The 144,179-nt window shown below is 41.8% G+C and overlaps 1 pseudogene; it reads right to left on the bottom strand.

Annotated features, from left to right (window-relative positions):
• Nucleotides 1–14,472: 14,472 nt before the first annotated feature.
• Nucleotides 14,473–14,590, bottom strand: LOC126238578 (5S ribosomal RNA; annotated as a pseudogene).
• Nucleotides 14,591–144,179: the final 129,589 nt, after the last annotated feature.

Genomic DNA, 144,179 nt, shown 5'->3' with positions numbered 1-144,179 from the left:
CCATATTTGCGATTTTCCCTTGTTTGCGTTTTTCTCATGTTTGCGTTTTTCCATTTTTTGCGTTTTTCTCATGTTTGCGTTCTTCCCATATTTGCGTTTTTCCCATGTTTGCGTTTTTCCCATATTGGCGTTTTTTCCATATACGCCTTTGTCCCATATTTGCGATTTGCGTTTTTCCCATATTTGCGTTTTTCCCATATATGCGATTTTCGCACATTTGCGTTTTCCCATATTTGCGTTTTCCCCATATTTGCAATTTTCCCATATTTTCGTTTTTCCCATATTTGCGTTTATCCCATATTTGCGTTTTTCCCATATTTACGTTTTTCCGATATATTCGATTTTGCCATATATGCGTTTTTCCCATATATGCGTATTTCTCATATTTGCGTTTTTCCCATACTTGTGTTTTTCCCATATTTGCGTTTTTCCCAAATTTGCTTTTTTCCCATGTTTGCGTTTTCCTCATGTTTGCAATTTCCCCATGTTTGCGTTTTTCCCAAGTTTGCACTTTTCCCATGTTTGCCTTTTTCTCGTGTTTGCGTTTTTCCCATGTTTCCGATTCTACCATGTTTGTGTTTTTCCCATCTTTGCGTTTTTCCCATTTTTGCGTTTTTCCCATGTTTGCGTTTTTCCCATGTTTGCGTTTTCACATGTTTGCGGTTTTTACCATGTTTGCTTTTTTCACAAGTTTGCGTTTTTCACATATTTGCGTTTTTCCCATATATGCGTTTTTGCCATACATGCGTTTTTCCCATATACGCGTATTTCTCATATTTGCGTTTTTCCCATGTTTGCGTTTTTCCCATATTTGCGTTTTTCCCATATACACGTATTTCCCTTTATTTGCGTTTTTCCCATATTGCGTTTTTCCCATATTTGCGTTTTTCCCATATTTGCGTTTTTCCCATATTTGCGTTTTTCCCATATTTGCGTTTTTCCCATTTTTGCGTTTTTCCCATATTTCCGTTTTTCCCATATTTGCGTTATTCCGATATATACGATTTTGCCATATATGCGTCTTTCCCATATACGCGTTTTTCTCATATTTGCGTTTTTCCAATACTTATGTTTTTCCCATATTTGCGTTTTTCCCATATTTGCTTTTTTCCCATGTTCGCGTTTTTCTCATGTTTGCAATTTCCCCATGTTTGCGTTTTTCCCAAGTTTGCGCTTTTCCCATATTTGTCTTTTTCTCGTGTTTGCGTTTTCCCCATGTTTGCATGTATCCCATATTTGCGTTTTTCCCATATTTGCGTTTTTCCCATATTTGTGTTTTTCCCATATATGCGATTTTCCCATATTTGCGTTTTCCCCATAGTTGCGTTTTTCCCATATACGCGTTTTTCCCATATTTGTGTTTTTCCTACATTGGCGTTTTTCCCATATTTGCGTTTTTCACATATTTGCGTTTTTCCCATATACGCGTTTTTCCCATATTTGCGTTTTCCCATATTTGCGTTTTTCCCATATTGGCGTTTTTTACATATACGCGTTTTTCCCATATTTTCGATTTGCGTTTTTCCCATATTTGCGTTTTTCAAATATTTGCGATTTTCCCATACTTAAGTTTTTCCCATATTTGCGTTTTTCTCATATTTGCGTGTTTCCCATATTTGCGTATTTCCCATATTTGCGTTTCTCACATATTTGCGTTTTTCCCATATATTCATTTTTCCCATGTCTGCGTTTTTCCCATATTTGCGTTTTTCCCATATCTGCGTTTTTGCCATACATGCGTTTTTCCCATATACGCGTTTTTCCCATATTTGCGATTTTCCCATATTTGCGTTTTTCCCATTTTTCCGTTTTTCCCATGTTTGCGTTTTAAACTTATACGCGTTTTTCCCATATTTGCGTTTTTCCCATATTTGCGTGTTTCCCATATATGCGTTTTTGCCTTATATGCGTTTTTCCAAATACGCGTTTTCCCCATATACGCGTTTTTCCCATACTTGCGTTTTTCCCATATTTGCGTGTTTTCCATAATTGCGTTTTTCCCACATTTGCGTTTTTCCCATTTTTGCGTTTGTCCCATTTGTGCGTTTTTCCCATATTGGCGTTTTTCCCTTATACACGTTTTCCCCATATTTGCGATTTGCGTTTTTCTCATATTTGCGTTTTTCCCATATATACATTTTTCCCATATTTGCGTTTGTCCCATGTAAGTGTTTTCCCCATATTTGTGTTTTTTTTCATATACGCGTTTTTCCCATATACGCGTTTTTCCCATATTTGCGTTTTTCCCATATTTGCGTTTTTCCCATATATGCGTTTTTGCCTTATATGCGTTTTTCCATATTTGCGTTATCCCCATATACGCGTTTTTCCCATACTTGCGTTTTTCCCATATTTGCGTTTTTCCCATGTTTGCGATTTTCCCATGTTTGCGTTTTTCCCATGTTTGCGTTTTTCCCAAGTATGCGTTTTTCCCATGTATGCGTTTTTTCGATATGTATGCGTTTTTCTGATATGTATACTTTTTTCCCATATTTCTCCTACCAAACGTCCTACCAACCGAATCCTCCTCCTAGTCAAGTCATGCCACAAATTTCTCTTCTCCCATATTGCGTTTTTCCCATATTAACGTTTTTGCCATATTTCCGGTTTTCCCTTATTTGCGTTTTTCCCATAAATGCGTTTCTCCCATATACACGTTTTTCCCATATACGCGTTTTTCCCATATTTGCGTTATTCCCATATTTGTATTTTTCCCATATTTGCGTTTTTCCCATGTTTGTGTTTTTCCCATGTTGGCGATTTTCCCATATTTGCGTTTATCCCATATTTGCGTTTTTCCCATATTTGCGTTTTTGCCATATATACGTTTCTCCCATATTTGCGTTATCCCCATATTTCTATTTTTCCCATAGTTGCGTTTTTCCCATGTTTGCGTTTTTCCCATGTTTGCGATTTTCCCATATTTGCGTTTCTCCCATATTTGCGTTATCCCCATATTTGTATTTTTCCCATATTTGCGTTTTTCCCATATTTGCGTTTTTCCCATATACACGTTTTCCCCATATTTGCGATTTGCGTTTTTCTCATATTTGCGTTTTTCCCATATATGCGATTTTCGCACATTTGCGTTTTCCCATATTTGCGTCTTTCCCATATTTGCAATTTTCCTATATTTGCGTTTTCCCCATATTTGCGTTTATCCCATATTTGCGTTTTTCCCATATTTGCGTTTTATCGATATAAACGATTTTGCCATATATGCGTTTTTCCCATATACGCGTTTTTCTCATATTTGCGTTTTTCCATATACGCGTTTTTCCCATATTAGCGTTTTTCCCATATAGGCGTTTTTCCCATATTTGCGTTTTTCCCATGTATGCGTTTCTCCCATATTCGCGTTTTTCCCATGTTTGCGTTTTTCTCATGTTTGCAATTTCCCCATGCTTGCGTTTTTCCCAAGTTTGCGCTTTTCCCATGTTTGCCTTTTTCTCGTGTTTGCGTTTTTCCCATGTTTGCGTGTATCCCATGTATGCGTGTATCCCATATTTGCGTTTTTCCCATATTTGCGTTTTTCCCATATTTGTGTTTTTCCCATATATGCGTTTTTCCCATATTTGCGTTTTTCCCATATTTGCGTTTTTCCCATATACGCGTTTTTCCCATATTTACGTTTTTACGTTTTTCCCGTATTTCCGTTTTTCCCATATTTGCGTTTTTCCCATTTTTGCGTTTTTCCCATATTCGAGTTTTTCCCATATTTGCGTTTCTCCCATATACGCGTTTTTCCCATATTTGCGTTTATCCCATATACGCATTTTTCCCATATTAGCGTTTTTCCCATATACGCGTTTTTCCCATATTTGCGTTTTTCCCATATTTGTGTTTCTCCCATATTCGCGTTTTTCCCATATTCGCGTTTTTCCCATATTTACGTTTTTCCCATATTTGCGTTTTTCCCATATTTTCGTTTTTCCCATTTTTGCGTTTTTCCCATTTTTGCGTTTTTCCCATATTTGCGTTTTTCCCATATTTGTGTTTTTCCGATATTGGCGTTTTTCCCATATTGGCGTTTTTCCCATTTTTGTGTTTTCCCCATATTTGCGGTTTTCCCATATTTGCGTTTTTCCCATATTGGCGTTTTTCCCATATACGCGTTTTTCCCATATTTGCGTTTTTTCCATATTTGCGTTTTTCACATAATTGCGTTTTCCCCATATTTGCGTTTTCCCCTAATTGGCGTTTTTCCCATTTTTGTGTTTTCCCCATATTTTCGTTTCTCCCATATTTGCGTTTTTCCCATATTGGCGTTTTTCCCATATACGCGTTTTTCACATATTTTCGTTATTCCCATTTACGCGTTTTTCCCATATTTGCGTTTTTCCCACACACGCGTTTTTCCCATATTTGGGTTTTTCCCATATTTGCGTTTTTCCCATATTTGCGTGTTCCCCATATTCGCGTTTTTCCCATATTTGCGTTTTTCCCATATTTGCGTTTTTCCCATATTTGCTTTTTTCCCATTTTAGCGGTTTTCCCATATTTCCGTTTTTTCCATATTTGCGTTTTTCCCATATTTGTGTATTTCCTATATTGTCGTTTTTCCCATATTGGCGTTTTTCCCATATTGCGTTTTTCCCATATTAACGTTTTTCCCATATTTGCGTTTTTCCCAAATTTGCGTTTTTCCAATATTGGCGTTTTTCCCATATTTTCGTTTTTCCCATATTTGCGTTTTTCCCATATTTGCGTTTTTCACATATTTGCGTTTGTCCCATATTTGCGTTTTTCCCATATACGCGTTATCCCATATTCGCGTTTTTCCCATATTTGCGTTTTTCCCATATTTGCGTTTTTCACATATTTGCGTTTTCCCATATTTTGCGTTTTTCCCATATTGGCGTTTTTTACATATACGCGTTTTTCCCATATTTTCGATTTGCGGTTTTCCCATATTTGAGTTTTTCCCATATTTGCGATTTTCCCATACTTGCGGTTTTCCCATATTTGCGTTTTTCCCATATTTGCGTTTTTCCCATATTTGCGTATTTCCCATATTTGCGTGTTTCACATATTTGCGTTTTTCCCATATTTGTGTTTTTCCCAAATATGCGTTTTCCATATATGGGTTTTTCCCATATACGCGTTTTTCCCATATTTGCGTTTTTCCCATATTAGCGTATTTCCCATATTTGCGTTTTTCCCATGTTTGCGTTTTTCCCATGTTTACGATTTTCCCATGTTTGTGTTTTTCCCATCTTTGCGTTTTTCCCATTTTTGCGTTTTTCCCATGTTTGCGTTTTTCCCATGTTTGCGTTTTTCCCATGTCTGCAGTTTTTCCCATGTTTGCGTTTTTCCCATGTTTGCGTTTTTCCCATATTTGCGTTCTTCCCATATTGGCGTTTTTCAAATATACGCGTTGTCCCCATATTTGCAATTTGCGTTTTTCCCGTATTTGCGTTTTTCGCATATTTTGCGTTTTTTCCATATACGCGATTTTCCCATATTTGCGTTTTTCCCATGTACGCGTTTTTCCCATATTTGCGTTTCTCCCATATTCGCGTTTTTCCCATATTCGCGTTTTTCCCATATTTACGTTTTTCCCATATTTGCGTTTTTCCCATATTTGCGTTTTTCCCATATTTGCGTTTTTCACATAATTGCGTTTTCCCCGTATTTGCGTTTTCCCCATATTGGCGTTTTTCCCATTTTTGTGGTTTCCCCATATTTGCGTTTTTCCCATATTTGCGTTTTTCCCATATTGGCGTTTTTCTCATATACGCGTTTTTCACATATTTGCCTTTTTCCCATTTACGCGTTTTTCCCATATTTGCGTTTTTCCCACATACGCGTTTTTCGCATATTTGCGTTTTTCCCATATTTGCGTTTTTCCCATATTTGCATTTTCCCCATATTCGCGTTTTTCCCATATTTGCGTTTTTCCCATATTTGCGTTTTTCCCATATTTGCTTTTTTCCCATTTTAGCGGTTTTCCCATATTTCCGTTTTTTCCATATTTGCGTTATTCCCATATTTGCGTTTTTCCTATATTGGCGTTTTTCCCATATTGGCGTTTTTCCCATATTGCGTTTTTCCCATATTTACGTTTTTCCCATATATGCGTTTTTCCCAAATTTGCGTTTTTCCAAAATTGGCGTTTTTCCATTATTTGCGTTTTTCCCATATTTGCGTTTTTCCCATATTTGCGTTTTTCACATATTTGCGTTTGTCCCATATTTGCGTTTTTCCCATATACGCGTTACCCATATTCACGTTTTTCCCATATTTGAGTTTTTCCCATATTTGCGTTTTTCACATATTTGCGTTTTTCCCATATTTGCGTTTTTCCCATATTTGCGTTTTTCACATATTTGCGTTTTTCCCATATTTGCGTTTTTCCCATATTTGCGTTTTTCCCATATTTGCGTATTTCCCATATTTGCGTTTCTCACATATTTGCGTGTTTCCCATATTTGCGTTTTTCCCATAAATGCGTTTTTGCCATATATGGGTTTTTCCCATATACGCGTTTTTCCCATATTTGCGTTTTTCCCATATTTGCGTATTTCCCATATGTGCGTTTTTCCCATGTTTGCGTTTTTCCCATGTTTACGATTTTCCCATGTTTGTGTTTTTCCCATCTTTGCGTTTTTCCCATTTTTGCGTTTTTCCCATGTTTGCGTTTTTCCCATGTTTGCGTTTTCCCTTGTTTGCGGTTTTTCCCATCTTTGCGTTTTTCCCATGTTTGCGTTTTTCCCATATTTGCGTTTTTCCCATATATGCCTTTTTGCCATACATGCGTTTTTCCCATATACGCGTTTTTCCCATATTTGCGTTTTTCCCATATTTGCGTTTTCCCATGTTTGCGTTTTCCCATGTTTGCGTTTTTTCCTTATACGCGTTTTTCCCATATTTGCGTTTTTCCCATATTTGCGTGTTTCCCATATTTGCGTGTTTTCCATATTTGCGTTTTTCCCACATTTACGTTTTTCCCAGTTTTGCGTTTGTCCCATATTTGCGTTTTTCCCATATTGGCGTTTTTCCCATATACACATTTTCCCCATATTTGCGATCTGCGTTTTTCCCGTATTTGCGTTTTTCCCATATTTGCGTTTTTCCCATACTTGCGTTATTCCCATATTTGCGTTTTTCCCATATATGCGTTTTTCCCATATTTCCGTTTTTCCCATATACGTCTTTTTCCCATATTTGCGTTTCTCTCATATTTGCGTTTTTCTCACATTTGCGTTTTTCCCATTTTTTTGTTTTTCCCATATTTGCGTTTTTCCCATATTGGCGTTTTTCCCATATACACGTTTTTCCCATATACGCGTTTTTCAAATATACGCGTTTTTCCAATATTTGCGTTTTTCCCATATTTGCGTTTTTCCCATATTTGCTTTTTCCCATATTTGCGTTTCTCCCACATTTGCGTTTTTCCCATATTTGCGTTTTTCCCATATTTGCTTTTTCCCATATTTGCATTTATCCCATATTTGCGTTTTTCCCATATTTGCGTTTTTCCCATATATGCGTTTTTGCCATATATGCGTTTTTCACATATACACGTTTTCGCCATATACGCGTTTTTCCCATACTTGCGTTTTTCCCATGTTTGCGTTTTTCCCATGTATGCGTTTTTCCGATATGTATGCGTTTTTCCGATATATATACTTTTTTCCCATATTTCTCCTACCAAACGTCCTACCAACCGAATCCTCCTTCTAGTCAAGTCATGCCACAAATTTCTCTTCTCTCATATTGCGTTTTACCCATATTAACGTTTTTGCCATATTTGCGTTTATCCCTTATTTGCGTTTATCCCATATTTGCGTTTTTCCCATATTTGCGTTTTTCCCATATATGCGTTTCTCCCATATACGCGTTTTTCCCATATACGCGTTTTTCCCATATTTGCGTTATTCCCGTATTTGTATTTTTCCCATATTTGCGTTATTCCAATGTTTGCGTTTTTCCCATGTTTGCGATTTTCCCATATTTGCAATTTTCCCTTGTTTGCGTTTTTCTCATGTTTGCGTTTTTCCCATTTTTGCGTTTTCTCATGTTTGCATTCTTCCCATATTTGCATTTTTACCATGTTTGCGTTTTTGCCATATTTGCGTTTTTCCCATGTTTGCGTTTTTCCCATATTTGCGTTTTTTCCATATTTGCGTTTTTCCCATATTTGCGTTTTTCACATATTTCCGTTTTTCCCATATTTGCGTTTTTCCCATATTGGCGTTTTTCCCATATACGCGTTTGTCCCATATTTGCGATTTGCGTTTTTCCCATATTTGCGTTTTTCCCATATTTGCGATTTTCGCACATTTGCGTTTTCCCATATTTGAGTTTTCCCATATTTGCAATTTTCCCATATTTGCGTTTTTCCCATATTTGCGTTTTTCCGATATATACGATTTTGCCATATATGCGTTTCTCCAATATACGCGTTTTTCCCATATTTACGTTTTTCCCGTAGTTGCGTTTTTCCCATATTTGCGTTTTTCCCAATTTTGCGTTTTTCACATAATTCCGTTTTTCCCATATTTGCGTTTTTCCCATATACGCGTTTTTCCCATATTTGCGTTTTTCCCATATTTGCGTTTTTCACATATTAGCGTTTTCCCCATATTTGCGTTTTTCCCATATTTGCGTTCTTCCCATATTGGCGTTTTTCAAATACACGCGTTTTTCCCATATTTGCGATTTGCGTTTTTCCCGTATTTGCGTTTTTCGCGTATTTTGCGTTTTTCCCATATACGCGTTTTTCTCATATTTGCGTTTTTCCCATATACGCGTTTTTCCCATTATTGCGTTTTTCCCATATTTGCGTTTTCCCCATATTCGCGTTTTTTCCATATTTGCGTTTTTCCCATATTTGCGTTTTTCCAATATTTGCGTTTTTCCCATTTTTGCGTTTTTCCCATATTTGCGTTTTTCCCATATTTGCGTTTTTCCCATATTTGTGTTCTTCCTATATTGGGGTTTTTCCCATATTGGCGTTTTTCCCATATTGCGTTTTTCCCATATTTGCGTTTTTCCCATATTTGCGTTTATCCCATATTTGCGTTTTTCCCATATTGGCGTTTTTCCCATATTTGCGTTTTTCCCATATTGGCGTTTTTCAAATATACGCGTTGTTCCCATATTTGCGATGTGCGTTTTTCCCGTATTTGCGTTTTTCGCATATTTTGCGTTTTTCCCATATACACGTTTTTCCCATATTTGCGTTTTTCCCATATTGGCGTTTTTTACATATACGCGTTTTTCCCATATTTTCGATTTGCGTTTTTCCCATATTTGCATTTTTCCCATATTTGCGATTTTCCCATACTTGTATTTTTCCCATATTTGCGTTTTTCCCATATTTGCGTTTTTCCCATATTTGCGTATTTCCCATATTTGCGTTTCTCACATATTTGCATTTTTCCCATATTTGCGTTTTTCCCATATATGCGTTTTTGCCATATATGCGTTTTTCCCATATACGCGTTTTTCCCATATTTGCGTTTTTCCCATATTTGCGTATTTCCCATATTTGCGTTTTTCCCATGTTTGCGTTTTTCCCATGTTTGCGATTTTCCCATGTTTGCGTTTTTCCCATCTTTGCGTTTTTCCCATTTTACGTTTTTCCCATGTTTGCGTTTTTCCCATGTTTGCGTTTTTCCCATATTTGTGTTTTTCCCATATATGCGTTTTTGCCATACATGCGTTTTTCCCATATATGCGTTTTTCCCATATTTGCGTTTTTCCCATATTTGCGTTTTTCCCATGTTTGCGTTTTTCCCATATACGCGTTTTTCCCATATTTGCGTTTCTCCCATATTTGCGTTTTTCCCACATTTGCGTTTTTCCCATTTTTGAGTTTGTCCCATATTTGCGTTTTTCCCATATTGGCTTTTTCCCATATACAAGTTTTTCCCATATTTGCGATTTGCGTTTTTCCCATATTTGCTTTTTTCCCATATTTATATTTCTCCTACCAAACGTCCTACCAACCGAATCCTCCTCCTAGCCAAGTCGTGCCACAAATTTCTCATCTCCCATATTTGCGTTTTTCCCATATTTGCTTTTTTGCCATATTGGCGTTTTTCCCATATACGCGTTTTTCCCATATTTGCGTTTTGCTCATATTTGCGTTTTGCCCATATGTGCGTTTCGCCCATTTTCGTTATGCCCATATTTGCGTTTTGCCCATATTTGCGTTTTTCCCATATTTGCGTTTTTCCCATATTTCTCCTACCAACCGTCCTACCAACCGAATCCTCCTCCTAGTCAAGTTGTGCCACAAATTTCCCTTCTCCCATATTTGCGTTTTTCCCATATTTGCGTTTTTCCCAGAAAAATTTGTTAACATCGAGTGTCAGGAAGTCGTTTCTGAAAGTATTTGTATGGAGTGTAACCATGTATGGAAGTGATACGTGGATGATAAATAGTTTAGAGAAGAAGAGAATAGAAGCTTTCTAAATGTGGTGCTACAGAAGAATGATGACGATTAGATGGGTAGATCACATAACTAATGATGAGGTATTGAATAGAATTGGCGAGAATAGGAGTTTGTGGCGCAACTTGGCCAGAAGAAGGGATCGGTTGATAGGACACGTTTTGAGGCATCAAGGGATCCCCAATTTAGTACTGGAGGGCAGCGTGGAGGGTAAAAGTCGTAGAGGGAGACCAAGAGATGAATACACTAAGCAGATTCAGAAGGGTGTGGGCTCCAGTAGGTACTGGGAGACGATGAAGCTTGCACAGGATAGAGTAGCATTGAGAGCTGCATCAAACCAGTCTCAGGACTGAAGACCACAACAACAAAAACAACATATAGCCGGGAAAGTAGCCCTCAATTGCTTTTTGCAGAATCATCATGTCGGTGCTTTAAGATCTTATTGTGTGATGGAATTCTTGTAACTCGCCCAGATAACGATATCGATTTCGCCGCAGTACGTATCGACGTTATCGAGTCAAGTGTGTTGTGGGCCCCGGCGGTTCAGGATAGGCGGCGCTCCTGGTGATTACATGGTCCCACCACCTAGAGGCCAGAATGTCCTTACAAAGCACACGAATGTATTTTTCGCCAAGTGAAGACAGCTGACATGATGCTCGTAATTCGCTCCTGGAACCTGGTTCCTTTCTACCAGACCAGAATATGGATTGCTTTGTGAACTATTAATTTCTGTGCCGATACCGACTTTGCGAGGACTTCCACAAGTCTGGTCTTACTATTTCACCATCAAGATTACTCAGGCCGAACCGTGCACTTCAACTTTGTTCTGTAGTTGTTTAATTGCGAATTAATGAAAGTTGTGCACGTTGGTATGCGTGGTCGATAAAAAGGTATACAAAAGTGTTAATGAGGCTTCCAGTAACAGCTCTACGGCACATGACTCGAACCCAGCACATATTCAGTTAAGACTGACATGGACCAAGAATTTCTTAAACTTTGGCAGCAGCAATTAATGCTGCAACAGGAACAGCAACAATAGCAGCACCAACATCAACAAAATTCAAGTTCCAATTACTCATAAATAGTCAAGTAAGTTGTCTGCAATCAATGATTCTTTAAATTCTGACTTACTTTTCCTTTTTCCTTAATCTCAAGTACTGGGTGGTTATAATTACATTTTCCCTATACAACAAGTTATAACACGGAAACCAATTACCGTGAGAGTACCAAATTTGATAGTATTAATTTTAGGGACATGGGGAACAGAAATAATGCGGAAATAATCCAACTGAACACTTTTAACATGCTATTACGGCGCTTCATACCATTACAGACCTGTTACATTACCGCTATAAATGGGCTCAGTACGACGCCCATCAGTGTTCAGAGTAGTCTGAAAGCGCAGGATTGCATTCTGGACTGCAGAACGAAGCATGTCCGTAGCTGGTGGTAGCTACGTCTCTTGATATGCTGTGCCTCAGATCAACATATACATGAATGTTCCTTTGGTAAACGCTGTCTTTCAGCTAGCTCCACAATCAGAAATCACAGGGAATGAAATCAGATGATCGTGCCGGTCAAGCATTTTGAAACGATCGGCTGATAATTCGATCGTTTCCAAACGGGTTGCGGAGAAGCAGATAAACTTCACGAGCCATGTGCTGTGGGGCTCCATCTTGCATGAAAACTGTTAAGTTCAGTGAGTCTCTTTCAGGTAGTGTAGGTATGACATGCTGGCGAAGCATATCGCAATAACGCTGCCCAGTCACACTGCACGTCTTTGGTCCTTGAGCGCCTACCAGTTCAAAAAGGAATGGGCCAATGATGTACGTAGCCGTGAAGCCATACGACACGGTGACTCGTTCACAATACACAGAACTTCCTGCACAGTGATTGAGGGTGAAGATCCCTACACTCGCCAATTCTGTGTGTTCACCTCACCAATCAGAGAAAAATGAGCTTCGTTTGTCCATGGAATGGTCCAGAGCCTGCCTCTCGTTAAATTCAGTCCTTGCGAGAAAGTGGAGAGCGAAGTCAACACGCTGATGTGCGTCCAATGGTGCAAGCTGCTGTATTGTAGGGATACCATTTGAGGCCGGCCGGTGTGGCCGAGCGGTTATAGGCGCTGCAGTCTGGAACCGAGTGACCGCTACGGTCTCAGGTTTGAATCCTGCCTCGGGCATGGACGTGTGTGATGTCCTTAGATTAGTTAGGTTTAAGTAGTTCTAGGGGACTGATGACCACAGATGTTAAGTCCCATAGTGCTCAGAGCCATTTGAACCATTTGAGAATGGTTCGAAGCACCTTCCGTACAGTAGACCACGGCATGTTCACAGCACGTGCACTGCCTGGCGATCGGGAATCGCGCGCAGCGTTGTCTCTCATAGCAACAGCGATTTCATCAACCACCTGTTATGCAACCAGACGTCGGCCTCTTCCAGAAGCGGCGCCCAGTTTCCATTTGATTCGAACTTCTTCATCATGGTCGGCACAGCAGCAGGAGGAAGAGGACCATTTCATAATCCTTTCAGCCGGCGATATTCTCGAAGTGCAGCTGCAGCATTGTTGCTGTTTTGATAACAGAGTTTCACCGATAGTGCCCTGCTCCTTTTGCCCAAGATCATGTTGACACATCAACAAGTGCACTGCGACTGGTCAGATGTGTGAGACTATGAATCGCGGTGACTGATCACGGAACAAGGTGGCCGTAGGTTTAACTACATGGTGGCGTTGTGAAGCATGGAAATCCTGCACCCCATACTCTGGACATTAATGCTACCACGTTTGGTACTCATACGGTAATTAGTTTCCGTGTTGTAAGATGTTAAATAGGGAAAGTTTAATTATAACCACCCGGTGGATAACAGATGACTCATGTGACGATCTACACAGAAATGGCTGTCAGATCAAAATTCATGACAGGCAATTATCAAAAATTCTAACTTTTATGGACGGATTCTTTGTGGTACGGTAAAGATGGAATCTTATTGTTCACATTTTTACAGTGCAGCTGTACCAGCTTGCACTTCTTATATTATCACCTATAAAATGAGGAGCCAAGACATTATAATGTCATTACTTACGAAAATTGCCTTATAATTTTTCTCCTTTAACTTTAAAGTAAGCTGTTAGTAGACTCTCATGTTGGAGGCTAAACATCAAACAGTAGTGGCCCACAAATTTCTTCTGGGGTATATCTGCATCCAAGCCGATGCTGAATACCTCAAAAACAAGACAAAAAACATAACAGATACTGCAGAGATGATTTCGTTGATCTCTGCATTGAGAAAGTATTTAATGTAATCACAAAGTCACTGAGGCCTCACATTCGGACCCAAATTCGTGTTGATTTCAATTATCAGATACGAAAATTTTGCACTAATTGGAAGTTAATAGCAAATAACATGTGAGGTGTGGCAACTGCAAGAATTTAAATGGAGTGCATTGGAATCGTATTATGGCTAGATTGATCTGATATTTGGTTTGTTTCTATCACATACTACAGTGCATTGTGTTAATAAGTATATGAGGGTTGCTTTCCAGTGTTTGGTTGTACGTTGAGATAAGTGGGAAATTGTCAGGCAAATTGTTACTGGAGGGATGTTAGCTCCCTACTAGGTTTGAAGGTGGTTTACCTACAAATGTAACTCAGAAATGTGCCATGAAATGAAAACACACTTCCTACACAATTTTTAGATACAGGAGTCGTATTAATAATGCGATCTGACTGCAAAATTTATAGTATATTACTCACACAGGAAAGGCTTGCTTTGCGCAGGGACTTATAATGAACATTGTACAAGGAAAATAATTTACAAGAACACAATTGGTTGTAGAGAACGTCTAACTAAACTTAACTTAATTCCTCCCGAACAGGCCATGAAGGCCCAAGGGCACCGACCGACCGCCGTGTCATCCTAAGCTAACAAGCGAGACTGGATGTGGATATGGAGGGGCATGTGGTCAGAACACCGCTCTCCCGGCCGTATGTCAGTTTCTGAGTCCGGAGCCCCTACTTCTCAATCAAGTAGCTCCTCAGTTTGCCTCACAAGGGCTGAGTGAACCCCGCTTACCAACAGCGCTCGGCAGACCGGATGGTCACCCATCCAGGTGCTAGCCCAGCCCGACAGCGCTTAACTTCGGTGATCTGACGGGAACCGGTTTTTCCACTGCGGCAAGGCCGTTGACCAGAACTTCTAACACTGCATGATAAATGTGTAAGCAACAGGGTTCACAGTTTCTTGATGTGAAATATGTTTGTGGAACCACGCTCTTATTATAACTCACAGGACATGAAATAATCACACTGAATACCCTGTCCAGTCACATTAATGTGAACAGGTGTCAAAAGCAAGAATAATCACCTTTTGCACCACTGAGAGACAAGCAGGAAGAGAGTCAATGAATCTCTGGAAGGTACTCAAGGGACGTGGAGCACTGCTGAGTCCCATGACCAGCTGTACATAGCGTGCACAGCCCGATCGAGATAGTCCCACATATTCTCGACTGAGTATAAATCCGGCGTATGGGAGTATGGCAACCACACCTTGGTGCTCTTCGGAGAACGCACGTATACTGCAAGCTGTGTGACATGTTGCATTGTCCTACTGGTAGATGCCATAGTGCTGAGGAAATCCAAACAGGATTTAGTGGTGGAGATGGTCACCAAAAATGACGAGGTCACCCAGGGAATGCAACAAAAATATTTCCCAGACCACAACGCCTCCTCCTAAGGCCTGGACCCTTCTGATGATGGTTGCAGGGTGTTCGCTTTCACACTAATGGAGCATAATTCGTGATTCATCTGGAAAGGTCACCTCAGTGGACGTCCAGTTGCGCTACTGGAGTGCAGTCTCCAGCCTTCGTTGCCGATGAAGAGCAGACAGCATGGGTGCATGCTGCACAGGGCCCTACACAGCAACGTTCGCTAAACGGTCATTGATGAGACGCTGTTGACAGCCCCGTGGTTCATGTGGATGGTCAGTTCCACGTCTATTCGTTCGTCCACATTTCCGCAGCCGTCGTTCACCCGTGCCATCTACGACCTGTGGCGCACCACAGCTACCCTGGCGCCAGTTTTGGACAGCACCATTTTGCCACACACGGTATACTTTAACTACGGCGGCAAGCGAGCATTTTACAAACTTTGCCGTCTCGAAAATGCTTCCACCCTTGACCCGAAAGCCAAGGATCTTGTCCTCCAGGCATCAGATAAATCGCTTTGTTTGCGCAACGTGACAACGAGTGCAGTCTTTCAGGTGTCCCCCCGACACGCTTAATATACCCTCCACTGCTAGTGGTGCCACTTGACGTCCCTGAGTGGTTATTGCATGTTGACGTCGAACATAGGTGGTGACATAAGTGTAGAGATTAGCGACTCTGCCAGCTGTGTCAAACTACGTCACCTACCTTTTATCCTAAAAAATTATGCAGGGGAAAGCAAGAACAATGTTCACCGTGATTGGCTCTGGTTTTGAGAGTGATGGTATTAAGAATTTTAGAAAATTACTAGCAGGGCTCTCGGCAATTGCTAAAAGTAAATCGGCGTAAACTCGTCTGAATATGGAGGCGGTAACAAGGTACGGCAAGAAAAAGGAATAAAACTGAGATAGTGTTAATACTTTCATCCTTGTTTACCTCCTCTGCATTACTGCAGATGACGTGTCACTGAGCACATTCGTACTGTGCATGCAGTACACGTGAGGTGCCTAGTTGTTTCCACTGCCCTGTGTGGAATACATAAGTTCTTGTACACTTCACTAACCTGCTGTCTTCATGATGATGATGTCCCCAGCGCAGAAAACAGCACGCAGGTCGTGGATTCTTTTTGTTGAGGCTGAAATTAACTTCGCAAGGAACTGCTGCTACGAATAAACTATAACTCATTTGGGATGCCACTCGCGTTTTTATCCATATAGACACGAGAAACTATTCTTGATAACAACGTATTGAACATATCTTTCCACAGTCATTATGTCTGGCTAAAATAACATGAAATACATCCTGCCACAGACAACATGTCTGTCTACTGGAACGGTCAGAACTGGAGAGCCGGACTGCCCGAGACACTTCGCACGCCAAGCCAGCAAGACGTGACCCGAACGCCACCGAAGTGTATCGGCAGTAATATCGTCAGTCTTTTGTTTTAGTAATATTTTGATTTTAATAATTTTGAAATGACTGATATACAGCTGGCTGTTGAGAGATGTTTATTTAAAAAATGAAGTAATTTGGATGAAAGGTTTAATTAATAATAGCAACTAAAGTTTAACGTTTTGGTGCCCTACCGCCGAACACAGCAGCCAATCACAGAGCAGCAGCATCATGCAGGCATTCTGTCTCACGGGAATGGTACCGAATCTAATATCTGTCACCGGTACCTCATCCCACATTGCGTCATCTCTATGCTTCTTGCATCTCCACTGCCCTGGGAATAGCTTCCTGGAGCCTTATGTGATGGCTGAATAAGCCAGAAATATTACAAAGGAAAGCGGTTTATCTGAAAATTATTTAACACGTCCATGTAAGAAAAGAGGCAACGGAAAAAGTATTTGTAACGGAAAACATTGAATACAGCTTTATATAGAGTGTGGCGAATTTAAATACGTTATCATTGGATGAATTAATAGCAAACAGATTCTGTACCGCACATCGAAACCTGAACTCTTCACAAACGCACAAAAACCATGTCCCCACATGGGAAACGCTCTTTAAAGTGATAAAATTTTCAACGAAATTTATTTCTTTGGGGTTGGGTTGTTTGGGGGAAGAGACCAAACAGCGAGGTCATCGGTCTCATCGGATTAGGGAAGCATGGGGAAGGAAGGCGGCCGTGCCCTTTCAAAGGAACCATCCCGGCATTTGCCTGGAGCGATTTAGGGAAATCACGGAAAACCTAAATCAGGATGGCCGGACACGGGATTGAACCCTCGTCCTCCCGAATGCGAGGCCAGTGTGCTACCACTGACCCACCTACCTCGGTTTCATTTCTTTAAACTTCGCGATGCGAACCAAGAAAGATATTACGTGTGACCCACACGATCTCTGTGAATGATTAAGAAACCTTGCCGAAAATCTGCCCTATCTGCGCATAACGAAACTACCCAACGGAACGGCCATGCTCCAAACACCGAAATCTGCCAAAACTAGACTTCACTGCAGGCTCGCGAAAACTATTGTCTCTTCAAACAAGCTACCAAGGGTTCACAACGAGGCGAACTGAGACCTGACTGGTCCAGCAGAATGGAACTCGGATAGTTCATGAACGCTTTACGAAATGTGTAAGTCTACTCCCCGTTTCCGAGGTCCCTGTACTTTTATGCGGATTTTAGGCCAAGTAGAAATCCTTGGGTAACAGAAGAAATACTGAATTTAATTGATGAAAGGAGAAAATACAAAAATGCAGTAAGTGAAGCAGGCAAAAAGGAATACAAACTTCTCAAAAATGAGATCGACATGAAGTGCAAAATGGCGAAGCAGGGATGGCTAGAGGACAAATGTGAGGAGGTAGAGGCTTATCTCACGAGGGGTAAGATAGATACTGCCTACAGGAAAATTAAAGAGACCTGTAGAGGACAGAGAACCACATGCATGAATATCAAGAGCGCAGATGGAAACCCAGCTCTAAGCAAAGAAGGGAAAGCAGAAAGGTGGAAGGAGTATATAGAGGGTCTATACAGGGGCGATGTTCTTGAGGACAATATTATGGAAATGGAAGAGGAGGTAAATGAAGATGAAATGGGAGATACGATACTGCGTGAAGAGTTTGACAGAGCACTGAAAGACCTAAGTCGAAACAACGCCCCGGGAGTAGACAACATTCCATTAGAACTACTGACAGCCTTGGGAGAGGCAGGCCTAACAAAACTCTACCACCTGGTGAACAAGATGTATGAGACAGGCGAAATTCCCTCAGACTTCAAGAAGAATATATTAATTCCAATACCAAAGAAAGCAGGTGTTGACAGATGTGAAAATTGCCGAACTATCAGTTTAATAAGTCACAGCTACATAATACTAACGCGAATTCTTTACAGACGAATGGAAAAACTGGTAGAAGCTGACCTTGGGGAAGATCAGTTTGGATTCCGTAGAAATGTTGGAACACGTGAGGCAATACTGACCTTACAACTTATCTTAGAAGAAAGATTAAGAAAAGGCAAACCTACGTTTCTAGCATTTGTAGACCTAGATAAAGCTTTTGACAATGTTGACTGGAATACTCTCTTTCAAATTCTGGAGGTGGCGGGGGTAAAATACAGGGAGCGAAATGCTATTTACAATTTGTACAGAAACCAGATGGTAGTTATAAGAGTCGAGGGGCATGAAAGGGAAGCAGTGGTTGGGAAAGGAGTGAGACAGGGTTATAGCCTCTCCACGATGCTATTCAATCTGTATATTGAGCAAGCAGTAAAGGAAACAAAAGAAAAGTTCGGAGTAGGTATTATAATCCATGGAGAAGAAATAGAAACTTTGAGGTTCGCCGATGACATTGTAATTCTGTCAGAGACAGCAAGGGACTTGGAAGAGCAGTTGAACGGAATTGACAGTGTCTTGAAAGGAGGGTATAAGATGAACATCAACAAAAGCAAAACGAGGATAATGGAATGTAGTCGAATTAAATCGGCTGATGCTGAGGGAATTAGATTAGGAAATGAGACATTTAAAGTAGTAAAGGAGTTTTGCTATTTGGGGAGCAAAATAACTGATGATGGCCGAAGTAGAGAGGATACAAAATGTAGACTGGCAATGGCAAGGAAAGCGTTTCTGAAGAAGAAAAATTTGTTAACATCGAGTATTGATTTAAGTGTCAGGAAGTCGTTTCTGAAAGTATTTGTATGGAGTGTAGCCATGTATGGAAGTGAAACATGGACGATAAATAGTTCGGACAAAAAGAGAATAGAAGCTTTCGAAATGTGGTGCTTAAGAAGAATGCTGAATATTAGATGAGTAGATCACATAACTAATGAGGAGGTATTGAATAGAATTTGGGAGAAGAGGAGTTTGTGGCACAACTTGACCAGAAGAAGGGATCGGTTGGTAGGACATGTTCTGAGGCATCAAGGGATCACCAATTTGGTAGTGGAGGGCAGCGTGGAGGGTAAAAATCGTAGAGGGAGACCAAAAGATGAATACACTAAGCAGATTCAGAAGGATGTAGGCTGCAGTAGGTACTGGGAGATGAAGAAGCTTGCACAGGATAGAGTAGCATGAAGAGCTGCATCAAACCGGTCTCAGGACTGAAGACCACAACAAGAACAGGCCTAGTTTATCTTCTGGCTAAGGACAACCGTACCGGTAAGCAACACCGGGTCCATCTTAATCAAATTAAGTTTGGTTAGGCCGCTTGTTAGGTTACCTCCAGGTTGGTGTCTGAGGGGGGCTGGTTGAGCCGTGTTGCGGCTTTCGTTGGTGCCGCTGGTAGGTTGGCATCGTGTAATAGGGATAGTGGCGTCTCGTTTTCTTCTCGTGTTTACTGGAGCCACTACGTTTGCTAGCGTTGTCTGTCCTTGAGTGGCAGCGGCAGCGGTTATCGATATCTAGTATGGTGGTATTATTTTTGGAGGGACGTCAAATGTTTTCCGGGTGGAAGTGTGTCGGGGAGTTCAGAGGAGATGCCGGGACCACTGGGAGCACACTGGCACTGCCGGATCGAGGGGCTGTAGTTGCGAGAGCCACAACCTCGTTTGAGTTGAGTGAACAATAACCCAGTAGTGAAAGCTCCACTATTTTGAGATCACTTGTCTTAAGAAATTTTAATTAGACAAAATGCCTTAACATTGAAATGTCGATGATTGTTCTTTAAATATCTCTCGAAGAAGTTTAATTGCTTCTTAAAGAGTGGCTATCCAGGCCTTCATCCGTCCAACTGTTTTTTGAGTTATTACTATTGAGGCCGTCAGCCGACAAATAATCTGAATTTCTTGTCAGTAAGGGCTTCAACCTTGAACGCAATTGGTCTTAAGAATTTTTAATTAGGTATTGTCTCTTAATAGTGAAATTTTGATTATTGTCTTTTTTTTAAAATGTTTTAGTATCTCTTGAACAATTTTAACAGGTTCTTAAGAATTTGCTATCCAGACCTTCAGCTGTCAAATTGTTTATTGAGTTTTACTATTGGGTCCTTCAGACGACAAATAATTTGAATTTCTGGTCAATAAGGCTTTCAGCCGTGAGTGCAACTTGCTTAAGAATTATTTTTAATTAGTTGTTGAGTCTTAACAGTCAAATTTGATAATTGTTCCTTAGTGTTAACCTTATTTACAACTGTTTCCAAATAAAGTGTACATGATTAAAAAAAACTGAGCAGCCAATGGTAGCTGATTACGGTCCCGTCCGCACCGAATCCTGCCTTTCCCTAAGAACCAGGTCTCAGTGAGGTTGGCGGAACTTGAAAAAGATTTCTGGAAAGTTCTTCCAACTTAATTAGTAATGTCATATAAGGAGTGCATCACTAGCACAGGGAATTTTTCAGACAGATTGAAATATGAAATTGTTAAACCATTTCATAAGGAAGGTGATAAGGCAGACTTAAACAAGTATTATCCTATTTCCTTATTGATATGTTTTTCCAGAATACTCGAAAACGTAATGTACTCATGGGCAGTCGTACACTTATATTCAAACAATTTTTTTAGCATATTATAGTTTGGATCTCAGAAGTGTTGCACGACTGAGAATGCTGATTATACGTTCACTAATCACACAGTGCAATAAACAATAATACATAGCCACGTAGAATTTTTTTGATCTTTCCAAGGTGTTTGATTTTGTAAATCATGTTACTATCTTAGACAAACACTAGTTTTGTAGAATTGGTGGCTTTGTAGGCAGCTAGTTTATATCATAGATAACAAACATAACGCAAAAGTTAGTGCTGAATAATTGAGACAGTGTCGGAAAAGTAGAAAAGTTTAGTGATTTGAGGGAAAACAATCACAAAGGGAGTCGCGTAGGTCTCAGTCTTGGGTCCATTACTTTCCTTATACATTGAAGAGACAAAGAAACTGGTACACCTTCCTAATGTCGTGTAGGGCCACCGCGAGCACGCAGAAGTGGCATGGACTCGCCTAATTCTCAATAATGTTCATGTATGGGCAGTTTGGTGGCCATCGGAGGTGTTTAAACTCATAAGTGTGTTTTTGGAGCCATTCTGTAGCAATTCTGGACTTGTGGGATGTCGCATTGTCCGGCTGGAATTTTTAAAGTCTGTTGGAATGCACAATTGACACGAATGGATGCAAGAGATCACTCAGGATGCTTACGTACGCGTCTCCTGTCAGAGTCGTATCGGGGGTGAAGTGGCTATTCAAGAGGAGTAGTATATTTATTTATTTATTTTATTTATTTGGTGAATTTAAAAACACGCGTATGGTAATTATCCTCGGCGTATTTGTTCTTAAAAGAGCATGGACTCAAAAATTTATTTGGACCCTCACAACACTCGAAGAATACTCCTCTTACCATCACATTCAGGCTGTGGTAGTCGAATCCTGGCTCTCGGCGTAAGCTGAAAAGTAAAATCTTAAAACTAATGTTGCTCTCCACTGCGGCTCATTGCTGTGAAGAAATGTTTGTTAAATGTTGAAGCGAGCGATCTCTGCGCTTCCGCTATGATTTCGCTGTTTAGATCGAAGCGTAATATCGTCCGTTGCAGCAGCGGTCGCTATTATTGTGGAGCTATAAACGTCTTAAGAAAAATTAAACCAATCCAAAGAACATGACAGAGGGCTCACTGTACATTGAAATAACTCAAATAGAAACTTTAACGTAGTATAGTAAGAAGGTTAACAGCATAAAAGCTTACATTACTTTCGTGCAGCAAGATGTCTGCTTCTTAACACCAGGAACAAGCTAGGGAAGAGGAGGAGAAGGACAATCTAGGAGCGTTCTTCTCCCTTATTAACATCATAGAGATAATTACATTTTAAGAGTTTGCTCCTTGATACTAAGACTAAAATTTAATATTTACAATAAAACATAGATATTTTTCACCGTCTATGCGGTCGGTGGAACACATGATGTTCTTGTATATTTATTTCGTCGTATAATACTTCTCGTTCCAAGTTTTTTGTTTTAAATGTCTTTACGTCACAGTTGTCACTGGGACGGCACAAGGGTCCCATATCACTCCAACTGCACAACGCCCCGCCCCATTACAGAGCCTCAACCAGCTTGAATGTTCCCCTGCTGATATGCTGTGTCCACGGATTCATGGTTTGTCTCCATAGACGTACACATCCATCCTCTCGATACAATCTGAAATGAGACTCGTTAGACCGGGCAACATGTTTCCAGTCATCAGTAGTCCAATGTCGGTGTTGATGGGCGTTGACGAGGCGTAAAGTTTTGTGTCGTGCAGTCATCAAGAGCACACGAGTGGGCCTTCGGTTCCAAAAGCTGATATCAATATTGTTTCGTTGAATGGTTCACACGCTGACACTTGCTGATGGCCCAGCATTGAAATTTGTAGCAATTAGAGGAAGAGTTCCACTCCTGTCACGTTGAACGATTCTCGTCAGTCGTCGTTGGTCCCGTTCATGCAGGATCTTTTCCTGGAGCAGCGATATTGGAGATTGGATGTTTTACCGGATACCTGATATTCACAGTACACTCGTGAAATGGTCGTACAGGAAAATCCCCACTTCATCGCTCCGTCGTGCACCGACTATAACACCACGTTCAAAGTCAAATCTTTATAAGCTGCCAATGTAGCAGGAGTAACTGATCTAACAAGTGCGCCAGACTCTTCTCTTATATATGCGTTACCGATCGCAGCGCCGTATAATGCCTGTTTACATATATCGGTGTTTAAATACGCGAGCCTATACCAGTTTCTTTGGCTCTTCAATGTGTATGTGTGAATGACCTTCCGCTTTACATTCAACAAGCAAACCTGGTGCTTTTGCAGACGATAACAGTGTTATAATAAATCCCATTAGGCGAAAGCAACAGAGGGTTTTGCAAAAGATATTTTCCAAAGGATTATTAAGTGGTTCTCTGTAAATTGAGCCTGCCTATATTTATAAAAAGAAAAACGAGTTACATTCTGTTCTTTACAACAAATAGAGCCATACCAAGAGTTGAAGTAGCACCAATCAAAAGTCAGTAAAAAGGGCAAAATGCTCCAAAATTTTGAGTGTGGATACTGATAAAACTAGAGCTAGAAGAAGCATTTTACTGACCACTCAAACAATTAAGTGCAGCTAATTTTGCTCTTCATATAATTGCTAATCTTGGAAACAAACGTATCAACCTCGTAGTATGTTTGGCATGTTTCCTCAAAATAATTTTCTGGGATAACTCGTCACTTATAGAGAAAGTATTGGTTGGACGAAAGGCAGCAATAAGAATAATATGTGATGATCACCCACGGATATCATGTAGATATCTCATCGAGGAACTGGGCATTTTAAGTACTCCGTCACAATACGCGTATTCACTAACGAAATTAGACATAAGTAATCCATCACAATTTGATTAGAACAGTGATGCCCATACCTGCAAGACAAGAAGGGAAAATGGGTTTTATTATCCATTGTCGAAGTTGTCAATGGCTCAGGAAAAAAAACTGTTTGATCATTTTCCCAATAACATAACATGTTTGACAGGCATCGAAGCAGGTTTTAAACATAATTTAAAATTCTTTCTCCTGGAGAATTCCTTCTACTCCACTGATGAATTTCTACTTAAAATCTGGTAGCCAGTAAAAAAATGTACTTGTATGAGTGAAACTAAAAGTAATAATATGTTCAATAATGTTAACAATGATCATGTACACACGTTTTGTAAACTGACTTAGTTGGCGTCAATAAATTAATCGTTCAAACGATCTATGTAACATGTACCTAAGTAACTAACGCCTGCAAGCTTTATTACATACGGACTTGCCTCCGAGTGACTATTTTGTCGCCGGTTCGTTACACGGGCCACGACGGTGCTATGATTTCCCTCATCCATTCTATTCGTGTATGAGCTACATTTTCCGAGGGGCGATACCATAAACCTTCTTAACACCAACCTGTCTGGGCTGTGAAGAATCCCTACGGAACGAGCGAGGTGCCACAGTGTTTACCACACTGGAATCACATTCAGGAGGACGACGGTTCAAACCCACGTCCGGCGATCCTGATTAAGGCTTTCCGTGATTTCCCTAAATTGCTTTAGGCAAATGCCGGGATGGTTCCTTTGAAATGGCACGGTCGACTTCCTTCCCCATCCTTCAATAATCCGATGGAACTGTTGACCTCGCTGTTTGGTCCCCTCTCCACAAATCAACAAACCAACCAATCCCTACGGTATAGTGCAGTCTCAGTGTGTAGGCAGGGATTATGGGCGGCGTCACAGGTGGGGCATATCAGCACTTCCTGCAGCTGACCCTGCCTCCCTTGCTGGGAGATTTGGTACAACGGATAATGTTGCTATTACACTGCGGTGCTCCACCTCCACATCACGGCCCTCTTGTGTGTCGAGCTATAACACTGGCACAGATAAATCATGCCCACTTTCTTAGTATATATATATATATATATATATATATATATATATATATATATATATTATCGACATGTGCAACCATTCACGAAATAAAAGGGGTATTACATATTTCGACATGTGCAACGTTCACGAAATAAAAGGGGTATTACGTCTTACGTGAACGGTTGCACATGTCGAAATGCGATTCTCGGCAAATTTTAGAGCGTCGATGGGGTACGTGTTTTTTTGTTTGGTTAATGTTTTAAGCTGGTATCAACGGAAATAATAAAGCAAGTACTTTGGAACGTCATTTAAATATTGATCTTTGCAGTACTTAAGTGAGTACACATAACAAATTGAAGTACAACTATCTTTAAATAATTATTAAATGAATGAATGACTGTGGACTGGATACATAACTGCAGTTATCGTGTAGCGTTTTGTGACTGCAAGTGGTGTACTTACTCTGTGTTATTGTTAGCAAAAACTTTATGTGAACAGATTGGGCAATGCCACTCCCATCAATAAAGAAATACAGTCACTACAAAATACAGTCAGCCAATAGGCACTGAATCCTCTGGCCCTGTTCAAACCTGATAACTTTGTCCCCTGTGCACATAACAAATAAATTACATTGCCTTACCTCTAAAGTAGCAACGGTGGAACGCGATATATTCTGATCTCTCGTGAAAAAAATAAAATTATGCTAGCTACAGGCTCAGCGGTGTGCAATGATAGCCGTAATACTTTGAAATGTTCATGAAATTCAGTTGGCTGATAAATGAAAACATTCCATAAAAATGCAAACGTCTTTGAAAAACGTATAACCTGGACAGGGAAGCGGTACTGATTGTGGTGAATTATTAACATTGACTTTTTTAGTGAAATTGTATTCCAAGTTATGACTGGCTTTTCAAAACATCTTACAACTGAAATTACATCATTTTTACTAACTGATTCACGAATAGTGCGATTTATACAGCAAATATTATTTAACCTCACTAAATAAGCTTAAATACAAATCATCATATTACATAGACCTGTGTTAACATATCTTAGAAATATTCCAAATGCGAGATATATGAGTAACCTTTACATCAAGTCAGTTTACGTACATTCTGGGGTTACTCAACAATTACAAATTGTCAGCCAACTCATCTAGACTAACGCGCTGGCAAAACAAGGTCACGAATATTTAACATCTTTACGCTGCTTGCGTGAAGTCTTCTGCTTTCACATTCATACCTCCAACAATACATGTACGCGTACTTCCTGCATTATAATGTAACACTTGGTGGCTTCACAGAGCACACCACAAACACTGCCTACTCCATCCTCTTTCGCTCACAGACAGCTACCCACTACATTGCGCCAAGCTCTCTCTTACTCCAACGCTACAATCTCAGATCAGAAGCAGTATCTTTGGTTCTGCGGTCGTGCACAGTCAGCGATCCGCTTCATAAAGCCTATCAGACTTATATTGTTTATAACGTCCGCAGCTCGTGGTCTTGCGGTAGCGTTCTCGGTTCCCGCGCACGGGTTCGCGGGTTCGATTCACGGCGGGGTCAGGAATGCGATGACTGGGTGTTGTGTGTTCATCATCATTGACTCGCAAGTCGCCGAAGTGGCGTCAACAAAAAAGGACTTGCAATACGGCGGCCGAAATTCCCCGCATGGGGACTCCCGGCCAACAATGCCATACGATCATATCATTTCATTTCATTGTTTATAACATCATACTTTCAGTTTAGTTTACATTAGTACTATTATCATATTCGGGTGCCACGTACATGTGTACCACAGTAGACTCCTTTCAACGGCTTTTTTTTTTCAATGGGACCGTATACTTTTTATAACTGCATTCGACAGCTCTTGAGAAGACAATTACAGTGATACAGTGTTTGTTGGGGTTGAAATCTGACGTAAAAATTTCGAGGAATGTCCTAGAATGTGACAGCACTGTGGTCGGTGTGGTGTCACCGCTAGATACCACACTTGCTAGGTGGTAACTTAAATCGGCCGCGGTCCTGTAGTACATGTCGGACCCGCGTGTCGCCACTGTGTATTCGCAAACGTAGCGCCACCACAGGGCAGGTCACAAGACACGGACTTGACCTCGCCCCAGTTGTACGGACGAGATAGCTTGCGACTAGACCTACCAAGTATTCCTCTCAATTGCCGAGAGACAGATTAAATAGCCTTCAGCTAGTCCATCGCTACTACCTAGCAAGGCGCCATGTGTATCATTGCTAATTGCTTACTACTATGCAAGAGATGTATTTCAACAAGAACAAGACTACATTAAAGTTAAGTATATTAAAATCCCTCTTCTTTTCTTTATAGTTTTCATCCAGTCTCCTGTTTCAGAATTTACGCCCGTCTGCGTTAGTTTCGCGTGCACCTAGCCACTCATTGTGTCGAGACCTTAGGGAATCGACACAACAATATTTTGGCGCCGAGGAGTGGTGCCGCGCCCACGTTGCAGTCTTTGTGTTATACTTGCTCTAATTTGCTTGTGTCATGGCTTCGCCGCATTCTCCAGATGTACTGTCCGAATTTTTTCGCTTGCAGAATCAGCAGACGCAGGCGTTATTGGAAGCCCTTGGACAGCTCGTCCAGGGTCAACGTGCGCTGCAAACCGATGCGGCGGCAGCCGCTTCTTCGCTACCGCAGCCACACAACGCTGTCGCACCGCCATTTAGGCCCTTCGAGGCCACAACCGAAAGCTGGACTGAGTGGGCCAGCCAGTTCAACTTCCACCTCACAGCTTATGGAATTCAAGGTAAAGAGCGGCAGCCGTTTTTGCTTTCTTGTGTCGGTGTGTCTACCTACCGTGTGATAGTGAAATTGTTTCCCCGACGCGACGTAGCAACTCTGTCCTACGAAGAAATTTTGTCGGCTTTAGATGCCTATTTCAAAGAAACAGTAAATGTAGTTGCAAAACGGTATACGTTTTTTCGTACAAAACGTACGGCCGGTCAGACTAATAGGGAGTGGGTTGCAACTTTGCAAGGACTTACTAGAGACTGCGCGTTTGCCTGTGAATGTGGCCTCCCATATTCAGATACTATGGTGCGTGATGCAATTGCACAGAACGTTTCTGATGTTCGCATAAGGGAACAGATTTTGAAACTAATTAATCCCTCCCTGCAACAAGTGATAGACATATTGGACAGGCAAGACACACTTGACTTTGCTCAGGAATCATTTGAAACTTCGCCAGCAGTGTGTCACATTAATCGGCCCGCCCGGCCCGCTGCAAGGGACGCTAAGCGGCCCTCGCGCCCGACTTCGCTGCGGCCGCCTAGCTTGCAACCACGTGCGCCGCGTAAGCAAGCAAATGCAGTGAAATCTTGCCCGCGGTGTGCAACTAGACATTCGCGTGAAAATTGCCCGTCACGCCAAGCTATTTGCTTTTACTGTCAAAAGAAAGGACATGTACAAAGTGTTTGCCAGAAAAAGTTAAGATCAGACAATCACACAAATTCCAGGCCCTTTGCTTCGCGCCGGAATCGCACCCAGGACAATCAGGCTCGTGGACCTTCGCCCATGGACATTCATGTGGTTCATTCCCACCCGTCCAGTGACACTTTAGCTAACAGTGACTGTGTTCGTCCCACCCAAAGTGTGCGTCGACGTCGCCGGAAATTCCGTAAAGTTGCAAGTGCTTCTGGACCTGTATCAGTTCAAATTGCACGAGACAGTCGCTCTTGTCGTCAACAAGACAATAAACTTTTTGTGGACTTAGACTTTGCAGGACAAGTGATCCCATTCCAGCTCGATACCGGAGCTGCTGTTTCATTGCTCAATCACGACACGTACAAACAACTGGGCGCCCCGCCATTGCGTGCCGCAAATGTTACGTTAACTAGTTACTCAGGACAGCATATACCTGTGTTAGGACAGTGCAGCCTTCTTGCAACATACAAGGGACAGACACAACTTGTGTCATTTTATGTTCTTCGTTCCTCTAGTGCAGTGAACTTGTTTGGCTTAGATTTGTTTCAATTGTTTAATATGTCTATTGTAAATCAGGTCCTATCAGTGAATCAGACTGTGCCTTCCGCCAGTGTTTCTAGTCTTTGTGACGAATTTGCAGACATTTTTGCACCGGGCCTTGGTTGCGCTCAGAACTATGAAGCGCATTTGGTACTGAAAGACAACGCGCAACCGAAATTTTTCAGAGCGCGCGATGTTCCCCACGCATTGCGTGATGAGGTCGCACGAACATTGCACGATTTAGAATCTCAAGGTGTAATTGAACGTGTGCAGGCTTCTCTCTGGGCCTCACCCTTAGTAATTTTGCCAAAACCTTCCGGAAAATTGAGACTTTGCGTGGACTTCAAGGCAACTGTGAATCCACAACTTGTGACTGCTACTTTTCCTTTGCCCCGCCCGGAAGATCTTTTTGACAAACTGTGCCCGGGAAAATATTTTTCAAAATTGGACCTAGCAGATGCGTACTTGCAAATACCTGTGGACGAAGACTCCCAGCGCGTCTTGGTGGTAAACACGCATCTTGGCTTGTATCGCTTCAAAAGACTGCCATTCGGGTGTGCATCCGCCCCTGCTTTATTTCAGCAATAATTACAACCTATTTGTGCGTCGGTCCCTACTGCTGCGAACTATCTGGACGATATTGTGATCTCAGGAAAGACAGAAGCCGAACATTTGCAGAATCTCCGAACATTATTTCAGGTCTTGCGTCAGAATGGTCTTCGCTTGAGGAAGGACAAATGTGTGTTTTTTGCTCGTGACTTACCGTACCTGGGGCATGTCATAAATGCCCAAGGTATACATCCGAGTCCAGAGCACCTTCGTGCCATTCAGGACTTGCCGTCACCGCAGAACTTAAAACAGCTACAGAGTGTGCTGGGTAAGGTAAATTATTATCATAGGTTTGTGCGCAATGCTTCTTCCATTTCAGCTCCGCTTCATCGCTTACGCCGTAAAGGTGTTCCGTTCGTCTGGACGACGGAATGCGAACGCGCCTTTCGCCAGTTGAAATCGGCGTTACTTTCAAATAATTGCCTTACGCCATTCGATCCCCGAAAACCCCTTTTGTTGATGGTAGATGCATCGGATTTCGGGATCGGTGCTGTGCTTGCGCACAAGGATGGCTCGCATGATCGCCCTATTGCCTTTGCGTCCAAATTGCTCTCATCTGCGCAAAGAAATTATTCACAAATAGAGAAAGAAGCTTTAGCTCTCGTGTTTGGTGTTTCAAAGTTCCATGATTTCTTGTATGGTCGTCACTTTACCATAATCACGGACCACAAACCTTTGACATCGCTTTTTCATCCGAACAAGCCTGTACCTCCACGTACAGCGCAGAAATTCATTCGCTGGTCTCTTTTTCTCTCGCAGTACCGCTACGATATCTTGTATCGGTCCACTGCTAAGCACGGAAACGCTGATGCGTTGTCCCGTTTGCCTGTTGCTGAGGATAAAACATTCGATTCTTCCGAACTTGCTTGCATGTTCATTGATTCGGAAGCCGATGACGTGGTCGCATCGTTTCCGATTGATTTTCGTCGTGTAGCTACTGCCACAGCTGCTGACCCTGTCCTTGCTTCCGTTTTGCGTTTTGTTGCTTCGCAATGGCCCTTATCAAAGTCACGGATCGAGGATCTTTTGGTTCGCAGATTTTTTGCTCACAAGGAGAGACTTTTTGTACGACGTGGTGTTTTGTTGTTGCGTTCCGATAATGATCAATCCCGAGTCGTGGTCCCACGTTCGTTACAGTCCTCTGTCTTAAAGCTTCTTCACCAAGGACATTGGGGTATAGTGCGCACGAAACAACTTGCTCGTCAGCACTGTACTTGGTTCGGAATCGATGCTGCGATTACGAATATGTGCTCCTCTTGCGTGGCGTGTGCCGAACAACAATCCGCACCGCCGCGGAAATTCTTTGCTTGGCCGAAAGCCACTTCCCCTTGGCAACGATTGCACATCGATTTTGCTGGGCCGTTCTGGAATGCTCGATGGTTGGTTGTGGTCGATGCTTTCAGTAATTTTCCTTTTGTTGTCCGGATGTCTTCCACGACGTCTTCTGCCACAATCCAAGCCTTGTCTGCTATCTTTTGCATTGAAGGTCTTCCGCAGACTATTGTTTCCGACTATGGCCCACAATTCATGTCCGCAGAATTTCAGTCGTTCTGCAAGGCCAATGGTATTCAACATCTGACATCCGCGCCGTTTTCGCCTCAGTCAAACGGTGCCGCGGAACGATTGGTCCGGACTTTCAAGTCGCAGATGTTGAAGTTGAAAGAATCGCATTCTCGGGAGGACGCTTTGTTGCTCTTTTTGTCTTCGTATCGCTCTCAGCCCCGCGATGGTCGCTCGCCGGCTGAATTGCTCCATGGTCGATCTCATCGAACTCTGATGTCTTTGCTGCATCCGCCACATCAGGTTCCTGTGCAGCGGCAGACTCCTGCTTTTGCTCCTGGCGACGTTGTCTATTATCGCAACTATCGCGGTTCACAGCGTTGGCTCGCAGGGCGCATTCTTCGCTGCCTCGGCCGCGCGATGTATTTGGTTTTGGGGGCCTCTGGTGAGGTGCGTCGGCATCTCAATCAGCTGCGCCTCTGTCGTCGCCTGGGTTCTGCCGCTCCCCGTCTGCTTTCAGCGACGGAGCCGTCAGGTCAGCGCCCTGGGGACCCATCTACTGGCTCGCCTCATCCCCAGGTGTTACCGACGATGCCTTCCATTTTGCCTCATGGCGTCGCGCCGCCGCAGCCGCCGCCGGCGCCGCCAGCAGCGGACGCTTCGCTGCAGCCGCCTCGCGCCTCCCTGGGTCACGCGCCGCCGCTTGCTTCCCGTGACCAGTCGTCCTCCGCCATGGACCTCTTGCCCGCTCCGGACCAGATGTCGTCTTCGCCCGTCGGGTGCTCCGACCACAAGGAGGTCGACCCTTCTGTCTCATTACGTGCGCATACACCTCATGTTGACGTGCACCCTGGACTAGGTTTGCAGGCGTTTCCTAGCTCCCCTCGGACCGAATGGCCGGGTGCGGGTGGCACAGCCTCGCCTGTTGTTAGGCTCCCCACCTCATCGCATACGTCAACATGGGGTCCTCCCCACGGCGGGCGGAAGCCTTATCTCACGACCGTTCGCCGATTTGCGGGGGAGGAATGTGGTGTCACCGCTAGATACCACACTTGCTAGGTGGTAACTTAAATCGGCCGCGGTCCTGTAGTACATGTCGGACCCGCGTGTCGCCACTGTGTATTCGCAAACGTAGCGCCACCACAGGGCAGGTCACAAGACACGGACTTGACCTCGCCCCAGTTGTACGGACGAGATAGCTTGCGACTAGACCTACCAAGTATTCCTCTCAATTGCCGAGAGACAGATTAAATAGCCTTCAGCTAGTCCATCGCTACTACCTAGCAAGGCGCCATGTGTATCATTGCTAATTGCTTACTACTATGCAAGAGATGTATTTCAACAAGAACAAGACTACATTAAAGTTAAGTATATTAAAATCCCTCTTCTTTTCTTTATAGTTTTCATCCAGTCTCCTGTTTCAGAATTTACGCCCGTCTGCGTTAGTTTCGCGTGCACCTAGCCACTCATTGTGTCGAGACCTTAGGGAATCGACACAACAGTCGGAATCGGCATTATCGGTGCAAACACCGCGAAGTACGAGGTGCATTCAAGTTCTAAGGCCTCCGATTTTTTTTCTAATTAACTACTCACCCAAAATCGATGAAACTGGCGTTACTTCTCGACGTAATCGCCCTGCAGACGTACACATTTTTCACAACGCTGACGCCATGATTCCATGGCAGCGGCGAAGGCTTCTTTAGGAAAATCGCTGAGACAATAGCAGCACGGCTGGTGAATGTGCGGCCACGGAGAGTGTCTTTCATTGTTGGAAAAAGCCAAAAGTCACTAGGAGCCAGGTCAGGTGAGTAGGGAGCATGAGAAATCACTTCAAAGTTGTTATCACGAAGAAACTGTTGCGTAACGTTAGCTCGATGTGTGGGTGCGTTGTCTTGGTGAAACAGCACACGCGCAGCCCTTCCCGGACGTTTTTGTTGCAGTGCAGGAAGGAATTTGTTCTTGAAAACATTTTCGTAGGATGCACCTGTTACCGTAGTGCCCTTTGGAACGCAATGGGTAAGGATTACCCCCTCGCTGTCCCAGAACATGGACTCCATCATTTCTTCAGCACTGGCGGTTACCCGAAATTTTTTTGGTGGCGGTGAATCTGCGTGCTTCCATTGAGCTGACTGGCGCTTTATTTCTGGATTGAAAAATGGCATCCACGCGTCATCCATTGTCACAACCGACGAAAAGAAAGTCCCATTCATGCTGTCGTTGTGCGTGAACATTGCTTGGCAACATGCCACACGGGCAGCCATGTGGTTGTCCGTCAGCATTCGTGGCACCCACCTGGATGACACTTTTCGCATTTTCAGGTCGTCATGCAGGATTGTGTGCACAGAACCCACAGAAATGCCAACTCTGGAGGCGATCTGTTCAACAGTCATTCGGCGATCCCCCAAAACAATTCTCTCCACTTTCTCAATCATGTCGTCAGACTGGCTTGTGCGAGCCCGAGGTTGTTTTGGTTTGTTGTCACACGATGTTCTGCCTTCATTAAACTGTCGCACCCACGAACGCACTTTTGACACATCCATAAATCACCACATGTCTCCTTCAACTGTCGATGAATTTCAATTGGTTTCACACCACGCAAATTCAGAAAATGAATGATTGCACGCTTTTCAAGTAAGGAAAACGTCGCCATTTTAAGTATTTCAAACAGTTCTCATTCTCGCCGCTGGCGGTAAAATTCCATCTGCCGTACGGTGCTGCCATCTCTGGGACGTATTGACAATGAATGCGGCCTCATTTTAAAACAATGCGCATGTTTCTATCTCTTTCCAGTCTGGAGAAAAAAAATCGGAGGCCTTAGAACTTGAATGCACCTCGTAGAGCTCTCGTGCAATGCTGTGTCAGAATATCAACAAAGTTAAGTGTTTACTTGTCTGCCCTGTCGGCCGCTCATTTCTGCTCCAATATTCGTTGCGTGCAGATATGTGCACTAATGAGGACAAGAATTCTATATGGTGAATGTAAAACAAAAGCTGTAAAACTAGTACAGCGAAATAGGGCTGTCTATCTGGATCGCTAATGTCCGACGCACCAGGCAATTGCACTAATTATTAAGACCCCATTGCAGACAGGCTGCCTGAACGTCACAAAGTGGACAAGAAAGAAGGCTGAAACTGACAGACAACAGAAAGAAGCTTTTCTGGTTACGACACTAATGAATCCGCACAGTGGTAAGCGGCGTATTGCCAAGGAATGTGGAATCAGCCAGACGAGTGTCATTCGCATCCTGCATCAACAGAATTTCCATTCCTATCATCTGTCACTACATCAGTCACTGGACGACCGTGGTTTAAAAATGACATACAGAATTTTATCGATCTGCCTTTCAGCAACTGAGAAACGACCCTATGTTTCTCCAACATTGCTCTTTACCGATTTAGCTACGTTTATTAACCTCGCTAATGTACAGTTGCATAACATACACTACTGGGCAGCCGAAAATTCACAGTGGCTTCGTCTGGTGCACCATGAACGGCCGTCGCAGTAAACTTATGGTGCGGCATCATAGGAAATTATATTGTTGGACATTGTTTCAATTCAGGCTTTCTAAACGGGAGTTCGTACGCACACTTTCTGACGAACATTCTGACGATTCTTCTAGAAGAGATACCACTGGATATTCGACAGCGTATGTAGCTGCAACACGACGGTTTTCCAGCTCACTCGTCCCGTGTTACAACGCAAATACAGAATGAGATCTTTCCTGGGCGTTGGATAGGACAAGATTCTGTTGTAAAATGGCCTGCGAGGTCCCCCGATTTGACTCTTGATTTTTTTCTTTAGGAAGCACACAGAGACTCAGTCTATGATAAAACCCCATCTACGTCAGACGGTGTGTGTCGTCGAATTGCCAGTGTACGCTCTACAATATCATGCTTTGGAATTACACCTGTTCGTTGTTCTTTCGAACGGCGATTGCGGATGTGTCTTTCGTCCATGGTCAACAGTTTCAATACGTGCTTAAATAATTTATAAAGTTATTATTTTGTACTGCATTACAGGCAAGTTTAGAGAAAAAAGACTTAATGCAATGACAGAGAAGTTAAGAAAAATTCGACAACTGTGGGAAATGAACCAAACGAAATGTAGTAAATAGCCCAAAATGAGACCTTGAAAGGTGGCTACACTGAGCCACAGTGCCAGAGATCGCGCTAGAGAGTATTGTTCCGCCGCCTCCACTGGCAGTGATTATTGAGACGTCCTAGTGGGCAGTGATTATTGAGATGTCGTAGTGGGCAGTGCTTGGGGTGAGCTCGTGGTAGTCAGTGCTGAGATGTCATAGTGAGGAGTGTTTGTTGAGATGAGCTAGTAGGCAGTGCTTGCTGAGATGTGATACTGAAAAGTTCTTGTTGAGATGTGATAGTAGCGAGTCAGTGTGGAGAGATTGTAATGTCTAGAGTGCTTTTCATCAATATAAATTAAGGTAACAAACTACTTTTCTTTTCTTTCTCATTATTTCAATGTCCTGAATAATGCGTCATTACAGGTTCAGTCAACAAAGCATCTGGCTTGTGTTCTTGTATTAGAGTGTAATTCTGGTTTTCTTGAGTAATTATGGTATTTCTATTTTCTTTAATTAATTCAGTATAAATGATATTTAAAATTTCTTGTGTTGTTGAAGAAGAACCGTGCCAGATGCGTACGTTGAGTCATACTTCCACACACAGAACAGTTACACTTGTGCTTTGGTTTCGTAGGTTTTATAGGTGCTGGGGACTTAATTAATTAATTGTGTTAACGAAAATTTTCATTTCATTCTTTGTTGTTGTTCTATGCAGTCAGATAGCGTAATAATACTAGTCAGGGCCAACCGTTACGAGACTTCGTAATCGAACAGACAGCTACTAAAGCAAAAAATTAAAATTATTTGCATTTCATAATAATTAATCCCCCATGCACGTGGCGACCGCTACTTTGGATCGTCCCTTGGAAATCTTCTGATTGTAAAAATAGTAGACAGTAGTATTGTTGTAGTAATTTGTAGTTTAGCAATTGTAGTCTATTTTGCATGTGTAGATTTGGTAATTGTCATTCTTCTAATGGTATTTTTTTTTTTGCAAAATTTCATTTCTGTTGTCTTGTCTACGGGTTTGACAATTAGTGCAATTATTTCAATTGTTCGATTAATCGTGTTTGAGGGAAACATTTCGTGTGAATGGTATTGTTGGAGATAAAGTGTCATTGTGTGTAATTTTCATATAGTGACGAGTTTTGTATGTTTTGTAAATGATTACACGATCGATGAAAAAGACAAAAATGATGGATAGTGAGAATGACGAAATTGTTAACATGGCGAACTCGCCAACAGAGGAAAACAGTATCATGAATAATGAAGTGGAAAACAATTTAATAAGTCGGGAAAATAGTCCGGAACCAATTCAAAATTTTTCTCAATCAGAAAATTCACAGAATACGAGATTAACGATAGAAGATTCTGAAATAGTATCGAACACAGATAGCTTTACAGCCATGACGAAAGAAGTTGGTTTCGCGGGAAATGTTAGGGGCGAAAAGAATTTCGAACCGGCTATTATGGAGCAGTTGATGGGTGCAATATTAAATTTGGGATCTGAATTAAAAACAGTGACAACACGGTTAGACTTACAAAGGGGAACAATGGAAACACGGTTAGACTCACTGGGATCACAGTTGGGATCACAGTTGGGATCACAAATAGGAACAATTAAAACAGAGATAGGAACAATTAAAACCGAGATGGGAACTTTGGGATCTGAATTAAAAACTGATATGGGAACTTTACGATCTGAATTAAAAACTGATATGGGAACAATGGAAACACGGTTTGGATCTGAATTAAAAACACAGATGGGAACAATGGAAACACGGTTAGACTCACGAATAGGGACATGTTTCAAAAACATGAAAGATGAATTAAAGAAAGAAATCAGAGAAGAAGTACAACAGATTTTGAATGCTCACAATAATAGTTTAATTTCAACAGAAATCAGACAAGAGGAACAGGACAGAGAACGGGAAGAAAAAGATCGCGTGATAGTACAAAAATTTTCAGAGTTAAATTTACAACGTGCACACGATAAGGAAGAAATATTTGAGAGAATCGAGGAATCCGTACCAAATGACTTAACGCAACAGTGTGAACAGTTAACTACTAAATGTGACAATACCGAAACCCGAGTCGCGACACTTACGGAAGACGTAAACTTATCGGAAAGAGTTGAGGAAATTTCAGATAAATTGACAAATCTTAGTTTAAATGGGGACAGAGATTCGGATGATACAGCTCCATTACCATTTGCTGAAACCGAAGAGTACCAGAACATAAATGAGCATGTTGAAATTCAGGGAAAATTTAATGTTCGCGTTAAAAGGGAATTTGAGGCATTACGAAAGCAAGTCAAACATATGGAAGGCGAAATCGTAGGAAAAGACAGCAGAAGAAATTTGGAATCACAGATAGCAGAGGGCTTTGAAGAAAATAATTTATTTCATTTATGGGATGCAACAAGAGAGCGCCAGGCGCGCGAACTTGACAATAATCGACATTGGGACTGGGACAGACGCGGTAGGTCTTTGTCGCCGCGAGGCGGAAGCTTTGACTGTAAACACTTCTTGACTGTTCGGAAATTTAAGATCTTTTGCAATTCTAGGAATGACATACGTCCATGTTCATGGTTGGATCGATTTACGTGCGCACTTCCGCCAGATTTGCCACTGAGTCACAAACTGAAATTTATGTGCAGCTATTAAAGTCCTCAGGGGATTCACTATACTAAGTGAATATGTGCCGTAGCGTTCACAGGGCTCCGAGCTGTAGTGGTACTATTTCCCTTTTAGTTTTCTGCACCGCTGCCTACTCTTATACTATTCTTTGCATCTATAAAAAACAATTCTTCTACTATCCATCTATCTAAACAGTAGGTAAACAATAACCGGATATGACGATTTTACCCAAAAGTGACTTTGGAAATTACCGTTTCGACTTACTATATTTTCTGCAGCATTCATTCGTAGTTTAAATGAAATCTTACCTGTTTATTTTCGTGACAATATTACTTCATATGTTGACGACATTCTTATTGCTAAACGTTCTTGGAGTGAACACAACAAAATTTTGGATTACTTATTACGTATCTTTGCAAGAGTTGCCATTACAGTGAACTTAGAAAAATCTGAATTTGGTCGTTCTCAGGTGAAATTTCTCGGTCACATTATTTCTACAGAAGGTATTCTCCCTGATCCAGAGAAACTAGACGCTATTCGTAATTATGCTGTTCCTACCACAAAACGTGATGTTCGTAGTTTCCTTGGTGTCTGTAATTTTCTTAGACGCTTTGTTAGATTGGATGATTTGGCCACACCTCGTTTACACAATTCAGTTATGCGCACTTTGGTCCCAGAAAATGCTTTCATAAATTACGAGAAAATTGCTACTTCAGTAATATGGAAAAACGTATTCGATCAGTTCTTGCCAAATGCAAATTATGTCAATAGGCTAAGCCGCCAACGATTTCTCACAGAGCACCGTTGTTTCCTATCATTCCAGCGAAATTAAAGGACATGGCTGCAGTCGATTTGTTCGGTCCAGTGGTTCGTTCTACTAATGGTTTTGCGTACATTTTCGTAGCAGTGGAATTGACATCAAAATATGTGTGTTTTACACCTTTACGCAAAGCAACAGCTCGTTCAGTATCTAATGCTTTCATCAAACATTTTCTTAAAGAAGTTGGTCATGTTGATAAGGTAATATCAGATAATGGATCACAGTTTCGCTCTAAAATTTGGCTTCGTACTCTACGGCGTCGTAAGATTAAACCAATTTTTATTTCACTTTTTCACCCTCAATCTAATGCTTCAGAGAGATGGATGAAGGAAATCAATAAATTGTGACGTCTTTATTGTCATCAGAATCACAGAACTTGGGATCAGTATCTTCATATTTTTCAAAACATTCTGAATGAACTTCCTAATGACTCAACTTCTTTACCGCCTCTATTGATATTAAAAAATAAAGTACCAACAAATCGCATTTCTGAAATCGTTCCTTTTCCGCCTTCACGGAAACTGCGGCATTCTGAAGTTGTCAACCTGGCTCTACGAAATATTGCATCTGCGGCTGCTAGAAGAGAGAAATCAGCTAAACGTCCTGGTCGTTTAAAAATTTTGTCAGTTGGTCAAAAGGTGTTAATTAAGTCTCACCGTTTGTCTCATAAAGGAAAAGGCTTATGTCGCAAATTTTTTCTGCTTTATAACGGTCCATATAGAATTCGCAAAATTATTCATGATAACACTATTGAAGTAGAAACTCTTAAATCTCGACGCTCTAAGGGAATACATCACATGTCTAATGTTAAAATTTTTGTGGAATGACATACTTGTGAGAAACTAACAGCTACGTAAACACACGGAGAGTACAAGGATACCGCGCTGTGTTTTGGCGGCGGCACATACTCAAAGCAACAGTCAGTCTGCGCGCCGCACAAGGCAGTCGTTGACCGCAAACAATTACTTCCTACGTCACGCGTCTACATCTGATCGAGCGCTCAGTGCGAATGCACTGACAGCCGTAATCAAATACACAGTCTAAATTCTCCGAATAAATTCTGTATAAAGCTATGGTGACTTTATAAATTATGTTATTAACGTTCAGTATTTTTCAGGATACGGTTGTGTAAAATATTTAAGACCTTCAGGTAAATTCTGTGCGTGTCCGACGTTAAGACGACTTGCTTTGGAGAAAATTTCAGGAAGAATGTAATTTCGAAGAAAAAAGTAATAAACTAAAAAAAGGGTAACTATTAATTGAGTTTATTTTTCAGGTAACATATTTCCACTTAGGTAGGTACTTTAGACGTAATTTGCTGCTCGCGATTACGTGATTCATACTTTGTGCTAAATTTCATGTTTTATGAATTTACTTATGAAGCGACGTGCTTGCGCACATTAACTGATTTTGACAATGATTGATTAATGAATAGGGTTGTTATTTGTACATATTATGCATCGCTTGGCTGCACTGCTTTTTCACTGATGTCACATCATTTTTTTTATGTGCCTGCTGTGCTTATTTATTTAAATTATAATTGTCACCTGATTAATTGTGCTGACTGTAGTTAGGTATGTAGGTTATACTTTGTGATTTATCTGCATGCGCCTTCATGTTTACTTATTAAGGTTACATATGAACATTTATTTGCTTATGCTGATCTGATGATAATGACCTGTTTATTATGTAAGATACATATTTGCTGCTTTGCGTATGGATTGTATATTAACACATTTCCTTTTGTTGTCATAACTACTCTTCAATTTAGAATATAGCAATGCTGATGTACAGTGTACAAACATGAAGATTAGGTTACACTATTGTATTAATTGTAGATTGTTCGCTTGGCAGAGCTTCGTTATAGGGATTGTGCTACATCCACTTGTTGACATTCTGTTCGCTACTGGTATATTGTCGCGATATTGCATGTATTGCTTACGCTCAGTGCCTTATATTTTTAAGATAAGAAAATGAACTGCTATAATTTCATTTCATTCTTTGTTGTTGTTCTATGCAGTCAGATAGCGTAATAATACTAGTCAGGGCCAACCGTTACGAGACTTCGTAATCGAACAGACAGCTACTAAATCAAAAAAAAAAAATTATTGAACGACATTAGTACGAGAAACTTCATAGAAGTCACATGAGCTGGAGGTTTTATGGAAGCTGTATAAATTTATGCTAATAGGAAGGAAGCTAACGACATGACATACCAACACTAGGTTAGACCATTGACAGTTATTACACTGCATTTTTCGTGAGCAATTGAAATAGGAAGTGACACTTGACACAAGAAATACTCCACATGTTTGCTTCTGTTTGCCATAATTTTTGAAGTGGTGTACACACTGAAATATCACGATCATTAACACTTCGTAATCGTACTTACTTACTGAAAGTTATTTAAACTAAAGTCTGTTAGAGGTCTTGTATGCATTTCTTTGTTTATAATACATAATGAGTAGAAAATTTGGGTCGGATGGATTACACAGAGGTTGTGTGTGGACACTGTGTCTTCGGATTGAATGGGATGCCGAAATGAAGTTTGCACTACGATTTTGTCTGTACTTGTTCGAGGAGACTGACTAGAGGAAAGAGTTGTTATGGAAGTGAAATGATATTGGTGCTGAGGTTTATATATATCGACGTATTGAAGAGGTATGATTGAGGTATTGAGATTATGTGAAGTTGATGATTATTGGAGTTTTCGTGGACAAGAGGTAAGGTAAATGATATTGATGATCGACGTATTGAAGAGGTATTATTGAAGTATTGAGATTATGTGATGCTGATGATTATTGGAGTTTTGGTGGATAAGAGGTGAAGTAAGTGAGGAGCATAATTTTTTTTTTTCGTTGGTCTATATGGAACAAGGTGGGTAAAGATGGCAGACTAGAACACTAAAGTAGCAGGAAGATTGTCTACACACACACTTTGTTAAATCACTAAGCAGTATATACTTTTTTTTGGAGAGAGGAAGTAATTGCATATCTTGGCTCACTGACAGTTGTTCAGCAACCGTACATTTTGATTTGGCTTGGTAAACATTGGTCTTGACATGATGACTATGACGTTGACTAACTATTATTGACTGTTATACATTGCTGCCACTACTACTTGATACACATGATGAACATAAAATTTTGACAGAATTGCATTCACACAGTTAACACTATTCAGTTACACAGTAGCACTAATATGGATGAAAGATGAGTGAGTGTGTTTTGTGTGTTTTCCTTTTATAATCCCAGAGAAGTGATCCCAACCTATCTCCTAAATATTATTTTACTTGTTTGTTGTGGCTTGCACTGACACCCATAAATATTATAGGTTTACTGGTATTTGTGTACTGTAATAGTTAATGTGACAATTATCTGATATCATTTGTGTGTTTGTTATGATTTGTATGTTTAGTGTAAAAGCATTGTATGTGTATTCAAACTATTGTTCATGCCTGAACTGTCTGATTAGTGATGGTGCTGCACTTTTCAACATGATGTGTGACATTTAGTCATGTTTAATTTCTGCTGATGAACTGTGTGATTAGTGATAGGGAATAGTATGGACTGTTATTTGCACTTTTTCTACATGATTGGTGCCACTAGGACATGTTTAATTTCTGCTGATGAACAGTGTGATTAGTGATAGTGAATTTTATGGACTGCGGTCAGCACCTGGTCAACATTACTGGGTGCCACTGATGGACTGCTTCTACCGAAATGATGTCACTTGTTGGTGTCGGCGCCTGTTCAACATTGTTGGTGCCACTAATGGAACTGCTTCTACAGAAAAGATGTCACCTGTTGATATCTGCACCTGTTCAACATTGCTGGTGCCACTGATGGAACTGCTTATACTGAAATGGTGTTACTTGTTGGTGTCTGCACCTATTCAACATTACTGGGTGCCACTGATGGACTGCTTCTACCGAAATGATGTCACTTGTTGGTGTCTGCACCTGCTCAACATTGCTGGGTGCCACTGATGGACTGCTTCTACTGAAAAGATGTCACCTGTTGATGTCTGCACCTGCTCAACATTGCTGGGTGCCACTGATGGACTGCTTCTACTGAAAAGATGTCACCTGTTGCTGTGTGCACCTGCTCAACATTGCTGGTGCCACTAATGGAACTGCTTATACTGAAATGGTGTTACTTGTTGGTGTCTGCACCTATTCAACATTACTGGGTGCCACTGATGGACTGTTTGTACTGAAAAAATGTCACTTGTTGGTTTTTGCACCTGTTGACCATTGCTGGGTGCTACTGCTGGAACTGTCAACTACTTGTTTCTTGGGCTATGGAAAGCGTTTATGTGAATATTTGTATAAACTGATTTTTTGTGTATTACTGTTTGTGAAAAGTTATGAGACTCTTACCTGCACATATTCGTCATTGCTGACGCTATTGATTGAACTGTTTAACCACATAATACTTGTGTAAACTGTTATGTGAAGTCACATGTATGAAGGAATTTGTATTGCTTACTGTATTTTATACATTAGGTTATTGAAAGGTCAGTGCAAAGCCAAAATTTTATCTAGTTATATGATATTTACGCATTAATATTATCTTTTATTTTTGTCTGTATTTTTTTGACGAATTTGGTGGTATTTTCACCACCAATGCTGGCAAAAATACCATCAAATTCTAGCCCGTGGAGGAAGGGCATATGAAAGGTGGCTACACTGAGCCACAGCGCCAGAGATCGCGCTAGAGAGTATTGTTCCGCCGCCTCCACTGGCAGTGATTATTGAGATGTCGTAGTGGGCAGTGATTATTGAGATGTCGTAGTGGGCAGTGCTTGGGGTGAGCTCGTGGTAGTCAGTGCTGAGATGTCGTAGTGAGGAGTGTTTGTTGAGATGAGCTAGTAGGCAGTGCTTGCTGAGATGTGATACTGAAAAGTTCTTGTTGAGATGTGATAGCAGCGAGTCGGTGTGGAGAGATTGTAATGTCTAGAGTGCTTTTCATCAATATAAATTAAGGTAACAAACTACTTTTCTTTTCTTTCTCATTATTTCAATGTCCTGAATAATGCGTCATTACAGGTTCAGTCAACAAAGCATCTGGCTTGTGTTCTTGTATTAGAGTGTAATTCTGGTTTTCTTGAGTAATTATGGTATTTCTATTTTCTTTAATTAATTCAGTATAAATGATATTTAAAATTTCTTGTGTTGTTGAAGAAGAACCGTGCCAGATGCGTACGTTGAGTCATACTTCCACACACAGAATAGTTACACTTGTGCTTTGGTTTCGTAGGTTTTATAGGTGCTGGGGACTTAATTAATTAATTGTGTTAACGAAAATTTTCATTTCATTCTTTGTTGTTGTTCTATGCAGTCAGATAGCGTAATAATACTAGTCAGGGCCAACCGTTACGAGACTTCGTAATCGAACAGACAGCTACTAAAGCAAAAAATTAAAATTATTTGCATTTCATAATAATTAATCCCCCATGCACGTGGCGACCGCTGCTTCGGATCGTCCCTTGGAAATCTTCTGATTGTAAAAATAGTAGACAGTAGTATTGTTGTAGTAATTTGTAGTTTAGCAATTGTAGTCTATTTTGCATGTGTAGATTTGGTAATTGTCATTCTTCTAATGGTATTTTTTTTTGCAAAATTTCATTTCTGTTGTCTTGTCTACGGGTTTGACAATTAGTGCAATTATTTCAATTGTTCGATTAATCGTGTTTGAGGGAAACATTTCGTGTGAATGGTATTGTTGGAGATAAAGTGTCATTGTGTGTAATTTTCATATAGTGACGAGTTTTGTATGTTTTGTAAATGATTACACGATCGATGAAAAAGACAAAAATGATGGATAGTGAGAATGACGAAATTGTTAACATGGCGAACTCGCCAACAGAGGAAAACAGTATCATGAATAATGAAGTGGAAAACAATTTAATAAGTCGGGAAAATAGTCCGGAACCAATTCAAAATTTTTCTCAATCAGAAAATTCACAGAATACGAGATTAACGATAGAAGATTCTGAAATAGTATCGAACACAGATAGCTTTACAGCCATGACGAAAGAAGTTGGTTTCGCGGGAAATGTTAGGGGCGAAAAGAATTTCGAACCGGCTATTATGGAGCAGTTGATGGGTGCAATATTAAATTTGGGATCTGAATTAAAAACAGTGACAACACGGTTAGACTTACAAAGGGGAACAATGGAAACACGGTTAGACTCACTGGGATCACAGTTGGGATCACAGTTGGGATCACAAATAGGAACAATTAAAACAGAGATAGGAACAATTAAAACCGAGATGGGAACTTTGGGATCTGAATTAAAAACTGATATGGGAACTTTACGATCTGAATTAAAAACTGATATGGGAACAATGGAAACACGGTTTGGATCTGAATTAAAAACACAGATGGGAACAATGGAAACACGGTTAGACTCACGAATAGGGACATGTTTCAAAAACATGAAAGATGAATTAAAGAAAGAAATCAGAGAAGAAGTACAACAGATTTTGAATGCTCACAATAATAGTTTAATTTCAACAGAAATCAGACAAGAGGAACAGGACAGAGAACGGGAAGAAAAAGATCGCGTGATAGTACAAAAATTTTCAGAGTTAAATTTACAACGTGCACACGATAAGGAAGAAATATTTGAGAGAATCGAGGAATCCGTACCAAATGACTTAACGTAACAGTGTGAACAGTTAACTACTAAATGTGACAATACCGAAACCCGAGTCGCGACACTTACGGAAGACGTAAACTTATCGGAAAGAGTTGAGGAAATTTCAGATAAATTGACAAATCTTAGTTTAAATGGGGACAGAGATTCGGATGATACAGCTCCATTACCATTTGCTGAAACCGAAGAGTACCAGAACATAAATGAGCATGTTGAAATTCAGGGAAAATTTAATGTTCGCGTTAAAAGGGAATTTGAGGCATTACGAAAGCAAGTCAAACATATGGAAGGCGAAATCGTAGGAAAAGACAGCAGAAGAAATTTGGAATCACAGATAGCAGAGGGCTTTGAAGAAAATAATTTATTTCATTTATGGGATGCAACAAGAGAGCGCCAGGCGCGCGAACTTGACAATAATCGACATTGGGACTGGGACAGACGCGGTAGGTCTTTGTCGCCGCGAGGCGGAAGCTTTGACTGTAAACACTTCTTGACTGTTCGGAAATTTAAGATCTTTTGCAATTCTAGGAATGACATACGTCCATGTTCATGGTTGGATCGATTTACGTGCGCACTTCCGCCAGATTTGCCACTGAGTCACAAACTGAAATTTATGTGCAGCTATTAAAGTCCTCAGGGGATTCACTATACTAAGTGAATATGTGCCGTAGCGTGCACAGGGCTCCGAGCTGTAGTGGTACTATTTCCCTTTTAGTTTTCTGCACCGCTGCCTACTCTTATACTATTCTTTGCATCTATAAAAAACAATTCTTCTACTATCCATCTATCTAAACAGTAGGTAAACAATAACCGGATATGACGATTTTACCCAAAAGTGACTTTGGAAATTACCGTTTCGACTTACTATATTTTCTGCAGCATTCATTCGTAGTTTAAATGAAATCTTACCTGTTTATTTTCGTGACAATATTACTTCATATGTTGACGACATTCTTATTGCTAAACGTTCTTGGAGTGAACACAACAAAATTTTGGATTACTTATTACGTATCTTTGCAAGAGTTGCCATTACAGTGAACTTAGAAAAATCTGAATTTGGTCGTTCTCAGGTGAAATTTCTCGGTCACATTATTTCTACAGAAGGTATTCTCCCTGATCCAGAGAAACTAGACGCTATTCGTAATTATGCTGTTCCTACCACAAAACGTGATGTTCGTAGTTTCCTTGGTGTCTGTAATTTTCTTAGACGCTTTGTTAGATTGGATGATTTGGCCACACCTCGTTTACACAATTCAGTTATGCGCACTTTGGTCCCAGAAAATGCTTTCATAAATTACGAGAAAATTGCTACTTCAGTAATATGGAAAAACGTATTCGATCAGTTCTTGCCAAATGCAAATTATGTCAATAGGCTAAGCCGCCAACGATTTCTCACAGAGCACCGTTGTTTCCTATCATTCCAGCGAAATTAAAGGACATGGCTGCAGTCGATTTGTTCGGTCCAGTGGTTCGTTCTACTAATGGTTTTGCGTACATTTTCGTAGCAGTGGAATTGACATCAAAATATGTGTGTTTTACACCTTTACGCAAAGCAACAGCTCGTTCAGTATCTAATGCTTTCATCAAACATTTTCTTAAAGAAGTTGGTCATGTTGATAAGGTAATATCAGATAATGGATCACAGTTTCGCTCTAAAATTTGGCTTCGTACTCTACGGCGTCGTAAGATTAAACCAATTTTTATTTCACTTTTTCACCCTCAATCTAATGCTTCAGAGAGATGGATGAAGGAAATCAATAAATTGTGACGTCTTTATTGTCATCAGAATCACAGAACTTGGGATCAGTATCTTCATATTTTTCAAAACATTCTGAATGAACTTCCTAATGACTCAACTTCTTTACCGCCTCTATTGATATTAAAAAATAAAGTACCAACAAATCGCATTTCTGAAATCGTTCCTTTTCCGCCTTCACGGAAACTGCGGCATTCTGAAGTTGTCAACCTGGCTCTACGAAATATTGCATCTGCGGCTGCTAGAAGAGAGAAATCAGCTAAACGTCCTGGTCGTTTAAAAATTTTGTCAGTTGGTCAAAAGGTGTTAATTAAGTCTCACCGTTTGTCTCATAAAGGAAAAGGCTTATGTCGCAAATTTTTTCTGCTTTATAACGGTCCATATAGAATTCGCAAAATTATTCATGATAACACTATTGAAGTAGAAACTCTTAAATCTCGACGCTCTAAGGGAATACATCACATGTCTAATGTTAAAATTTTTGTGGAATGACATACTTGTGAGAAACTAACAGCTACGTAAACACACGGAGAGTACAAGGATACCGCGCTGTGTTTTGGCGGCGGCACATACTCAAAGCAACAGTCAGTCTGCGCGCCGCACAAGGCAGTCGTTGACCGCAAACAATTACTTCCTACGTCACGCGTCTACATCTGATCGAGCGCTCAGTGCGAATGCACTGACAGCCGTAATCAAATACACAGTCTAAATTCTCCGAATAAATTCTGTATAAAGCTATGGTGACTTTATAAATTATGTTATTAACGTTCAGTATTTTTCAGGATACGGTTGTGTAAAATATTTAAGACCTTCAGGTAAATTCTGTGCGTGTCCGACGTTAAGACGACTTGCTTTGGAGAAAATTTCAGGAAGAATGTAATTTCGAAGAAAAAAGTAATAAACTAAAAAAAGGGTAACTATTAATTGAGTTTATTTTTCAGGTAACATATTTCCACTTAGGTAGGTACTTTAGACGTAATTTGCTGCTCGCGATTACGTGATTCATACTTTGTGCTAAATTTCATGTTTTATGAATTTACTTATGAAGCGACGTGCTTGCGCACATTAACTGATTTTGACAATGATTGATTAATGAATAGGGTTGTTATTTGTACATATTATGCATCGCTTGGCTGCACTGCTTTTTCACTGATGTCACATCATTTTTTTTATGTGCCTGCTGTGCTTATTTATTTAAATTATAATTGTCACCTGATTAATTGTGCTGACTGTAGTTAGGTATGTAGGTTATACTTTGTGATTTATCTGCATGCGCCTTCATGTTTACTTATTAAGGTTACATATGAACATTTATTTGCTTATGCTGATCTGATGATAATGACCTGTTTATTATGTAAGATACATATTTGCTGCTTTGCGTATGGATTGTATATTAACACATTTCCTTTTGTTGTCATAACTACTCTTCAATTTAGAATATAGCAATGCTGATGTACAGTGTACAAACATGAAGATTAGGTTACACTATTGTATTAATTGTAGATTGTTCGCTTGGCAGAGCTTCGTTATAGGGATTGTGCTACATCCACTTGTTGACATTCTGTTCGCTACTGGTATATTGTCGCGATATTGCATGTATTGCTTACGCTCAGTGCCTTATATTTTTAAGATAAGAAAATGAACTGCTATAATTTCATTTCATTCTTTGTTGTTGTTCTATGCAGTCAGATAGCGTAATAATACTAGTCAGGGCCAACCGTTACGAGACTTCGTAATCGAACAGACAGCTACTAAATCAAAAAAAAAAAATTATTGAACGACATTAGTACGAGAAACTTCATAGAAGTCACATGAGCTGGAGGTTTTATGGAAGCTGTATAAATTTATGCTAATAGGAAGGAAGCTAACGACATGACATACCAACACTAGGTTAGACCATTGACAGTTATTACACTGCATTTTTCGTGAGCAATTGAAATAGGAAGTGACACTTGACACAAGAAATACTCCACATGTTTGCTTCTGTTTGCCATAATTTTTGAAGTGGTGTACACACTGAAATATCACGATCATTAACACTTCGTAATCGTACTTACTTACTGAAAGTTATTTAAACTAAAGTCTGTTAGAGGTCTTGTATGCATTTCTTTGTTTATAATACATAATGAGTAGAAAATTTGGGTCGGATGGATTACACAGAGGTTGTGTGTGGACACTGTGTCTTCGGATTGAATGGGATGCCGAAATGAAGTTTGCACTACGATTTTGTCTGTACTTGTTCGAGGAGACTGACTAGAGGAAAGAGTTGTTATGGAAGTGAAATGATATTGGTGCTGAGGTTTATATATATCGACGTATTGAAGAGGTATGATTGAGGTATTGAGATTATGTGAAGTTGATGATTATTGGAGTTTTCGTGGACAAGAGGTAAGGTAAATGATATTGATGATCGACGTATTGAAGAGGTATTATTGAAGTATTGAGATTATGTGATGCTGATGATTATTGGAGTTTTGGTGGATAAGAGGTGAAGTAAGTGAGGAGCATAATTTTTTTTTTCGTTGGTCTATATGGAACAAGGTGGGTAAAGATGGCAGACTAGAACACTAAAGTAGCAGGAAGATTGTCTACACACACACTTTGTTAAATCACTAAGCAGTATATACTTTTTTTTGGAGAGAGGAAGTAATTGCATATCTTGGCTCACTGACAGTTGTTCAGCAACCGTACATTTTGATTTGGCTTGGTAAACATTGGTCTTGACATGATGACTATGACGTTGACTAACTATTATTGACTGTTATACATTGCTGCCACTACTACTTGATACACATGATGAACATAAAATTTTGACAGAATTGCATTCACACAGTTAACACTATTCAGTTACACAGTAGCACTAATATGGATGAAAGATGAGTGAGTGTGTTTTGTGTGTTTTCCTTTTATAATCCCAGAGAAGTGATCCCAACCTATCTCCTAAATATTATTTTACTTGTTTGTTGTGGCTTGCACTGACACCCATAAATATTATAGGTTTACTGGTATTTGTGTACTGTAATAGTTAATGTGACAATTATCTGATATCATTTGTGTGTTTGTTATGATTTGTATGTTTAGTGTAAAAGCATTGTATGTGTATTCAAACTATTGTTCATGCCTGAACTGTCTGATTAGTGATGGTGCTGCACTTTTCAACATGATGTGTGACATTTAGTCATGTTTAATTTCTGCTGATGAACTGTGTGATTAGTGATAGGGAATAGTATGGACTGTTATTTGCACTTTTTCTACATGATTGGTGCCACTAGGACATGTTTAATTTCTGCTGATGAACAGTGTGATTAGTGATAGTGAATTTTATGGACTGCGGTCAGCACCTGGTCAACATTACTGGGTGCCACTGATGGACTGCTTCTACCGAAATGATGTCACTTGTTGGTGTCGGCACCTGTTCAACATTGCTGGTGCCACTAATGGAACTGCTTCTACAGAAAAGATGTCACCTGTTGATATCTGCACCTGTTCAACATTGCTGGTGCCACTGATGGAACTGCTTATACTGAAATGGTGTTACTTGTTGGTGTCTGCACCTATTCAACATTACTGGGTGCCACTGATGGACTGCTTCTACCGAAATGATGTCACTTGTTGGTGTCTGCACCTGCTCAACATTGCTGGGTGCCACTGATGGACTGCTTCTACTGAAAAGATGTCACCTGTTGATGTCTGCACCTGCTCAACATTGCTGGGTGCCACTGATGGACTGCTTCTACTGAAAAGATGTCACCTGTTGCTGTGTGCACCTGCTCAACATTGCTGGTGCCACTAATGGAACTGCTTATACTGAAATGGTGTTACTTGTTGGTGTCTGCACCTATTCAACATTACTGGGTGCCACTGATGGACTGTTTGTACTGAAAAAATGTCACTTGTTGGTTTTTGCACCTGTTGACCATTGCTGGGTGCTACTGCTGGAACTGTCAACTACTTGTTTCTTGGGCTATGGAAAGCGTTTATGTGAATATTTGTATAAACTGATTTTTTGTGTATTACTGTTTGTGAAAAGTTATGAGACTCTTACCTGCACATATTCGTCATTGCTGACGCTATTGATTGAACTGTTTAACCACATAATACTTGTGTAAACTGTTATGTGAAGTCACATGTATGAAGGAATTTGTATTGCTTACTGTATTTTATACATTAGGTTATTGAAAGGTCAGTGCAAAGCCAAAATTTTATCTAGTTATATGATATTTACGCATTAATATTATCTTTTATTTTTGTCTGTATTTTTTTGACGAATTTGGTGGTATTTTCACCACCAATGCTGGCAAAAATACCATCAAATTCTAGCCCGTGGAGGAAGGGCATATGAAAGGTGGCTACACTGAGCCACAGCGCCAGAGATCGCGCTAGAGAGTATTGTTCCGCCGCCTCCACTGGCAGTGATTATTGAGATGTCGTAGTGGGCAGTGATTATTGAGATGTCGTAGTGGGCAGTGCTTGGGGTGAGCTCGTGGTAGTCAGTGCTGAGATGTCGTAGTGAGGAGTGTTTGTTGAGATGAGCTAGTAGGCAGTGCTTGCTGAGATGTGATACTGAAAAGTTCTTGTTGAGATGTGATAGTAGCGAGTCGGTGTGGAGAGATTGTAATGTCTAGAGTGCTTTTCATCAATATAAATTAAGGTAACAAACTACTTTTCTTTTCTTTCTCATTATTTCAATGTCCTGAATAATGCGTCATTACAGGTTCAGTCAACAAAGCATCTGGCTTGTGTTCTTGTATTAGAGTGTAATTCTGGTTTTCTTGAGTAATTATGGTATTTCTATTTTCTTTAATTAATTCAGTATAAATGATATTTAAAATTTCTTGTGTTGTTGAAGAAGAACCGTGCCAGATGCGTACGTTGAGTCATACTTCCACACACAGAACAGTTACACTTGTGCTTTGGTTTCGTAGGTTTTATAGGTGCTGGGGACTTAATTAATTAATTGTGTTAACGAAAATTTTCATTTCATTCTTTGTTGTTGTTCTATGCAGTCAGATAGCGTAATAATACTAGTCAGGGCCAACCGTTACGAGACTTCGTAATCGAACAGACAGCTACTAAAGCAAAAAATTAAAATTATTTGCATTTCATAATAATTAATCCCCCATGCACGTGGCGACCGCTGCTTCGGATCGTCCCTTGGAAATCTTCTGATTGTAAAAATAGTAGACAGTAGTATTGTTGTAGTAATTTGTAGTTTAGCAATTGTAGTCTATTTTGCATGTGTAGATTTGGTAATTGTCATTCTTCTAATGGTATTTTTTTTTGCAAAATTTCATTTCTGTTGTCTTGTCTACGGGTTTGACAATTAGTGCAATTATTTCAATTGTTCGATTAATCGTGTTTGAGGGAAACATTTCGTGTGAATGGTATTGTTGGAGATAAAGTGTCATTGTGTGTAATTTTCATATAGTGACGAGTTTTGTATGTTTTGTAAATGATTACACGATCGATGAAAAAGACAAAAATGATGGATAGTGAGAATGACGAAATTGTTAACATGGCGAACTCGCCAACAGAGGAAAACAGTATCATGAATAATGAAGTGGAAAACAATTTAATAAGTCGGGAAAATAGTCCGGAACCAATTCAAAATTTTTCTCAATCAGAAAATTCACAGAATACGAGATTAACGATAGAAGATTCTGAAATAGTATCGAACACAGATAGCTTTACAGCCATGACGAAAGAAGTTGGTTTCGCGGGAAATGTTAGGGGCGAAAAGAATTTCGAACCGGCTATTATGGAGCAGTTGATGGGTGCAATATTAAATTTGGGATCTGAATTAAAAACAGTGACAACACGGTTAGACTTACAAAGGGGAACAATGGAAACACGGTTAGACTCACTGGGATCACAGTTGGGATCACAGTTGGGATCACAAATAGGAACAATTAAAACAGAGATAGGAACAATTAAAACCGAGATGGGAACTTTGGGATCTGAATTAAAAACTGATATGGGAACTTTACGATCTGAATTAAAAACTGATATGGGAACAATGGAAACACGGTTTGGATCTGAATTAAAAACACAGATGGGAACAATGGAAACACGGTTAGACTCACGAATAGGGACATGTTTCAAAAACATGAAAGATGAATTAAAGAAAGAAATCAGAGAAGAAGTACAACAGATTTTGAATGCTCACAATAATAGTTTAATTTCAACAGAAATCAGACAAGAGGAACAGGACAGAGAACGGGAAGAAAAAGATCGCGTGATAGTACAAAAATTTTCAGAGTTAAATTTACAACGTGCACACGATAAGGAAGAAATATTTGAGAGAATCGAGGAATCCGTACCAAATGACTTAACGCAACAGTGTGAACAGTTAACTACTAAATGTGACAATACCGAAACCCGAGTCGCGACACTTACGGAAGACGTAAACTTATCGGAAAGAGTTGAGGAAATTTCAGATAAATTGACAAATCTTAGTTTAAATGGGGACAGAGATTCGGATGATACAGCTCCATTACCATTTGCTGAAACCGAAGAGTACCAGAACATAAATGAGCATGTTGAAATTCAGGGAAAATTTAATGTTCGCGTTAAAAGGGAATTTGAGGCATTACGAAAGCAAGTCAAACATATGGAAGGCGAAATCGTAGGAAAAGACAGCAGAAGAAATTTGGAATCACAGATAGCAGAGGGCTTTGAAGAAAATAATTTATTTCATTTATGGGATGCAACAAGAGAGCGCCAGGCGCGCGAACTTGACAATAATCGACATTGGGACTGGGACAGACGCGGTAGGTCTTTGTCGCCGCGAGGCGGAAGCTTTGACTGTAAACACTTCTTGACTGTTCGGAAATTTAAGATCTTTTGCAATTCTAGGAATGACATACGTCCATGTTCATGGTTGGATCGATTTACGTGCGCACTTCCGCCAGATTTGCCACTGAGTCACAAACTGAAATTTATGTGCAGCTATTAAAGTCCTCAGGGGATTCACTATACTAAGTGAATATGTGCCGTAGCGTTCACAGGGCTCCGAGCTGTAGTGGTACTATTTCCCTTTTAGTTTTCTGCACCGCTGCCTACTCTTATACTATTCTTTGCATCTATAAAAAACAATTCTTCTACTATCCATCTATCTAAACAGTAGGTAAACAATAACCGGATATGACGATTTTACCCAAAAGTGACTTTGGAAATTACCGTTTCGACTTACTATATTTTCTGCAGCATTCATTCGTAGTTTAAATGAAATCTTACCTGTTTATTTTCGTGACAATATTACTTCATATGTTGACGACATTCTTATTGCTAAACGTTCTTGGAGTGAACACAACAAAATTTTGGATTACTTATTACGTATCTTTGCAAGAGTTGCCATTACAGTGAACTTAGAAAAATCTGAATTTGGTCGTTCTCAGGTGAAATTTCTCGGTCACATTATTTCTACAGAAGGTATTCTCCCTGATCCAGAGAAACTAGACGCTATTCGTAATTATGCTGTTCCTACCACAAAACGTGATGTTCGTAGTTTCCTTGGTGTCTGTAATTTTCTTAGACGCTTTGTTAGATTGGATGATTTGGCCACACCTCGTTTACACAATTCAGTTATGCGCACTTTGGTCCCAGAAAATGCTTTCATAAATTACGAGAAAATTGCTACTTCAGTAATATGGAAAAACGTATTCGATCAGTTCTTGCCAAATGCAAATTATGTCAATAGGCTAAGCCGCCAACGATTTCTCACAGAGCACCGTTGTTTCCTATCATTCCAGCGAAATTAAAGGACATGGCTGCAGTCGATTTGTTCGGTCCAGTGGTTCGTTCTACTAATGGTTTTGCGTACATTTTCGTAGCAGTGGAATTGACATCAAAATATGTGTGTTTTACACCTTTACGCAAAGCAACAGCTCGTTCAGTATCTAATGCTTTCATCAAACATTTTCTTAAAGAAGTTGGTCATGTTGATAAGGTAATATCAGATAATGGATCACAGTTTCGCTCTAAAATTTGGCTTCGTACTCTACGGCGTCGTAAGATTAAACCAATTTTTATTTCACTTTTTCACCCTCAATCTAATGCTTCAGAGAGATGGATGAAGGAAATCAATAAATTGTGACGTCTTTATTGTCATCAGAATCACAGAACTTGGGATCAGTATCTTCATATTTTTCAAAACATTCTGAATGAACTTCCTAATGACTCAACTTCTTTACCGCCTCTATTGATATTAAAAAATAAAGTACCAACAAATCGCATTTCTGAAATCGTTCCTTTTCCGCCTTCACGGAAACTGCGGCATTCTGAAGTTGTCAACCTGGCTCTACGAAATATTGCATCTGCGGCTGCTAGAAGAGAGAAATCAGCTAAACGTCCTGGTCGTTTAAAAATTTTGTCAGTTGGTCAAAAGGTGTTAATTAAGTCTCACCGTTTGTCTCATAAAGGAAAAGGCTTATGTCGCAAATTTTTTCTGCTTTATAACGGTCCATATAGAATTCGCAAAATTATTCATGATAACACTATTGAAGTAGAAACTCTTAAATCTCGACGCTCTAAGGGAATACATCACATGTCTAATGTTAAAATTTTTGTGGAATGACATACTTGTGAGAAACTAACAGCTACGTAAACACACGGAGAGTACAAGGATACCGCGCTGTGTTTTGGCGGCGGCACATACTCAAAGCAACAGTCAGTCTGCGCGCCGCACAAGGCAGTCGTTGACCGCAAACAATTACTTCCTACGTCACGCGTCTACATCTGATCGAGCGCTCAGTGCGAATGCACTGACAGCCGTAATCAAATACACAGTCTAAATTCTCCGAATAAATTCTGTATAAAGCTATGGTGACTTTATAAATTATGTTATTAACGTTCAGTATTTTTCAGGATACGGTTGTGTAAAATATTTAAGACCTTCAGGTAAATTCTGTGCGTGTCCGACGTTAAGACGACTTGCTTTGGAGAAAATTTCAGGAAGAATGTAATTTCGAAGAAAAAAGTAATAAACTAAAAAAAGGGTAACTATTAATTGAGTTTATTTTTCAGGTAACATATTTCCACTTAGGTACGTACTTTAGACGTAATTTGCTGCTCGCGATTACGTGATTCATACTTTGTGCTAAATTTCATGTTTTATGAATTTACTTATGAAGCGACGTGCTTGCGCACATTAACTGATTTTGACAATGATTGATTAATGAATAGGGTTGTTATTTGTACATATTATGCATCGCTTGGCTGCACTGCTTTTTCACTGATGTCACATCATTTTTTTTATGTGCCTGCTGTGCTTATTTATTTAAATTATAATTGTCACCTGATTAATTGTGCTGACTGTAGTTAGGTATGTAGGTTATACTTTGTGATTTATCTGCATGCGCCTTCATGTTTACTTATTAAGGTTACATATGAACATTTATTTGCTTATGCTGATCTGATGATAATGACCTGTTTATTATGTAAGATACATATTTGCTGCTTTGCGTATGGATTGTATATTAACACATTTCCTTTTGTTGTCATAACTACTCTTCAATTTAGAATATAGCAATGCTGATGTACAGTGTACAAACATGAAGATTAGGTTACACTATTGTATTAATTGTAGATTGTTCGCTTGGCAGAGCTTCGTTATAGGGATTGTGCTACATCCACTTGTTGACATTCTGTTCGCTACTGGTATATTGTCGCGATATTGCATGTATTGCTTACGCTCAGTGCCTTATATTTTTAAGATAAGAAAATGAACTGCTATAATTTCATTTCATTCTTTGTTGTTGTTCTATGCAGTCAGATAGCGTAATAATACTAGTCAGGGCCAACCGTTACGAGACTTCGTAATCGAACAGACAGCTACTAAATCAAAAAAAAAAAATTATTGAACGACATTAGTACGAGAAACTTCATAGAAGTCACATGAGCTGGAGGTTTTATGGAAGCTGTATAAATTTATGCTAATAGGAAGGAAGCTAACGACATGACATACCAACACTAGGTTAGACCATTGACAGTTATTACACTGCATTTTTCGTGAGCAATTGAAATAGGAAGTGACACTTGACACAAGAAATACTCCACATGTTTGCTTCTGTTTGCCATAATTTTTGAAGTGGTGTACACACTGAAATATCACGATCATTAACACTTCGTAATCGTACTTACTTACTGAAAGTTATTTAAACTAAAGTCTGTTAGAGGTCTTGTATGCATTTCTTTGTTTATAATACATAATGAGTAGAAAATTTGGGTCGGATGGATTACACAGAGGTTGTGTGTGGACACTGTGTCTTCGGATTGAATGGGATGCCGAAATGAAGTTTGCACTACGATTTTGTCTGTACTTGTTCGAGGAGACTGACTAGAGGAAAGAGTTGTTATGGAAGTGAAATGATATTGGTGCTGAGGTTTATATATATCGACGTATTGAAGAGGTATGATTGAGGTATTGAGATTATGTGAAGTTGATGATTATTGGAGTTTTCGTGGACAAGAGGTAAGGTAAATGATATTGATGATCGACGTATTGAAGAGGTATTATTGAAGTATTGAGATTATGTGATGCTGATGATTATTGGAGTTTTGGTGGATAAGAGGTGAAGTAAGTGAGGAGCATATTTTTTTTTTCGTTGGTCTATATGGAACAAGGTGGATAAAGATGGCAGACTAGAACACTAAAGTAGCAGGAAGATTGTCTACACACACACTTTGTTAAATCACTAAGCAGTATATACTTTTTTTTGGAGAGAGGAAGTAATTGCATATCTTGGCTCACTGACAGTTGTTCAGCAACCGTACATTTTGATTTGGCTTGGTAAACATTGGTCTTGACATGATGACTATGACGTTGACTAACTATTATTGACTGTTATACATTGCTGCCACTACTACTTGATACACATGATGAACATAAAATTTTGACAGAATTGCATTCACACAGTTAACACTATTCAGTTACACAGTAGCACTAATATGGATGAAAGATGAGTGAGTGTGTTTTGTGTGTTTTCCTTTTATAATCCCAGAGAAGTGATCCCAACCTATCTCCTAAATATTATTTTACTTGTTTGTTGTGGCTTGCACTGACACCCATAAATATTATAGGTTTACTGGTATTTGTGTACTGTAATAGTTAATGTGACAATTATCTGATATCATTTGTGTGTTTGTTATGATTTGTATGTTTAGTGTAAAAGCATTGTATGTGTATCCATACTATTGTTCATGCCTGAACTGTCTGATTAGTGATGGTGCTGCACTTTTCAACATGATGTGTGACATTTAGTCATGTTTAATTTCTGCTGATGAACTGTGTGATTAGTGATAGGGAATAGTATGGACTGTTATTTGCACTTTTTCTACATGATTGGTGCCACTAGGACATGTTTAATTTCTGCTGATGAACAGTGTGATTAGTGATAGTGAATTTTATGGACTGCGGTCAGCACCTGGTCAACATTACTGGGTGCCACTGATGGACTGCTTCTACCGAAATGATGTCACTTGTTGGTGTCGGCACCTGTTCAACATTGCTGGTGCCACTAATGGAACTGCTTCTACAGAAAAGATGTCACCTGTTGATATCTGCACCTGTTCAACATTGCTGGTGCCACTGATGGAACTGCTTATACTGAAATGGTGTTACTTGTTGGTGTCTGCACCTATTCAACATTACTGGGTGCCACTGATGGACTGCTTCTACCGAAATGATGTCACTTGTTGGTGTCTGCACCTGCTCAACATTGCTGGGTGCCACTGATGGACTGCTTCTACTGAAAAGATGTCACCTGTTGACTTCCACACACAGAACAGTTACACTTGTGCTTTGGTTTCGTAGGTTTTATAGTTGCTGGGGACTTAATTAATTAATTGTCTTAACGAAAATTTTCATTTCATTCTTTGGTGTTGTTCTATGCAGTCAGATAGCGTAATAATACTAGTCAGGGCCAACCGTTACGAGTCTTCGTAATCGAACAGACAGCTACTAAACAAAAAAAAAAAAAAAAATAATAAAATTATTTGCATTTTTTTTAATTGAGCCCCCATGCAACCTAATATTAGAATAAATAATAAAACTAAGAGAAAGAACATTCCCAGGTCGATAATGCAGGAATAAATCATAACGTATAAAATAGTCATCGCTACCTCCCATAACTCGTCGGTACCAAAAAAAGTGTTAATATATCTGGACTGACTTGATTAAGCCAAATGGAAGTCAAGTGATAAGTGACCAATGCATGCATTCACATAGACCAGACAGAAGTAAACAAAAGGACCGGCAGATGATGTGTGAGTACATGCATTTATATAAAATGACACATGTAAATAATAAATATTAACATACATACAAATATCTGCCATGAGGGCATAGTGATGCATATTAACACTGAGTGAAATTTTTAAAATTAAGGCTCCAAATGAATTGACTATAAAAAAAATGACCAGAAATGAAGGCAATGTCAGACACAAGAAATGTTCATACAGATAACGAAAAGAGACATGGGCTGTTGCCACAACATAGATCATTACACTGCCAAGACATCGTGTTACAAAACCAAAACTATCCGCCTTTTTGAGAAAACAGCAGACGGTAAAGGTGCACAACTTGTTGTGACGGAGAAGCAATCCTGCTCGCAGATGTAATTACAGGCGCAGCTAGGTGGCGGATGATAACTCTATAGTCACATAATCTAAGGGCCGGTAATACTACAGTCTATCAAAAATAAATATTACCGGCCCTTGGCCTATCAATTCGCAAGCCATGTGTATTTTTTAAAAAATCTTATACAATATTTAAGCTATGACAGTAGTGTCACGTGCGATTTGTGCTCGGAATTTTATTTCGAGCTGTGATACAATTTTATTTTGGTTTGTGTGTTTCTATACACAGAATCGCTACTTATTATCATAAATAATTTTATTTCAGAGCAAAGATTCGATTTTAATTATATAGACTTCCCATCTCTGTCTAGTTCCACCATTATCTTTGACGACGTTTCAGATCTATCTTGTATCACAACCAATGTCTTAGGTAATGTTGTGTGTTTACATGCCGTAGCTAGATTTGCGTATTACGAAAATATACGGTTTAAATGACGCGTTTCAGTAAACATATTATCAAAACACCTTCTTCCTTGCTAAAGCAGTGTATTGTCGGTTTGATGACCTTTTGGCTACATTGTGTATGACAGAGTTTTTATAACACATATTTTGATTAGATTTTTGACTTTATTTACTTGTTTATTACTGAAAAATCTGCTTTAGAGACCCTTGGCACCGTAGTCCTGATTAGTAAATATTATAGCCTTCCTCAAAAATCTTTCTTTGTGCATAATTTCTATCAGACCTAAATCATTTGCAACAAAATGCAATAATTGTTAATGGACATCACTGATTATGTTTTTCTAGTGTAGAGTATAATACATTTTTTCTTCCCGCTTTAATGTTTCTTGTTAAGGTGGAACATCGACTGAAAACTATTTAAATCTTCAGATTATGACAGTTCATTCTATGAATCACAAATAACATTGCACCAAATGCAAATGTGAATACCGTTTTTGTACTTTAAACATAGAGTTACTACTGTAACACTCTACAAGCATCATGGAATAATTTCGATGTGGAAATATTTAATATGAAGGCCCACTTAGCCTTAATCCAAGTGCAATCCTGTAAATGGAACCAACTATATTCTTCCAGTAGCAGGCAGTAATTTAGTATGCCTACTTCAAACTGAATAACAATCTGGGTTGCGAAGTTATTCAATTTCAATAACGCATTTCGCTCTTTTCACGCATCATGAGATTGTCTACAAAACAAAAAAGAAAAAACAACCCATTAAGAACAAATAGAGGGAGGGCGTACCCTATCCTGTACGATTACGGGAATAAATTAACTAAAACATATATTAAAACTCACGCAAAAGTGACTGGATATAAAACCTATTCGCCATAGTGTCACAGAGAATGAGATGTGGACTTAATAAATAGAATGAAATTACGACACTAAGCCATCCCGTTTGTGATGGAGATGGGAAAATCTCAAAAACGTTTTGGAAATCATACGTTACATTAATCACAGCATCAGTAATGTTCGAACGAACAGATACCAACCATCTTAGTATATATATACAGGTTGAGTCACCTAACGTTACCGCTGGATATATTTCGTAAACCACATCAAATACTGACGAACCGATTCCACAGACCGAACGTGAGAAGAGGGGCTAGTGTAATTGTTTAATACAAACCATACAAAAATGCACGGAAGTATGTTTTTTAACACAAACCTACGTTTTTTTTAATGTAATCACGTTAGTTTTGTTAGCACATCTGAACATATAAACAAATACGTAATTAGTGCCGTTTGTTGCATTGTGAAATGTTAGTTACATCCGGAGATATTGTAACCTAAAGTTGACGCTTGAAACCTCCGACGTTCAGTTGCGTGTTGTAACAAACACGGGCCACGGTCGGCGAGCAGCATCTGCAGAGACATGTTTACGATGACGACCGTGTTTACGAGTGTGGCTGTAGTGCACTGTTGTGGTTTGGTCTAGCTGTCGCAGTGTCCGCATGTAGCGCTTGCTGCTATTGTTATTCTGCATTCGTCTCCGCACGCAGACCAACTGTAGTACACCGTGTTACCAGACGTCTGTGATAGTGTAGTGTTGTAGGAACTGTGACCATGGTGTATTCGAACTCTGAAAAGGCGGAGGTGATACTCATCTATGGCGAGTGTCGACGAAATGCAGCTGAAGCCTGCAGGGTGTATGCAGAACGGTACCCGGACAGAGAGCATCCAACGTGCCGCACATTGCAAAACATCTACCGCCAACTGTATGCAACAGGTATGGTCGTAGCACGCAAACGGGTCCGTAACAGGCCCGTCACAGGAGAAGCGGGTGCAGTTGGTGTGTTAGCTGCTGTTGCGATGAACCCACACATGAGTACACGGGACATTGCGAGAGCCGGTGGACTGAGTCAAGGTAGTGTCATGCGCATACTGCATCGTCACCGCTTTCGCCCGTTTCATGTGTCGCTACATCAGCAATTACATGGAGATGACTTTAATCATCGAGTGCAATTCTGTCAATGGGCATTAACAGAGAATGCGTTGCAGTTCTATCTGTTTACCGATGAAGCGGGTTTCACAAACCACGGGGCAGTGAATCTACGGAACATGCATTACTGGTCCGTGGACAATCCTCGCTGGCTCAGACAGGTAGAGCGACAGCGACCGTGGACTGTAAATTTATGGTGCGGAATCATTGGCGACCACCTCATTTGTCCTCACTTCGTTGCAGGGGCCCAAACAGCTGCAACATACATCGCGTTTCTACAGAATGATCTGCCAACGTTGCTCGAAAATGTCCCACTGGAAACGCGTCGACGTATGTGGTATCAGCATGGTGGTGCACCTGCACATTCCGCAATTAACACTAGGCTGACCCTTGACAGGATGTTCGACGGGCGTTTCATAGAACGTGGAGGACGCATAAATTGGGCAGCCCGTTCTCCTGATCTTACACCTCCGGACTTCTTTCTGTGGGGTACGTTAAAGGAGAATGTGTACCGTGATGTGTCTACAACCCCAGAGGATATGAAACAACGAATTGTGGCAGCCTGCGGCGACATTACACCAGATGTACTGCGGCGTGTACGACATTCATTACGGCAGAGATTGCAATTGTGTGCTGCAAATGATGGCCACCACATTGAACATGTATTGGCTTGACATGTCGGGTCAAACTCGATTCCACTCCGTAATTGAAAACGGAAACCACGTGTGTACGTGTACCTCACCCCTCATGGTAATGTACATGTGCGTCAGTGAAAAAGACCAATAAAAAGGTGTTAGCATGTGGACGTAATGTGCTGTTCCAGTCTCTTCTGTATCTAAGGTCCATCACCGTTCCCTTTGGATCCCTACGTAATTCGGTGCTCTCCGATACACACGACCGAACAGCGGAGGAGTGGTACTCAAGCGTCAACTTTAGGTTACAATATCTCCGGATGTAATTAACATTTTACAATGCAACAAACGGCACTGATTACGTATTTGTTTATATGTTCAGATGTGCTAACAAAACTAGCGGGGTTCCATTTAAAAAACCGTAGGTTTGTGTTAAAAAACATACTTCCGTGCATTTTTGTATGGTTTGTATTAACCTATTACACTAGCCCCTCTCCTCACGTTCGGTCTGTGGAATCGATTCGTCAGTATTTGAGGTGGTTTACGAAATATATCCAGCGGTAATGTTAGGTGACTCACTCTGTATAAGGCTCACCGGCCACGTGACCATCTTCTTCTTCTGTGCGGATGCACAGTGCCCTAACTCTTACGGGAATCGGAAACGCACCGCGAGTAATGAGTATAATGGGCGGGGGAACTACGAATTTAGTGCGGAACAGTACGTTGAGAATGTGGGTTTCGTGGGAGGCGTGCCGGAGGTAAATCCCTGCAGTCGCACTATCCTCTGTGTTCTCGGTGGCTCCCCTGGATAGAGCGTCTGTCAGTATAGAAACTGAGATAAGCGATCATGATGTCATTATAGAAACTATGATTACAGAAGTTAATAAGTCAGTCAAGGAGGCTAGGAGAGAGTTTCTAATGGACAGAGCAGATAAGCAGTTACTAACATCTCACTTAGACAGTGAATTGGCATCACTTAGGTCCAGAAAGGTGAATGTAGAAGAATTACGAGCAAAGTTTAAGCGGATTGTAATTCGTGGTCTGGAGGGTTATGTATCTAGTAATTCGGGAGAGGATGGTTTAATAACGAAATTAGGCGGATGCTGAGGAAGTAGAGACTGATACACTCTCGGTTCAAAAGGTAACGCGTAAATGAGTAGAGAATCGTGAGTGTGAGAAAAGATCTATGAGCGAAGCACACAACTGCCACTGTCACACGTTAGCGAAAGATCTGGCAGAGAACCCGAGAAAATTCTGGCCTTATGAAAAACGGGTCCAAGGCGTTCCTTGTCGAGCAGTCTGGTGTGACCAAAACGAAAGCTGAAGTTTTAAATTTCAAGTTCAAGAAATCGTTCACGCAAAGATCGTACAAACATTTGAAAGCAAATAAATCATCAGGTCCGGATGAAATCCCAAATCGATTTCCCAAAGAGTACTCTACGGCATTCGCCCCTTACCTAGCTTGGATTTATCGTGAATCTTTCTGTTAAATCCTGCCTAGTCGTCGAAGATTGGATGCCTAGGAAAGCTGCTTTCTCCGATCGCCAGACAAACAATTCAAACAAATTGTATTAATGAGTTTTATTACGAAAACTAAATGACAATACTTCACTTTGAGAATTACGAGGGCAGTTCAATAAGTAATGCAACACATTTTTTTTCTCGGCCAGTTTTGGTTGAAAAAACCGGAAATTTCTTGTGGAATATTTTCAAACATTCCCGCTTCGTCTCGTGTAGTTTCATTGACTTCCGACAGGTGGCAGCGCTGTACGGAGCTGTTAAAATGGCGTCTGTAACGGATGAGCGTTTCAAACAACGGGCAGTGATCGAGTTTCTTTTGGCGGAAAACCAGGGCATCTCAGATATTCATAGGCGCTTGCAGAATGTCTACGGTGATCTGGCAGTGGACAAAAGCACGGTGAGTCGTTGGGCAAAGCGTGTGTCATCATCGCCGCAAGGTCAAGCAAGACTGTCTGATCTCCCGCGTGCGGGCCGGCCGTGCACAGCTGTGACTCCTGCAATGGCGGAGCGTGCGAACACACTCGTTCGAGATGATCGACGGATCACCATCAAACAACTCAGTGCTCAACTTGACATCTCTGTTGGTAGTGCTGTCACAATTGTTCACCAGTTGGGATATTCGAAGGTTTGTTCCCGCTGGGTCCCTCGTTGTCTAAGAGAACACCATAAAGAGCAAAGGAGAACCATCTGTGCGGAATTGCTTGCTCGTCATGTGGCTGAGGGTGACAATTTCTTGTCAAAGATTGTTACAGGCGATGAAACATGGGTTCATCACTTCGAACCTGAAACAAAACGGCAATCAATGGAGTGGCGCCACACCCACTCCCCTACCAAGAAAAAGTTTAAAGCCATACCCTCAGCCGGTAAAGTCACGGTTACAGTCTTCTGGGACGCTGAAGGGGTTATTCTGTTCGATGTCCTTCCCCATGGTCAAACGATCAACTCTGAAGTGTATTGTGCTACTCTTCAGAAATTGAAGAAACGACTTCAGCGTGTTCGTAGGCACAAAAATCTGAACGAACTTCTCCTTCTTCATGACAACGCAAGACCTCACACATGTCTTCGCACCCGAGAGGAGCTCACAAAACTTCAGTGGACTGTTCTTCCTCATGCACCCTACAGCCCCGATCTCGCACCGTCGGATTTCCATATGTTTGGCCCAATGAAGGACGCAATCCGTGGGAGGCACTACGCGGATGATGAAGAAGTTATTGATGCAGTACGACGTTGGCTCCGACGTCGACCAGTGGAATGGTACCGTGCAGGCATACAGGCCCTCATTTCAAGTTGGCGTAAGGCCGTAGCATTGAATGGAGATTACGTTGAAAAATAGTGTTGTGTAGCTAAAAGATTGGGGAATAACCTGGTGTATTTCAATGCTAAATAAAACAACCCCTGTTTCAGAAAAAAAATGTGTTGCATTACTTATTGAACTGCCCTCGTACATAGTTGTGTCGTAAGCGAAGTGCGACGTCCGAAATATAAATGCTTCTTCAGTATAACAATTCTAATAAAAGCGAAGTTGTGAGCTTTACACTCCTATTCAGGTCGATAGTCTTGGAGTTTCTCTTCGATTGGGCCGCGACCAGTCGGGAGCGGCGCTTATCTCCTCTTCGCATAGAGGCCGCTGTTGTTGTGTTGTCGTCCTGGAGAGGGGTCGCTCAGCTTGCAATAACATGACGTCTTATCACATCCCTCTCCGTTCCCGACTGGCGTGTCGGCGCTTGACTTTACGCCGTAACATTCCTGCCCCTCGAAGCTACGGAACGCTGTCGTATGAAGAGCACAGAGCACGAGAACGGTAGGGGAGGCAGAAGCGCGGACGCTGCGATGGACTGGAACCTGTGGCTGCAGAGGACATCAGACTTCCAGTAGTACCCCGCCATCCGGCCTGCACTCTGGTGGAAACGTCCCCTGGAAAATGCCCAGAAGGTGTCGGCTGCTGCGAAGTGGGAACGTCTAGCTCCGTGGGTAGGACAGGAGGCGGAGGAGGCGAAGGCTCCGCCTCCATGGGGTCGTCCCGCGGTGTCTTGATGACACCCTCTGGTGGCTACTGTGGCCCCGCTGTCCTCAGGATCCGTGCATCTGGGGAAAGAGATGCAGAAGGATCATCGTGCACATGACAGTGGTGAATTTTATTGTGATGTCGGCGCTGCAATCTGTCTCCGCCTGAAATGAGATACTTGCATGCGCAAAGTCGATGAAGGATCTCGCCTCAGGTCCACCGCCTGCTGCCGCTAAAAACCCTGTAAAATACACTATCATGCGGCGCGAATCGATACTTGCTGAGGATAGAGCACGTGGGGCAATGTCCGATGGCGGCGGTCCATCTCGTGGATGCGAAAGATAGGAGGCGACAAACAGTTGCAATGCTTGATTCCTGGTGTGTGCGATGTGATGTTTGGCCATGTGCTGCTTGAATGTTCTGACAAAACGTTCATCCTTGCCGTTTGTCTGTGGATAGACCGGTGCACTCTTTAGTTACTATACGCCAAAGCGGTCACAGAATGTTTCAAATTCATTTGATGTGAACTGAGGGCCGTTGTAAGAAACTATCACTTCGGGCAAACATTCCAGGAAAAAACAGAGAACAATGCCTGAATTTTGCTACGTGACGTTGTGGGAATTCATTGGCACAGCAAAAGGAAACTTGCTATAAGCGTCAACCACAATCAAACAACGAGTGTTCCAAAAAGGTTCCGCAAAGTCTATGTGCACACGTTGCTATGGTGATTGCGACTTAGGCCAAGCAGAGAATTTTTGTGTCGGAGCGGACTGATTTTCCACACATGGGTGACACTGTGACGTCATCTGTTGTGTTTGGGTGTCCATACCCTGCCAAGTACCGTGTCGACGCGCTCACTGTTTCGTACGAACAATCCCCCATTGTTCTTGGTGAACTAACTGCTACGCTTCTTTCTGCAAAGTTTTGGGGACCAACACACGTGACTGTGCACTGTCATTTTGAACACGAATCACACCTCGCTGTGTAGCAAGGCTATGCCGACGTGCAAAGTATCGGTGCACTATACAGTTCTTTTATGCTATGCCATGAGCGAGGCCAAGATGTGTGAATATTGTTTAGCGAAATATTAAAATCTGAATCCTCTTCCGTGGCCTGTGCAGTTTTCCTATAGTTCAGGGGAAAGAATTGAAGCAATTCAGAATCCTGAGCATCGCTGTGACAACAAGATGCAGCAGAAGCGTAAAAATCTCTATTAGGGAAGACGTGAAACTGCGTCCGCATTTCCATGTTTAGCTGTCAGACGATACACAATCTCGTACTGGTATTGGTTCAAATGGCTCTGAGCACTATGGGACTTAACAGCTATGGTCATCAGTCCCCTAGAACTTAGAACTACTTAAACCTAACTAACCTAAGGACATCACACAACACCCAGTCATCACGAGGCAGAGGAAATCCCTGACCCCGCCGGAAATCGAACCCGGGAACCCGGGCGCGGGAAGGGAGAACGCTACCGCACGACCACGAGCTGCGGACGTACTGGTATTGATACAACAAGAAAAGTTTTGGGCAGTTCGTACAGGAATCGGCCTCGTCGGATGAAACAAGGACTGCAATGGCTTGCGATCTGTTACTACGTCGAATTTTATCTATTTGTGAATAGTGACACTGAGCTTTAGACAACACTTTTGATGCGAAAGCAATAGGCCTGTGTTTATCACCAAATCTGTGCGAAACCACTGATCCGATTCCGTAAGAGGAAGCGCCAACTTGCAACACAACTGGTTTGTCAGGATAAACGTTATCAGAGCATCTATCACTGAGCAATGCGTTTTTAAGTTTTTGAAAAGCTTCTTGGCACTCATCTGTCCAAACAAAGGGAAAGTTCTTTCGGCGCAAGCAATGTAATGAAACTGCTATTTTTGCAGCATTCGATATGACCCGAATATAAAAGTTCGTTTTCCTGACTTTCCAGACTGACTGCAATTCTGTAACATTACGTGGCAGGTCCGGTGTGGCTAACAAATGTGACTGATGGGGATGTGCAACTTGCCTGTTTATAATATGGCAAAGATATTGCAACTCAGGTTTTAAAAAATCATTGTCCAGTCTACACTTTAGTCCTGTACCAGATAATACACGAAACAAAGCACGCAAATTTGCAATGTGTTCTTCAGGTGCGAGACGTGCAACGACACTATCGTCCAAATAGTTTTAACAGTTCGGCGCTTGAGCAGTCAACTGTTCCAAATACCGCTGCAAAATAGCGGATACAGAAGTACTTCCAAAAGGCAAACGCAAATATTTAAACAAGCCAAATGAATTTTTACAAGACATACTTTTTGAGATTCTTCATCTAGTGGTATCTGAAGATATGCTCCGCGCAGATCAATTTTTGAAAAGTTGCGACAAGCGCTTAATCTGTACATGAGATCCTCTGGGCATGACAATGGAAAAGATCTGATCACAGTTTGTCGGTTGACTGTAGACTTGAAGTCAACACAGAGACGAATGCGACCTGAAGGTGTGGGGAGCAAAACCAATTGACTCGCCCACTGACAAGCTTGTATGGGCCCAATAGCTCCACACTGGACTCGCATTCGGGAGGACGACGGTTCAATCCCGTCTCCAGCCATCCTGATTTAGGTTTTCCGTGATTTCCCTAAATCGTTTCAGGCAAATGCCGGGATGGCTCCTTTGAAAGGGCACGGCCGATTTCCTTCCCACTCCTTCCCTAACCCGAGCTTGCGCTCCGTCTCTAATGACCTCGTTGTCGACGGGACGTTAAACACTAACCACCACCACCACCCAATAGCTCCGCTATTTGGCAATTCTTTAAGTTCAGCAGCGACTTTGTCCCGTAATGCAACGGAAACAGTTCTGGCCTGGCAGAATTTCAGCTCAGCATTGTCCTTCATAGTAATACGTAAGGTGCATTGCATCTATTGCTTGCAGCTGTGGCGCCTGAGCAGGAGGTGGGAGAGATGGGTTGTTCATTGTGGACTGTGCAAATGCAATAAACTGACTATGAAAACAAGAAAAATAAGCACACAAGAAAAGAAAATTTCTACAACGCCCACCAGAAAACACTGATTAACAAAAACACTATAAGAGATACTGTTAATAAATGTAAACACACCCCTGCAAAGAAAATACAAGGTAGAATTAAGGGCCGGCCGGAATGGTCGAGCGGTTCTAGGCGCATCAGTCTGGAACCGCGCTACCGCTACGGTCGCAGATTTGAATCCTACCTGGGGCATGGATGTATTTGACGTCGTTAGGTTAGTTAGGTTTAAGTAGTTCTAAGTTCTAGGGCAGTGATGACCTCAGCTGTTAAGTCCCATAGTGCTCAGAGCCATTTGAACCATTTTACAATTAAGGTCCCAGCAAACCACAAAATCCCACGAAAATCCCACAGTTCTGGCATGGCAGAATTTCAGCTCAGTGGCTGTCGGCTCTGGGTTGTCGCTATGGGTTCCGTTGACCTTGTCGCCAAATGTTAAATTCTGTCTAGTCATCGAATATTGGGGTGTCTTGGAAACCTGCTTTCTCGGATCACTAGACAAACAATTCAAACAAATCGTATTAATGAGTTTTATTACGAAAAGTGAATGACAATATATAACAATGAGAATTACATAGTTGTGTCGCAAGCAAATGGCGACTTCCTAAACAAACAAGCTTCTTCAGTATAACAATTCTAATACAAGCGAAGTAATGAGCTTTGACGCTTCTATTCAGGTCGCTAGTCTTGGAGTTTCTCTTCGACTGGGTCGCGACTAGTCGGGCGCGGCGTTTATGTCCCCTTCGCATGAAGGCCGCCGCTGTCGCGTTGTCTTCCTGGAGAGGGGTCGGTCAGCGTGCATTTGGCTGACGTATTGTCACAGCGCTCTCCGCTGTGTCGTCCTCGACTGCCGTGCCGGCGCTTGACTTAATGCCGTAACATTTTCGCCAGCTCGAAGTCCCAAGCAACTGGAAAAAAGCGCAGGTGACACCCGTATATAAGAGGTATGAAAAAACAGACCCTCAAAATTACAGACCAATATCCCTAACTTTGGGTTGCTGCAGAATTCTTAGTTCGAATACAATAAACTTTCTTGAGACTGAGAAGCTTATGTGGACGAACCAACATAGTTTTAGAAAGTATCGCTCATGTGAAACTCAGCTTGTCGTTTTCTCACATGATATACTGGGAAGTATGAATGAAGGAAAACAGATAGACTCCATATTTCTAGTTTTCCGAAAAGCATTTGATACTGTGCCACACTGCAGGCTGTTAACGAAGGTACGAACATAAGGAACAAGTTCAACGATATGTGAGTGGCGCGAAGGTTTCTTAAATAATAAATCCAAATATTTTGTTCGCGACGACGATGGTTCATCAGAGAAATGGGTATCGTCAGGAGTGCCCCACGGAAGTGTGATAGATCCGCTGTTGATCTCTATATACATAAATGATTTGGCTGACAAGGTGGCAGCAATCTGCGGTTATTTGCTGGTTATGCCATGGTGTACGGTAAGGTGTCGAAGTTGAGTGACTGTAAGAAGATACGAGACAAACAAAATTTCCAGTTAGTGCGATGAATGGAAGCTAGTCTTGAATGTGGAAAAATGTAAGTTGCGAGGATAGGTAGGTACACCTGTAGTGTTCTGATATTGTATTACTAGTACCCTGCTTGACGCAGCCAAGTCGTTTAAATATGCGGGCATAACGTTGGAAAGCGATGTAAAGTGGAGTGAGCATTTGAGAACTGTGTTGGGGAAGGCGAATGGTGGACTTTTTTTCATTGGGACAATTTTGGGAAAGAGTAGTTCAGCTGTAAAGGAGACTGCATATAGGACGCTGGTGAGACTTATTCTTGTTTATGATCTGTACCAGGTCGGATTGAAGGAAGACATCGAAACAATTCAGAGGCAGGCTGCTACATTTGTTACCAGTATGCTCGAACAACACGTAAGTCAAACTTCCTGGCAGATTAAAACTGTGTGCCCGACCGAGACTCGAACTCGGGATCTTTGCCTTTCGCGGGTAAGTGCTCTACCATCTGAGCTACCGAAACACGACCCACACCCGGTACTCACAGCTTTAATTCTGCCAGTATCTCGTCTCCTACCTTCCAAACTTTACAGAAGCTCTCCTGCGAACCTTGCAGAACTAGCACTCCTGAAAGAAAGGATATTGCGGAGACATGGCTTAGCCACAGCCTAGGGGATGTTTCCAGAATGAGATATTCACTCTGCAGAGGAGTGTGCGCTGATATGAAACTTCCTGGCAGATTAAAACGGTGTGCCCGACCGAGACTCGCGCTCGGGACCTTTGGCCTTCGCGGGCAAGTGCTCTACCATCTGAACTACCGAAGAACGACTCACGCCTGGTACTCACAGCTCTACTTCTGCCAGTATCTCGTCTCCTACCTTTCACACTTTACAGAAGCTCTCCTGCGAACCTTGCAGAAGTAGCACTCCTGAAAGAAAGGATATTGCGGAGACATGGCTTAGCCACAGCCTGGGGGATGTTTCCAGAATGAGATTTTCACTCTGCAGCGGAGTGTGCGCTGATATGAAACTTCCTGGCAGATTAAAACTGTGTGCCCGACCGAGACTCGCACTCGGGACCTTTGCCTTTCGCGGGCAATTGGTCTACCATCTGAGCTACCGAAGCACGACTCACGCCCGGTCCTCACAACTTTACTTCTGCCAGTATCTCGTCTCCTACCTTCCAAACTTTACAGAAGCTCTCCTGCGAACACGTAAGTGTTCGTTAAGTGTTACGGAGATGCTTCGGCAACTCAAACGGGAATCCCTGGAGGGAAGGCGATATTCTTTTGGATAAAAACTATTGAGAAATTTTAGAGAACGGGCACTTGAAGCTGACTGCCTAACGATTCTACTGCCGTCGACATACATTGCGTTTAAGGACCACAAAGATAAGAGCCGGCCGGAGTGGTCAAGCGGTTCTAGGCGCTACAGTCTGGAACCGCGGGACCGCTACGGTCGCAGGTTCGAATCCTGCCTCGGGCATGGATGTGTGTGATGTCCTTAGGTTAGTTAGGTTTAAGTAGTTCTAAGTTCTAGGGGACTGATGACCTCAGTGCGAGTGCGAGTGGAACAGGATAGGAAATGACAAGTACTGGTACAGGGTACCAGTAATTGTAGTAGTGTAGAAAGGTGCAATGGCAACTTCTTTCTGCGGTATCGCTGACAGAACATGCAGTTTCTTGTACCCCTATTACCTCACCTCGTTCAAACTTTTTGAGGTGTTGATAATGGCGTCTTTGTCGCCTTGACTACCATCAGCTCACCACGTCCACTCTGAAAGATAACTAATGCTCAAGACCGTTACAGTTCGTATTTGAAGCAAACCTGATTTGCATCCCCATAATAGTGGTATGGCGCCACTCTTATGCGACTGGTGAGAAACCTGAATAGGCACAATCTTTCAGCTCCAAAAACACGTCTACCAAATTTCATTTATGTTGCACAACGCGTTCTTGGTGGTGCGATTTTTTTCAGTATCTATTCAGTGTCTATGCAGTATCCATTCCGTGTCTATTTGGTTTCACGTAATTTATATGACCTGCTTAAGTTTTGCATACAGGTATTTTAATATACCTAATTTGCATTGTTTTACATTCATGTATGCGCCTTATGGCTATTTTTGCACTGCATCTAGTTACCTTTTCCCACACTAGTGCTGTGTGTGGTTTCTAGTCTGCTCTAGTAATTTTTGTGTGAGCTGTAAACGAACGGACTGTGCTGTGCACAGCTGATAACACGTTTATATTTTTGTAAGTGTAATCCTATGCTGTGCTGCCATGGCGGTGTCTGCTGGCGTGTGCAAGGTAACAGAGGGTATCTTGAAATTTTCCTGTCCCTTTCATATATGGGATGTCTTATTGTCGTAATTCCTTTCTTTTAATTAGGTTCAGCTCTCGTTCTTTGTGATTCTATGACGGACGGGTTTACGCCCAGTTACTTTTGCGTAATTTTTAACATAAGCTTTAGTTTATTTATTCGAGTAGTAGTACAGGATAGGACCATGCCTCTCTTGCTGTTGGTCCTTAATGAATTGTTTCTTGTCTTATCGACAATCTAATGATATCGCAAAATGGCGAAATTCTGAGCTGAAATTTATTAATTTTGCAACCCAGACTGTCTTTTCATTTGAAATAATTCAAAATGGTTGCTGCAGCAGCTGACCAGAATCGAAAGGAATAAATTTTATATCGAAGTGCCAGTTTGTTCATGTGCTTACCTTTTTAGCATAAATTTTAGGTCCCAGTAGCTTTCTGCAGTTCTAAGCTTGGTCATATTAGTTTTAAACGTTTACTCCAGGCAACTGTCAGCAACAGACAGCACTTACAGTTTCATCATTAATATTTGTACGAAAGAAGATAAGAGTATGATCACTTAATTACTATCATCAATTATCAAGAACATTTAGATTTCATTTTTTTTAGTACAATAAATGTTATACGGCCATCACAATGTACTAAATGTCTCATACTTTGGAAATGTCAATAATGTCACCTGTGACACAAATCTTTCATATATATGAGTAATTAAAACAAAATTGTCAGTATTATATATTACATATAAATTACGAGTACAACATTAAGTTCACTATATTACATGTCCCAAGAGACAGACACTCAGAAACAATTGACTGATGTTGAGATTCCTTAACTGTTATTGAAAGGCTACATCATTAGGGATACAAAAGAAATTAAGCAGGATTAAACAATAAAAATTGTACAATATTAAAACTCAGTTGTTTCATGAAGGGTAACTTGAGAGTTTGTAGAAAATCTGTCAATAAAAATATTGCTTCATATTCGTAAGTGTGGTTAAAATTATGTAGCATATGAATTTAACTTATAGTCAAACAGTACTTATATGGAATACATAGTCCCAAGATGTATCACTACACAATGTCAAAATGTGTCAGATCAATATGATACATCGAGAAACAAATAAGCTCATAGTTAGTGGCCATTAAAATTGGTACAACAAGAAGAAATGCAGATGATAAACGGGTATTCATTGGACAAATATATTATACTAGAACTGACATGTGATTACATTTTCACGCAGTTTGGGTGCATAGATCCTGAGAAATCAGTACCCAGAGCAAAACCTCTGGCCATAATAACGGCCTTGATACGCCTGGGCATTGAGTCAAACACAGCTTGGATGGCGTGTAGAGTTACAGCTACCCATGCAGCTTCAACACGATACCACAGTTCATCAAGAGTAGTGAGTGGCGTATTGTGACGAACCAGTTGCTCGGCCACCATTGACCAGACGTTTTCAGTTGGTGACAGATCTGGAGAATGTACTGGCCAGGGCAGCAGTCGAACATTTTCTGTATCCACAAAGGCCCGTACAGGACTTGCAACATGCGGTCGTGTATTATCCTGCTGAAATGTAAGGTTTCGCAGGGATGGAATGAAGGGTAGAGTCACGGATCGTAACGCATCTGAAATGTAACGTCCACTATTCAAAGTGGCGTCAATGTGAACAAGAGGTGACCGAGATGTGTAACCAATGGCACCCCATACCATCACGCCGGGTGATATGCCAGTATGGCGATGACGAATACACGCTTCCAATGTGCATTCACCGCGATGTCGCCAAACACGGATTCGACCATCATGATGCTGTAAACAGAACCTGAATTCATCAGAAAAAATGACGTTTGGCCATTCGTGCACCCAGGTTCGTCGTTGAGTACACCATCTCAGGCGCTCCTGTCTGTGATGCAGCGTCAAGGGTAACCGCAGCCATGGTCCCCGAGCTGATAGTCCATGCTGCTGCAAACGTCGTCGAACTGTTCGTGCAGATGGTTGTTGTCTTGCAAACGTCCCCATCTGTTGACTCAGGGATCGAGACGTGGCTGCACGATCCGTTACAGCCATGCGGATAAGATGCCTGTCATCTCGACTGCTAGTGATACCAGGCCGTTGGGATCCAGCACGGCGTTCCGTATTACCCTCCTGAACCCACTGATCCCATATTCTGCTAACAGTCATTGGATCTCGACCAACGCTAGCAGCAACGTCGCGATACGATAAACCGCAATCGCGATAGTCTACAATCCGACCTTTATCAAAGTCGGAATCGTGATGGTACGCATTATCCTCCTTACACGAGGCATCACAACAACGTTTCACCAGGCAACGCTGATCAACTGCTGTTTGTCTATGAGAAATCGGTTGGAAACTTTCCTCATGTCAGCTCGTTGTAGTTGTCGCCACTGGCGCCAACCTTGTGTGAATGCTCTGAAAAGCTAATCATTTGCATATCACAGCATCTTCTTCCTGTCGGTTAAATTTCGCGTCTGTAGCACGTCATCTTCGTGGTGTAGCAATTTTAATGGCCAGTAGTGTATGGTACAACAACAAGAGATAAACAAGGTCATCTGGCTGGGGCAACTGAACACTGTATAAATACAGCTCATTGACACTCTTAAATAACTAGGAGACAATGTTATGCAATGATGATGTGAGACAGCTTCACAGCCCAGACAAGAATACCTCAACTCCAATAATCCTTACAGACATTACAAAGCCATCCTATTAAATATTATAATGTAAAATCTTATGTTTCACAGGAGAGATAAGAAGGAGGAATATAGCTCATCAGTATGAACTGTGTATAACGATATCAGAGTAAAAATGTCACAGTAAAATTAACAAGATATAGGTGAAAAGTATTTTACACACATGGTAACAGACAAACCTGAATAACTGCAACACAGTCCTATTAAATAGTATAATGCAAAATGTCATATTGTGTCTGGGAAGACCGGAATGAGTAATATGATCATGAACCATATACAGCAGTATTGAAGTAAAATGTAACACTAAAATTCCTAAAAAATACATGAAGGTAGTACAAAAATGTTGTAATGGACCATCCTTGCTACTTAACATGCCATTTTACTGTGGCACATTTTGACGTTGAGTAATGTTGCCTCTTGGGACAATGTATTCTGTTTAATTCCTTTTTTACTATAAGTCGGCTGCCATGAACTACATTACATGTGCCACACATATGGACACGAAATAGCGCGTTTGTTGACAGATTTTCTCCATACTATCATTAATTTATCAAGCTACTGAGTTTTAAGAGTGAATATCTTGTGTTGTTTAACATAGCTTGTTTTTTCCTATATCTATGACGATGTAGCCTTCCAGTAATACACTGGGTGGCACATTAAAAAGATAGTACGTTATGATCTGCATATAATATTTGTTGCACTAAAAACTATGAAAACGTAAATGTTTTTGATATCTGATGCTTGTGATTATGTGATCGTACCATTATCCACTTTTATATAAATATTACTTATGACTTTTACGTTAACATTGTAATTATAGTTGCCTTGTCATTAAAAAGATCTTCGTGTGTCATTGTTCATATCGACCGAACATCTTTATTGTGTTGTCTTTAAGGCTATGAGTACTTTGGCTACTCATCCTATGACCAGACTACTGACGTCCTGTTTACTGTTATGTGTGCATGATGGATGATGCCGATGTGAGAAAATTACTGCTCTATTTTTTTATGCATGAGTTTTATGCTTCAACATGATTTACATGTGACTCGTATTAGTAAATTTTCCGTAAGCTACCTTTTGAATTTTGGTGACTTTATCACGTTTTGTACATCGAGATTTCGTTGTCATTCTTGATTTTGAAAATATCAGAAAAAGTTCAGATTGTTCAGATAATTTCCAGCACAGCCAAGGTGGCTGCTCTGTAGCTACGTCGCATTAGGCTGTAAGCTTGTTTGTCCGTCGCTAACACAGAGAGTCGCAAACCTTATTTCCTTCCCGTCTGGGGAAGCTGTGCAATGACTAGGGTAGATGTAAATCTTGCAGAGACAGGTTAAATGCTAGCTACAATGAAGTCGATAATTCGATTGTAATACTGGCATTTAATTTTGATACTGGCTGCCTCTGGAGGGCCGCAGTCGCTTCGCTGTCTGGCGCCGCTCTCGGTAGTCGTGGTACTGCTGGCTTCTGGCGATGACAAGTGATTCCTGTTTTAAAATTCAGAAATATTTATATGACTCCAGTGTCTGTTCGATTCGTTAGAATCCAGAGCCTAGTCATAAAGCCAAAACAAGAGACTTGCCCTGGTGTGGTAACACCTCTTCCACTTGCTACGCAGTTACAGGTGTGCAGCACCTTTTACTAGTGAGCTCTGCTATCTTCGCTGTATAATATACTGTATTACACTGACCTGTCTGTTACTGTAACCAGGTTACTTTTCCGTGCGTTTGATAGTAACTAATAATTTTCCAACCGAATAGTGGGTCGTACCACAGCGTCAAAGACATCAACAAATGTTTCACCGAAAATGGATAATAATTGTATTTTAACAAGAATGAACAGATATAATTCAGTATTTCTTATAGGTATACAAATATCCTTTTCATGCATTGAAACAAAAAGTAGAAGTGTAATGTTTTTGGAACTGGAAAACCCATTGCCTGGAATCAATAAGACACATTAGTTCAGCTACATTTACAGTACACATGTGTTCTGCAATAGCTGATTAAAAATTGTAAACATATTTTATTCTCCATATCTGATTCCTTAACGAATTACACAAGTGTGTTACTAGAATTTTATTTGGTATCAGTTCTAGGACATCTTCTAGAGACCTGTTCATTAACATTTTCTTTAGTGTACATCATCATTAACAATATTTTTATTGCTTATAAAATCTGTTGAATAAAAACTTGACGAGATTAGCAAATTATAACATTACTATTCATGTGAGTCCGTCACGGTCTGTGAAAGTCGTCTACGCTATTTTCGTTCCAAATAAAAATTATATGAACATTTAATTGACTGCACAGAGTTTAAATCATCGTGCTTAGTAGCAGAAACAAGTTTAAAAAATTCATCAATTGCTACTTGCTGTCGTAAGTGAGAGTGTGGTTCATATTCTGACGAGGTACCACCGTTCAGTGTATTCTACTACATACATTGTGTTTGTGGAAAGGGATATTCCGAGTTTAAATTATACATAGGCAGTGATTGTATGGAATAATTCACTGAATCGCTGTAAGCAATAGCTAAGAATTTGGAATACTTTTTATTACAAAATAAAAAGATGGAAATAAGTCCCGAAGAAGAATTAACATTTCGCTCAGTAGAGGTCTCTCGTATTTGTTGGCAGCCGTTTTAGGAAGACAATATTAAACTCAGGGACCATTGCCATTTCACCCGTGTGATGTGCAGCAGGCGACATTTGCATTGTGAGCTGCAGACATCACTATGGAGTCCCTGTCGTATTCCACAATCTGAGTAATTACGACTCATATTTCTTGACCGTGAACTTATGCCAACAAAAGACGACAGATGAGGATGAAGAAATTAAATTAAATCCAGATACCCTTTCTCTTTTGCTAAAACGGAGAAACACGAATATTTTATGAAAAGTATTGCAGTATTGCAGCAAGAGAATCGCTGTAGCGTATATTTTTGATTTAAGAATTTGCTAAATTTCTTCGAAATCAGATGAGCTTAAGACAATGAGGATATATTCTTCTTATGATCAAATGTTAATCAGGAGGCAACTTCTCCGTATGAGTATGTGACTAATGAATCGTCTTCGCTGGAAGATCACTACCCTTAACTGAAAAGTCTAGAAGTTTATTAACAGATGGATGACAACTAAATCCGACTACCAAAGGACCTGTAATGTGTGGAATATATTCAAGTGTAAAACACCTGGAGACTATTCTTATTTATATTTGAAAATTGATGTGACAGTCCTTGGCGACGTGTTTCAAAACTTCCGTGAACTTTGTCTTGAAGCATATGATGACATTACTTCCAGTCGTTTGGCGTGGGGCACTCTGCTGAAAATTACTAAAGCGTAATTGCAGCTTATAACTGATATGGAACAACTCCAGTTTGTTGAACAAGGCATTCGTGGCTCTACTGTGCATTGTCCTTGTATACATGCAGTTGCCAACAGCAGACTCACGAGCACTTATGATGACAAAGTTAATGAATATTGCATCATATATCTTGCTGTGGAAAGCCTTTAGAGCTGAGCGTGTTCAAACATTTGACATGGAAAACATATCAGACGATTCCGTCTGTTAGAAATGGGTCTACAATATCCTAAGGCCATTCACGATTTTTATTCGATTTGGCGTAATGTCAGGAAAAAAGTTAGCACCGTATGATAATAAGAAATCGAAGAAATTATTTTAGACTTCACATGTTAAGAAAAAATATGTTATTCGTTACAGAAATATGAAACAGTGTGTGCAAGATAAACTGATTTTAAAAATGATTCATCGACTTTTATCAGTTACACAAGCTACCTGGATGAAGCCAAACACTGAGATTAATGCACAAAAATGAATGAGTGGTAGCAATGATGTAGAGAAAAACATCTTCAAACTGGTGAATAATAGTGTGTTTGGAAAAACCATGGAAAATGCGTGATAGATGTGGGACATAAGACCACCGACGTCTGGAGATGGCTGATATGCTGCAGCTCCATAACTGCCAAACTAAATTTTCAAAGGAGTGCTATTTTTAATCTAAATTTTGCTGGCGTTGAGCTCAACAGGCTTAATGTAATGTTCAATAAGGCCCCAATACGGGAATGACTATTTTTGTATACTCGTGTCCGGCCATCCAGATTTAGGTTTTCCGTGATTTCCCTAAATTTCTCCAGACAAATGCTGGGTTGGTTCCATTGAAAGGGCACTGCCGATTTCCTTCCCCATCCTTGACACAATCCGAATTTGTGCTCCGTTTCTAATGACCTCTATGTGGACGGGACGTTTAACCCAGTTTTCCTACCTGCGGTTTTGGATATGTCTAAAACCCTTCTTAAAGAGTTTCATTGTCCATACACATTAAACAAGTGTCAAGCAGATCATGTAAAGCTGTACTACACAGACACCAACAGTTTGATACCTTGTTTACCACATTAGAACGCCAAATATGTATGAGGTATGTATGGGGATATCAGGAAAGGTTTGATACTTGAGGTTTCCTTATGAGTAACATATGGCATTCCTTTCGTAAATAAAAAAATGGATTAATAAAATCCAAATTGAATGTTTGAATATGTTACAGAATTTATCTATCTATAAGCAAAAAATGTATGCTTCAAAGGTCAAATCTGGACGCATAACGCACAGAGCAAAGGGTATAAAAAGGTTTTCCGTTAAGAGGTTAACCATTGGTGATTACGAGCATATGAGTGTTGGATTCAGAAGTTAAAACAATTGTCCAGTATCGAATTCAGTCAATACACCATGCAGTTTCTACTATTGAACAACACAAAGAAGGTTTATCTGCACCAGATGATAACTATTATGATTCTGGATATGGTGAGTACAGTTGCTTTGGGTCACTACCACAAGGAAAATTATGATGAAGACTGAATTTATTGCACATAGCTGAAAAATGTAAATAGTGTATAATGTATATGTGTGTTTAAAAATGTGAATTGTAGTAGCTGAAGAATATGTGTGTGAAAAATGTAAATTGTAGATTGTAATAGTAATTGTAAGTGGTGTCAGCTCACCTACTCCTATGTGATTCACTATTAAACTTTCAGTCAGCTGGAAAATAATGTTGTTGTTATCTTGAGTTCGTCTGATTTCGTCTGTGACGTATATTTTTTGTTGGAAATTTAATCAGTTTAGTTTGTTCGCCTTCCTTTGTGATCAATGAACGTCCATCACAAATGCTTAGATTGTGAATGTGTAAAAACAAAGTTTAAATTATGAGTAGCTGTAGCCATAGCTAGAGTGAACGCAGTGAAACATTGTACAAAAATGTAAAAACATTATTCAGTCTAAACTATTGCGATTTATTCTATGAAATTATAGGAAATGATACTAACAATAAATTTTGTACCTGGGGTATTCCCTCAGTAATATTTGGTTTGTTCTTCATGTAAGAGTGGTCCGTGGAATCTGGTATGTACTGTGTCTCTTAGCAGCCAGGAGGCAGTGTTATTAGATACCTCTGTTATTGAGATGATGGGAGCTATATCTTTCCCCTGCATTACCCTCTCTCTCTAGCAACTGACTGGACTGACACGTTTTTATCTGATGTATGTGTTTATATTTCTGTGTTACTAACGGTAAAGCTTGCATATGCATAGTTTTTTGTATAAAGAGTTGAGACTTATCAAGTTAAGACTTGTTCCCACAATGCAGTGAGTGTCAGCTACTGGGGGAAATGTCAACTACTGGGAGTGTCAATTTCTGGGGGTGTGGGGGTGGTAGGTACCAGACAACATGTCAGCTGCTGGGGCTGTGAAACGCTGGGAGCTTGGAGGTGTCAGATGCTGAGGAAATGTCAGCTACTGCGGACGTCAGCTTCTGGAGGAAGGGTGTAGTGTCAGCTGCTGGGGAACGTCTGCTACTGAAGAAACTGTACTACTTGCATTCACTCTGTAATATATTATAAAGCTGTTGTCTTGTTAACCCTCGAGGGGGCGAAGGGTTTTTCATAACACCTGCGTACAAGACAAGTGAGAAAAATAACAGTTTCATCTCATTTTAATTAAACAAAGATAAAATAAACTGATATGAGCTAAATCACTGTTTAATTAAACAATAATAAAATAAACTTTCATTGTATCACTCTGTTTCCACTTACCAGTGCTGCCACACAGTAATGACCTACTTGAAGCTTTAAACATTGCAGTTGCATCAGATCCTTGCATACCAATTATGATAGTACTAGGTAACTGCCTCATAGCAGGCTTGTGCATTTAGCTCGGAATCTGGGTCATTTTCTTGCACGGATAACAATTTTTTTCTCACCAAGCTCGCTGCTTACTTTATATTGCTGGTGCTCACATGGACGTACGACAACGCAACTTATCACTGTGTTAGCTGATGCAATGATGAAGGAACAGGTACCGACTCGCAATTGTAAAACCACAATGGAGTGATACAAGACAATGTTATGTGTGGTGACTGGCGTACTTAATACACAAGCGCGCCCGCTCGAGGGTTAAAATAAACAGTAGAGATAGATAGAGAGAGAGAGAGAGAGAGTGGAAGAAAGGGAGAGAGAGACACAGAGAGACAGAGAGAGACAGAGGAAATTTAATGTAGTGTATAAACCAGAGATATGAAATTTAGTGATTGTGATAATGATGAGAGAGAGTTGGAAAGAGAGAGACAGGAAATTTAATGCAGTGTACAGTATCTGTAGTGGTGGAACATCATGCAGTGAATGTGTGTGTGTGTGTGTGTGTGTGTGTGTGTGTGTGTGTGTGTGTGTGTGTGTGTGTGTTTGTGTGTGTGCGTGTGTGAGCGTGTGTGTGTGTGAAGGAGAGAGTGACAGAGAGAGAGAGAGAGAGAGAAAGAGAGAGAGAGACATATAGTGTCGGTTCGTGCAGTTGGCACCATTTTTACGCAATTCATGTGGTTGACTTCCTAATTTTAAAACTACACTGAGATACTGGAGGGAGAGGAGGAGTGGGAGGGGAAGACGGCGGCGTGTCTTGCCACATGCTAATTATGACGCCACTGATAGAGGTTGGAACTGGCCGCCCACTTGAATTTTTACAGCATAGCCCCTTCATCAAGCAACCCACATTAGTACTTACATTAGAAGTCAGAGGTATCACAAGATTCAACGCTGAATGTAAGCGCGTAGTGGGCCAGATGCCCCTCATACTATTCATAAATATATCAAAAGAATCAAAACAACATATACTAAGACTTCCTGGGCTTAACATTATTACAAAAATGAGTCAAGTACATAGATACACCTTTATTCTACAATCTTTTAGCCACTACTCCTTCAATCACCATTGAAGAGTTCCCACAGAAACTCTTTAACAATTTCGAAGGTTAATTTATTAATAGCCTTAGTATAAGTATTAGTAATTACTCATAATAAGACATTTAATTTTATTGTCCTAAAAAATTTCTCTCCACATCTTAGGAGTCATGGAATACGACTAGTATAATGATGGATCACTGACGGGTGGTAACCAGCGGTCTGGTTGCAACACATCAGGCCCCGTTGCTAACCAATTGGGCTGGTTATCAGTTCAGTGACCTGCCCAAGTGTGCCAAGTTCAGCCTTTATTCATCACGTGTAGGACATACACGTGATGAAAGAAGAGTATTTATAATAACTGTTGGTCGAGGGACTTTCAATGTGTAACTAGTAGTGGTCATAGATATAAGGTTATATAAAGACATTCATTGCGATATCAATCGTTAGAAACGCGTATCTGCGATTTTTGCTGTTTTCTGTTGTTTAAGACACCACACTGAATTAACTTCCACATGTTGCTTACCCTGTTACACCAACATACATTTTGAAATATGACACTACAAAACTTGTACTTCAGTTGATGTTTTATGCAACAGAAATCAGCAGATTTACAGGTAGACGTTTGTGTTGTGTAGCCGTAATAAAGAATGTCCTTTGGTAACAACTAAAGTCCTTATTCCCGTGCTTTCGGGTGTTCAGAAGAGCTCTTGGTTCCATTTTTATGCATAAAATTGGATTCAGACGTGAAAGCACGCCATAAATCAATCACGCCCAGAAAATCTGACGTATGATTTCAGCAAGTGTGTGGAGCGGCCCCAGAATGAGTGTCAACGAGTCCAGGAAGCGCAGTAGTGATTCTCTGTGAAACCTAAATATTAGGGGGACGGGAAAGCAATGTCGTTTCTCTAGGTGTCGACATTCGTTTGACTTCCATCAGCTCATTGTGGCCTTAAAAGCATTCCAAAGACATTTTCAAGCTAGAACGACTCGTTTACTCGTAAAAAATTATATTTATATATTTCAGTTAGTGGTGAAGTGTCCAGCTAAATACCAGAAGGTGTACTTATCTGGCATTGTATGCTTTATAAGTTTCGTAAGGATAGAAACCAACACTTGTTACCAAAAGGTCGGCAGCTGTGGCAGAGCGGTTCTAGGCGCTTCAGTCCAGAACCGCGCTGCTGCTATGGTCGCAGGTTCGAATTCTGCCTCGGGCATGGATGCATGTGATGTCCTTAGGTTAGTTAGGTTTAAGTAGTTCTAAGTTCTAGGGGACTGATGACCAAAGCAGTTAAGTCCCATAGTGCTCAGAGCCATTTGAACCATTTTGATGACCTCAGATCTTAAGTACCATAGTGCTTAGAGCCATTTGAACAATTTGTTACCAAAAACATTTGCGATGTTTATCTGATTGCAACAGATCTTTATTAATGCCAAAAGAGCTTTCCTGAGTTTATTTCCGTTAATTTTGACCTTTCCGACTCGCATGGACCAGGAGAATCAACAAGCCGGTGGTATGTTGACGGCGGAAGTGAAAGCAGGTCGGTGTCAGACAATCGAAGAAGTGTCATACACTCTTAGCCGACTTCGATCGACCATTCAAGAACATCTGCAAAAAATTGTTGAAGACATCACATGCAACTCATTGCTTCAGCGGTAGCCTACACTACAGCAGCGTTTTTTGATCGTTTGGTCTCTGTAGACGACAAAGGGGTCCTCTATGATAATCCAAAACTCAAAAGGCATTGGCTGTCTCCTAATGAATCGCCACGAAGTATAGCTAAGCCAGGTTTACACCCCAAAAAGACACTTTTGTGTGTTTGGTTGATTAGTCGCGGGGTCGTCCTGAAACCTGGACAAATTGTGAATACAGACATTTACTGTGAACTTAATTTTTAATTGAAAAGTGACCGGCTATTGCCAACAGAAAAGGTGTTATTCTGCAAAACCATAATGCAAGACCGTATTGCGCAAGACGAAACCTGGAAAAAATTAATGAATTGCGCTGGGAGGTACGGCCTCGCCCACCATACTTGTCCTATATCGCACCATCGAATTCCCATTCATTCCTGTCGTTACAACGTTTTGTGAGTGGCAAAGAAACTGAAAATGTGGATGACGTCCATAAAGCCATCTCGAGATAGTTTGCTCAAAAATCAACTGAATTTTATGGAACTTGCATTGACAATCTGAACTCTAGATGACAAAATGGTTTGATAACAATGGTGATTACGTTATTAATTAAAAACAAAAACAGTTAACAATAATTTTATCTGTTTGAATGTAATGTAAGAAACGACCTTACTTTCCGATCACCGTAATACATTTTTCTGTGGTGTCAGCAAGTACATTAGCCTGATCTCTGCTCAAACCGAAATTACCTAAGGGCTCAAGAAGAAAGTAAGCATTGTATCCTTCCAGAAGGTTGAAAGGAAACGTGTATGTGTCATGGTAGTTTATAATTCTGGTTGAATGAATTATGTGCTGCACCGCACAATTTGCAGGTTTTGAAGCAATGATCCCTGTGTGGTCCTTCAGCGTGTTAGTTTACGGTAGCCTACGAATATACTTGTCAGCTGCGTTATAGTACAATGAGTGATTTTTCCACGTGCTGGTTAGGAATTTTGGTGTAATAAACCACATCAACTTCCTGTTAGCTCAAAAAGCAATCATCTCAAAGAATCTTCCCCACTGTATGATCTACAAAATTATGATTCTAGTTGCGACGGGGAGGGTTATAAAATCTGAAACCGTACATCAACTAGATCAGTAAGCGTGTTGAAGCCTAGCGTATTCATTTCGCATTGATAGATACTGGTTCAGCCGACGAAAGTAGCGCTGAAGAAAAATCGACTACACATCTACGAAACAAAGGTCGCATATCTCAAGCGTGGTGGCAGCATCTGAAAGTTCGTAAAAATATTGAGCGTTCGGGATTCTAAATAACCTGCGTGAAAAATTTTCGTAATTCAGTTGATTAGGCTTTATTGCGTCAAAAACAAGTTTTAAATGGCTGTTAGGTCGGTATTTACTATCAGACTATTATTGGTACAAGTTACTTACTGTTCTTGTTCTGCAAAAGGCAGTAGCGAGAAATTCACCAGTCCTACTTGAACAATTTTCACCTTGTACACAGTCACTGTCCCATAGCAATTTGAGATTTACTTCATCAATTCGTTCAGTGGGCATCTTAAAAACAAGTTTTCCCTCAAAATTGACCGAGATGTTCTCTAAATATGCCACACAGACCTTAAGTACGATCAGAAAGCTTAAACGCAGATAACTCCCAAAAAATCCGCCTAAAATCTCCAGACTTTCACTATAGTATTCAAAACTAAAATCGCTCTATCGTTCCGATAACAGAACCGAAAGAACATAATGTTTATCTGATATTACCAAAAAATTGCATACTCCGGTTCCTCATTGATCTGCACAATAAGCATGTTCACGAGCGACTCGTAGAGATGAAGAACTGTAGCACAAAGAGCGGGAAGTACTTAATTTCTATTGGCTGATGATTAGGCAGCCGTCAAGTACTCGCGGTAATTCCTAAGTCATCCAACAGAATAACAGAAAGCAATTTCTAAAAGAAATGTATTTACGAAACCAAATTTAATTAAATAAAACAAAGAATGCTTTATCCCTAAAACACGAAATACTAATTGGTTTAATACCTCTCTTCTGGCTGTTTTTATTCAAAGGTATGCATACTGGGTCACAGATTACATAAGTCACGTGATTTCTGATAACACAATAATTTTCCCACGCATATTTATTACGTAGTTGTCAATAAAATGAAACATGCACACCTTCGTATATTCTCCATACACTACCTCGAACTCTCCACAACACTCGTACAATAAGATACAGTTAAATAATATTTTAGAAAGTGATTACTATTGTATCGGAAATCTATTGTAGTGAACGTAGAGAAATTCTGGAAGAATAATTTCTGTGAACTGAGTCGTTTTAGTTATAGTTTCAAATGATATTATAAATGAGTACTTTACAATTTCTAGCTTAGTTTTGTAACAGTAGGAAAGTTATTACGCGATTTAGGCAAAATTTTATACCTCGAAAAGTAATGAAAGTACTGAACTCAGATTATTACAGTATAGCTGTATTACGTATCATTGATACAAGACTATATATGGAATGTGGAAAAGATCTAATACAATTTAAAACTATTTCTTTCGATTCATTGGGAGTGTGCATAACGGATCGTATGCGTTTGGTAGGCCAGCTAACGGACCCAGCTGCTAGCGATAGCTCCGCTGTGTGACAGCAGAGAACTACTCTCCTCTTGACTACAAGACATACTGCAAGATAGCTTACATCACAGTAAGGAGTGATGATTCGGAATGATTTTTGCGTTACAGAGTCATGCGGACATGTAGCACGATGCACTGACATAAATGGTACGTGTTATTCTGTGAGGGTTGTACGTATGACAGTGAGATCACCCTTACAGCCCTGCACAGGAACGACAAGGTCCCGAAATCAGCGTATACTAGAAGGGCACACTCTCGTTGTGGAGCAAATTCTTAATATTCACCTCGGTAGAGATACGTGGTCTAAGATTAGCGTCTTTAATCAGTAGTCAAAACGTTCTTGGACCCGAGTTCGGACCCGCCAGCGCTTAATTTATGTATACAAATCATCATCAATGGCGGCCGAAAACTTTTGGCGTATGAGGTCACCCTCATTCTTCCAACAGCCATGTCAAAGAGGGCGAAGGGATGGACAGAGGTATAGAGCACTCTTGCGCGTGGGATGGGAAACTGTCCCTAAAGGCGGAGAAATAAGAACTGATCAGCGGGATGAGGATGCAGAAGACGATGGAAACAGCTGCATTAAAGACACGCAATGTTTATCCACAGGCATGTGGCCTATAATTGAAAAACTGGCATGATTATCTCTCAATTGGCCAAAGACTCCGTATTAGTCAACTACGGCGACCTCCGGGAGAGGACTGCCAAGGGGGAGGTGACCACGAGAAGAAGATTGAATAACCGACTAAATGATAATGTTGTACGAGTCGGGGAGTGGAATGGCAGGACTCTGAACGTGCGAGGCAGCTTAGAAAATGTGAAAGGTAGATGAGTATAAGGAAATATCAACAACAGCAGTAAAGGGTACAACGGGAGTAGGATTCGTTATGTATAGGAAGATAGGACACAGAGTGATCTACCGCGAACAGTTCAGTGATAGCGTTGTTCTCATCAGAATCAACAGCAAACTAACACTGACAACAATACTTCAGGTATACATGCCGACGTGGAAAGCCGAAGATGAAGAGAGAGAGAGAAAGTATATGAGGATACTGAACTGCTAATTCAGTATGTAAAGGGAGATGAAAATCTAATAGCCGTGATGTACTGAAATGCGGTTGTAGGAGAAATAGTAGAAAAAAATGGTTACGGGAGAATATGCGATTGGTAGCGGGAATGAGCGAGGAGAAAGACTAATTGATTTCGCCGATAAATTTCAGATGTTAATAGCGAATGCTCTGTTCTAGAATTACAAGAGGAGGAAGTATAATTACCGGGAGATATGGGGAGATATCAATTAGATTACATCATTTTCAGGCAGTGACTCTGAAATCAGATACTGGATTGTAAAGAGTATTTAGGAGAAAAAATAGACTCAAATCACAATTTAGTAGTAATGAAGAGAAGTTTGAAGTTTAAGAGACTAGTCAGGGAGAATCAGTGCGTGAAGAAGGACACGGAAGTGGTAAGGAATGAAGACATGCGCTTGAAGTTCTGTGAGGCTATTGATACTGTGATAAGGGACAACTAATTAGGCTATTCCGTTGAAGAGGAATGGACATCTCTAAAAAGAGCAACAGCAGATGTTGGAGAAAACCGGCCGGAGTGACCGAGCGGTTCTAGGCGCTACAGTCCGGAACCGCGAGACCGCTACGGTCGCAGGTTCGAATCCTGCATCGGAGATGGATGTGAGTGACGTCCTTAGGTTAGTTAGGTTTAAGTAGTTCTAAGTTCTAGGGGACTGATGACCTCAGAAGTTAAGTTCCATAGTGCTCAGAGCCGTTTTTTGGAAAAAAAAACGTAGCTGCCAAGAAGGTAACTGCAAATAAATCTTGGGTGACAGAAGAAATACTTCAGTTGATCAATGAAAGAAGGAAGTACAAAAATGTTCGGAGAAATTCCGAAATACAAGCCAAACTGATCGTTATCTAACACGTCCTCCATTTTCCTTCCCATTCCTCTGTATATCATTCTTGTCAGCAACGTGGATGCATGAGCTGTTAAGCTGTTTGTGCGATAATTCGCGCTCTTGGCAGTTCTTGCAGTCTTCTGAACTGCGTGTACGATGTTTTTGCGAATGTCAGATGTTATATTGTGAGACTCATATATTTTACACATCGACGTGAATAGCCGATTTATTCCCACTTCTCCCCCTGTGGGAGAACCAGAAAAGAAGAGAATCTAAGCATTGGAGATGTGGTGCTACAGAAAAATGTTGAAAATTCGATGGGCTACTGAGGTGAGGAATGAAGACACTCTCCAGAGAATTGGCTGGGAAAGGAATATATGCAAAACCCTGATAAGAAGAAGGCACAGAATGATAAAACATCTGTAAGACATCACTGAGTACCTTCCGTTGCACAAGTATTATCCGGATCTGTAGAAGAAAACAGAACAAATAATGGAGGACATACATTGCTGGTGGTACTCTGAGATGAAGAGGTTGGCACAGGAGAGGAAGACTGATGAAAAAAAAAAAAAGGTATCTCTACGCATACGGGGTCTGCATAGACCTACAAAGCAGATGATCTGTTAACCGTTCATTCGAATAAAACGTTTCCAGGCACTAAGAACAAATGGATCACAAGGTCGTATGTTTTGAGGATTTAGTAGGAGGGGCGGGGGGGGGGGATGAGGGGAGGGATTAATAAGGTGTGACGTGTTGACGTCTTCTTGATCCAGTGGTATGTTGTTTCTCACCCAGGGAGATTAACAAATCTGGATGTATTTACAATAAAATCACTAAGCTTAGCTGCTTACAGGCGTTGGTATACGTCAACGGGGACAAGTGAAATCGTGTGCCCCGACCGGAACTCGAACCCGGGATCTCCTGCTTACGTGGCAGACGCTCTATCCGTCTGAGCCACCGAGGACACCGAGTATAGCGCGACTGCAGGGACTTACACCTCTGGCACGCCTCACGTGAGACCCACATTCTCAACTAATTGTCCCGCACTATATTCATAGTGCCCCTGCCCATTATACTCATTACTCGCGGCGTTTTGCCGATTCCCGTAAGAGTTCGGGCACTGTTTGTGCATGTGGGCCTCATGGGAGGCGTGCCAGAGGTAAGTCCCTGCAGTTGCGCTACCCTCTGTGTCCTCGGTGGCTCAGATGGACAGAGAGTCTACCATGTAAGGAGGAGATCCCGGGTTCGAGTCCCGGTCGGGGCACACATTTTCATCTGTCCCCGTTGACGTATATCAATGCTTTTATGCAGCTAAGCGTAGTGATTTAATTGTAATTTCATTCTAAAACAATGGGCTGCAAGGTCACCGATGGCATCTGTTCTTTCCGACATGTGTGAAAGAACAAATACCATCTTCATATATAAATCTGGATGTCCTGTGTGTCAACCAGAGAGTTGGGAGAAGTGAAGTGGTCCAACGACTTTAAGCTTATCAGACTTGCATTCATCCAGCTCATACACATGGGTGTATAATGAAGGTCCTGGAGTTTCAGAGGAAATTCAGTACCCCAATATTTTTTAACACCCACAATTATCATACATTTGATAACAACTCGTATGCTGTGCATTTGTCTTATAACATCTCTTGCATCCTCAGGTGACAACGCAACCCAAAAGTTGTATTGTTGGACATTAATAAGGCGCTTTCTATCTGCTATGTAAGAAGGATATAGGAAAACCTCCCACATAACGAATCAAAGACATCCATTTGATTGTCCAAATACAGGACCCTATCAAGAGCTTTACCAGAATCTCCTCTTTGGATTTCAGAGAATGGGGCCTTATGTGATTTGGTATTTTTCAGTAATAACTTCTCCTCAGCCATTCCGAATGAGTGTTTTGATTGGAACACAGGACTCTCATGTTCATGTTGATTTTGATGGTTGCTTCCCTCGGTCTTGTGTTTTGCACTCACTGGTCCCATCTGATTAAATCCTGGCTCTGATTAGCCTATGGTCACTACCTGTGTAGGTGATTTACAAATGACACTTCTTAACCTCTTCATCTCAGAGTAGCACTTGCAACCTACGTCCTCAATTATTTGCTTGACGTATTCCAATCTCTGTCTTCCTCTACAGTTTTTGCCCTCTACAGCTCCCTCTAGTACCATGGAAGTCATTCCCTCATGTCTTAGCAGATGTCCTATCATCCTGTCCCTTCTCCTTATCAGTGTTTTCCACATATTACTTTCCTCTCCGATTCTGCGTAGAACCTCCTCATTCCTTACCTCATCAGTCCACCTAATTTTCAAAATTCGTCTATAGCACCACATCTCAAATGCTTCGATTCTCTTCTCTTCCGGTTTTCCCACAGTCCATGTTTCACTACCATACAATGCTGTACTCCAGACGTACATCCTCAGAAATTTCTTCCTCAAATTAAGGCCGGTATTTGATATTAGTAGACTTCTCTTGGCCAGAAATGCCTTTTTTGGCATAGCGAGTCTGCTTTTGATGTCCTCCTTGCTCCGTCCGTCATTGGTTATTGTACTGCCTAGGTAGCAGAATTCCTTAACTTCATTGACTTCGTGACCATCAATCCTGATGTTAAGTTTCTCGCTGTTCTCATTTCTACTACTTCTCATTACCTTCGTCTTTCTCCGATTTACTCTCAAACCATACTGTGTACTCATTAGACTGTTCATTCCGTTCAGCAGATCATTTAATTCTTCTTCACTTTCACTCAGGATAGCAATGTCATCAGCGATTCGTATCTTTGATATCCTTTCACCTTGGATTTTAATTCCACTCCTGAACCTTTCTTTTATTTCCATCATTGCTTCCTCGATGTACAGATTGAAGAGTAGGGGCGAAAGGCTACAGCCTTGTCTTACACCCTTCTTAATACGAGCACTTCGTTCTTGATCGTCCACTCTCATTATTCCCTCTTCGTTGTTGTACATATTGTATATGACCCGTCTCTCCCTATAGCTTACCCCTACTTTTTTCAGAATCTCGAACAGCTTGCACCATTTTATATTGTCGAACGCTTTTTCCAGGTCAACAAATCCTATGAAAGTGTCTTGATTTTTCTTTAGCCTTGCTTCCATTATTAGCCGTAACGTCAGAATTGCCTCTCTCGTCCCTTTACTTTTCCTAAAGCCAAACTGATCGTCACCTAGCGCATTCTCAATTTTCTTTTCCACTCTTCTGTATATTATTCTTGTAAGCAGCTTTGATGCATGAGCTGTCAAGCTGATTGTGCGATAATTCTCGCTCTTGTCAGCTCTTGCCGTCTTCGGAATTGTGTGGATGATGCTTTTCCGAAAGTCAGATGGTATGTTCATTACGAGGATGTAACCATGCCGTCCGGGCTTCTCTAGATCGAATACCTTTTCGGATTTTTTTTTTGTAAAATGTGTTCATGCAGAATAAACGTTCTGTGTTAAGAAAATTCATCATCGTTTGTCCTCTCTGGTTTTGAGCTGAAAGTCCAGAATCTCTAAAGAAGGGATGGACCTATGTGGACCTCATTGCTTAATATTAAAATCACCAAGTATTAAGGAAAATTTGGTTATTTATGAATATCTTACTGTTGTCGGGTCTCCATAGAACTGTTCTAATTCTTCGTCTGTTGATATTCATGTAGGCACAGATGATATGAAGGCTAATCTCAGGATTCAACTCAAAGATCAAATACTCTACCTGAAATGGATACGGTCTTCGAGATAAGGTGTTCCCTCCTTTTGTGAACTATCAGAGCTATGCCGCCAATACGGAAATTCATGTCCGAGCTATTCTGAAATTGGACATCTTAAGACAGTTGTCGCTTCGCCTTTGAACCTCGTCTAGTGATTCCGACTGTGTACCATTTGATGTTCTGCCATTCGTGTTCCAAACAGCAGAGACAATCTTCAATTCCTATGGTGAGTGTACTATACGCTATAGCGCAGAAAGTTTCGCTCAGGTTGTTTAGATTGCCTTTTTGTTTCTTTTATTGTTTAATTTGATTAGTCGATTTTTTACTCTTCTCCCAGAAACCATGAAGCAGAGATTCGGAGCCTTCTGCTTCAATTGATAGGGATGTGTTCGTCTTAAAGTTAATAATTTTTGTTCAGGGAACGTTTGAATCACATCTTTTCGCTCTGGTTCAATATAGGTCCAGAAGAGGTGGAAGGTTGTATAGGAATTAATAGAGACATGGATGGATAAGGGTTTTAGGTCATGTTCTCCTCAGAATATGGTGGTGAGGAAGAACGTGTGTTAGTATACGCCAAGGCTGCCACTCACGGAGATGGTCCTGGTCCCACAGGTTCATAAGAGGGAACCACATACCATCACAGCGTCGCATTGCACCTCGACAATTCTTGTATGCATATTGTTGTAGCACAGAGGCGTCATCCGTATGAAACCACCAAGGACTAAATCAATATTGCTCTGCGATGACAGTGAAGTGCTGCATAGAAAATTAGCACCACACTCAGCTAGGCTCTCTCCTTCTTAAGAGCACTGGAAGTTGAAAATCTCTTCAACATAGAGGCGTTTCGCTTTTATTGACAATACATCAGAAGTGGTAGTATTTTAATCATTCCGTGTAGATCTTTGTTTTTCGTTCTTTCTGTATTTACGGGCTGAATGACAGTTTTGCTTAAGGATGACTTATTCTAGACATTACTGCCAGCATTCTGTATTACGGGTTCGACAATTTGGCTGGTTTCTTCTTTCCTGTTAGGTGGTTTGATTTTCTCCACTCCTTCTTGAGCCCTTGTTTTCGGTAGTGGCACATGGTTTCAGAGCACAGCGGCATTTCTTGATTTGTAATGTTGCCATATTCGTACAGTACTTTACTAAGTCTCTCTTTGGATGCAAGCGTTTTGATGTCAATGTTGTGTTGGTATCTTCTCATAGTGCCAGAGTCAGTATTCTTAAGAAAAATGTTTTCAAAGCCGATAATGATCAAAAGACATGTTGCCTGCTCATAATGCTTGCTCTGTAACGCTCCAGACACGAGACCCCCATTTGCTGAATAAGCTTTTCAGTTTCCTGTAGACTTAAGAAAGGAAAACAAAAGTAAATGTTACAGTTATTGATTTATTGTGTATATTTTGTGATTGTTGCTTCTGAGTATTATTAATAACTACACTCAGGTCCCTAACCCTAGTTACAGAAATGTGAATATAGCTGAGTGACATATAGTTTCTCTATTCTGCCCCTTGGCCTCTAGACCTTTGGGACAAAGCTGCCGTCTGCTCAAGGAACACGTTGGCTAGTAGCCTTCCTCGCAATAGTTTAACTGCACCTTATTATTCAAGCAGAACAAGTTTGATAACTCTAAGACGAATGAGTTGCTCCCTGGGTGGCACAGAATTATCCTGCTAAATTCAATTGATTTTTTGTGTTATTTCAATTGAATAACCTTAGTGATTTTCATTTAACGAATGACACAGAGTTATCAGTTCACGGCTCTGAGAACAGGAAAGTCGATCCTAGTGAAAATTACAACTAATGTCTTTTACGTTGTGATTTATCTGCCATGACTACTGCTGGGACAATAAGTGAGGCACAAATTTGCTAGAATTGGGTTAACAGGGTGCTTGTACAGTGAAGGCTGCTCTGACTTCCGGTTCCATTCCCACTGAAGGCCATATTTTTTGACGTTCTGTTACAGAGCTACAAGCAGTCGCATCGAAAGTCAATAAGGAAATCTTAAGAACACTTCCACATCAAAACTCATCTCGCTACTTCCAGTACCTCACAGTGTAAAGGTTAAAAAGTTATCATACTGCCAGTTTATGTCTCTTTCCACTTCTTCCAACGTAATTTTTTGTTTTTGTGAATACAGAATTTTACGTTTATGAAATTCTACATATATGCATTACTCGAGAATGATGCAGAACATAAGTAAACACAGACCATTGCAAAGTCCAAAGTAAGTAATATCTTAATCAGAGAACAAAATTTTTCATGACAGGCACCATTGTATAAGACATTCTCAGACTTCTTGACACATCAGTTCATAATAAAACCTTGAGCTTTCGATTATTACAGTCGTCGTCTTTATCAAGAGCTACTGTCCGTTGCTCCTGACGAAGACGACGGAGGTAATCGTCGAGAGCTTGAGGTTTTAACCTGAACTAACGTGAAAAACAGCCTGAAAATGTTTTGTACAATATCTTAGTAATTCACGTTCATGTTACAGCTACTTTATGATTTATTAAAATAGACGTTCAGCGTAAGGTCGTTGTACTAAGTTGTATTTGATTTTTATTAGCACAGTGTGTTCTTTAAAAGCTTTTTGCATTGATTCATTGAACACTATGGTAAACACCAAAGAGAAATTAATCATCAACAGTATATTCTGTGCCATTATCTAAAACAGTGTGCCACAGCTCATGTAGTTTACCAATTCCATGCTTGTAGAAACCTATTTGGTTCTGGGTTAAAGAAGTGCATATTCGTCCAAAAACGAGTTTTCTTGACTGTTGTTCTTGACCCTTTGCTCGAATGTATGTTTTTTTAAGGTTCATCCATTAATTTCTCATTATGAAGTTGACATAAACATATCACAAGTTGTCACCAGTAACATTGTTACATAAGGATGCTCAATGAGCAAACTGGTGATGTTCAAGCTAAAATGCAATAATAGTCACCGCTCTGATTTTTGTTGTTTTGAATTAGAGCATAGGGTACCTTTACACCCGATTTCTAAACCATGCTTACTGAATGAAAATGTCTCTCGATGGTTAAATGGTCAAAGTCCATCGTATATGTCATTTATCAATAATTCCTGAATGTGGAAAGTCTTTCATTCCAGAGCGATCTTCCTTCAAACAAGAAAATCCTTTTCTGAACTGTTTCGCGCAAAATCACGATACAAAGGTGTCTAGGTGCCTCCGCTGCCTTCGCATCTCTATTAAACCTAAAGTAAACTATATTTATGGCCTGTCAAAGTTAGATCTTTTTCCACTTGCGACTCTATTTTGCAACACTAAAACATCATTGATCAGCCTCTACTACGCAGAACCCTTTACGTAGCTGCAAGGTAAATACTAAAACTTGAAATAAGAAAATGACAGCTGTTAAATGCACTAATAGCGCCGCGCCGAAATCATCTGGTCTGGCGGTAGGCGGTATTTGGCCGAAAGGCAGTAGCTGGTGGCAGCTATAGGGCGAGGAAACTCTCGAACGTCAACTGTTCCAGTCTTGATGCAACCACGAGATGACTGCGGAATTTTTTGTGGAGTTTAGCTATTACTATTGGGTTAGAAAGTAAAGCAAATTACCGTCGACGTTGTATTAGACTGATAACTATGGCAGACAACCGAAATGTTATTTAAAAAATAGGGGAAAGAGTGGGCTTGCAACGGGGCGATAAATAAAGAAGTGCGGTTGCAGAGTTCACACGCGAATGTGCATATACAAAAGTTGGTTAAAAAATGTTATTGCAAAGCTTGGGTCTCACGTAAGTCTTAGGGGACGATTTCCACACTTGATGCATTAGTACACTGTTCCACACCAGCGCATTAGTTACAGTTTTTGAATTAATTATTCACTCAGACATGAGTACAGTTTATGCTAGGGAACAAAAATTAGGCGATTATTATAGCAAAATCAGTTTTTCACGGCACAGTTCAATCACTATTTATTGGCGTTGTCCTTTTCTTTCACACAATCAAATTTTCACTGGTGAGACGGTTTACAGTTTTACTTTAATAATAATTTGACTCCGAGCCCCCAACAGCAGTAATGTAGGCTGCTATAAACGAAAATTACTCAGTCAGTTCGAACAGAACCACAAGTCCCATTGTCCTCTTTGTTCTAACAGTTTTGGCGCGAAATCACAGTTCGCCACATGTTCACTTACGACGATGTATACCTCGTAAATCGTACTCACACAAATAATCGTAGCACTTCCAGTTAACCAAATATATGCTTGCACACTTGCACTATTAAACAATACACCTTGTCGAAATAAATCGGCGCGAAAAATATATGCTTGCTCCAGTGAAAGACTCTGCAGGAGAGACGCTCAGTAGCTCGGTACGGGCTTTTGTTAAAGTTTCGAGAACATACCTTCACCGAAGAGTCAAGCAGTATGTTGCTCCCTCCTACGTATATCTCGCGAAGAGACCATGAGGATAAAATCAGAGAGATTAGAGCCCACACAGAGGCATACCGACAATCCTTCTTTCCACGAACAATACGAGACTGGAATAGAAGGGAGAACCGATAGAGGTACTCAGGGTACCCTCCGCCACACACCGTCAGGTGGCTTGCGGAGTATGGATGTAGATGTAGATGTAGATGTAGATGTAGATGTAGAAAAAGAATTCTCAGACGACCACATGGGCCACCCTCAAGTGGGGCTTGCTCGCCACCCACCCTCCAAAACGACGGACCAACGACTGACCCCTGGCCATTTTTTTTAATAAGAGGTGCAGCCCCTCCACGCCCACACTGACATGATGGCCAACACAATAGGTCTACTGCCATCTCTGCATAAGGGTTAGTTTTCACTAAAGTGAGGTGTCGCAGGACGTGGGTACTGCGATGTTTGCGTACGTCTGGTTAAGGTTAACCATTAATACGAGCTCATCTGGAGATAGGTTGGGTCGAAATCGAAAGAAGGGTAGCGGTTTGAAGGGCAGAGGAACAAAAGTGAAAAAGTGCCAAGGCAAGAGCTAAGGGAAAAAAACCTCTGCTATAGTTAGGTCGGGTGGTAAGAGCAGTAGCGGTTGTCTTGCCGCCTGCGATAGGTCGTGCAAGGATAGGCTTTGTTAGTAGTGGGTATCATGCAAGCCGATACCTTGACGTTGTGCGGTTCTGCTGCTCGGAGGCTGGCGCTGGGTGCTGGTGTAGAGTCCTCGTTCAGCGTCAGCGACAGTTAGGTTTATTATCGTTCTTGTGTCCGATAGGTCATATACCGGAAACACAGTGTGAGGTAATGTTGGCGGATTGTTTGTGCGTCTGTGGGAGAGCTCGTAGGTGTCCCTGCTGTGGCCTGTTGGTCGGCTCTAATGGCAGCTGGTAGTTACCAGTCAGTGTTGCTGACATGCAGGGGCTTGCCGACGTTTGTCACTTGTTAGTGTATGTTAGTTTACCATAGGTGGCTATGCCCTAGCTAGTAGTGTCTTTGGCCGCTTGTGCTTCCACCTGTGGTTGTGATCGTAGTTTCCCAGAGGGAGGATGAAAGGATTGTTCGAGTGTCTCGAGTTCCTGTTTAGCCGTGTGGCGTGTTTTTTGAATACTTCATTGAGGGTATCAAGGCGGTATTCATGGTGAAGATCCACGGTGCGTGTGTAGCGTGGAGCGTTGCCAATGATTCGTAGCACCTTGTTCTGTATGATCTGCAGGCGGCGCAGTCGTGTAGGAGCTGCATATCTCCAGACGGGAACTGCGTACGTCATCAGAGGTCTAATCAGTGTCATGTATATGGACCCCGACACCCTCCTATTCAGTGTGCTTTCCCTGTTGAGCATTGGGTAGAGCTGTTTGAGCCTCGCGTGCGCTCGGTTGGCAACGTATTCGATGTGGTCCCCCCATGTAAATTTCCGGTCCAGCCAGACACCTAGGTATCTGACTTTCTCTCGGAAACGTATTGGGCGTGTATGTAATGTTATCGGTATTCAGTGTTGATGTGTGCGCAATAGTTTCGGTCTACGTGTGAACAGAACCGCTTCGCACTTGTCGACGTTTACTTTAATACGCCATCGCTCCAACTAAGGCTCAGCTGTTCTGAGTGCTGTCTGTATTCGCGAATTGATGTTCGACGGTTTCCAATCTTGCGCAAGGATGACGGTGTCATCTGCGTAGATGGCTAACGTCGTGTTTTGTGTTGCTGGGAAGTCATTAATGTACAGGTTAAACAAGATGGGCCCTAGGATGCTTCCTTGGGGTACTCCAGCTTGGATACCGTGTTGTGTTGATTGTTTATCCTGCACGTTAGTGTTGAAACACCTGTTCGTGAGATATGAGTGTATTAGACGTACGAGTCCGTCCGGGAAATCAGCTTCGCTTAGCTTGCGTATGAGTCTGTTGTGCCAGAGACGGTCGAAAGCCTTTTCGATGTCCAGGAACACGGCCGCTGTGGCTTTGTTCATGTTGTAGCCGTGTGTTATATGTTCGACTACGCGGAGGAGTTGTTGTGTTGTCGAGTGGTGATTCCTAAAGCTGAACTGCTCCGGTCTTAGGGTGTCCCCTGGCCAAGATGGCCGCTCGCTTCTGTAGGCTCGGATGTCAACCCCCCCTGGTTATGCAAGTACCAATCTCACCAGTTAAGGTTACAAATTTTGATACATACATCCCTCAACATAAAAAAGTACACCATCGGAACCCCGCTAAAACCCAGCCGCGGTGGTCTAGCGGTTCTGGCGCTGCAGTCGCGGGTTCGAATCCCGCCTCGGGCATGGGTGTGTGTGATGTCCTTAGGTTAGTTAGGTTTAAGTAGTTCTAAGTTCTAGGGGACTTATGACCTAAGATGTTGAGTCCCATAGTGCTCAGAGCCATTTGAACCATTTTTGAACCCCGCTAAAAAGTACATCTTAATTATTATGTTACATTAATTTCTAGGATTATTCTATAGCCCGTAAATCAAGTTTTAGTTTTTGAAAAATTTTGTCATTTAGCGCAAATTTGTTTGTTTACATCTGTGCTGCAAAGTTTTAACATAGAACTGCATATAGCACCATTTTTAGCCGTAATCTATAGCGATCTACACATTGCGCCGCTCAAAATCTTCATATCTATAATAATTAATTAATTATGGGCGAGAAATGTTAATAATAATTTGCAAACAATGAAAACTGTTGCAAGTTAAGTGTATAGTACAACTTAACTAGTTTAAAATACGTGTGATGCCATCCAAAATATTATATAGTGCCGTTCTTTACGTCATGAATTTTCTATTGAATTTTATAAACAACTTTCCCCCAAACTTTGTTTATTGCTCTTTACGGGCTTAAATATTTATGAATCTTAACATATGACTATGGCACTTGATCCGCTATGACGAAACGTTTTTAATGAGTGCTCGCTCATCCCTGTAAGTTTGTGTGTACTGTTTTTATTAATCTTTCAGTATTCGTGATATTAACCGACTTTGAGGTTACTATAACTTTTACGTCTCGTGACTTGAAATAAAGATCGATCTTTCAGAAGGTGCTTATTGCTGACCACAATCCACTGCCGCATGGCTCTTCACTGTACGTTACAAAGTTTTCGCGTAATGCGCAAAAAACCAAACAATGCCCCAAGCTGTGGGCCACGTGGCCGCCCGGCGTCTGAGACCATCCCACCGACCGTTGCAAATCTCGCGCTGGCGCGTCACTTGCTTCCGCAAATCGCGCACCATGTAGTGTCCTCGCTCTCCACAAAGCAATCCTTATATACTAGAAATATTCATAGAGTAACGAGGGTTTGTACCGTCACAGGATCCACTCGAGACTTTGTATTTACATTGTGAGGTGTTTAACGCTACGCCACAAGCTGAGACAGAATTGCAACAATTCGAGAAGGAGACAACACTTCCTCCAGAGACCTCCAAACCTTACGTGTCTGAGACTGTATGCATTCCCTTCGCTGGCGTCATTTTCTCTATTTTTATGTTTTATTCTTTCGACAGTAAAATTCAGTGCGTTATTCAAACATTTCTACAGGGCCTTATCTTGTCACCTTCACAATTATGTATCTGAAATCTAAAGATTTGTCGTATATTGTTGTTACCATCCTCTGTTACAGTTTATCTGATTAATGGACATAAATAGAATACGGATCAGTATGGAGATTATCATGCTTTATTTTTAGAAAATGTGTGAATTATTTAACGCAAAATTTTTGGAGACCATATTATCATGTTATAAAGTTCTATAAAACAGGGAAACACTTTGCATTACTACACATAGTAACAAACTTCCCGTGTAAATCATGTAGATTGCACTGCAGTATTACATACCACTTTGACACATGAATGTTCAAAGATTTTACTGTAGACAGTAGCATCACTGGTGTGGTTATAAAGTTTATATAACAATAGTAGGATCGTTGGTAGGTGCGGGCACTTGGTTTTAGTCAAGTAAACTGAGCTCTGTGAGAGTGTTATGCGCCAAAACGAGACGTGGAAGGAAGAGTCGTGCCTGCTTGACAATGCATGATTGCGGCTTGCTTATTATTTTTGACCTTGCCTAATGGAATATCAATTACAAGTAATGCTAGAATGCAAGGCAACATGTGTGTTAGTTTGTGCAATAGTGTTTTATAGAACTTGATAATCGGATAATGTACTCTCGAAACACTGTGTGAAATAATACACACATTTACAACAGATGGTGCTGAATAATCGACATACTGCTTCGTGATTCAGTTATGCGATGGCTTTATAACAGATAGAAGGAAGCGATTGATCGAAAAAAGTGGAGACATCAAGAGCCTGCGAACAGAGTACAAAACTGATTGTGGTGAATATAAATGTCGACTTAATACAAAGGTAAGAATGTGCGAGTGATCAAAGCAAGCACTCGAAGTGGGATATATGAAACAGCATTTTCTAAGCACTGTACAGCAAAGTAGATTATTTACAGCATAATTAGCTCCTTTCTTTATCTACTAACAAGGGAACCTCCCCATCGCACCCCCCTCAGATTTAGTTATAAGTTGGCACAGTGGATAGGCCTTGAAAAACTGAAGACGGATCAATCGAGAAAACAGGAAGAAGCTGTGTGGAACTGTTAAAAAATAAGCAAAATATACAAACTGAGTGGTTCACGGGAACATAGGCAACATCAAGGAGACTGGGAACGCAGGAGCGCCGTGGTCTCGTGGTAACGTGAGCAGCTGCGGAACGAAAGGCCCTTGGTTCAAATCTTCCATCGAGTGAGAAGTTTAATTTTTTATTTTCAGTTTATGTGACAAACTATTATGTTTTCATCACTTTTTTGGGAGTGATTATCATATCCACAAGAAAACCTAAATCGGGCAAGGTAAAAGAATCTTTTTACCCATTCGCCAAGTGTACAAGTTAGGTGGGTCGACAACATATTCCTGTCATGTGACGCACATGCAGTCACCAGTGTCGTATAGAATATATCAGACGTGTTTTCCTGTGGAGGAATCGGTTGACCTATGACCTTGCGATCAAATGTTTTCGGTTCCCATTGGAGAGGCACGTCCTTCGTCTACTAATCGCACGGTTTTGCGATGCGGTCGCAAAACACAGATACTAAACTTATTACAGTGAACAGAGACGTAAATGAACGAACGGACAGATAATAACTATGCAAAAATAAAGAAAGTAAAATTTTCACTCGAGGGAAGACTTGAACCAAGGACCTCTCCTTCTGCAGCTGCTCACGCTACCACGGGACCACGGCGCTCCTGAGGTCACGTTCTCCTTGATGTTGCCTATGTGACCCATGGACTACTCAGTTTGTATATTTTACTTATTTTTTCATAGTTCCACACAACTTCTTCCTGTTTTCTCAATTGATGTGTGTTCAGTTTATCAAGGCCTATCCACTGTGCCAAGTTATAACTAAATCTGAGGGGGGTGCGATGGGGAGGTTCCCTTGTAAGAAAAGTTTTAGTTCGGAAGAGAGTTGTATTTTACCACAGCCCGTCACCCAGTTATAACTTGGTTAGGGCAGAACAAGGATGGATAAGTTATCTCTGAATGCCATTGTAGCTCCTTCTGCTTCTTTTGTTTTTCTTTTCCTCGTTTATCAGAATCCATTGTGTTGAAGCACCTGGAAGCCATTGCAGTTCCAGTCCCACACTACGAGGCAAAAACTCTATCTAACGCAGTCACCTTTTTCTTCTAAAGTCAAGCGTATATGATGTAGCGTGTACCATACCATATCCCTGTTGTTACGGCTTTTAATGTTTGGATAAGTCTTCCGCTCTGTGTTCTGAATACCGGAGTCGAAACGTTTTTACAATCTTTCTGAAGCATTATTAATAAATACGTCGAGAAATGATTCAACCACGCATACGAAGCTCTAGCTCACTCCATGTGTGCTTGATGGGATCAGCTTGTCACTAGGAGGAAAACCAGCTAAATTTCGTCCTCCTACAACGAAAAGTCTCTGACTTTTTAGACACGACCAGATGTTTAATAGAAACTCATCTTACAGAGGCGCTATCTTTGATCTTGGCGCGTATGTTACGTCATATTTCGTTTTCACTATACACCTAGGTGACAAAACTCATGGAATACCCCCAATGGAATACCTCATTTTTGGAGGCGTAGAGTAGCAGCTCAATGAGGCATGGACGCAACAAGTTGTTGGAAGTCCCCCTGCAGAAATATTGAGGCATGCTGCCTCGATAGCCTTCCATAATTGAGAAAGTGTTGCCAGTGCAGGATTTTGTGAACGAACTGAACTCTCGATGATGTCCCTTAAACGTCCGATGGGATTCATCTCGGGCGATCTGGATGGCCAAATCATTCACTCGAATTGTTCAGAACGTTCTTCAAACCAACAGTGAACAACCTTGGACCGGTGACATGACGTTGGCATCCATAAAAATTCTGTCATTAGTTGGAAAACAAGAAGTCCATTAATGGCTGCAAATGGTCTCCAAGTAGCCGAATATAACATTTCAGAGGATCCAGTGTATTCCATGCAAACACAGCCCACACCATTATGGAGCCAACACAGGCTAGCACAGTACCGTGCTGAGAGCTTGGGTCCATCGTTTCATGGGATCTGCGCCACACTCGAACCCTACCAACTGAAAGCGGGGCTCATTTGACTCGACCACGGTTTTCCAGTCGTCTAGTGTCAACCGGTATGGTCAAGTGCCGAAGAGAGGCGCTGCAGGCGATGTCGTGCTGGTAGCAAACCTGAAATGCGGTAGGGAGCTGGTGTTTAGTGCAAAGATACTGAGCCATAATCAATTTATAATTTTTTCTGAAAACATTAATAAATTTATTTTTAAAAGGCAAAAATCAAAGAATAACATTGACTGAAAAGACAAAATTTCGATACCAAATTTCAATAACCTCAAATGGGCAGAAATATAAAATCACTTTTCTGCAAAGATTATTAAATGGATTGAAAAAAATACATTTACATTACACACAACAAAACATATGATCAAATGAATATGTCACAAATATCAACCATCGGCTATTGCCAGTAATTATAAGTAGCGAAAATGGCTGACAGAAGTAATTCAAATTTATGATGATAGAGGCGGTGGCAGAGGCAACGCCAGTAGCAATAATTTCTCCTTCTCTACTGACATAGGACGGTGGTTGCCGCTACCACCGTACTAGAAACCTTCATTAGAATTTTCAGTCATGGTACTGAGGCATCTTTAACAAGATCACAGTTAACTAGAGGTGCATTCACCTATACTGCAACACAGAGACAACTCGTTAATTATTTAGCTAAAAATTAACATACTATAAAGGCAGAAATTCTTCTTTAGTTTTCTTTGTAGATGCACACAATTTGGTAAGCAGCTCGAGCTCGTGATACTAGCAAGCAGGTAACTATAGACATACCTCAGAAATAAGGTAGCTATATTCAGCAATTTTCACTGACTTAAACTAATGAGGAAGTATTGAAGAGGATTGGGGAGAAGAGAAGTTTGTGGCACAACTTGACTAGAAGAAGGGATCGGTTGGTAGGGCATGTTCTGAGGCATCAAGGGATCAACAATTTAGTATTGGAGGGCAGCGTGGAGGGTAAAAATCGTAGACGGAGACCAAGAGATGAATACACTAAGCAGATTCAGAAGGATGTAGGTTGCAGCAGGTACTGGGAGATGGAGAAGCTTGCACAGGATAGAGTAGCATAAAGAGCTGCATCAAACCAGTCTGAGGACTGAAGACCACAACAACAACAACAACAACGACATAAAGTACAATTCGTAACGAAAAGAGTTACATCTGCATTCTACACCCTTAGATTATAAAATCATTTTGGGATACTGACAGCCACAAGCCCGCACACATTGACACAACTGAACTCAAATAGTACCAGGCAAAACCTTCATAAATAACACAGTTACATGCATAACAACGGGCAACCAGGATACGGAGTTAAAATAGTCATCACACGACACCAAGTGACATGCACACTAAGCGGATGCTAACCGTCATTTCTCGTGAAATCCAGCGCCCATTGACAAACGCTTGCTTAGAGAGCGCCGAGAGAAGGAGGTAGCCTAACGAAGATTAATCGTAGTCGGAAACCCATGGGTATCATCCAGCAGACGCCACCGCGTCCATTACTTGTGAAACGTCCCCTTTAAACAATAATGCAGGACTGTGCTTAAACTGATGCACAATATTTTTAGCGCAACGCAATCTGACTTTCAATAATCTCTACAAGAGAATGGCCCTGACTAACATTAACCTGTACTTTTCACAAATCACTTACCTCACAAAAATCTTGGTTACTCCCACTACTGCAATACAGCAAGCGCCACTACTGCTAGCTAAATAAAGGATTCAAACTATGGAAGGCACTAACTACTGATAGGGATAGTTAGCAAATGAAAGATATTAATAGAGAACAAACAATGTATTTACCTTGATATCATCATATATAAATATAGCAGTTCATGACAAATTTCAAAACTCCGCCATCTCTCTCCCCACATCCACCACTGCTGGCGGCTCACCTCCAACTGCGCAACGCTACGCGCTGTTCACAGCCAGCTGCCTAACACTACAATGGCGAGTATTACAACAATGCAAAGCAGCCACAGGCTGTACACAGCACAGCCAGTGATTTTCATACAGAGGTGGCGTTACCAATAAAAAAACCTAAACAGCCTACTTACACTTGCAAAGGTCAGATTATTATTAGTCATTCTTTAGACTGCCACTAGTCTGAGTTACCATCTTGTGAAGTGAATGCAACTCTTGGCTGCCTATCTCATCGCTCGCGAAAGTGTTTTTTTGCCGGACATAATCAGAGGTCGATTCCTGGTGCACCGTCTGTGACTGGCCCTTGTGTTTTATTATTGTATTTTCTGTTTTATTGTATGTTTCTAAATTGTTCATATAATTGTCATTCTTGGCGTTACAGCAGGTTTAAATTGTTGTGCTACCATTGATGCATTGTTGTTTTACAGTGTCTTTGTTAATTTTTTTTTTATAATGACCGTTCTTGGCGTTAGGCCTTCAGCCGTCACTGTGTTTACTTGCCTTAAAATTCTAATTGGGATCACATTGGCTTGTTTTTAAAAGATTATTTGCTTTGTCTGTGTTTTATGCTCATTTGGTAAATTGTAACGCACTGCAAGCACTATTAATTACACAGTTGTTTATTCCTACATTAATAACGTGTGATATCTTTATTTATTGCTAAATCTGGAATTACCGTTCAAAATAAATGTGTGTAATTGCAAAAGGTAGCCCACAGTAACTGATTACGTTTCCGTCTTCAATCGTAACCCAATCCTGCCTTCCTTGATTACCAGATCTCAACTGGTAGCAGAGTGTGATTACGGTTCTAACATCGCAATTCCAGTTACTGTTGGTTTGATTTGGCAAACTCTGTTATTGTTTTACGATTTCTGCCTTTGGTGTTTTGTTCTGGCCGGCCGGTGTGACCGTGCGGTTCTAGGCGCTTCAGTCTGGAACCGCGTGACCGCTACGGTCGCAGGTTCGAATCCTGCCTCGGGCATGGATGTTTGTGATGTCCTTAGGTTAGTTAGGTTTAAGTACGAGGGCAGTTCAATAAGTAATGCAACACATTTTTTTTCTGAAACAGGGGTTGTTTTATTCAGCATTGAAATACACCAGGTTATTCCCCAATCTTTTAGCTACACAACACTATTTTTCAACGTAATCTCCATTCAATGCTACGGCCTTACGCCACCTTGAAAAGAGGGCCTGTATGCCTGCACGGTACCATTCCACTGGTCGATGTCGGAGCCAACGTCGTACTGCATCAATAACTTCTTCATCATCTGCGTAGTGCCTCCCACAGATTGCGTCCTTCATTGGGCCAAACATATGGAAATCCGACGGTGCGAGATCGGGGCTGTAGGGTGCATGAGGAAGAACAGTCCACTGAAGTTTTGTGAGCTCCTCTCGGGTGCGAAGACATGTGTGAGGTCTTGCGTTGTCATGAAGAAGGAGAAGTTCGTTCAGATTTTTGTGCCTACGAACACGCTGAAGTCGTTTCTTCAATTTCTGAAGAGTAGCACAGTACACTTCAGAGTTGATCGTTTGACCATGGGGAAGGACATCGAACAGAATAACCCCTTCAGCGTCCCAGAAGACTGTAACCATGACTTTACCGGCTGAGGGTATGGCTTTAAACTTTTTCTTGGTAGGGGAGTGGGTGTGGCGCCACTCCATTGATTGCCGTTTTGTTTCAGGTTCGAAGTGATGAACCCATGTTTCATCGCCTGTAACAATCTTTGACAAGAAATTGTCACCCTCAGCCACATGACGAGCAAGCAATTCCGCACAGATGGTTCTCCTTTGCTCTTTATGGTGTTCGGTTAGACAACGAGGGACCCAGCGGGAACAAACCTTTGAATATCCCAACTGGTGAACAATTGTGACAGCACTACCAACAGAGATGTCAAGTTGAGCACTGAGTTGTTTGATGGTGATCTGTCGATCATCTCGAACGAGTGTGTTCGCACGCTCCGCCATTGCAGGAGTCACAGCTGTGCACGGCCGGCCCGCACGCGGGAGATCAGATAGTCTTGCTTGACCTTGCGGCGATGATTACACACGCTTTGCCCAACGACTCACCGTGCTTTTGTCCACTGCCAGATCACCGTAGACATTCTGCAAGCGCCTATGAATATCTGAGATGCCCTGGTTTTCCGCCAAAAGAAACTCGATCACTGCCCGTTGTTTGCAACGCACATCCGTATTAGACGCCATTTTAACAGCTCCGTACAGCGCTGCCACCTGTCGGAAGTCAATGAAACTATACGAGACGAAGCGGGAATGTTTGAAAATATTCCACAAGAAATTTCCGGTTCTTTCAACCAAAATTGGCCGAGAAAAAAAATGTGTTGCATTACTTATTGAACTGCCCTCGTAGTTCTATGTTCTAGGGAACTGATGACCACAGACGATAAGTCCTATAGTGCTTGGAGCCATTTGAACCATTTTTTTTTATTTTGTTCTGTTTTAGGTGATCAACTCTGTAATGGCGGTCAGGCAGTGCCCCAGGATCGCCCTATTGAGGAAGGATCACCTCATTTATTGAGTTGGCAATAAGACGCCAGCCTACTGACGTTAGTGTTACGGACATAGCAACCCGCTTGCGTGCTACCGTTCTTCAGCCGGTTGACATCACACTGGATGTTGTGGGTGAGACAATGGCAGCCATTGAGTTTCTCTGTTTAAAGCTGTTTGGAGTCTTGAGGACAATATCGGCTTTTTAGAGGGCACTCAACTCATTCAGGGTGGCAGACAGGGTGCGGGCACAGTTGATACATTTAGGCAACCGGATATCTGACTTAAGGGCATTAAATTTAGAGGATCGTGATAAGGAATCAACTGCTGAATTGGGGTCCTTTGTTAACAAATTACAGTTTAGGGTCACATGTTTAGAGCTTGATGGGAAGAGGACTGGGGAGCAGGATTTGTTACCTTCCGGGCGGTGCGCTAGTGATGCCGGGAATAACGCCCTTTTGTGTTCCGATGGTGCATCTGTTTCGAGACGTCACAGAACTAGCGCCGGCCGAAGTGGCCGTGCGGTTAAAGGCGCTGCAGTCTGGAACAGCAAGACCGCTACGGTCGCAGGTTCGACTCCTGCCTCGGGCATGGATGTTTGTGATGTCCTTAGGTTAGTTAGGTTTAACTAGTTCTAAGTTCTAGGGGACTAATGACCTCAGCAGTTGCGTCCCATAGTGCTCAGAGCCATTTGAACCATTTTTGAACAGAACCGACTCGAGCAAATTGAAAGGTTGTTATGGTTGTTGGTACGCCTTGAGCAACACGGTGATGCGTTTGGTGTTTTGAATCATTTAATTTTGTCTCTATTGTATCCTTTAACTAGAGGCGAATTGAGGACCCTGGTATCCAGAGCTATGGCAGATGAGTTTTCATTGCAGCAGTTGAGGGAGCGTGTGATCAGCGAAAGACTGACCACAGGAGTTCGTAAACAGCTCAAGTGTCGCTATATTTGGCAGGTGCAGCAAGAGAGTGAGGAGTTGCATCAATATGTGGAAAGGGTTAAGACGGCCTGTTTGGCCTTGTTAGTCGACTTACCAGAACGGGAGTTAGTTTCAATTGTCCTGAGGGGAATGCGGGTGGCGGATAAGTCACATTTTGTTTTTCGTGGTCGACCCTCCACTTGGGAAGAATTTAGTGCCGCCGTTGTAGCGATATCCGCGTTGCCGCTCTCGGACGATAGGCACCGTGAGGTTAGGGTTCAGCCCGGGGGCGTCGTCACCGAGGGGAAATCCGGATTACCAAACTTCTGCTTAGTCTGCTAAAGGGGAATCGCGGCGTTGTTTCAGGTGCGGTCGAGCAAAGCAATTAGTTCGTACTTGCGCTCAGCCGCGGACACGCAGTCAATAAATGACGCCCGGCTGGGCAGCGATCCCGGGTTCGAGCCTTTTAACCCTGTTGTGAACGCGTTACTGCTAATCATCACCGTCACTGCCTTATATTTGTTCTCGAGTAGGTGGTGAACCTACTTGTGACCTTTTGGATTCTGATAGCTCCTTTTCATTGTTGAGCTTGGAATGGTTTCTTGAATTTTGTCGTCTTGCGAGACTTAGGCCGGTACCTTCTTTGGTGCAGAGATGTCGGGTTGCCAACGGGCAGGTGTTGCCCCTGCATGGTTGGCTCCGAGGGAGCATCTCAGTTGGGGATTTCTCGTGGCCCTTGTCTTTGGCCTTGGTTAAGGAGCTACCGTTCGATTTGATTTTGGGACGTGTTTTTATCGGTAGCACTAGTCTTGTCCTGGATTATTCAGGGTACACCTTTTTCTTTAAGTTCACTTCTGATCAGAAATTTGGATTCTGTGAATGTACTAAACGTAAGGTGCATAGTGATGAGGGATTGCTGATGTTAAGGTTAATGAGTTTCATCTCACCCGTCTTACTTCCCAGCAGGCCTCTGAACTAAGGCGTTTGTTGGAGAGCTTCCCAGAGTTTCTCTGTGATAGACTCGGGGTTACTAATGTTCTTGACTACCATATTCATCTGTCTGACCATATTCCCGTCAGGCAGTCCCCACATCGCCTCTCACCGCCTAAGATGAAGATACTAAGGGAATAGATCTCCAAAATGCTTGAGCAGGGATTTATTAGGAATTCTACCTCCGCTTATGCCTCCCCTATATTCCTCGTCCCTAAGAATCTGGGATGGCACTTACGGCCTGTTGTTGACTACCGTCGCCTAAGTAAGAAGGTTCTCCTCGAATCGGTTACATTACCTGATCTTCATAACTCTTTTACTTGGTTTGCCGGGACTAATTGGTTTACTGTGCTCGACCTGCATCAAGCCTATTATCAGATTCCCTTATCCGAAGAATGTAAATACGTTACAGCGTTTTGTACTGATTGGAATCTGAATTTAATAGGGCCGGCCGGACTGGCCGTGCGGTTCTAGTCCGGAACCGGGCGACCGCTACGGTCGCAGGTTCGAATCCTGCCTTGGGCATGGATGTGTGTTATGTCCTTAGGTTAGTTAGGTTTAATTAGTTCTAAGTTCTAGGCGACTGATGACCTCAGAAGTTAAGTCTCATAGTGCTCAGAGCCATTTGAGCCATTTGGATTTAATAGGGTCCCCTTTGGTTTAGCTACTGGAGCAGCCGTCCTTATTCGTTTGCTGGACAATATTCTTGGAGACTTGAAATTAGTCTGTGTTTACAATTACCTGGACGATTTGGTAATTTATAGTCGTTCGTTTCAAGAGCATTTGGAACATATCCAGCAAGTTTTTGCTAGGTTGCAGGGGGCCGGTTTGACTGTTAAACCCAATAATGTGACATTAGCCAGGCAGCAGGTATCCGTCTTGGGTCACCTAGTATCAGGCGAGAGTATTCGCAGGGATCAGAAACGGACTAAGGCCTTGAGAGCCCTTCCGCCGCCCACTGATGAGCGAGGGATTGCCAAGTTCATAGGGATGGTGAATTATTTTAGGCGTTTTGTCCCTAATTTTGCTCGGCGGCTCCTCTAAATAAACTGCGCCGAAAAGGGGTGCATTTTGAGTGGGGACGTGCTCAAGAGGCCGCGTTTGAGTATATTAAGGCGGCTATAGCCAGTCCTCCGGTTCTCGGAGTGTCTGATTTTAATAAGCAATTTATTGCCAAAACCGACGCATCTAATGCGGGAATTTCGGCTGTCCTCCTCCAGGTGTTCGAAGGTCAAAGGCAGCCATTAGCATATGCACCTCGTCGGTTAACCAGCGCCGAGCTTAAATATTCTGTTTACGAATGTGAGGCATTGGCCGTCTTGTTCGCTGTGGATAAGTACCGGATTTATCTCGAAGATAGAGTATTTTAGCTAGAGACCGACAATCAAGCCTTAAGCTGGGTGCTAGCCAGGCCGCGTAAAACTGGCCGTATCGCGAGGTGGGCGGTATGTACTCGTATTTCGGCTTTTCGGTTCGAGGTTAAGAACATCAGAGGTACTGGTAATGCGCTCGCGGAAGTCCTTAGTCGAATGTTTACTGAACAGCCATCTAGTGAGGGTGCCCAACAAGCTGCGGAAGGCAACCTTAGTTCTGTCGTGTTGCGCGGTATTCCTCATTTGTTTAGTGACGTTGCCGACCATCAGGATCAGGACCCCACTTGGGGACCGGTTAAGAAACGGCTTTCGGCGGGCGAGCGTTTAGATGAATACATACATTATCAGGAAAGGCATTTTCTGTAAAATGGTGGGACTTACCAAGGAGTTTAAGATCTGTCTACCAAGCATTCTAATACGCCTGGTTTTCCATTATTTTCACAACTCGTTTATTGGCGGGCATTTAGGAACCTACGAGTTGCTATCCAAAATTTTCGGGACTGGTGCTGCCATCTGTTGAAAACCTTACCTTTGGGCTAATGGTCACCATCACTCTCGAAGTAGTTCCCATTCACTCGTACACAATGGTCCCAGCGCTTCTGCCACTGGTCAAACGAAGTCCTGTTCTTTGAGTATGTTTATCACAGTGATGCTTCTTGAATCCTCTCTAGAGTGTCGAGCCGACGGCCTTTCAACTTGATTTTCAGTTTTGGGAATAGCGCGAAGTCGCAAGATGCCAAATCTGGCGAGTACGGTGGGTGGGGTACAACCACCATGTTGTTTTTTGCCATAAAGGTCCTGGTGAGCATAGAAGTGTGACAGGGCGCGTTGTCGTGATGCAGCAGCCAGTTCCCTTGACGCCAAAGTTCGGGCCGTCGTCGTTTTCATGGAGCCGTCGAAAAAAGTCACAGTAGTACGCGGAATTCACTGTTAGGTTGGGTGGGACGAATTCTTTGTGCACAATTCCCTTGGTATCAAAGAAAACGATTATCATGCTCTTTACTTTGCTCTTCACCTGCCTCGCTTTTTTGGGTCTTGGAGAGCCTGGGCTCTTCCACTCGGACGATTGTTGCTTTGTCTCTCGGTCATAACCGTAAATCCAACTGGATCACTGCAATGGTCTCCTTACTACTTTTCCCAGGATTCGCACAGAATTTGGTACACACGCGCTGTTCTGTTCGCGGATCCATCGTAAAATCGCCACACACGGAACACAGAGTATTACGGAAATCACTGCGGACACACACCACGTCCTCCCAGCTGAATGCCACTCGCACACTGACTCATCAGATATGCAGCTCTCGCCACCTAGCGGTGCAAAGATCTACTTCTCCTACTTTCGAGATGGCAGCACCAGTCCCGAAAATTTAGGATTCCACCCCGTATAAGAACTTTCAGAAGATTAAGGAGCCGTCTATTGACCGAGACGTTAGAGAAATGGTTTCTCGGTGTCAGTTGTCGTGTGGCCAAACCGAATAACGCTCTTCAAGAGGGGTTCCTTAGTTCTGAGCGTGAATCTTACCCCATGGACAAACTCTATATTGCTTATGTGGGGCCCTTACCTCGCACCAAAAGAGGTCATCGGTTTGCATTAGTTATTATTGACGCGTTTTTGAGGTTTACCTGGCTTCTTCCGAGTCGTAATGTGACTGCTGCCACCACCATTGCTCATGTAACTAACGTATTTAGTGGTTTTGGACCCCATAAGCAAATCGTTAGTGATAATGCGCCGGCCTTCCTTTCGGCTCCCTTCAAGGCCTTCTGTTATCAAACCGGTATTAAGCATGTAACTACCACTCCATATTATCCGTTGCGGTCCTTTGCGGAAATGGCCAATCGTAACCTTAAATCCGCAACCCTAATCTTTCATCAGAAGTCTCCCAGTAAGTGGGATTCTATTCTCCCTTGGCTAAGCTTTGCCTTCAATACCGCCAGCCATGAGGCTTTGAAGGATACTCCTGTTTCCTTGATGTTTGCTTATCCTGTTAATTCCCCCCTTTCGAACTTATAGGGGATTCAAGACCTAATTCCTACGCAGGTCACCCCTCAGGTCGTCAAGGAAAACTGGAATCGAGCGAGGCGCAATATTCTCAGGGCGCACAACAAACAAGATGGTCATTATAACCGTAATCGGCGAGCCTTTAGAGGTTAGCCGAGAGATCAAGTGTATGTCCTCAATTTTCCTGGGAGGGAGGTGCATGTTGGCAACCTTCGTAAGTTTACTCACCGTTTCTTTGGGTCCGTGTGCGATTATGCGGATTTTAGGCCCAGTTAAAATTCTGGTTAAGGACAACCATACCGGTAAGCAATACCGGGCCCACCTTAATCAAATTACGATTGGTTACCCCGCTAGTTGGGTGTCCTAACCCCCCCCCCCCCCTCCGGGTTTCTCCTTGGGGAGGTTGAGCAGTGCTGCGGCTCGCGTTGGTGCTGTTTGTAGGTTTCTGTCCTCTGTCAGAGGCCAGACCGTATCGTTTAGTTGACATAGTTGAGCATGTTTGTGTTTTTTCCGTGTTGACTGGCGCCACTTGGTTTCACAAGCGCTGCCTGTCCGCTAGTGGCAGCAGCGGCGGTTATCAATAGGCAGTAACTGTGGCCCTCTCTTTGGGACGATGTCGTGGTTCTTCCAGGTCGTGTGAGTGTGCAGTTCGGTTGGGGACTCAGGAGTGAGGTCGGCGCAGTGTGAAAAACAGTCCGGGACCACTGGCGGCCCGCTTGGACTGCCGGATCGAAGGCCTCTAGTCACAAAGGTGCACGACCTGGTCGTAGGTGGATCCTGCAAGTTTTGAGTGCATTTGGATTCAAGTAGAGAAACCGCCACCATTGTGAGATCTTGCGATTCTCCAGCCACTTGGGTTCGTGATGCTGCTCGTAGTGTGGCTGAGGTGAAGAGCAGCTAGTCGAGTGCTTAGGGAAGGCGGATCTGATTAGCTTTCCTGGACTTTTAATAACTATTTATTGCATTCAGTTTGTTACTATTTGTTAAGCTCAACCAGCGGTATTTTTCCTGCCTCGTGGCCGCTAACGCCCCAGTTACCTGCCCTGGGGGTTAGTGTATGTAACGGTAGTGTAACGTTTCCTCGCCGTGCCGCTGCTGTCCGGTGAGGCATGTAGTTTTGACAGCTTTCTTGATTGTAAGTTGCTCGGCGATTCTTCTACTCTGGTGGTAGTGATTCCTTTCTCGTTCTGGGCACTCTAAGCACAGTAATCTGCTGGTGGAGTCCAGACCGCCGGTTCCGGGTTTGGCGTATTTTTACATCGTTGCATTTGGTTTATTGGACGTCACGTAACCTCAGCAAGATTATCATTAGTTATTCATTTGACTGCCACTAGTCTGGGATACCATCTTGTGAAGTGAATGCAACTCTTGGCTGCCTATCGCGAAAGTGTTCTTTTGCCGGACCTACTCAGAGGTCGATTCCTGGTGCACAGTCTGTGACTAGCCCTTATGTTTTATTATTGTATTTGCTGTTTTATTGTATGTTTCTAAATTGTTCATATAATTGTCATTCTTGGCGTTACAGCAGTTTTAAATGATTGTGCTACCAAGTTTACCATCATTTTGTTTCACCTGTTTGGTGGTCAGTTGCCTGTCTTTTAAATTAATCTTGCTATTGCATTGCTGTTTTACAGTATGTTTGTTAATTCTTTTTATAAATTCCATTCTTGGCGTTAAAGGCCTTCAGCCGTCATTGTGGTTACTTGCCTTAAAATTCTAATTGGGATCATACTGGCTTGTTTTTAAAACCTTATTTGTTGTGTCTGTGTTTTATGCTCATTTGGTAAATTGTAAAGGACTGAAAGCCCTATTAATTACACAGTTGTTTATTCCTTCATTAATAGCGTGTGATATCTTTATTTATTGCTGAGCCTGGAATTACCGTTTTAAAATAAATGTGTGTAATTGCAAAAGGGAACCAACAGTGACTGATTACGTCTACAATCGTTACCGAATCCTGCCTTTCTTGATTACCAGGTCTCATACATAGTAGTATTGAGAATCGAAAAATGAATCCCGAGAACATCTTGCTGCGGAAGATGCATTTAGTCCCATATAAACCGTTCTATTTCATACGCCTTTGGTCGTTCATGATCCAAAGGGAAAGTTAATTTAATCGTGGCTTGGCGTTAGGAACACGGCATGATGGTCGATGAAGTCGAACTCTTAAGATAATCCGCTACGCGATAGTAAACGAACGTGCACTAGCTCGCAGCCGGCCGGTGTGGCCGAACGGTTCTAGGCGCTACAGTCTGGAACCGCACGTCCGCTACGGACGCAGGTTCGAATCCTGCCTCGGGCATGGATGTGTGTGATGTCCTTAGGTTAGTTAGGTTTAAGTAGTTCTAAGTTCTAGGGGGCTGATGACCTCAGCAGTTAAGTCCCATAGTGCTTAGAGCCATTTGAACCATTTTGAACTAGCTCGCAAGCAGCACAACAGGCGAGGCGCAAACAGGGGTGCTCGCCTCACCGCTGCCTAAGGCAGACTGATCACTTCCTCGGGTACGGACTCCTCAACTACTAGCGCCTATACAACCTCTGTACGTGAAATGTGATCTCCTGACCGACTGACGCACACATCGTAGCCCAGCCAAAACCGCTAAGGACAGAAACTTGAAATTTGGCGAAGGTATGGGTCTTATACGAATGGAAAAACTGGTAGAAGGCGACCTCCGGGAAGATCAGTTTGGATTCCGTAGAAATATTTGAACACGTGAGGCAATACTGACCTTACGACTTATCTTTGAAGAAAGATTAAGGAAAAGCAAACCTACGTTTCTAGCATTTGTAGACTTAGAGAAAGCTTTTGACAATGTTGACTGGAATACTCTCTTTCAAATTCTAAAGGTGGCAGGGGTAAAACACAGGGAGCGAAAGGCTATTTAAAATTTGTACAGAAAGCAGATGGCAGTTATAAGAGTCGAGGGGCATGAAAGGGAAGCAGTGGTTGGGAAGGGAGTGAGACAGGGTTGTAGCCCCTCCCTGATGTTATTCAATCAGTATATTGAGCAAGCAGTAAAGGAAACGAAAGAAAAATTCGGAGTAGGTATTAAAATCCATGGAGAAGAAATAAAAACTTTGAGGTTCGCCGATGTCATTGTAATTCTGTCAGAGACAGCAAAGGACTTGGTAGAGCAGTTGAACGGAATGGACAGTGTCTTGAAAGGAGGATGTAAGATGAACATCAACAAAAGCAAAACGAGGATAATGGAATGTAGTAGAATTAAGTCGGGTGATACTGAGGGAATTAGATTAGGAAATGAGACACTTAAAGTAGCAAAGGAGTTTTGCTGTTTGGGGAGCTAAATAACTGATGATGGTCGAAGTAGAGAAGATATAAAATGTAGACTGGCAATGGCAAGGAAAGCGTTTCTGAAGAAGAGAAATTTGTTAACATCGAGTATAGATTTAAGTGTCAGGAAGTCTTTCCTGAAAGTATTTGTATGGAGTGTAGCCATGTACGGAAGTGAAACATGGACGATAAATAGTTTAGACAAGAAGAGAATAGAAGCTTTCGAAATGTGGTGCTACAGAAGAATTCTGAAGATTAGATGGGTAGATCACATAACTAATGATGAAGTATTGAATAGAATTGGGGACAAGAGGAGTTTGTGGCACAACTTGACAAAAAGAAGGGACCGGTTAGTAGGACATCTTCTGAGGCATCAAGGGATCACAAATTTAGCATTGGAGGGCAAAAATCGTAGAGGGAGACCAAGAGATGAATACACTAAGCAGATTGAGAAGGATGTAGGTTGCAATAAGTACTGGGAGATGAAGAAACTTGCACAGGAAAGAGTAGCATGGAGAGCTGCATCAAACCAGTCTCAGGACTGAAGACCACAACAACAACAACATGGGTCTTATACACTAGGCGACCTTTAGGAAGAGATTTTTCTAAATTCCAACGCTAAGGGGCAGTAATAGGGGATGAGGTGCTTTTTTGAGAAGTATCACTAATAATATAATTGTGAAGGTAGACTTACGAAAACTGGTATTCGGTTTCTCGTTTAGAAATAAAGACATGCGTGTCTCAGCATTTTCGGAAATTTAACCCTATGGGAGTGAAATAGCGGGTGGAAGATTTTTCTGAAAGTATATCATTATTAAAGAACTACTAAAGTATTTGTAAATAATAGAGCACAGCAATTAGTCGTCCTTTTTTGCAAGTTTTATTTGGCAGATCCAAATTTCGGCTAGTGTCTATCAATGTTAAAAAATACAAGCAGTCATGATAAGGCAATACTATGAAAACACTAGAAAGCATTTTTAGAGTTGCATTGGGTATTTACCTCTCTGTTACAAATAAAAAAATACGTATTCCAGTGTTTTTAGAAAATGGACCCCTAAGGGGGTGAAATAGTAGATGACATTTTTTTACGAAAATATTTTATTGTGAAAGCATTTTTAAAGCTAAATTCATGAAAATTTTAATTTGGGTTCTCAGTTAGAAATAAAAATTAAGTGTTTCACTGTTTTTGGAAATTCAACCCCTATGGGGATGAAACCGGGGGATGAAATTATTACGGAAATCTTTCATAGTGCAAGCATTTTTCAAGCTAAATCTATGAAAATTTGTATTTGGCTTCTCTGTTAGAAATAAAACACATGCATGTCACTGCTTTTGGAAATTCGATAATTAAGGGGGTGAAACAGGAGATGAAGCGTTTTATGAAAATATTTCATTGCGAAAGCATTTTTAAATGTAAATCCTTGAAAATTGGTGTTTGGCTTCTCGGTTACAGATGAAAAATAGGTGTTTTACAGTTTTTGGAAATTCATCCCCTAAGGCGGTGAAATATGGTCAGACTGATTCACTGACTCGTCATCGCCAAGCACAAACAGCTCAGGAAAGGCAGCATTTAAGAAGGTATTGTCCGAAATTCCACGCCTACGGCTGTGGAATAGGGGATGAAAGAATTTTTCAAAGTATGTAGCTATTAATGGAATTTTGAAGCTAGACCTACAAAACTGGTATTTGGGTTCTCAGTAAGAAAATAAAGGAATATGTGTTTCAACATTTTCGGAAATTCATCCACTAAGGGGGAAAAATAGTGGAAGAAATTTTTTTTGAAAATAAATAATTACTACAGAACTACTAAAGGATTTTTATGACTACATCTACGACATTGGTATTGTCTGGGTTAGAAATAAAAAAAAGTGTTTCAGTGTTTCTGGAAATTCCATCCCGGGGAGTGAAATAGGGGATGAAAAGATTTAAGAACATATTTCGTTACGTTAAAAAAATGTTTAAAGCTAAATTTATGAAAATTAGCATTTCACATCTGGATTAGATATAAAGAAATACTTGTTAGGGGGTGATAGTTGCTATGGAATATCTTCACAAGAGCGTAAAAGGCATGACTAACGAAATCTTTCGTTTGCAGATACCAGAGTCGCTTTTTGCCAGAAGTGCATTCGGAAAAGACGACGCTTATATGGCCTCAGTTGGCGTGGAAAGCTTAGAAGGTATTGCAATTTGTGAACTACATAAAATTTCGATGAAATTAAAACAAGAAAAAATCTCTGCAGGCCATACAGTCTACGCGAGCTAAGCTAGTAGTACACTGAAGAGCCAAAGAAACTGGTACACCTCCCGAATATCGTGTAGGGCACCCGCAAGCACGCAGAAGTGCCGCAACACGACGTGGCATGGACTAGACTAATGTCTGAAGCTGGAGGGAAGTGACACCATGAATCCTGCACGGCTGTCCATAAATCCGTAAGACTACGAGGGGTGGAGATCTCTTATAAACGGCACGTTGCAAGGCATCCCAGATACGCTCAGTAATATTCATCTCTGGGGAGTTTGGTGGCCAGCGGAAATGTTTAAACTCAGAAGAGTGTTCCTGGAGTCACTCTAAAGCAATTCTGGACGTGTTTGGTGTCGTATTGTCCTGCTGGAATTGCCCAAGTCCGTCGGAATGCACAATGGACCTGAATGGATGCAAGTGATCAGACAGGATGCTTAAGTACGTGTCACGTGTCAGAGTCGTATGTAGACGTATCAGTCAAACTGCACACGCCCCACACAATTGCAAAGCCTCTACCAGCTTGAAGAGTACCCTGCTGACATGTAGGGGCCATGGATTCAAGAGGTTGTCTCCATACCCGTACACGTCCATCCGCTCGATACAATTTGAAACGACACCCGTTGTACCAGGCAACATGTTTCCAGTCATCAACGGTCCAATGTCGCTGTCGACCAGCCAAGGCGAGGCGTATAACTTCGAGTTGTGGAGTCATCAAGGGGACACGAGTGGGCCTTCGGCTCCGAAAGCCCATATCGATGATGTTTCGTTGAATGGTAAGCACGCCGATACTTGTTGACGGTCCAGCTTTGAAATCTGCAGCAACTTGAGAAAGGTTTGCATTTGTGTAACGCTGAACGATTCTCTTCAGTCTACCGAGAGAGGTGGCGCAGTGGTTAGACGACGACGGTTCAATCCCTCGTCCGGCCATCCTGATTTAGTTTTCCCGTGATTTTCCTAAATCACTCCAGGCAAATGCCGGGATGGTTCCTCTGAAAGGGCACGGCCGACTTCCTTCCCCGTCCTTCCCTAATCCGATGAGACCGATGACCTCGCTGTTTGGTCTCTTCCCCCAAAAAATCCAATCCTTTTTTTCAGTCGTTGTTTGTCAAATCCTTGCAGGATCTTCTTCCAGCTGTAGTGATGTCGGAGATTTGATTCCTGGTATTCATGGTACACTCGTGAAATGGTCGTACGGGAAAATCCCCACTTCATCGTTACCTCGAAGATGATATGTCCCTTCGCTCGTGCGCCGACTGTAACACCACGTTCAAACTCACTTAAATCTTGAAAACCTGCCATTGTAGCAGCAGTAACCGATCTGACAACTGCGTCAGACACTTTTTGTCTTATATGGGCTTTGCTGACCGCAGCGCTGTATTCTGCCTGTTTACATATCTCTGTATTTGAATACACATGCCTATACCAGTTTCTTTAAAACATCAGTGTGTATATGCATGCCTAAGTCTTTCAAACTCGATTTTCTGGAAAGCAGTTAAGAGTTTAGTGGCAGCTGCAACGGTTGGCAGCGGTAGAGAATGCCTCTTAGACGATCAGGGATAAACCAAGAACCCCCGGGCTGGTGACCTCGCTGTCCATGAAAGTCAGCCGGCAGGTGGCCTTCTGATTGGAAGATACAACTCGAAGCGGCATCTGGACACAGGGTCAGCAGGCACAACCGCAACTCAGTGGAGTCAGTAAATAAAAAAGTGATCCGATGGGTAGGATCCGGAGAAAGACTTCGGCACTCATCAGGAAGAGCTCGTTTCCAGCGCAAGTCACCAAGAGTTTGCGTCAACAGGCTGCAGTTCCTTCTAGATTCTATGGCCTACACAGGATCCATAAGAATGGATTGCCTGTCCATCCCATTGAGAGTAACATAGTAGCACCTACTTACTTTGTTGCTAAGCATCTGACATCACTATTGGGACCCCTCGTAGGCAAGTGCGACCACCATATTCGAAAATTCTGAGGATTTCATACGTCGCCTGAAAACTATTGGCTTGCAATCGTCGGAACTCTTAGTAAGTTTTGGTGTTGTGTCGTTATTTACAAAGATTCCCTTGAAGAACTCCTTAGAGCTCATTAGCAACCAGTCAGGCAGTAGCAGCCTACCGAGGCAGACGCAGCAACAGAGAAGTAACCGCTTTTGTGACATTTACGAGTTCCTAACCAGCAGCGAATTTTATTATATCATCTGTGTGCCTTAATAGTTTAGTTTCTTGAATTTCTGCGTGTAAATTTAATATATAATAGCCACTGTGCTCGAGTTTTCGTTTGCGTCGGAAAGTAAACAGATTTTGTGACATATTACAAGTTCCTAACCAGGGGCGAATTATTTAGTTTCGCCTGAGTGCATAGATAGTTAGATTTTTGAATATCTGCGTATTACTAGACACAGTTGGTGCGTTTTCCTCTATCTGCATAGTTTAGTTTTCCACAGTATTTAGTATGCACAGGAACTGCGAATGTTGTGTGCGGATGCGAGCCGAGTTGGTGACACTTCGCTTCAGCTTCAGGCTGTGATGGCTTCGGTTACACAGCTCGAGGCTGCAGTGGATGAGCACCACCACTGTTGTGGGCCGGCCATGGGGATCCAACGGACGTACAGCACGTCAGAGTCCTCCGATGGGTCCTCACCGGTGGCCAACCCAGTTACTGCTCGCACTGAGATTCCAGGTGCTGTCTGTGGCTGACACTGTCACTGAGCCAGATGCTGTCGCCTGTCCTGTTTCAGAGGAAACCACTCAGCCTGCAAGATTCGGGCAGCCACAGAGGGTGGGATTATTGATAGTTGGGAGCTCCAACATTAGGCGCGTTATGGGGCCCTTAGGGACTTAGCTGACAAGAAGGGTAAGAAAACCAATGTGCACTCCGTGTGCATAGAGGGTGGAGTCATTCCATACGCGGAAATGGTCCTCCTGGATGCCATGAGGAGCACAGGGTGCAGCCAACTGCAGGTGGTGGCTCACGTCGGTACCAATGATGTGTGTCACTTTGGATCAGAAGAGATTCTCTCTGGTTTCGAGCGGCTAACAGAAGTGGTCAAGGCTGCCAGCCTTGCTTGCAAGATGAAAGCAGAGCTGACCATTTGCAGGACCGATTTGCGGACCTCTGAATCAGAGGCTCAGACAGTTCTGCCACCGTGTAGGTTGCAGATTCCTCAACTTGCATCAAAGGATGGTTGGGTTTCGGGTTCCGCTGAATAGGTCTGTAGTCCACTATACGCAGGAGGCGGCTACACGGGTATCCGGTGCTGTGTGGCGTGGATTGCGCGGTTTTTTAGGTTAGAGGACCTCGGGAAACACAAGAAGGGCTTCAGTCGCAAAGGGTGCAGGCTGAACACAGGAAGAACGTAGATACAGGAACCAATGGTATAACAGTTGTAAATTGTCGTAGCTGTGCTGGGAAAGTACCAGAGCTCCAAGCGCTAATAGACAGCACTCATGCTCAAATCGTTATAGGCGCTGAAAGCTGGCTAAAGCTGGATATAAGCTCAGCCGAAATTTTTGCGAAGAACCTAACGGTGTTCCGAAAGGATAGGCTAAACACGGTTTGCGGTGGCGTGTTTGTTGCTGTTAGAAGTAGATACTTCCTGTGAGTTAGTGCGGGCAGAGGTCGTCGTGTGTCTCGAGTTCAGTCGGAAGTGAAGTTGAAGACGCACCAGGCGGGCGGCCGGGAAGCAGCAGCAGTGCAGTAGGGGACGGAGCCCCAGTGAGGTCCGCACAGCCAGTTCCAGCGGGGACGACCGTTGGTTGGTCGTTCGGTCTGTCGTCTCATCGACGACGTGTATTTGGATTGGTTCCTTCCTGTGCACAGATGTCGGTTGTGTCCCCTCTGCATCGTTGGATCCAAGCCAGTGTCTCCGGGACGTCGTCCGTCCGAAGGAAGTCAGTTCACTTGGGAGCAGCAGTCGAGCACCGAGTTGGCAGTTGGTAGCAGGCGGATCGGCACGGTGCAAGTACGCGCCGGGACCGTGGCCGACGCAGCCGGAAGGCCGTTGGTCGGTCGGTCGCCTCGTCGTCGAATGTCGACTTGTGGATTGTTGAGCACTGACACCAGTATCAGTCGGGGAAGAGTTCGCAGTTGGCAGCCAGCAACAGTCGGGTCCGTATGGTGTTTGTATTTGCGGGGACCGCTGTCGGCGAAGATGGGCTGTCGTTGGTCGTTTGCTCGGCCAGTCGTTTCAGTCGACGACGTCTTGGATCCTCAGGACGAACACCATTTTCTGAGTTGGGATGTGGTTGACCTCGTTGTTTCGTTGGAAATGGGCAGCGACGCAGTCTCCACAGCGCGAAGCCAGGCCGGGGCTTTCGGCGGCGGGCAGGCGCTGTTCCATCTGCAGGCGCTACCTGTGCGAGCGACGTTTCGCTTTCTTCCGAAGCAGGATCCTCAAGTTGAATAATTAGTTACCTGTTCTTAAAACTCGACTGTTGCGATTTGTTCGTTATTTTTGGATTGCTGTTTTCTCAGCCCATGAGGCGTGTGATAACAAGTCGTGTGTTTTCTTGCCTAGAATCTGCAACCTCCGGTAGTGACTTGACAGTTGTGACTTGTGCTTTTGCATTCTTTTAAACTCGTCTTGACTGATGTTTGATGTCTTGATCTTGGTGAGGCCCAGTTTGAAGTTACTGGTATCTCGGTTACTCTTCATCGGCCGATATTTTCCATTATCTGTGCAGTTGGATCTGACCGTTGGAAATCGGTCAGATTGTCGGTCGGTAGTGAACCGTCCCTTGGTTGTGTTGCCTTCCAATTAAGAGGTTGTCGGTCTGGCTGCCTGTCTCTCCTAAACGTGCGTTAGTATTACTTCCCAGGCCGACCCTTGGAACCTTCAGAGCGCCGCTCCTTGTGTTTTACATAGTGATTTCCTTTTAGTCTTGAGTACTCTGTGTGGCCTTCAGCCGAGTTCTAGCTTATTAAAATTGTAAGCTTTTCCTCTTTAGGCCTTAAGCCGTGAAATTGTTTTATCCATGGTGTGTGGCCTTCAACCGAGTTTTAAACTGAAAATTCAAGATCTTGCTCTTGCCCTTAAGTCATAACATTATTTTTTTGGGTATGACGCCTTCAGCCGAGTCTGCATGAATTGTATTAAGCTAAGGCCCTCAACCTTTTCAAATACGAAGCTCTTCTTCGTAGGCCTTAAGCCGTAAAATTGTTTTCACTTGGTGTGTGGCTTTCAGCCGAGTTTTAAACTCTCTTAAATTTAAATTTCAAAATTTTGTCTTGCCCTTAAGATTGTCATTCCTTAGTATGTGGCCTTCAGCCGAGTTTTAGCTTATTTAAATTACAAGACTGCTCTTTTAGGCCCTAAGCCCTAAAATTGTTTTCTACATGGTGTGTGTGGCCTTCAGACGAGTTTTAATCTCTCTGAAACTAAAAATTCTGGATCTTGGTCTTGCCCTTAAGGCATAACATTGTTATTCTTTAGTATGAGGCCTTCAGTCAAGTTTTACATGAAATATTTTAAGCCCTTTTTAATTGAAAGCTCTTCTTTCTGGGCTTTAAGATGTTAAATTCTTTTGTTGATATGCTGCCTTCAGCCGAGTTTTCAGCCTATTTAGAATTAACATTGAAAATCTTTGTTTTGATCTTAAGGCGTAACACTATTCTTGCTTAATGTGCGGCCTTCAGCCGAGTTCTGTGGGAGAGATTTAAGCGAAGGCCTTCATCCTATTTTTATTGAAGTAAAAGAAGTGAAACTTCCAGAAGAACTACTGTGCCTCAATTCCTTGCTTAGGCCTTGGGCCTTGGAATTTCATATGTGGCCTTCAGCCAATTTAAATCAAGTCAAAGGAGCTCTTTCGTTAAAACCTTGAGAGTTTTTAATTTTGCTTATGTTATTGTGTGTTTTAACTAATAAAATCTATATGTTGAGTGAAACTGATAGCAACTTATTTTGGCCCCTTTCCACAAATATAACCTCACCCGCTCTGTCGTGCTAGTGCAGGGATTTCACATCTCTTGGTCTCCCTCTACAATTTTTACCATCCACGCTGCCCTCCAATACTAAATTGGTGATCCACTGACGCCCCAGAACATGTCCTACCAACCGATCCCTTCTTCAAGTCGTGCCACAAATTCCTCTCAACCCCAGTTCTGTGTAGTACCTCCTCATTAGTAACGTGATCTACACATCTACTCGTAAGCTTCAGCATTCTTCTGTAGCATCACATTTCGAAAGCTTCTATTCTCTTCTTGTCCAAACTATTTATCGTCCCTGTTTCACTTCCATACATCGCTGCACTTCATACAAATACTTTTAAGGTAGTCTTCCTGACACTTAAATCTATACTGGATGTTAGCAAATTTCGCTTCCTCACAAACACTTTCCTTCCATCGCCAGTCTACATTTTATATCGTCTCTACTTCGACCATCATCAGTTATTTTGCTCCTCAAATAGCAAAACTCATCTACTACTTAGTCTCATTTCCTAATCTAATTCCCTCAGCGTCACCTGATTTAATTAGACTATTGCATTATCCTCGATTTGCTTTTGTTGATGTTCATCTTATATCCCCCTTTCAAGACACTGTTAATTCCGTTCAACTGCTCTTGCAGGTCCTTTGCTGTCTCTGACAGAATTACAATATCATCTGCAAACCTCGAAGTTTTTATTTCTTCTCCATGGATTTTAACACCTACTACGAATTTTTCTTCTGTTTGCATTACTGCTTGCTCGATATACAGATTTAATAACATCGAGAATAGGCTGCAACCGTGTCTCACTCCCTTCCCAAACACTGCTTCCCTTTCATGCCTCTCGACTCTCATAACTGCCATCTGGTTTTTGTACAAATTGTAAACAGCCTTTCGCTCCTAGTATTTGACCCCTGCCACCTTCAGAATATGAAAGAAAGTATGCCAGTCAACATTGTCAAAACGTTTCTCTATGTCTACAAATGCTAGAAACGTAGGTTTTCCTTTCCTTAAAATATCTCCTAAGATAAGTCGTGGGGTCAATATTGCCTCACGTGTTCCAACATTTCTACGGAATCCAAACTGAACTTCACTGAGGTCGGCTTCTACCAGTTTTTCCTTTTGTCTATAAGGAATTCGTGTTAGTATTTTGCAGCCGTGACTTATTAAACTGATAGTTCGGGAATTTTCAAACCTGCTAACACCTGCTTTCTTTGGGACTGGAATTATTATATTCTTCTTGAAGTCTGAGGGTATTTCGCCGGTCTCATACATCTTGCTCACCAGATGGTAGAGTTTTGTTAGGGCTGGCTTTCTCAAGGCTATCAGTACTTGTAATGGAATACTGCCTACTCCCGGGGCCTTGTTTCGACCTAGGATTTTCGGTGCCATGGCAAACTCTTTTCGCAGTATCATATCTCTCATTTCATCTTCGTCTACGTCCTCTTCCGTGTCCTTAATATTGCTGTCAAGTAAATCGCATTGTATAGACTCTCTATATACTCCTTCCACCTTTCTGCTTTACCTTCTTCGCTTAGAACTGATTTTCAATCTGAGCTCTTGTATTCATACAAGTTTTTCTATTTTCTCGAAAAGTGTCTAATTTTCCTGTAGGTGGTATCTATCTTACTCCTAGTGATATATGCTTCTACATCCTTACATTTGTCCTCTAGTCATCCGTGGCCATATTTCACTTCCTGTCGATGTCATTTTTGAGACGTTCGTATTCCTTTTTGCATGCTTGTTTTACTGCATTTTTATATTTTCTCCTTTCATCAATTATATTCAATATATCTTCTATTACCCAAGGATTTCTACTAGCCCTCGTCTTTTTACCTACTTGATCCTCTGCTGCGTTCACTATTTCATCTCTCAAAGCTACCCATTCTTTTTCTGCTGTACTTCCCCCCCCCCCCCCCCCCCTTCTTGTCAATCGTTCCCTAATACTCTCTCTGAAACTCTCTACAGCCTCTGGTTCTTTCAGTTTATCCAGGTACCATCTCCTTAAATGTCCATCTTTTTGAAGTTTCTTCAGTTTTAATTTACAGTTCATAACCAATAGCTTGTGGTCAGAGTCCACATCTGCCCCTGGAAATGTCTCACAATTTAAAACCTGATTCCTAAATCTCTGTCTTACCATTATACAATCTATTTGAAACCTTCCAGTGTCTCCAGGCCTCTTCCACGTATACAACCTCCTTCCATGATTCTTAAACCAAGTTTTAGCTATGATTAAGTTATTATGCTCTGTGCACAATTCTACCAGGCGGCTTCCTCTTTCATTCCTTATTCATAATCCATATTCACCTACTACTTTTCCTTCTCTTCCTTTTCATACTATAGAATTCCAGTACCCCATGACTATTAAATCTTCGTCTCCCTTCTCTATCTGAATAATTTATTTTACCTCATCATACAGTTCTTCAATCTCTTCGTCATCTGCGGAGCTTGTTGTCATATAAACTTCTACTGCTGTGGTAGGCGTAGGCTTCGTGCCTATCTTGGCTACAATAATGTTTTTACTACGCTGTTTGTAGTAGCGTACCCGTGCTCCCATTTTTTTATTGATTACACTGGTCAACACTCATTTTCTTGCCAAGGATATTTGAGTGGCTTTAGGATGGGTTAGTGGTGCTGAGGACGAATATAGCAACCATTTATGCAGTTTGGCTCTAGTTTTTGAGATAATGCATGATTTATTCAAAAAATTAGAAAAAATTGCTAATACTGAACTCGAGCGCTACAAACTACAATGAAAAAAGAAAATAATCTTCATAAATAGCTTTTATGAAAACCTGATGGGCATTTGTCCACGTATAAAACACAATTGAAAAGTTTCTCTATAAGTATATCATTTTCCGTCCATGACGAACCGCTTCCTGCACGCTTTCCTTTTATAGGTCTCTTCAGAACAGTCACGTTGCAGATTCCAGCAATAATCTGCCATCATATGCCTGCCCCATCGTCCTTTATATCTTTCCTCTATTCCTTTCATATCTTGATGGAACCGCTCTCCTTGTTCCTCACTGAAATCACCTAGATTACGAGGAAATCGATCCAAGTGGCTGTGAAGGAAATGCAATTTTATGCTCATGTTAGCTCCTAAGTTTTGAAAGTTAGTGAGCATGTTTTTGACCAGTTCCTCGTAATTGGGAGCTTTATGATTGCCCAAAAAACATTTTACAACAGCGACAAAACTGTTCCAGGCCGATGCTTCAGTGACAGTCATGACACTTGTAAAATTGGTATCGTTGATGAGCCTGCGAATTTGAGGACCATCAAATATTCCTGCCTTAAGTTTTTCACTACTGAGTCCAGGGAACGTATTGCAGATGTATGTGAAGCAATTACCATTTCTGTCTAAAGCTTTGGTGAATTGCTTCATTAGTCCTAACTTAATATGTAATGGTGGAAGAACAATCTTGTCCCTACTAACCAGAGGTTCATTAATGATGTTTGCTTCACCAACAGCCATATGTTCCCTTGGAGGCCATGTTTTCTGCTTCCAATGTTCGTGCTTTGCCCTACTATCCCACATGCAGATAAAACATGGGTGCTTTGTGTATCCACTTTGTTGTCCAAGCAAGAAGTTCACCATTTTCAAATCAACTCAAATCAACCACTGGTGCTGCATATACTGAATTTTCTGCAGAACCATCTTGATGTTAGCATATGCTTCACAAAGTTTTGTTGAGTGGGCAATTGGAATAGATGCGTAACGATTGCCATTGTGTAGGAGAACACATTTTAAACTTCTAGTGGAACTGTCTATGAAGAGACGCCAGTCCTCTGGTCTATATTCCGGCAGCCCCAATTCAAGTAAAAGTCCAGGTATATTGCTGCAATACACTATAACCTCTTCTTGGTTGAAGTATGGAAGAAGGTTTTCTTCTCTAGTCCGGTAAGCTGTTATTTTAACACTTGGATGAAGACAGTTCTTTTCCTTAAGCCTGGATGCTAAGAGTTCTGATGCTTGCTTTGAAAGATTGAGTTCTCGTATCAAGTCACTGAGCTCCTTCTGGTCGATCTGCTGGGGTTGTGTCTCACGTCCTTCGTATTCCGAACCACTACTTGTACATTCCTCGCCGTGCACATCGTCATCTGATGATGTTAGCGTGGGTAATGTTGTGAAGGTTGGTACAGGAACATCGTTGCTGTGCACCACCGGTCTTCTTGCTGACTCCAAATCGGGATATTCCCACTTTCGTTTTTTGAACCTATTAAAACCTTTCTCATTAACAATGCAAAAATAGCAATCATCTGTATGGTTCTTCTGCTCTCGCCATACCATAGGCACTCCGAAGTTCAAGCTTTTCCTTTTTCGTTTTGTCCACTGCCGTAACCACTCCACACAGCATTTACAAACTTTATGGGGTGCCCACGCCTTGTCTTGATCTCCAAGTTTAATTCCGAAATATGCCAGATACGCTTCCTTCACAAAAGGAGTGATATTCTTCCTGTTCTTTTGAATAACGTATTCACCACAAATGTAGCAGAACTCATCTGGATGGTTCACGCAAAGACGGCGTGAAGAACTCATGTTTTCCTAAAACAAAATTGCACAAATACTACATATTATGCAGAACTTTCTTGTATTTGCATGTCAATCACATCCGACAAACATCATTAATTGTTTTGTGTGAAATGAATACTCACCTCTTATTTGCTACGTCACGATGAAAAGGTTCTATCTCCTTGAAGCTGCACTGCACATGTGTGTGACTTTCGACCATCGCCATTTTTCTTGTTTACACTGAACGCTACCTATCGGCTGTTGCGGGGATTACCTCGGCCAACAAATGAATGTCGAGTACCGCCGAATTCAAATCTGCACAACCCTCAATATCTTCAACACACGCACCGCACAACAGGACTTAACACATGCTGACAGTGTGATGTTTGCATGATGTAATCATCAACCACACAGATGCACTCATTGAGCACAATTGTTTAATAAAGATAGTACAATATCACTAATTAAAAAACAGGTAGCAAATACATTGCACCATATATGGACCCTGCAGTCGATATTATCCACATGAAACTCTCATTTCCGCAAATAACCTATATCTCAAAAACCAGAGCCAATTTGGAAAAAGTACAAATATACTCGGAATGAGTATCATAACAATATACCATTTTCGTTCAAACTTCCCCGGCAACGAAAAAAAATTTTATTTTGTAGAGCTGTGTTATTGAACCTACTCCTGCATTACCCCTATTTGATTTTGTATTTTTAATCCTGTATTCACCTGACCAGTGTCTTGTTCGTCCTGCCACCGAACTTAACTAATTCGCACTGTTTATAACTTTAACCTATCCATTTCCCTTTTTAAATTTTCTAACCTACCTGCCTGATTAAGGGATCTGACACTCCACGCTTCTATCCACAGAACGCCAGTTTTGTTTCTCCTGATAACGACGTCCTCCTGAGTAGTCCCCGCTCGGATATCCGAATGGGTGACTATTTTACCTCCGGAATATTTTACCCAACAGAACGCAATCGTCATTTAACCATACAGTAAAGCTACATGCGCTCGGTAAAAACTACGCCTGTAGTTTCCCATCGCTTTCAGCCGTTCGCAGTAGCATTACAGCAAGGCCGTTTTAGTTAATGTTACGAGGCCAGATCAGTCAGTAATCCAGACTGTTGCCCCTGCAACTACTGAAAAGGCTGCTGCCCATCTTCAGGAACCACACGGTTGTCTGGCCTCTCAACAGATACCCCTCCGTTGTGGTTGCACCTCCGGTACGACTATCTGTATCGATGAGGCACACAAGCCTCCCCACCAACGGCAAGGTACATTGTTAACGGAGCGGAGGGACTCGAGGTACACAAATCAAAATCGAACATCAGAGAAAAAGCGCCTGAAGGTTCTTAGGAGAAACACTGTGTATATTCCATGTTCAGTAGAGTGTTAGTTCCATTCAACATGTCTCGTCATTTTACCTCTCTTTCACTATGGCTACCGTTAACTCAGCTGTCATTGCAGTCTGGCCCACTCTGTGCTGATCTGGAGCGCTGACAACCAGTACAAGGCCCTGAAAAGATACCAGTCAAGTGACACGTCACGCTGTTATACTTGCCATTGTGACTGGAGTGAGCTGTTTCAAAGGCAAGTAGGTAGTTCTAATTCAGTTGCTCGTAACTGTTACCATGGCGCGTAGTGCTTTGTCTCACACTGATTAGTGTAATCACCAAAATAGATATGGAACACTGTTTCTTTGAATCAGTGTAGATCAGGGCTGGCCAAAAATTCTGCATACATGAAGTGCTCTCGCTCGCATATCGAATTCTGTCGCCTGGTTGCACACTCACGCTATCTGAGTGGAAAGAGCGGAAAGAAAGGGGAACTGCGGAAGCGCAGTCGCTCAAGGAATACGAAGCATCTTCAGTGTGGCTTGGATTCGAATTTCATGACAACATATATCAAAACAGAAGGAATTTTCAGTATTATTTAATTATTTTTGGTGCACTTCAGACATAATAAAATTTATGTCTGGTACTAACTGTAGGCATACAGACAGATGCAGGCAGTTTCTCAGATTGCTGTCAGTTGGATTGCTCCATAAACATGACTCAGTTAGATGTGTAAATGAAATAGCCTTTCGCCCACAAATGTTGATCTCAACATTGTATCACATTGAAAGTGGTTGTTTTTTGTTATATGATAGTCTATAGCTATACTTACTGGTATTTCGTCTGTGTGGTAATGTTAAATTCAATTCGTGATTCAACAGTGACATACATTACAGACGGGGATTTCTTGGTAGTTACTTATATTTCATATTTTTCTCAGTGTCCGATTGCTTGCTGACAGTACACGTTTCTTAAATTTAACAAAGCGGAGTGTACTCTCTCCACAAGCGTTCCAGTACACAGTTTAGTGTTGCATTTCTGATTAAATTTTGCATTGGCTCAAATGGCTCTGAGCACTATGGGACTCAACTGCTGAGGTCATAAGTCCCCTAGAACTTAGAACTACTTAAACCTAACTAACCTAAGGACATCACACACATCCATGCCCGAGGCAGGATTCGAACCTGCGACCGTAGCAGTCGCGCGGCTCCGGACTGAGCGCCTAGAACCGCCAGACCACCGCGGCCGGCAAATTTTGCATTGCTGATCACTTTTCAAGCACTTGGATTGCTCCATAAACATGACTCAGTTGGATGTGTAAGTGAAATAGCCTTTAAGTAAGCTCGTTTTTAAGTTCGTACGTAATCTGGTAATGCTTGAAAAGTGATCAGCAATGCAAAATTTAATCAGAAATGCAACAATAAACTGTGTACTGGAACGCTTGTGGAGAGAGTACACTCCGCTTTGTTAAATTTAAGAAACCTATACTGTCAGCAAGCTATCTGACACTGAGAAAAATATGAAATATAAGTAACTACCAAGAAAGCCCTGTCTGTAATGTATGTCACTGTTGAAATGTTAATTGTGTTATACACAAATTATAAATGGTCTACCTGTTTTGTGCAATGAATAAATAATTTGCTGCTGCTGTCTCCAAACTACTGCAGCTGCCGCTGCTTTGGTACTTAAAAAAATAAAAATTCATAATACTACCCATACGATGTGCAATGCGTGCTTTAACCTATAGAAATATCCACAAAACTTCGGCGCTAATAAATCTCATTACTGCAGTGATGATTCTCAATTAAAGTTTTGTTACTGAGAAACCCGGAAAAGGAAAATTATGCACTATGTGATCAAAAGTATCCGGAAACCCACCAAAACATACGTTTTTCATATTAGGTGCATTGTGCTGCCACTTACTGGCAGCTACTCCATATCAGCGTCCTCAGTAGTCGTTAGAAATCGTGAGAGAGCAGAATGGGGCGCTCCGCGGAACTCACGGACTTCGAACGTGGTCAGGTGATTGGGTGTCCCTTGTGTCATACGTCTGTACACGAGATTCCCACACTCCTGACATCCCTAGGTCTACTGTTTCTGATGTGATAGTAAAGAGGAAACATGAAGGGACACGCATAGCACAAAAGCGTACAGGCCGACCTCGTCTGTTGACTGACAGAGAAAAAATGGTTCAAATGTCTCTGAGCACTATGGGACTTAACATCTGAGGTTATCAGTCCCCTAGAACTTAGAACTACTTGAACCTAACTAACCTAAGGACATCACACACATCCATGCCCGAGGTAGGATTCGAACCAGCGACCGTAGCAGTCGCGCGGTTCGCGACTGAGGCGCCTAGAACCGCTCGGCCACAGCGGCCGGTGACTGACAGAGACAGCCGACAATTGAAGAGGTCGCAATGTGTAATAGGCAGACATCGATCCAGACTATCACACAGGAAGCCTAAACTGCATCACGATCCACTACTGCAAGTGCTATGACAGGACAGAGGCGAGCGGCTGCTCATAAGCACACATCACTCCGGTAAATGCCAAACGACGCCTCGCTTTCTGTATGGAGCGTAAACATTGGACGATTGAACAGTGGAAAGACTTTGCGTGGAGTGACGAATCTCGGTACACAATGTGGCGATCCGATGGCAGGGTGTGGGTACGGTGAATGCCCGGTGGACGTCACCTGCCAGCTTGTGTAGTGCCAACAGTAAAATTCGGAGGCGGTGGTGTTATGATGTGGTCGTATTTTTCGTCGAAGGGGCTGGCACCCCTTGTTGTTTTGCGTGGCACTATCACAGCACAGGCCTACATTGATGTTTTAAGTACCTTCTTGCTTCCCACTGTTGAAGAGCAATTCGGGGATGGCGACTGCATCTTTCAACACGATCGAACACCCGTACATAATGCACGGCCTGCGAGGGAGTGGTTACACGACAATAACATCTCTGTAATGGACGGCCTGCACAGAGCCCTGACCTGAAACCTATAGAACATCTTTGGGATGTTTTGGAAAGCCGACTTCGTGCCAGGCCTCACCGACCGACATCGATACCTCTTCTCAGTGCAGCACTCCGGGAATAATGAGCTGCCATTCCCCAAGAAACTTTCCAGCACCTGATTGAACATATGCTTGCGAGAGTGGAAGCTGTCATCTAGGCTAAGTGTGGGCCAACACTTTATTGAATTCCAGCATTACCGATGGAGGGCGTCACGAACTTGTAAGTCATTTTGAGCCATATGTCCGGATACTTTTGATCACATGTTTTTGAAATAAAGAGACAAATGTTGATTGATGGAAAAACAATAAAGTAAGTGTATTAACAAAAGTTTACGTCACTGAGACAGAGTATTTAGCATTTGAAATATTAAAAATTCACTTTACACATTAATTGACGGTCCTTTCGTCAAAAGTTACCCCATCCACAATGCGTTTTTGTTTTTAAATTATTCCCGCCAAATCAGATGTAAGTCGCACCTCGCCTTGTAGGTTCTTACTCTAAGAAGTGTAAGTTAACTCCACTCTAAGTAAGAGTTTTGCAGTCCATTCTGGATGCTCTAATTTTCGTATTTGCTTTCATTTTTCCTTCAGATACTCATCAATAGCGGGTTGTAAATCGAAAGATTGTTCCAAGTACGCCCCTTCGCCCCGTGAGTTAATCAACGTTCCTTGCAGTAATGTATAACGTCTCCATACTCTTCGTTAAATTCCATGTAAAACTACCGCAACTGACGATGTAATAATTCGTGCGACTTCATATCATTTACTATTGATGCCACCAATTATATCAAGTGACCCGTGCCTGCTTAGTTAGCACAAAGTGTTTTTTGATCTACAGAACAATGACTTCCATACAAGTCTCCTGTCGATGGTTGTAATCTTTTGCATTTTGCGAATAGTTCCGTGTGGGCTCGAACCTTTCTAATTTTGTCTACAAGGCCTTTACGCATGATATAAATAGAGGGAAGCGCTATATTTCTTGCCCTTCTCGGAACTTGTGATGTAGAACACTTTGATGCAGAACGCCTCTCTTGCAGCGTCTGCCACTGGAGTTGGTTAATCAGCTCTGTGATACTTCCGTTCTTACTAAATGAACCTATAACAAAACACGCAGCTCTTCTTTGTATCTTCTCTATTTGCTCTATAATCCTATCTGGTACGGATCCCTTATCGATGGGCAATTTTCAAATAAGTTACTTCCTTCGTTGATAGATTACATCTCCAAGAACCCCAGTCTGGAATGTGCATTACGTTTGATTAATTTAATGTGGTCGTTCCATTTCAAATTACTCATTGTACATACTCTTGGATGTTTTATAGAAGTAGCTGCTTCCCGTGCTTGTTCTGCAGTTGTGTAATCGTACTGTCTTCCTGATTTGGTGGACAAGAAATGTTCACGTAGATTGGTAAAATGGCTCTGAGCACTATGGGACTTAACAGCTATGGTCAACAGTCCCCTAGAACTTAGAACTACTTAAACCTAACTAACGTAAGGACAGCACACAACACCCAGCCATCACGAGGCAGAGAAAATCCCGGACCCCGCCGGGAATCGAACCCGGGAACCCGGGCGTGGGAAGCGAGAACGCTACCGCACGCGTAGATTGGTAGAACAAGTTTGTTTAACAAGGGAGAATATGTCCAATTCGACGTGCTTTGAGTACAAGATACACTGTAAAAGAACAATTACCTCTTCAATAAGGATACTCAGCATCGAAAGAAAATCTCTTTCCAAGTATCGAAGTAACAATACTATTTGTGGTGTCACCGCCAGACACCACACTTGCTAGGTGGTAGCCTTTAAATCGGCCGCGGTCCGTTAGTGTACGTCGGACCCGCGTGTCGCCACTATCAGTGATTGCAGACCGAGCACCGCCACACGGCAGGTGTAGTCTAGAGAGACTTCCTAGCACTCGCCCCAGTTGTACAGCCGACTTTGCTAGCGATGGTTCACTGACAAATTACGCTCTCATTTGCCGAGACAATAGTTAGCATAGCCTTCAGCTACGTCATTTGCTACGACCTAGCAAGGCGCCATTATCAATTGCTATTTATATTGTGATGCATGTACAGTCAGACCGATGTTCACCAATTATGGATTAAAGTTCAGTATTCCTGAAGCTACGTACATTTCTTGATAGTATAATTACTTTACCTGTTCCAGACCTCACGCCAGCCTGCGTGAGCTTAAATGCGTGCCTTTCGGCTACCTCCCAGTGACTTGGCTGTCTTGCCAAGTCACAACAAATCACGTACCGTCGAGAGCGACGTTCATCATTATGGATAAAAGTTAATCATCAAACTAATTATGTCCGCTTTCTGAATTCTCATTCCTTGTCATGTTCCAGACCTCACGTCAGTATAGTTCTTCCCTCTTCACGCCAGCCTGCGTGAGCTAAAACGCGTGCATTTCGGCCTCCATTAGTAACACGGTGTTGGCTCTTTTGCCAACACAACAACACTATTTTTGGGAAGCTCTAAGGTTTGGATGTAAACCGATCTCTTCCAAAGTCTGAGACAACAGTTCAGGATCAAACTCCACTATAATGAAACGCAGTTCAGTCCGATGCAGCAGTAATGAAGCAAATAACGGAATTCTTCCACGTCCACTAGCTGATTCCTGACACTGAAACAGGCGTCGTCGTTGCAGCGGCTCCAAAGTGAGTTCTTGAATGATGGAATGCTACTGTATTCGGCACCTGGCCCAGGAAGCTCACTCGTAGTGAATTATCTGTCTCGGCCCGAGTGCTGGCCTAAATACAGCCCCAGGCGCCGGGATACAGCTGATCTTACTTTCGATCACGTGGCCCAGGACGGGAAAGATCCATGGGGCCAGCGACCTCTGACGGCAGTTGGGTTGCCGACTGGTGGCTGTGCAGATGTGTCTTCTGCAACGACGGCAGCGGCCCGCATTGCCTGGCTGTAATGTGGGTTTCCGGTAGGGTAGGCATAGCCCCCGATACAGCTCATACAATAAAGGGTCTTTCTAGAAAATTTCTTCCATCGCATTAGTCCGTCTGGTACAGCAACCGTGTGTAGAATATATTTGAATTAAAAACAGTTTTGGTTGCTACTTGTTCTTTATGAACCACATATTTTGCCTTTTTGGGCATCATCAGATTATCTTAAAATTTCCTTTACGACATATTAAAAAAATTAGACGGCTCTGTGCTGGGCAGAAGCACATGTTTCATCATAGGGACCTGCTGAGACCTTGTCGTTGGCCAGAATTTTAAAAACCATAAATCGGCTCTGTGCGATATTATAGTAATCTGTTGTACATTCAAGTTGAATGGGCTTCTAGCAAGTTTTGCTTTTTAATACGTTTTCTATTCCCTAATGATTTCATCCAGGGTGAGATTAAAGAGGATTAGCGACAGTCAATTTCCTTGGCTAACATGGAATTTAACTGAAGATGGCTCTGATATTTCGTACATAAATTTCATTTTGGTCTTTATATCCGTGAGGGTTTGCTTCATGGGGCCTACCGCCTTTGGATGTAGTCTCTGCCCTCCTAGGTTATCAAAAAGAGACTTTCGGTAATCTGGCTCATATGCCTTCTGGAACTCGAATAAAGTGCAGATGACTGGGTAATTTCAAGTTGCCCTGTATTTCAGTGCTGTTGTACGCGTGAGCGCTCTGGTCTATACCTATCTTTATATTCGCCGATCTTTTGTTCAACTACACTTCAAAGATAGTAATCATGCTGGGAATACCTTGTATGTGACCTGAGGAGAGAGATCCCACCCTATTTACTCGTATTTACGTCTGTCCTGTCACCTTTCTTAGGTACTGGATGAATGTGTACAAACTTCCAGTTTTTTGTGCGCTAAAGATCAGTAATAATTTGTGGAAGTTCCTCAAGTGTGTTTGTCGCCATGTGCTGCAGAAACTCTGCGATGGTGCCGTCTTCCCCGATGACCTCTTGTATTTGAGCTCAAGTATACATTTTTCGGTTACATCTTTGATCGGTGGTTGAGATTCTGGGTCTGTATTTTTAGCAGTCCCCCTGGGAATTCTTCACTGTAGTTCTCGACAGTTAAGTAACTCAGAGAAGTACAGAATTAACTACCAACACTTGTGATTTCCGATGACCTCACTGTTTGGTCCCCTCACCCAAATTAACGAACCAACTTGTGATTTGTCAGAGCGAGTTTACCGTCCTTATTTCTAAAGCATAGTTTCTGTGTTACTTATCCACGGATTTTTCCTTTGAACGTCCTGTAAAAGTGACGTGGATTATGTTCGTTAGACTTTTTTTCAGTAGAGTTTAGTTGTCTTTTTGTGTGTCTCCATTTTTGTCTGATTAATTTAGCTATTTGCTTTCTGATCTCGATAAAGTGTTGCAAAATATCAGGTACTCTGTCACTATTATATTTCCGGAATGCTCTTTATCATTCTTCTAAAGCGTTTTCATACAGTGAGTCTCACCAAGGGTGATTTCTTCCATGGGATTAACTTTTCGGCATACTGTACAACCCTGGTTTGGAACTGTTCCCAACTGACTGCCTTTTCTTCCTCATATTCCTCTTCTATATCAATTTCTTGGATCAAAGCCATTTTTCGGCTCATTATCGTTAGGTAATCTACCCTCCTTTACATCTTTGACGCTGTAACTTATAAGGGACCATCTGACCTGTTAATCATGGATTTCGAAAAGTTTTACGTATCTTGCGGAAAGACCTATGGTCTAAGGGTAGCGTCTGTGACTGGTAATCAGAATCTCCTGAGTGCCAGGTTCGAAACTCGCCACTGCTTAAGCTCCGAATAGAAATCGTTGCCAATGGTGGCCAAAGACTTCCGGGATAATTCACCTTCATTCTGCCAACAGCTTTGTCAAAGAGTATGATGTAGCGGACAGAGGTTTGGAGCTCTCTCTTGCTCTTTAGATGGGAATCTACCTCTAAAAGGCGGATGAATCAGCAATGACCTAGGGCATGAGGATGCAGAAGGCAATGGAAACCATTAAAGAAATGTAATCTGTATTCACAGGACATTTGGCCTGTAATTGAAAAAGTCTCATGACGTTCTCTCCATTGGCAAAAGATTCTGGATTAGACCCGTTTCGTATCTCTGGTGGAGGGGGGAGGGGGACTGCAAGGTTGATTCAACACTAGAAAAATACTGAATAAACAACAGTCTACTGACTGGTTTGATGCGGCCCGCCACGAATTCCTTTCCTGTGCTAACCTCTTCATCTGAGAGTAGCACTTGCAACCTACGTCATCAATTATTTGCTTGACGTATTCCAATCTCTGTCTTACTCTACAGTTTTTGCCCTCTACAGCTCCCTCTAATACCATGGAAGTCATTCCCTCATGTCTTAGCAGATGTCCTATCATCCTGTCCCTTCTCCTTATCAGTGTTTTCCACATATTCCTTTCCTCTCCGATTCTGCGTAGAACATCCTCATTCCTTACCTTATCAGTCCACCTAATTTTCAACATTCGTCTATAGCACCACATCTCAAATGCTTCGATTCTCTTGTTCCGGTTTTCCCACAGTCCATGTTTCACTACCATACAATGCTGTAGTCCAGACGTACATCCTCAGAAATTTCTTCCTCAAATTAGGGCCGGTATTTGATATTAGTAGACTTCTCTTGGCCAGAAATGCCTTTTTTGCCATAGCGAGTCTGCTTTTGATGTCCTCCTTGCTCCGTCCGTCGTTGGTTATTTTACTGCCTAGGTAGCAGAATTCCTTAACTTCATTGACTTCGTGACCATCAATCCTGATGTTAAGTTTCTCGCTGTTCTCATTTCTACTACTTCTCATTACCTTCGTCTTTCTCCGATTTACTCTCAGACCATATTGTGTCCTCATTAGACTGTTCATTCCGTTCAGCAGAACATTTAATTCTTCTTCACTTTCACTCAGGATAGCAATGTCATCAGCGAATCGTATCATTGATATCCTTTCACCTTGTATTTTAATTCCACTCCTGAACCTTTCTTTTATTTCCATCAATGCTTCCTCGATGTACAGATTGAAGAGTAGGGGCGAAAGGCTACAGCCTTGTCTTAAACCCTTCTTAATACGAGCACTTCGTTCTTGATCGTCCACTCTTATTATTCCCCCTTGGTTGTTGTGCATATTGTATATGACCCGTCTCTCCCTATAGCTTACCCCTACTTTTTTCAGAATCTCGAACAACTTGCACCATTTTATATTGTCGAACGCTTTTTCCAGGTCGACAAATCCTATGAAAGTGTCTTGATTTTTCTTTAGCCTTGCTTCCATTATTAGCCGTAACGTCAGAATTGCCTCTCTCGTCCCTTTACTTTTCCTAAAGCCATACTGATCGTCACCTAGCGCATTCTCAATTTTCTTTTCCATTCTTCTGTATATTATTCTTGTAAGCAGCTTCGATGCATGAGCTGTTAAGCTGATTGTGCGATAATTCTCGCACTTGTCAGCTCTTGCCGTCTTCGGAATTGTGTGGATGATGCTTTTCCGAGAGTCAGATGGTATATCGCCAGACTCATATATTCTACACACCAACGTAACACACCGTAAGCCCTCCAAAGCTCTTTTAAATTCCGATTCTAATACTGGATCCCCTATCTCTTCTAAATCGACTCCTGTTTCTTCTTCTATCACATCAGACAAATCTTCGCCCTCATAGAGGCTTTCAATGTATTCTTTCCATCTATCTGCTCTCTCATCTGCATTTAACAGTGGAATTCCAGTTGCACTCTTAATGTTACCACCGTTGCTTTTAATGTCACCAAAGGTTGTTTTGACTTTCCTGCATGCTGAGTCTGTCCTTCCGACAATCATATCTTTTTCGATGTCTTCACATTTTTCCTGCAGCCATTTCGTCTTAGCTTCCCTGCACTCCCTATTTATTTCATTCCTCAGCGACTTGTATTTCTGTATTCCTGATTTTCTCGTAACATGTTTGTACTTCCTCCTTTCATCAGTCAACTGACGTATTTCTTTTGTTACCCATGGTTTCTTCGCAGCTACCTTCTTTGTACCTATGCTTTCCTTCCCAACTTCTGTGATGGCCCTTTTTAGAGATGTCCATTCCTCTTCAACATTACTGCCTACTGCGCTATTCCTCATTGCTGTATCTATAGCGTTAGAGAACTTCAAACATATCTCGTCATTCCTTAGCACTTCCGTATCCCACTTCTTTGCGTATTGATTCTTCCTGACTAATGTCGTGAACTTCAGCCTACTCTTCATCACTACTATATTGTGATCTGAGTCTATATCTGCTCCTGGGTACGCCTTACAATCCAGTATCTGATTTCGGAATCTCTGCCTGACCATGATGTAATCTAATTGAAATCTTCCCGTATCTTCCGGCCTTTTCCAAGTATACCTCCTCCTCTTGTGATTCTTGAAGAGTATTCGCTATTACTAGCTGAAACTTGTTACAGAACTCAATTAGTCTTTCTCCTCTTTCATTTCTTGTCCCAAGCCCATATTCTCCTGTAACCTTTTCTTCTACTCCTTCCCCTACAACTGCATTCCAGTCGCCCATGACTATTAGATTTTCGTCCCTCTTTACATACTGCATTACCCTTTCAATATCCTCATACACTTTCTCTATCTGTTCATCTTCAGTTTGCGACGTCGGCATGTATACCTGAACTATCGTTGTCGGTGTTGGTCTGCTGTCGATTCTGATTAGAACAACCCGGTCACTGAACTGTTCACAGTAACACACCCTCTGCCCTACCTTCCTATTCATAACGAATCCTACACCTGTTATACCATTTTCTGCTGCTGTTGATATTACCCGATACTCATCTGACCAGAAACCCTTGTCATCCTTCCACTTCACTTCACTGTGCCCTACTATATCTAGATTGAGCCTTTGCATTTCCCTTTTCAGATTTTCTAGTTTCCCTACCACGTTCAAGCTTCTGACATTCCACGCCCCGACTCGTAGAACGTTATCCTTTCGTTGATTATTCAATCTTTTTTTTCTCATAGTAACCTCCCCCTTGGCAGTCCCCTCCCGGAGATCCGAATGGGGGACTATTCCGGAATCTTTTGCCAATGGAGAGATCATCATGACACTTCTTCAATTACAGGCCACATGTCCTGTGGATACACGTTAGGTGTCTTTAATGCAGTGGTTTCCATTGCCTTCTGCATCCTCATGTCGTTGATCATTGCTGATTCTTCCGCCTTTAGGAGCAATTTCCCACCCCTAGGACAAGAAAGTGCCCTGAACCTCTGTCCGCTCCTCCGCCCTCTTTGACAAGGCCGTTGGCAGAATGAGGCTGACTTCTTATACCGGAAGTCTTCGGCCGCCAATGCTGATTATTTATCAAAATTTAGGCAGTGGCGGGGATCGAACCCAGGACCGAAGACGTTTTGATTATGAATCAAAGACGCTACCCCTTTTTTTTAATCTCATTTTGTTCGTTACAGTTCGTTGCAATTGTTCGTGGCGGACGTCTCCTGACGCCCATTGAAGCTCGTTATTGATCCATTCACTCAGTTTTTTTTTATTACAGAGTGCAGCTAATGCTCTGACCGAACACGCTGAGCTACCGTGCCGGCATCCCTAGACCACGGGTGCGGGTTACGGGAGAATAAATGCTTGGTAATGGGAATGAAGGAGGAGAGAGACTAATTGTGTTTCAGATGGTAATTCTGGAAATTTGTGGTAAGGACTATGGAACCAAACTGCTGAGGTCATCGGTCCCTAGGCTTACGCACTACGTAATCTGACTTAAGTTAATTTACACCAAGGACAACACACACACACACACACACACACACACACACACACAACACACGCACAACACAACACACACACACACACACACACACACACACACACAGACCCATGCCCGAAGGTGGACTCGAACCTCCGACGGGGGGAGCCGAACGAACTGTGACAAGACGCCTCAGGCCGCAGGGCTACTCCGCGCGGCTCAGATGGTAATACCGAAAAATCTGTTCAAGAATTGCTAGAGGAAGAGGTGGGGGAGAATGCTCCGTACAATCTCATGCCATAAGGGCAAGACCACTTTAATTTAAAAACGGCTGAAAGCCATTAACTTAAAGCTCAACCAAAATCACAAATTTAAAAGGCAGAGCCTTATCTTAAAATAATTCCTTAATTAGGCTGAAGGCCCAAAGAATCTGACACTTTAAGAGCAAGACAACTTAAATTCAAAATCGACTGAAGGCCCAACACTTAAGACTCAATAACATTAATTTTAAAAAATACCAAAGGCTTTAAGTAAAACATTTCTTAAATTAGGCTGAAGGCCCAAACCATCTGACGCCTTAAGGGCAAAACAACCTCAATATAAAAATCGGCTAGAAGCCATACAAGTACAAACAACAAGAACAAACAAGAAAAGGCAGTACAACCAAGGACGCTCAGAAGTTCCGAGGGTCGGCGTGCAATTCAAACTCTAACGCTCGCTTAGGTGAGACAGGCAGCCGGCCCAACCATTGTCGATCCGACGACAACCCAACTGACAGACAGTCAACGGACCCACCGACAAGATAACCTCCGCTTCACCCGACCAGCACACAACAGGGAGTCAAATGGAACAACGTAGAAGGTCTTGGCGCCCACAACCAATTATCTATTGCGCTGTCAAACTACACACTGTGCTGGACAGCGACAACACGATGAGGAAAATGCACTGCCTGAATTTACATCAACGGCCAGGGCAGGTAACTGGAACATTAACGGCCACAAGTCAGAAGATTCCGCTGGTGCACTTCAATTCAAATAACCAAGTACAGTGACTAAAATTTGCACTTCAATTCAAATAACCAAGTACAGTGACTAAAATTTGCCAGATTGAAAACACATTCTGTTGCTAAGGGGAATATCCCAACAGTCAACTCCAAACGACACAACGTGAACAGTCGTGACTTGTTGGTTGATTAAGTCAAAACTCAACTTTCGTGTCCAGGATCGGTGAGCCACGAACCTCGTAGCAATGGGAACAGCACCACACACTCCGACACCGCATAGAGGCCGCCAGTGGGCCCGGCCAAACTAAGCGTCGCAGAGATTTCTTGGCTGTTCCACGCCAACCGACCAACCCCCGCACACAGCCCAGCCAGAAACTATAAGCGCCAGGCCAAAGATAGTTCAAGGTGCGAATATCGATACACACCTCTGCTGCCACCCACGGAAAGGGAGGATAACAGCATAATCGTGATAACCGTGGGAGACTAAACACAGAATAGCAACCAAGGTTTAATCCAACGCATAGCATGAGCCAACCAAGGCTCAGACACTTTGTTTAGTGAAATCCAGCAAGGTTCAGTGAAACAACATTATCTTTAGATCTATCAAAAGTTTTATGGTTCTCTCTGCTTTGTCGAGAATTTAGATATTCGATTAAT

The sequence above is a fragment of the Schistocerca nitens genome, chromosome 2, assembly GCF_023898315.1.
Source record: "Schistocerca nitens isolate TAMUIC-IGC-003100 chromosome 2, iqSchNite1.1, whole genome shotgun sequence".
NCBI lineage: Eukaryota > Metazoa > Arthropoda > Insecta > Orthoptera > Acrididae > Schistocerca > Schistocerca nitens.
This window is presented reverse-complemented; position numbering and strand designations above follow the sequence as displayed.